At 39.4% G+C, this 112,772-nt stretch overlaps 13 protein-coding genes and 1 pseudogene across 30 annotated transcripts; 4 read left to right on the top strand and 10 right to left on the bottom strand.

The window, feature by feature from the left end:
- The first annotated feature begins 8,550 nt into the window (after positions 1–8,550).
- On the top strand, positions 8,551–10,263 carry LOC126621857 (cationic amino acid transporter 5-like). The gene has a single exon (XM_050290466.1). It carries the CDS (start codon positions 8,551–8,553, stop codon positions 10,261–10,263), a length of 1,713 nt encoding a protein of 570 aa, XP_050146423.1.
- Positions 10,264–14,984: 4,721 nt separating this feature from the next.
- On the bottom strand, positions 14,985–17,320 carry LOC126623241 (uncharacterized). Of its 4 annotated transcripts, XM_050292061.1 has the most exons (4): positions 17,278–17,320; positions 17,144–17,177; positions 15,755–15,976; positions 14,985–15,272 (listed from the first exon to the last, which is right to left on the bottom strand). In XM_050292061.1, exons 3-4 carry the CDS (start codon positions 15,970–15,972, stop codon positions 15,179–15,181), a joined length of 312 nt encoding a protein of 103 aa, XP_050148018.1. In that variant the 5' UTR covers positions 15,973–15,976; positions 17,144–17,177; positions 17,278–17,320; the 3' UTR covers positions 14,985–15,178. The 4 variants fall into 4 exon arrangements, with proteins under 4 accessions (XP_050148018.1, XP_050148020.1, XP_050148017.1 ...); XM_050292063.1 differs by lacking the exons at positions 17,144–17,177; positions 17,278–17,320 and adding an exon at positions 16,822–17,014; XM_050292060.1 differs by lacking the exons at positions 17,144–17,177; positions 17,278–17,320 and adding an exon at positions 16,445–16,811 and having other exon boundaries at positions 15,755–15,984.
- Positions 16,918–32,494, bottom strand: LOC126623238 (protein PLASTID TRANSCRIPTIONALLY ACTIVE 14-like). 13 transcript variants are annotated; one of them, XM_050292049.1, is made up of 8 exons: positions 32,399–32,494; positions 18,832–20,562; positions 18,350–18,492; positions 18,000–18,071; positions 17,708–17,813; positions 17,405–17,605; positions 17,278–17,320; positions 16,918–17,177 (listed from the first exon to the last, which is right to left on the bottom strand). In XM_050292049.1, the coding sequence occupies exons 2-8, from the start codon at positions 19,031–19,033 to the stop codon at positions 17,099–17,101; spliced, it is 846 nt and encodes a 281-aa protein (XP_050148006.1). In that variant the 5' UTR covers positions 19,034–20,562; positions 32,399–32,494; the 3' UTR covers positions 16,918–17,098. The 13 variants fall into 13 exon arrangements, 12 of the variants coding, with proteins under 12 accessions (XP_050148006.1, XP_050148014.1, XP_050148011.1 ...); XM_050292057.1 differs by having other exon boundaries at positions 18,832–18,982; positions 32,358–32,492; XM_050292054.1 differs by having other exon boundaries at positions 18,832–18,982; positions 20,760–32,491.
- Positions 32,495–34,040: 1,546 nt separating this feature from the next.
- LOC126623239 (uncharacterized) lies at positions 34,041–36,670 on the bottom strand. 2 transcript variants are annotated; one of them, XR_007623709.1, is made up of 3 exons: positions 35,803–36,670; positions 34,868–34,940; positions 34,041–34,736 (listed from the first exon to the last, which is right to left on the bottom strand). XR_007623709.1 is itself a non-coding variant. In XM_050292058.1 (2 exons), the coding sequence occupies exon 1, from the start codon at positions 36,570–36,572 to the stop codon at positions 35,808–35,810; it is 765 nt and encodes a 254-aa protein (XP_050148015.1). In that variant the 5' UTR covers positions 36,573–36,667; the 3' UTR covers positions 34,093–34,736; positions 35,803–35,807. The 2 variants fall into 2 exon arrangements, 1 of the variants encoding a protein (XP_050148015.1); XM_050292058.1 differs by lacking the exon at positions 34,868–34,940 and having other exon boundaries at positions 34,093–34,736; positions 35,803–36,667.
- Positions 36,671–38,190: 1,520 nt separating this feature from the next.
- Positions 38,191–43,199, bottom strand: LOC126624749 (vacuolar-sorting receptor 6-like). The gene is made up of 13 exons (XM_050293850.1): positions 42,643–43,199; positions 40,714–41,406; positions 40,540–40,628; positions 40,336–40,405; positions 40,112–40,195; positions 39,898–39,974; positions 39,714–39,795; positions 39,536–39,618; positions 39,309–39,372; positions 39,029–39,157; positions 38,796–38,899; positions 38,566–38,683; positions 38,191–38,486 (listed from the first exon to the last, which is right to left on the bottom strand). The coding sequence occupies exons 1-12, from the start codon at positions 42,938–42,940 to the stop codon at positions 38,567–38,569; spliced, it is 1,890 nt and encodes a 629-aa protein (XP_050149807.1). The 5' UTR covers positions 42,941–43,199; the 3' UTR covers positions 38,191–38,486; position 38,566.
- Positions 43,200–47,285: 4,086 nt separating this feature from the next.
- Positions 47,286–49,075, bottom strand: LOC126623419 (uncharacterized). Its single transcript, XM_050292308.1, has 2 exons — positions 48,781–49,075; positions 47,286–47,614 (listed from the first exon to the last, which is right to left on the bottom strand). The coding sequence occupies exons 1-2, from the start codon at positions 48,995–48,997 to the stop codon at positions 47,472–47,474; spliced, it is 360 nt and encodes a 119-aa protein (XP_050148265.1). The 5' UTR covers positions 48,998–49,075; the 3' UTR covers positions 47,286–47,471.
- A 6,316-nt stretch (positions 49,076–55,391) lies between these two features.
- Positions 55,392–57,270, bottom strand: LOC126623418 (peptidyl-prolyl cis-trans isomerase FKBP13, chloroplastic). The gene is made up of 5 exons (XM_050292307.1): positions 56,826–57,270; positions 56,548–56,640; positions 55,882–55,942; positions 55,720–55,788; positions 55,392–55,623 (listed from the first exon to the last, which is right to left on the bottom strand). Exons 1-5 carry the CDS (start codon positions 57,210–57,212, stop codon positions 55,559–55,561), a joined length of 675 nt encoding a protein of 224 aa, XP_050148264.1. The 5' UTR covers positions 57,213–57,270; the 3' UTR covers positions 55,392–55,558.
- Positions 57,271–58,114: 844 nt separating this feature from the next.
- On the top strand, positions 58,115–60,148 carry LOC126620692 (uncharacterized). The gene is made up of 2 exons (XM_050288922.1): positions 58,115–58,314; positions 58,539–60,148. The coding sequence occupies exon 2, from the start codon at positions 58,726–58,728 to the stop codon at positions 60,013–60,015; it is 1,290 nt and encodes a 429-aa protein (XP_050144879.1). The 5' UTR covers positions 58,115–58,314; positions 58,539–58,725; the 3' UTR covers positions 60,016–60,148.
- A 2,296-nt stretch (positions 60,149–62,444) lies between these two features.
- On the bottom strand, positions 62,445–64,648 carry LOC126621864 (pentatricopeptide repeat-containing protein At1g05750, chloroplastic-like; annotated as a pseudogene).
- A 5,826-nt stretch (positions 64,649–70,474) lies between these two features.
- LOC126624231 (transcription factor MYB86-like) lies at positions 70,475–71,698 on the top strand. The gene is made up of 2 exons (XM_050293261.1): positions 70,475–70,641; positions 70,821–71,698. The coding sequence occupies exons 1-2, from the start codon at positions 70,512–70,514 to the stop codon at positions 71,651–71,653; spliced, it is 963 nt and encodes a 320-aa protein (XP_050149218.1). The 5' UTR covers positions 70,475–70,511; the 3' UTR covers positions 71,654–71,698.
- A 4,485-nt stretch (positions 71,699–76,183) lies between these two features.
- LOC126624230 (uncharacterized) lies at positions 76,184–83,455 on the top strand. Of its 2 annotated transcripts, none has more exons than XM_050293259.1 (13): positions 76,184–76,446; positions 76,541–76,671; positions 77,242–77,385; positions 77,767–77,906; positions 79,661–79,894; positions 80,102–80,280; positions 80,550–80,650; positions 81,326–81,481; positions 81,875–81,936; positions 82,023–82,080; positions 82,466–82,586; positions 82,652–82,762; positions 82,849–83,455. In XM_050293259.1, exons 1-13 carry the CDS (start codon positions 76,437–76,439, stop codon positions 82,965–82,967), a joined length of 1,566 nt encoding a protein of 521 aa, XP_050149216.1. In that variant the 5' UTR covers positions 76,184–76,436; the 3' UTR covers positions 82,968–83,455. The 2 variants fall into 2 exon arrangements, with proteins under 2 accessions (XP_050149216.1, XP_050149217.1); XM_050293260.1 differs by having other exon boundaries at positions 76,193–76,446; positions 77,776–77,906.
- Positions 83,456–88,039: 4,584 nt separating this feature from the next.
- Positions 88,040–90,384, bottom strand: LOC126621733 (peroxidase 7-like). The gene is made up of 3 exons (XM_050290313.1): positions 90,002–90,384; positions 88,931–89,273; positions 88,040–88,598 (listed from the first exon to the last, which is right to left on the bottom strand). Exons 1-3 carry the CDS (start codon positions 90,320–90,322, stop codon positions 88,192–88,194), a joined length of 1,071 nt encoding a protein of 356 aa, XP_050146270.1. The 5' UTR covers positions 90,323–90,384; the 3' UTR covers positions 88,040–88,191.
- Positions 90,385–100,601: 10,217 nt separating this feature from the next.
- LOC126623625 (annexin D2-like) lies at positions 100,602–100,882 on the bottom strand. The gene has a single exon (XM_050292574.1). It carries the CDS (start codon positions 100,865–100,867, stop codon positions 100,607–100,609), a length of 261 nt encoding a protein of 86 aa, XP_050148531.1. The 5' UTR covers positions 100,868–100,882; the 3' UTR covers positions 100,602–100,606.
- Positions 100,883–110,425: 9,543 nt separating this feature from the next.
- On the bottom strand, positions 110,426–111,434 carry LOC126620680 (uncharacterized). Its single transcript, XM_050288907.1, has 2 exons — positions 110,889–111,434; positions 110,426–110,562 (listed from the first exon to the last, which is right to left on the bottom strand). Exons 1-2 carry the CDS (start codon positions 111,400–111,402, stop codon positions 110,534–110,536), a joined length of 543 nt encoding a protein of 180 aa, XP_050144864.1. The 5' UTR covers positions 111,403–111,434; the 3' UTR covers positions 110,426–110,533.
- Positions 111,435–112,772: the final 1,338 nt, after the last annotated feature.

Raw genomic sequence — 112,772 nt, 5'->3', positions numbered from 1 at the left:
TGACAAGTCATCAACAACAACAACAACAACAAAGCCTTTTCCCACTAAGTGGGGTCGGCTATATGAATCCTAGAACGCCATTGCGCTCGGTTTTGTGTCATGTCCTCCGTTAGATCCAAGTACTCTAAGCCTTTTCTTAGAGTCTCTTCCAAAGTTTTCCTAGGTCTTCCTCTACCCCTTCGGCCCTGAACCTCTGTCCCGTAGTCACATCTTCGAACCGGAGCGTCAGTCGGCCTTCTTTGCACATGTCCAAATCACCGGAACCGATTTTCTCTCATCTTTCCTTCAATTTCGGCTACTCCTACTTTACCTCGGATATCCTCATTCTCAATCTTATCCTTTCTCGTGTGCCCACACATCCCACGAAGCATCCTCATCTCTGCTACACCCATTTTGTGTACGTGTTGATGTTTCACCGCCCAACATTCTGTGCCATACAACATCGCTGGCCTTATTGCCGTCTTATAAAATTTTCCCTTGAGCTTCAGTGGCCTACGACGGTCACACAACATGCTGGATGCACTCTTACACTTCATCCATCCAGCTCGTATTCTATGGTTGAGATCTCCATCTAATTCTCCGTTCTCTTGTAAGCTAGATCCTAGGTAGCGAAAACGGTCGCTTTTTGTGATCTTCGCTAAATTGCTCCGGTCATTAGTGTGGATAAGTATATAAATGGATAGAGATAGGAAAGCAAACACAAGATGTACGTGGTTCACCCAGATTGGCTACGTCCACGGAATAGAAGAGTTCTCATTAATTGTGAAGGGTTTACACAAGTACATAGGTTCAAACTCTCCTTTAGTGAGTACAAGTGAATGATTTAGTACAAATGACATTAGAGTACAAATGACATTAGGAAATATTGTGGGAGAATGATCTCGTAATCACGAAACTTCTAAGTATCGGAGTGTGGTATCATCTTGACTTGCCTTATCTGTCTCATAGGTAGATGTGGCAGCTTCTCTGGAAGTACTCTTCCTCCATCCAGGGGTGGTATCTTTAACTGGTGGAGATGCACAAGGTAATGTATCAATTTCACTTGAAGCTTACTTGTAGTTTCAGGCTTGGTCAAGCGCGATACAAACCATGTAGTAGGAGTCCCCCAAGTCGCCGAGCTAGGGGATTTGCTGAAAGAGGTGACAGACAAGGTAAGCAATCAGAGCTCCGGCTGATTGTTCACCTTCTCCCCATCTTGCAGCAGAATGAAGGATAAAGAGAAGAAAAATGAGAAGAGATGATATGGGATACTTTTGCTTTTGAAGAAGTAACTTTCCACAGGCTTATTCTTGAACTGAGCTGGAGGGTTTTCTGGTTTCCTCCAGAGTATAAGGCCGACTGAAGAATTTGAGGGTCAAAACAAGTCCATCAAATCTAGAGTACGTTCGACCCTGCTGATATGGGATACTTTTGCTTTTGACAGAGTAATGGATGGATCGGCACGTGTGCTGTTACGCTTATCTCCACATGCTTCCTTGTATCCTTCGCACTTGCCCTATCTGTTCCTCAAGCAGATGCGGTATCTTCCCTGGCAACATAAGATGTTGAAGATGAGTACTCGAGAGCAATGCCAGGTAAGTAATCAGGTAAGGGGTTCCAGGCTGTCAGTTCCTGGCTGGGAGCTTGATTTCAAGTGCTGACTGATTGCTCTCTTTCTCCTTATCTTGCAGGTAAAAACAAGGCCAAAGGAAAAGACAGGGAAAAAGCATGATATGGGATACTCTTGCTTTTAACCCTGATGATATGAGATATTCTTGCTCTAGTATAGCTTGTTTGCAGAGGTATTATCGGGGGGAAAGAAAGCTGAATATTTCGAAAGGCTTCGTTGGGAGTGCCCTCTCAGATATGAGGAAGGGTTGAGCATTTTTGCAGGTCTGCCTGTCCGTTGGGGATGGAGGTCGACATATATAGGAGTCTCCCTAACAACAAGTAGTAATGCTATTCCTTTACCCTGCTTGGTCATAGCACGGTAGTGGGAGCTGCCAGCTTCACATGTTTTAACTCTGTCAGAGCACTTTGAAAAAGTGGTATGTGGTATCTGGCTCTCGAGATTCGGAGAACGATGCTTCTTCGATTTTTGAGAAAGCAATCATGGTGGGGGTCTGGCTCTCGAGATTCGGGGAGCAGTGTCTCTTCGATTTTTGAGAAAGTAATCATGTTGAAAGTCTGGCTCTCGAGATTCGGAAGGCGGTGCCTCTTCGATTTTGGAGTAAGCAATCTTGTTGGGAGTGTTTTCTCGGATGTGAGTAAAGGTTGGGCATGTTTGCTAGTCTACCTTGCCACGAAGCACGGAGGTTGACACACAGGGACTTTCCAATTATCCAGCAGTGGTACTGTTCCTTTACCCTTGTGGGTAATAATATGGTAGCTAGACCTTCAAAATTTATGTGTCTAAACTTTGTTAGTGCTGTTTCTTTGCTATTCTTTTACCTTTCTTGGTCAGAGCGATGTAGTGGGAGCTGCAAGCTTCACGTGCTCAACTTTGGCAGAGACTTTGACAAAGTTATCTGTGGTACCCATGAGCTATTGTTGCGTGTGGGAAGTGGGTGATTGAACAGTAAGATTCATGTGCTTTCTACTTCACCAGAAGTCTTCGACAGAATGCCCATAATTTCCGCAAAGCTGAGTGTGCGTGTGACAGGTGCTGACAAGGCTAGAAAAGAAGGTGCCTCTTCGATTTCTGAGATCGGCCCTCGTGGTCTCTGAGCAGCCCAGCTTTTGAGAAAGCGAGCGCCTCTTCGATTGATTCGGAGAACGATGCCTCTTCGATTTTTGAGAAAGCAATCATGCTGGGGGTCTGGCTCTCGAGATTCGGGGAGCAGTGTCTCTTCGATTTTTGAGAAAGTAATCATGTTGGGAGTCTGGCTCTCGAGATTCGGAGGGCGGTGCCTCTTCGATTTTGGAGCAAGCAATCTTGTTGGGAGTGTTTTCTCGAATGTGAGTAAAGGTTGGGCATGTTTGCTAGTCTACCTTGCCACGAAGCACAGAGGTTGACACACAGGGACTTTCCAATTATCCAGCAATGATACTGTTCCTTTACCTTCTCTTCGATTTTTGAGAAAGTAGTCATGTTGGGAGTCTGGCTCTCGAGATTCGGAGGACGGTGCCTCTTCGATTTTGGAGCAAGCAATCTTATTGGGAGTGTTTTCTCGAATGTGAGTAAAGGTTGGGCATGTTTGCTAGTCTACCCTGCCACGAAGCACGGAGGTTGACACACAGGGACTTTCCAATTATCCAACAGTGGTACTGTTCCTTTACCCTTGTGGGTAATAATATGGTAGCTAGACCTTCAAAATTTATGGGTCTAAACTTTGTTAGTGCTGTTTCTTTGCTATTCTTTTACCCTTCTTGGTCAGAGCGATGTAGTGGGAGCTGCAAGCTTCACGTGCTCAACTTTGGCAGAGAACTTTGGCAAAGTTATCTGTGGTACCCATGAGCTATTGCTGCGTGTGGGAAGTGGGTGATTGGACAGTAAGATTCATGTGTTTTCTACTTCCCCAGAAGTCTTCGACAGAATACCCATAATTTCCGCAAAGCTGAGTGTGCGTGTGACAGGTGCTGACAAGGCTGGAAAAGTAGGTGCCTCTTCGATTTCTAAGATCGGCCCTCGTGGTCTCTGAGGAGCCCAGCTTTTGAGGAAGCGAGCGCCTCTTCGATTTCTGAGATCGGCTTTCGTGGTCTTTGAGCAGCCCAACTTTTGAGAAAGCAAACACCTCTTCGATTTATGAGATCAACCCTCGTGGTCTCTAAGCAGCCCAGCTTTTGAGAAAGCAAACGCCTCTTCGATTTCTGAGCAGGCGCCTCTTCGATGTCTAAAGCTCCGTCGAGTGCAGCTTTTTATAGGGGCTGGCATTAAGTTCCAAAGCACACTTGAATCTCCACCAGTAGAAGCTCCATTCTTGCACTTCTAAGATCTTGATTTGTCCGACCTCTTCTCTCTTCAATACCTTTGAAAATGTCTGGCCCCTCCGACCGTCGTTTTGACTTGAACCTTGTTGAAGAGGCAGCCCCGCCTTCTCCAGACAACATATGGCGCCCATCCTTCGTCTCCCCTACTGGTCCTCTTACCGTTGGGGATTCCGTGATGAAGAATGATATGACCGCTGCGGTGGTGGCCAGGAACCTTCTCACTCCCAAAGATAACAGACTACTTTCCAAACGGTCTGATGAGTTAGCTGTTAAGGATTCACTGGCTCTCAGTGTTCAGTGTGCAGGTTCTGTGTCTAATATGGCCCAACGCCTATTTGCTCGAACCCGCCAAGTTGAATCATTGGCGGCCGAAGTGATGAGTCTCAAACAGGAGATTAGAGGGCTCAAGCATGAGAATAAACAGTTGCACCGGCTCGCACATGACTATGCTACAAACAAGAAGAGGAAGCTTGACCAGATGAAGGAAACTGATGGTCAGGTTTTACTTGATCATCAGAGATTTGTGGGTTTGTTCCAAAGGCATTTATTGCCTTCGTCTTCTGGGGCTGTACCGCGTAATGAAGCTCCAAATGATCAACCTCTGATGCCTCCTCCGTCTAGGGTTCTGTCCAGTACTGAGGCTCCGAATGATCCCCCTCTGATGCCTTCTCTTTCTGGGGCTCTACCGACTGCTGAGACTTCTCCTAAGCAACCTTTGTGAAGGCTCCATCTTGTTTGTTTATTTTGACTCATGTATATGTACATATTTGTAGCTTATCGGGGATATCAATAAATAAGTTTTCCTTCATTTCAACGTATTGTGTTAAATACACCAAAGCCTTCTTCGCTAAGTTCTTTGAATTTTCTTTTGTTGAAGCTTGTATGTTGAAGCTTTCTGAGTGGAGCATGTAGGTTGGGGTAGTGTTCCCTTAATTTTTCGAGTGAGGAAAACTTCTCGGTTGGAGACTTGGAAAATCTAAGTCACTGAGTGGGATCGGCTATATGAATCTTAGAACGCCATTGTGCTCGGTCCTGTGTCATGTCCTTCGTTAGATCCAAGTACTCTAAGTCTTTTCTTAGAGTCTCTTCCAAAGTTTTCCTAGGTCTTCCTCTACCCCTTCGGCCCTGAACCTCTGTCCCATAGTCGCATCTTCTAATCGGAGCGTCAGTAGGCCTTCTTTGCACATGTCCAAACCACCGTAACCGATTTTCTCTCATCTTTCCTTCAATTTCGGCTACTCTTACTTTACCCCGGATATCCTCATTCCTAATCTTATCCTTTCTCGTGTGCCCACACATCCAACGAAGCATCCTCATCTCCGCTACACCCATTTTGTGTACGTGTTGATGCTTCACCGCCCAACATTCTGTGCCATACAGCATCGCCGGCCTTATTGCCGTCCTATAAAATTTTCCCTTGAGCTTCAGTGGCATACGGCGGTCACACAACACGCCAGATGCACTCTTCCACTTCATCCATCCAGCTTGTATTCTATGGTTGAGATCTCCATCTAATTCTCCGTTCTTTTGCAAGATAGATCCTAGGTAACGAAAACGGTCGCTCTTTGGTATTTCTTGATCTCCGATCCTCACCCCTAACTCGTTTTGGCCTCCATCTGCACTGAACTTGCACTCCATATATTCTGTCTTTGATCGGCTTAGGCGAAGACCTTTAGATTCCAACACTTCTCTCCAAAGGTTAAGCTTTGCATTTACCCCTTCCTGAGTTTCATCTATCAACACTATATCGTCTGCGAAAAGCATACACCAAGGAATATCATCTTGAATATGTCCTGTTAACTCATCCATTACCAACGCAAAAAGGTAAGGACTTAAGGATGAGCCTTGATGTAATCCTACAGTTATGGGAAAGCTTTCGGTTTGTCCTTCATGAGTTCTTACGGCAGTCTTTGCTCCTTCATACATATCCTTTATAGCTTGGATATATGCTACTCGTACTCCTTTCTTCTCTAAGATCCTCCAAAGAATGTCTCTTGGGACCCTATCATACGCTTTTTCCAAATCTATAAAGACCATGTGTAAATCCTTTTTCCCATCTCTATATCTTTCCATCAATCTTCGTAAGAGATAGATTGCCTCCATGGTTGAGCGCCCTGGCATGAACCCGAATTGGTTGTCCGAAACCCGTGTCTCTTGCCTCAATCTATGCTCAATGACTCTCTCCCAGAGCTTCATTGTATGACTCATTAACTTAATACCCCTATAGTTCATGCAATTTTGTACGTCGCCCTTATTCTTGTAGATAGGCACCAAAGTGCTCGTTCGCCACTCATTTGGCATCTTCTTCGTTTTCAAAATCCTATTGAAAAGGTCAGTGAGCCATGTTATACCTGTCTCTCCCAAAACTTTCCACACTTCGATTGGTATATCGTCTGGGCCTATTGCTTTTCTATGCTTCATCTTCTTCAAAGCTACAACCACTTCTTCCTTCCGGATTCGACGATAAAAAGAGTAGTTTCTACACTCTTCTGAGTTACTCAACTCCCCTAAAGAAGCACTCCTTTCATGTCCTTCATTGAAAAGATTATGAAAATAACCTCTCCATCTGTCTTTAACCGCGTTCTCTGTAGCAAGAACCTTTCCATCCTCATCCTTGATGCACCTCACTTGGTTTAGGTCCCTTGTCTTCTTTTCCCTTGCTCTAGCTAGTTTATAGATATCCAACTCTCCTTCTTTGGTATCTAGTCGTTTATACATATCGTCGTAAGCCGCTAACTTAGCTTCTCTGACCGCTTTCTTCGCCTCTTGCTTCGCTTTTCTATACCTTTCACCATTTTCATCGGTCCTCTCCTTGTATAAGGCTTTACAACATTCCTTCTTAGCCTTCACCTTTGTTTGTACCTCCTCATTCCACCACCAAGATTCCTTTTGGTGTGGGGCAAAGCCCTTGGACTCTCCTAATACCTCTTTTGCTACTTTTCGGATACAACTAGCCATGGAATCCCACATTTGGCTAGCTTCCCCCTCTCTATCCCACACACATTGGGTGATTACCTTCTCTTTGAAAATGGCTTGTTTTTCTTCTTTTAGATTCCACCATCTAGTCCTTGGGCACTTCCAAGTCTTGTTCTTTTGTCTCCCTCTTTTGATATGTACATCCATCACCAACAAGCGATGTTGATTAGCCACGCTCTCTCCTGGTATAACTTTGCAATCCTTACAAGTTATACGATCCCCTTTCCTCATTAGAAGAAAATCTATTTGTGTTTTTGACGACCCACTCTTGTAGGTGATCACATGTTCTTCTCTCTTCTTAAAGAAGGTGTTGGCTAAGAAGAGATCATATGCCATTGCAAAATCCAAGATAGCTTCCCCATCCTCGTTTCTCTCCCCAAAACCATGGCCACCATGAAAACCTCCATAGTTGCCTGTCTCCCTGCCCACGTGTCCATTTAGATCTCCTCCTATAAATAACTTCTCCGTCTGAGCAATTCCTTGCACCAAGTCTCCAAGGTCTTCCCAAAATTTCTCCTTCGAACTCGTATCCAACCCTACTTGAGGTGCGTACGCACTAATCACATTGATAAGTTCTTGTCCTATTACAATCTTGATTGCCATGATTCTATCTCCTACCCTCTTGACATCTACAACATCTTGTGTCAAGGTCTTGTCCACGATGATGCCAACACCGTTTCTCGTTCTATTTGTGCCCGAATACCAAAGTTTAAACCCTGAGTTTTCTAGATCCTTTGCCTTACTACCAACCCACTTAGTTTCTTGTAGGCACATAATATTTATCCTTCTCCTCACCATAACTTCCACTACTTCCATAGATTTTCCCGTTAAGGTTCCTATATTCCACGTTCCTAAACGCATTTTGCTCTCTTGAACTCTACCCTTCTGTCCTAGCTTCTTCACCCTCCCCCGTCTAATAGGATCAAAGTACTTCTTTTGTGTGTCCCGTGTAAAGTTGATAGGAGCATATGCTCCCAAACAACTTTGAGTGGAGTCGTTCGAAAAGAAGTTTCTACGGCCCCCTTGCTCATTTAACACTGCATCCGGGTGCCGATGGAGATACAGCGACCCTTGCTCACTTATCACTGTGCTCGGGCCACACAGCGCGCCACTTACGGGTGACGCCCTAGCTTTAGCGCGATTTTGTTCTGGATTCATTTTCATAAGGATTCGACGTGATCATGGAGTGCCGGCTGTCGACTACCTGACGCCCTCCCCCTCCTCCTTTATCCGGGCTTGGGACCGGCAATGTAAAATTACATAGGCGGAGTTAAAATTGACAAGTCATCACAGCAAAAAATTCCACAAAACCAGCCCCCCTTGCAGCATTTTAGTCACTTTCAATCAACAAAGTGGTTTGGTTACGAGCATTTATCACTGCATACGAGATCATAGATTCGATTTTCCCGTCCCTCACTATCAATTGTAGAGAAAAAAGGTATATGTCAAGAGTTATGCATGAAGCTCACACAACCTCAGCTTCACTATCAATAATTGAAGAAACAGTCCAAGAAGTTGGAAATGAGACTGCAAATCTAGGGACTGGATCCCATATAATCGAGCATTTCATACCAACCTTAAAATTGTTAAGGATAGAAGGACAGCACTCTAAAATATCACATTGTCTTGAGAGTTGAGGAAAAATACGAGGGAAAATAGAGAGTAATGGGTTCCATGGAAGTGGTGGGTGACGATGTCCAGCCAAGAAGTTACTGGAGATGCAGCAAACAAGATTTCCTACCGGAAGAATCCTTTCAGAACTGGAGCACATACCGAAAGGCCCTGTCACAAACAGGCCACAGGTTCAAGAACCGTCTCCTCAGCAGATCAAATGATAACGATGAGATTGGGGAACTTCGGAAGCAAAGTGAGAACGACATGAAGCGCTGCCTTACGTGGTGGGATCTCATGTGGTTTGGGTTTGGTTCGGTCCTTGGTGCAGGCATCTTTGCGGTTACTGGCCTAGAAACTCAGAGACATGCTGGACCAGCTATTGTCTTGTCATATGTTGTTTCTGGTCTCTCAGCAATGCTCTCTGTCTTTTGCTATACAGAATTTTCAGTAGAAATCCCAGCGGCTGGTGGAGCATTTGCTTACCTGCGGATAGAATTGGGGGACTTTGTTGCATTCATAACAGCAGGAAACATACTTCTTGAAAGCATTGTCATAAGTGCAGTAGTTGCTAGAGCATGGACTTCCTACTTCACATCTCTCTTGAATCGTCCCTACGACTCGTTACTCATCCACACAAATCTGGCGGTGGGTTTCAATCTGCTGGACCCAATTGCTGTTGCTGTTTTGGCAATAGCTGCAACAATTGCAATGATCAGCACAAGGAAGACCTCTTTCTTAAACTGGATAGCATCTGCAGTCAATATTGTTATAATTTTATTTGTGATAATTGCATTGTTTCTCAACGCCAAGCCATCAAATTTGAAGCCCTTTTTTCCTTTTGGGGCCAAAGGAGTTTTTCAAGCAGCTGCAATTGTTTACTTTGCTTATGTAGGATTTGACAATATTGCCACCATGGCCGAAGAAACAAAAAATCCATCCAGAGACATACCTCTAGGATTGCTTGGATCAATGACAATCATCACTGTCATATACTGTTTAATGGCACTTTTTCTACCTATGATGCAGAAATACACAGATATAGACCCCAATGCGGCGTACTCTGCAGCATTTCAAAGTGTGGGCATGGCATGGGCCAAGTACCTGGTAGCTCTTGGTGCCCTCAAGGGAATGACCACTGTTCTTCTGGTTGGGACACTTGGGCAGGCACGGTATATCACTCATATTGCACGAGCCCACATGATTCCACCATGGTTTGCTCTTGTTCATCCAAAGACAGGAACCCCCATAAACGCTACAGTTTTGATTGCCATTTCAAGTGGCTGCATTGCTTTCTTTTCAAGCTTGGATGTCTTGGCGAGCCTGTTATCAGTGAGCACGCTCTTTATCTTCATGATGATGGCGGTCGCACTTCTAGTGAGGAGGTACTATGTGAGAGAAATCACCCCACAACAGCACCTCTTGAAGCTAGTCATTTTCTTGCTGATCATTATTGCTTCCTCAATGGGGACTTCAGCTTACTGGGGACTGAATCCCAATGGTTGGGTTGGCTATGTCGTGACGGTTCCTCTTTGGTTCTTTGGTACTTTGGCGATGGCAGTGTTTTTACCTCAACAGAGGTCACCAAAAGTTTGGGGAGTTCCGCTGGTTCCTTGGTTGCCATCCTTGTCAATTGCAACAAACATCTTTCTTATGGGATCTTTGGGTCCTGAAGCTTTTGAAAGATTTGGAATCTGCACTGTAATCATGCTTATTTACTACGTCTTCTTTGGTCTGCATGCAACTTATGATACGGCCCATAAGTAAGACATGCCGGAATCCCTGAAAGTCAATGGCAGCAATATCATAGAAAAGGCAGAGCCTTGAAATCATAGTACTCTCTGAATGTTTTTATGAATGCTTCTTTAGTTTCTTTTCATATTACGATGCAACGTGTTCCGAGTACAAATTGTTCTTAGTGTAACAGTAAACAAAACTATACTACTTGCAGCAATGTGATGATTACTAATAAATGAGTATCGAATGTCAGAATAATGCTGGAAATAGAATGAAAGCTGAACATATGAAAAATATTATCAAATGCATCTGCATACAAAAGTTAAAATATAGAAGGCTGGGTTCATAGCATCCTTGCCACAGTCGGAAGAAAGAAGGCATGCCAAAATAAATAGCTATCTGGATATTTTGTTTTGTAATATGCAATCTACAATAGTCTCAGTTAAAGTTTGTTGTTAACTTGTGCTCAGTCTTCTCAGCAATGAAAGCGATACAAAATATTAAGAGAGTTAATTCCCAGACACATTTCACCACTACAATGCAAATAGATATTAAAAATTCGTTATGCTAGTAAAAGTTGTAGGGGCGATTCTGTGATAACCACTGTTAGAATGGGTGTCAAATTACAAAGTTGTTTCACCTTTTTAGCATTAATGCATTAATAGCTATCAAGTCTTAGACACAAAATGGAAAAAGTGAAGAAACATACGAGTAATTCAAGGTTCAAGAAAATCGATGACCATAACATGTCAAGCATAAGATAAGAGATCAGTCTTCAAATCTGTACCTGACTCCAAATTCACCTTTTTACCAACAGACATTTCAATATTCTCCAACAAGCTTATTGCCCAGGGTCGACCTGCACCAACCTAGAACCAAGGAAAAATAAATTTTAGTTATCTGTATTTTCTGAAGAAAAAAAAAGAAGAAGAAGCAAACGGCTAATAAGAGATTTGATTGCAGTTCGTATAGTTTCAGTCAAGTACCTTTGCTCATCTGCAGATTTGACATATGCTGCTTAGGGGAATAAAAATGAGGCAGCCTGTTTTGCACATTTCATAAAACAGATGTCCAAACATCAGTATTTGCAAGGGTGCCGACTGTAAGAGACCTTCAAACAAATCTACTTTTTCAGAAGTTTCTTATGAGAACAAATTGGTACAAAATGTAAAGTAGACAATGCCAATGGTAAGTAAATAAGAAAGGCTGGATCACATATATTATTAATCTTTCAACCAAAAGTTAGCCTCATTATTTCATATAGATGGTTTCCTTCTCAAAAACAATGTACAGAAGAAACTAAAATATGCCGACCGAATATGCAAAATACGTTACAAAACAATCACTGATACTGAAGTAACACTACTCTATGCAGCAGAAACTAATATTGATTTTCCATTCCACGGCTTACTATGTACCATTATATCCAAAGACAAATTTGTATTATCAACAATCTTCAAAGTTACAGGGTAGACAGCCAACTATATAAAGCCAAGCAGACTGCATGCCATTAAAATTTATATTTTAGTATGTTAGAAAATACGTGAGATATGAAATGAAAAGACATCACCTCCTGTTTTTTACTCTTAAGAGTTTAATACCTAGCTGTGACAACCCAAGTAAGAAAGAAATAGTTCCAGTCACAGTCTAACCAAGCTTTGATAAGAAAAAAAATAAAAGCCTTACTTTAAGACTAGAAATATAGGTTGCTCCAACATTTGTCAATGGCTGCTCTAACCTTCTTAGGTTTGCAAAGTTCTTGCACAACTTTTGTCCAAACAGAGGCTTTGGGTGGCAAATATTTTTTCAGCATTACTTCTACAATCTGGGAAGCACCTACTATCCTCTGCTGCTTTAACAGCCGGACCACAAGCTCATTTAGGAACTCCCTTCCATCTTGAGGAGGGTTGAGTTTTTCTCTCAAAGTTCTCAGGAAGATGTCACACGTAACCAAATCGGGATCACAACCCCTATCCATCATTCTATTTAAAATATGAATGGCAAGGGAGATATTACTCTGCTTGCAGATGGCATCGAAAAGTATGTTATAAGTGATAACATCTGGTTGACATTCAGGCTCCTGAGAAAGCATTTCATTGAAAAGTTTCAAACCCTGCTCAACCAAACCATCATTGCAAAGGCCATGAATCATCAAACTATAAGCCACAACATCAGGTTTATGTCCACTTCCCAACATCTTCTGCCACGCCATCAGGGCCTCTTTGAGTTGCCCATCCTTGCATAGCCCATGAATTAGGACACTGTAACAGACCTCATTGCGCATAAAATTCTTGTTTTCCATTTCATTCCACAAAAGAATGGCTTTTTTACTCCGACCCGTCTGAAAGAACCCCCTCATTAAGGAGCTATAAGTGAAGGAATTGGGCAAGCAACCATTACTCACCATCTCACAGAATACTTCCTTGGCTTCATCTGGTTTTCCTTCTCGACAAAGGCCATCTATGAGAGCACTATAGACAACGGTGTTGGGTTTACATCCCTTCTCCATCATCTCCTTCCACAATGTCATCGCATCATCAAATTTTCCCTCCTTGAACAGTCCACTAACAAGGACTGAATAAATATACTCATTTGCATGACACCCTCTTTCCTCCATAGAGATCAACACTTGAGCTCCATCAACTGCTCGTCCTTGCTTAACAAGTCCATTGATGATTGTTCCGTATGTCACATCATTAGGCACACATTTATTCGAAACCATTCGATCCAAAAGACTAACTGCTTTGTCCAACTTACCCTTGAGACACAAACCATGAATAAGGGTGTTATAAGTGACTTCATTTGGAACACTGCCTTTGAGAAACATATTATCAACAAGCTTCGCTGCACGGGCCAAGTCACCCTTCTTGCACAATGCATTAATTAACACATTAAACGTCATAGAACTCGGCAAGCACCCCTCAATTTGCATCTCATCCAACAAAAAAACTGCCTCATCAATCCTATTATCCTTGCATAACCCATCCATCAATGTACAAAACGTGAACACATCAGGAGTGCAATTCCTACTCGGCATTTCTCTAAACATTTCGACCGCTCTATCAACCAATCCAAACTTACACATGGCCTTGATGACCAAATTATAACTAAGTACATTGGGCGAAATGTTTATGTTTGTATTACCAACAACACAGGAATAAAACTCCAAAGCATGAGAATAATGACCCTCCTGTATAATAACATTAAGAACCGAATTAAATGACTTAACAGTTCGTCTACACTGAAATTCATCCACCATTCTATAAAACAATTCTACAGCTTTATTGGGTAAATGCGCTTTTCCATAAGCTCTAAACATCAGAATAAAACTCTTCTCAATAAAAACTCGCCTTTCGCACTTCATTCGATCCAAAACCTGCTCCAGGGACCTAAAATCGCCTGAATTGGCGTAATTCTCAATGAGTGAATAAAATGTGGAATCACCCGATCTGTAAGAACCCAATTTGGCACCTTTCCTGAACATTTCATCAGAAAATGGGGGCTGGGTTTCGTCATTATTTACAGGTTCAGCTTCTAGGGCTTGGTTCGATGGAATTGCAAGAACTGAAAAGTGAGAGAGAAGTGAAGAAGTTAACAACTCACATGGCGGGATTGGATAGAGACCCAGCTTCTGAACGCCATGTGGGATTGAGCTGCCGAGGAGCTTCGAGTAGTAGGTTGAGCATTTTGGCATGGGATTAGAAGGGTTTCTTCTGGGTTTTGGATTGAAACCTGCATAAAACTCCAAATGGGTTGAAAGATATCGGAATCAAAATACTGGGTTTTGATAGGTTTTTTCCGTTTCAGAGAGAGGCTAACTCTCCGAGTGAACTCGCTGAGTGGTTTCGAACTCAGAATATCACAGAATCCTTTAAACCAGAGCAGCAGAAAGAAGGTAAGGTGAAGAAGTTCTGGTTGGAAGAAGACGCCGGTTTTTACAAACACGCTCAAAGTACAAAATAAAAGTGGTTAATTACATTTAACACCTCCATGTTTGGGTGATTTTCAAAATGGGCTTCGTTTTCAGTTTTTCTCATATTGCCCACCGAGGATTTTAAAGTTGCGTCTGTTTATACATTTTTTCTGATGAATCATTTGAATGTTCATCAAATTGATGACATGACGTGCATAAAATCCATAACTGCAATGACATGTAAGCTACATTTGCACTATATTACTTAAAAAACTTATAAACATAATGGATATTTGAAGTTTTGAAATTGTATCGATATATACATTTTGTCTAATGAATTATTTGAATGTTCGTTAAATCGATGACATGGTGAACATGAAAGCGTAACTGCGATGACATGTAAGCTATATTTGCACTACATTGACCAAAAAACTCATAAACTTAATAAATATTTAGACGTTCAAATATCCAAAAAGTGTAAATCAATAGAATTTCAAAACGTCCATTTCAAAACCTTAGTTAGCTGAATAAAGCCTTCGGTTAAGGTTAAACCCCAGAGGACTGAAAAATGAATGACATGCGGAACCGTTAGATCATAGCATCTGACAGACGTGAAAGCCGCTGGCAGCGGCGGCGTCCAGTACAAGATTGCAGCCGGCGCTCTGCCTCCACATCAAATCATAGAATATGTGAATGATGGGGATGCCGGGCAAGCGGCCGAGCTTCAGTGCAAGGCAATGGTGGAGGGCATGAGGATCGACTTAAACAACCAAGACAAGGGAAAAGGCGAGAACAAGAAGAAGAATTTGAGAAATACCAGTAGATCCCCTGCACATGGTTTCACTACCAAATTCATTGCTTCAGCATCGTTGACAAACGAAAACGAGTTGAATTCTGAAATCTTCTTGTATCAGAAAAATGAAATGGGTCTTGAAACAGAATTTTAGGAACAAATTGTTACAAGATGTCCAAATACTAGTAGTGTTCTTATTCAAAACACTACTCAAGAACCTAACCCAACATGTTAAAGTACTACTTTTTGTTACGCTTGGCAGCACGCCTTCCTTGACCCTTCTTCGGTGGTCCTTTACCTCGACGCTTCAACATTTCAAGCTTGGATAAGCGCCTAGAAATACACCAAGTAGAGAAACATCAGGACTGTTAGTCACCAAAAGCTACTAATACTTCTTATTATACAAATCATGAAATCAGTACAATTTACATTCTGTAAAGTTCATGTAGAACAAAGATGAAATACATCGATCAAAGGCTAGGTTGCAACACTCGAACGCGAGGTAGAAAAAGGAGCAGTTCTTATTTTTGTAATAAGCACTCAGTTGCCTATGAAATATGCATTAGTTGCTCACTCAATTGTACAGAGAATCTACCTACGAAACTGAAAGTAACACTATATACACTACCCACTTTCATGCTCTATAAACAAAATACGGTAGTGCTGTAATGCATGACATTCCATAACGAAAGTGTTCATAAATAATGCCATGGTATGTTACCGAAATTACAAGTTCTACATTGAAGAATAAACCAGTAAAACATAAAAACAGATATTTAGAAGACATTAGAGAGAGGGAGGGAGAGAGAGAGTACTCTTGTTCTTCCATAGCCATGATTCGGGGGTCATCTTTCTTGATGTCATACGGGTACCACTGGGCAACTTTCTCACCGATCAACTTCTTGCGCAGAATCTTATGGGCAGATCTCTGGCCTGTTGGGTTAATTACGTGCCCGAATATCCTCGCCCTAGCCTCAGTCACCCCGGTATTGACTGCCGCAACCAACATGTTCTTTAGACCACCAGTAGCCATCTCACTTCACCACTCCAATTCAAAAAAGATACACACTTTCAGTATTTGAGGATTATTTGTCACCTCACAAGGCGAAGTCCAAATTTTTCATAGTTACAAAACTATGCAAGACGGTTTGACACTACCGTAATGCTTATATACCGTAATTCAATTGACAGTGCCATTGTAACCTCATCAGTCACCACGTTGACATTTTATCAAACACCTAATGTGCAACTCAAGCTACTGTACTGATGCAATTACAGGGCGCATATAAACTGATCCTAACTAGTGTGTATCAAACATCCAATGTGCAACTCATCAGTCCACTTAACTGACATTTTATCAAACACCTGGTGCGCAACACAATCACCTACTGTAATGATGCAAGTACAGGGATATGTAAACACCCACATATCAGATTGATCTTAACAGTAATGAACAAACCATTCTTTATATATATATATATATATATATATAGAAAGAGAAAGACCTGAAAATGGGAATGGTATACGATGGGTGCACTACTGGAGTTATCGCTTCTACGATGAGAGCCGTTATGCGACCCGCTGGCTCGTTATCTTCTAAAACGAAGGGGAAAAAGGGCTAAATTTTACATATGGGAAGGGTTCTATTTCGAAACAAACACGCCAAAAATTTGATTTGAAGAAGGAAAAAAAGAGTCTAATTAAATTAAATTTGGAAATTATAAATTAAATTTTATTGAATTAATTTAAACAAAATGGTTCAATCATTTTCTAAAATATTGATTTGAATTTGTGTGTGTAGGGCGCTGTAGAGAAGCCTTTGTTCTAGCTAATAGGGTGTGTTTATTTTGACCTTGGTATAAGGTGACAATGAGTCTCTCACCCCTTAACTTATTCTTCATGCATCCAAGTCTTTAATGCCCTACTTAGTTCAAGTCCACGCTACTAGGCTCTTATCCGTTCAAGCCACATATATATCTCTTCTCCAGTCCAGATAATTAGTGTTTATAATCTTACGATAAGATGATCCGCCACGATTCGAGGGAAAAAAAAAGACAACTAAAAATGAAGATAAAAATCTTTGAACAAACTCATATAAGTTTGTGCAAAATTGAATGCCACAAAACTTTCCTAGCTTTTCTAAACTTGTAAGCTTTTTATCAGAATAATATCCGCTCTTGGTATAGATCCAGCGCCTGCATCACCTTCTCTATGAACAATTTCCGGTGCAACCTACACCTGCGTAGGTCGAGATCAGCGAAATCATCAAGAGTGGTTCTAGTTTGCCCTACATTTAAGTCCAAAAACCTCTGAAATGAATAATTTGATGATTACATACTTGATTGCAGCTTCAAGCGTCCTACTAGCATCCGGCATTGAATCTGCAGAAGGTAAGACGGGAAGAAACATACGTTTTCGGTGTCAAGACAAGAACAAAATTATATGGGAGCTCGGTTTCCCCTTACCTAGGATTTTTTGGTCTTGCTTAGAGTTGGTAGGAAACGCTGCAAGTATCTGCCGGCATTCTTCCTGTAATTCCTTTATGGCTTTTCTTTCCATGCTTGGGATTGGAGGCACGTCCCCTTCTGACCACGTGGGCAATGTTCTTGCTGCTGCTATGATCGCTCCGTCAACAGAAGTATCTCCATCATTAGATAGGCGACCTGCTACAAGTTTTATACAGATCTTTTAACCACGATGCTGATAGGTATAAAGGACTACAAATCCTGTATAGAACAAGCCATAGAAAGAGTCCAAATGCCTCATTCTGTTATGATAGTACTCTTCGTGGAGTCCGGACATATTGAATACTGACAAGAAGGAATCCAAATGAATACGTGCATTTCCAGAGAACGGAATCACATCCCAAGGGTTCTGCAATTTCAAGCCAGATAGAGAGCACTAAATTTTAGAAAAAGTACAAATCCATGATACTTCTAATTACTGGATCTATATATTCAAATATTTATCATACTTAACCGAAATAGAAAAATAATCTGAAGCACTAGTTTTCGGTGAAGTTGAGGTTTCACCATAAAACCATTGGCAAGAGAACATTACCACAGGAGAAGAGAACCCATATCGTTGCATTAACATGTCATTCTGTTGTCCGCTCATGTAATTGACGGTCATCTGTAATACTCCTCCAAATTAGTAGCAGATCATCTTCATATATGTGCAACATTAATATTATTGAGGGAGGGTGAAATATTCAAATAAAAAACTGAAGGAGGAAGAGTTTGAATTGGGAAGGATGACCAAACACAGTGCCGAGGAAGCTCAAGTTACTCCTGACAACTGTTAGTCAGGTAAACAAAAAATGAAACTCATCCCTGCATAAGTATCCTTGCAAGCATTTAACAGTGAAAGGAATTTATCGAAGTCAATTGATAAAATAGAATAGATATTACCTCATCACCTTTCTTAATCCTTTTTCCAGCATTTATCATCACTTCAAGCATCCGATCCTTAAAACGCCAATGAAAAAAGCAGTTTGGCTCGAACGAATGGTTTAGCATGTCCGCAAAATGTAGCAAATTGATTAGACAGCAATCTAACATAAAAGGGAACATAATGGTCACTGAATGCAGATGGTTTAAGGAAACCATTTGCTCCAAAATCCCGATAAGTAAAAATAGAAACCATATATGTACATAACACAACTAATGTAAACAGAAACTGAATTTCAGAGACACAGTTGTTTCTTCATCAAATGTTGCTAGATTTAAATTGACAAAGGTGTCAAAACCAAATTGAACAAAGAATATAATATATAATAACAAAGATAAGTTCTCGATTCTCCCCTCACAATTGCAATATTAGTTTTATAATATAACCACGAGATCGAAATTATAAATCAAACGTGGATGATTAGAAGAGAATAGAAGCTTACCTGCATGAGGAATTAGCATATTTGCATCTTGAATAAGTGCACCAATTCTCATTTGCATGCCAATGCATCGTGTTGGTGCCATACTCACTTCCCAAATGAATCTTTCAGAATCACGAGCAAGGCGCTTAATTTTTAGTGGTACACCAGAGTGCTGATTGAGGTTTAGCGCACACACAAACGCATGCGTAATGAGTTCAAACATATGATAATCAATATTTTTTCAGCAGAATAATGATAAGATATACAGGCTGGTTAATACTCAAGTTTTGTGGCTGATTTTTTTTTTCTTGCAGTCATGGTATTTTTCAAGTGTTTTAAGAGCAACACCATCACCATTCTTGCGAAGGACGGCGATTCGCAAGATAAGGGAACAACATTGAAGCTTTACGTGCCACTGACTGGTCCTAAGGCGCTTGCTCTTCTCGCGAAAGACAACTTCATGCATATTAAGTCGTAGTCTTCCGAAGTATCTTAGGAGATGGTAGACTCTGTTCGACCAAATACGAAGAAGGCGTGCATATTGAGGGTTTTTATCTTGAATCCTTGGTGTCAATCATCCGGCCTCGTTTAAACTTCTTGGTGTCACCACTTGCGGCGAGGATGTTCTTGTTCTTCGCGTTGGTTGCGAGAACCGCTTGAACCTTCCTTGATGTCATTTGATTTTCAAATGTGTGCTTTGATTTCCTTGAATGGAGAAAGAGATGAGAGGTAGAGACCTGTCCCACTGGGTGTGCCAAATTTGTGAACACGAAAATTCTTGAAACAAGAACGTGTACAAAGAAAGATTTTGGTGTTAATAGATTTGTAGGGTTACAATCTCTTTATAACTTGATCCTCTGATTCGATCTCCATAAGGTGTTGATTTGTGGATGTTTTGTTGATCCAAGGGTCGTCGAGGCTTGATCTTGGATGAACTGTTGGAAGTTTCTTCAAGAGCCCTCGGGCTTGATCTTGAAGGTTGAGGGAAGTTCCTTCAAGGGCTTTTAGGCTTGATCTTGAAGGTTTGAGGATGAACAGATCTTCAAGAGCTTTTGGGCTTGATCTTGAAGAATGGATATGTGGATTTGTTGATGTTGTTGATCCAAAGGGCCGTTGGGGCTTGATCTTAGGATGAACAATGAACACTTTCTTCAAGGGTCGTCGAGGCTTGATCTTGAATTGGTGGTAGTTCTTCAAGAGCCGTTAGGGCTTGATCTTGAAGGAGGATTTGACGAAGAACGAAGAGGGTTTTCTTGATCCTTTGGGATTTGCTTGAGAGCGTTGGAGTTTCAAAGCTTCAAGGTGTTTGTGTGATGTGAATTGGTGTTTTTTTTAGGATGCCTGATACCTTGATGGAGAAGCCTATTTATAGGCTTTGAAAATGAATCACCAGCACAAAATTTTCCCACTTAAGCACCATTACCTAATTTTCCCACTTAATGCAATATTAAAATTAAAGTGGTCTAACATTTGACCTAATTTCCCACTTAATACCATTTTAAACTTAAAGTGGTCTAACTTATGGCCTAATTTTCCCACTTGATACAATTTTAAACTTGAAATGTGCTTGCTTTGTCATTGCCCAAATGAGAAAAACTTGTTTTGATCCGTAATGGATTGAAATGTGTTTACCTTGTCATTGTCCAAAATGAGAAGAAAAACTTATTTTCATCTATAATGAATTGAAGTGTGCTTGCCTTGTCAATGCCCAAACATGAGAAGAAAAACTTGTTTAATCCTCCAAGGGTATTTCTTCCAATTTGTTGAGTCACATGCCATGTGTACAATTGTGTGACACGTGGCGCATCCCATGTATGCCGTGACACGTCGAAACTTTAATGCGTTGGTGAAGATTTATTTACGGAAATTTCATTGTCTACAAATGCCTCCACTTCAAGGCGTGTCGTATACATGTGTTTGTCACGTGTAGAAGATGCGTTTTGAAGTACCTTAATGTAGATGTCAATCCAAGGGCCGTCGAGGCTTGATCTTGAATTGGGTTGGAGGGTTTTCTCCAATTGTTGATTTTCCACAAGCTTAACTTGAACTGGGCTGGAGGGTTTTCTGGTTTCCTCCAAGGGTCTGAATTTACTTTCCACAAACTTAATCTTGAACTGGATTTTTTTAACATCCTTGGAGGATTAAACAAGTTTTTCTTCTCATGTTTGGGCAATGACAATGCAAGCACACTTCAATCCATTATGGATGAAAACAAGTTTTTCTTCTCATTTTGGGCAATGACAAGGTAAGCACATTTCAATCCATTACAGATCAAAACAAGTTTTTCTTATTTGGGCACTGACAAAGCAAGCACACTTTAAGTTTAAAATTGTATCAAGTGGGAAAATTAGACCATAAGTTAGACCACTTTAAGTTTAAAATGATATTAAGTGGGAAATTAGGCCAAATGTTAGACCACTTCAATTTCAATATTGCATTAAGTGGGAAAATTAGGTAATGGTGCTTAAGTGGGAAAATTTTGTGGTGGTGATTCATTCTCAAAGCCTATAAATGGGCTTCTCCATCAAGGTATCAGGCATCCTAAAAAAAACACAAATTCACATCATACAAACACCCTGAAGCTTTGAAACTCTAAAGCACTCAAGCAAATCCCGAAGGATCAAGAAAGCCCTCTTAGTTATTCGTCAAATCCTCCTTCAAGATCAAGCCCTAACGGCCCTTCAAGATCAAGCCCCGAGAGCTCTTGAAGAAACTTCTAACAGTTCATCCAAGATCAAGCCTCGACGGCCCTTGGATCAACAAAACATCCACAAATCAACATCTTACGGAGATCAAATCTTTAAAGATTTGATTCAAGGGTGGTGAATCGGCACGTGCAGCTCATAACGCCTAGCGAGTCGACCCAAGAATTTGAGGGTCAAAACTAGTCCACCCAACCCAGAGTGATCGCAACCCTGATGATATGAGATACTTTTGATTTTGAAGAAGTAGCGGATGAATCGGCACATACTTTGTTGTGCTTGTCTCCATATGCTTCAATGTATCATTTTCACTTGCCTTACATGTTCTTTAGACAGATGTGGTATCTTCTCTGGAAGCACAAGATGTTGAAACAATGGGTACTTCGAGAGCAGTGCTAGGTAAGCAATCAGGGAAGGGTTCCAGGCAATCAGTTTCAGATCAGAAGTTTGAGTGGAGGTTCCGACATATTGCTTTCTTTATCTTTGTCTTTGCAGGTAAGAACAATGACAAAGGAAAGAACAGGGAGATTGCATGATATGAGATACTCTTGCTTTCTAACCTGATGATATGAGATACTTTTGCTTTGGTGTCATTTGTTTGACAAGGTATTCCTGGATAGGAAGAAAATTGAGTATTTCGAGAGGCTCTGATGGGAGTACACTCTCGGAAGTGAGGAAGGGTTGGGCATTTTTTGCAGGTCTGCCTTACTATGGAGGAGGAAGGTCGACATATATAGGAATTTCCCAACAGCCAGTAGTGGCACTATTCCTTTACTCTTGTCGGCAACCGTTGGGTAATTGAAACAGTAAGATTCATGCGTTTTCGACTTTGTCAGATATCTTTGACAAAGTTGCATGTGCTTTCTGCAAAGTTGAGGTTGCGTGTGAAGAGTGGCGACAAATCCGGAAAAGCCGGTCTTTTGAAATTCGGAGAGCGGTGCCTCTTCGATCTCTGAACAACCACGTTGCCTCTTCGATTTCTGAACAGGCCCTGTTGCCCCTTCTTTTTATAGAGGCATTAATCGTGTTCAAAAACACACTTAGAGAGTTGCTACCTGTTAGGAATTTCCCTCCTTTTGTGGTTGCTAGAAATCTTCACCCCCAAGGATAGTAGGATCATTTCCAAACGGTCTGATGAGCTAGCTGTTCAGGACTCTCTGGCTTTCAGTGTTCAGTGTGCGGGCTTCGTATCAAATACGGGCCAATGCCTTCTTGCTCGAACCCGTCAAGTGGAGTCACTGATGGTTGAGGTGGCAAGTCTTAAGCAAGAGATTAGAGGGCTTAAGCATGAAAACAAAGAGTTGCACATGCTTGCCAATAGTTACTCGACGAGCATGAAGAGAAAGATTGACCAGCTGCAGGAATCCGAAAGTTGGATTCAGAATGACCATCAGATGTTTGTGGCTTTACTCCAGAGGCACCTATTGCCTTCGTCCTCTAGAGTTTTACCGAGTGTTGAGGCTCCAAACAATCAACCTCCGGCGCCTCTTCTTCCTGGCGCTCCGCCGAGTAATGAGGCGGCACTTGATCAAACTTTGTGATGGCTCCCTATTGTTTGTTCATTTTATTTTATTTTATTTTATTTTTTGGACTCATGTAAAAATGTTCATTTATGTAAATTTTTAGAGAAATAATAAATGAGTTTTATTTCATTTTAACTAAGATGTGGTACTTTTTTTTTTCTTCTCTGCGCCTTGACCAATCAATGCATATTTTTAGGAAGACTGATTGAAGCATTAAACAGCCTCTGCATGACTTGCTGCTACTTTGTTGCATATATAATATTTATATACACAAACTCTCACAGCACCATTCCAATTGCCTTTATTTTTTATTATAAATATTTTTTTTCTTTTTATTTTTTTATTCTCATGGTGCTTGAAGCACCAAAACAAAAAAACCTTTTGTATATTTTTTTTATTCTTTTAAGATGGTGCCTGATGCATCGAAGACCTTATATATATTTATTTTTTTTGTTATTTTGTTATTATTTTCTTTGCATGGTGCTGGAAGCACCGAAATTTTTTAATAATATATACATATATTTTATGTTTTCTTTAACATGGTGCATGAAGCACCCAAATTTTTTTTTATTATATTATTATCATATATATTTCTTTCTTTTCTTTTCTTCATTTGGACGGACGAGTTGAGCCTACAAAATGACCATAGACATAACTTCCTTCTGCTGTGAACGTTCTTCTGTGCTTTGCTGCTTGTCGGACTGGTGAACTTTGGAGCTTGGAGCAGACCACGTGGTGTTGTGCAAAAGACTGCAGCGGGATTTTGCTGTGTAGTGCGATTGCGTAGCATTTTGGTTTTCTTTGCCAGTGTAGCGTGCTTTGAAGGACCGCTCTGTAGCTGCCCTATTTGCCGGGCCGCTCAAGTTTTGTGGCTGATTTTTTTTTTCTTGCAGTCATGGTATTTTTCAAGTGTTTTAAGAGCAACACCATCACCATTCTTGCGAAGGACGGCGATTCGCAAGATAAGGGAACAACGTTGAAGCTTTACGTGCCACTGACTGGTCCTAAGGCGCTTGCTCTTCTCGCGAAAGACAACTCCATGCATATCAAGTCGTGGTCTTCCGAAGTATCTTGGGAGGTGGTAGACTCTGTTCGACCAAATACGAAGAAGCCGTGCATATCGAGGGTTCTTATCTTGAATCCTTCACACCATGCTCGTGACAATCATCCGGCCTCGTTTAAGCTTATTGGTGATCACATCCGTAGCGGAGTTATGGCTTGGAATCGTACCATGTCGACTACTGAAGAGGCCGTCTTTGATGAGTTTTATTGGGAGTGGCTTGAAGATGTCATAAGCCGATCTAAATATGTGCTTACTAACGTGGGCCTTTACCACGCTGTGTACGCATCTTTGTTTAGTTATAATCGCCATCCTTCCGTCCATCGTGAATTCTTTTAGCATTGGTGTTCGACGACCAACACACTTCACACGACGCAAGGGGAGATGTCAATTTCACTTTGGGATCTTCACAAGATAAGAGGCATGCCGATCAAAGGTAAATTTTACGACGAGGTCGTTCCCAGCGGGGAGGAACTTTCTCTTTGCAATAGCTGAGGATTGCCTGCGAGTTGCCGCTGTTTGTTTTGGGCGTATCACAAGTTTTTTCAGGATGCTCAAGGTAAATCAGGCGTGAGAATTTCCTCATGGATCCGATTTCGGTACAAAGAGGCCGTGAGGAATAAGAAGCATTTGAAGAATAGTGGCCATAACAAGACCACTAGGCCAAAGGGAGAATCAGACCCGTCCGGTGTTATTGGCTCAACCAGGCGCTGCTCTTCTGACGAGTTGAGAGCATTTGAGAATCTTGGCATAGCATCAGAGCATGTGGAGGAGTCTTACCTAGCTGCTTTCTTAGCTTGTTGGCTTTGTAAGTTTGTTTTCCCAACAGGCGACGTCAACTTAGTTCGTCCTGGAGTTTTCAAAGTCGCTACCAAGATGGCTGCAAGTGAGTCTTTTAGCCTTGCTATTCTGGTCTTAACCAACATTTATAATGGCTTGAGCATTGTTTCGAACTTGACAAGCACTGAAGATCGTGCTGCGGTGCTTCCTTACCACTATGTGTATGGTTGGTTGGATGAATACTTTGGCACTCATTTTTCTTTGTCGACTCTAGACAAGTCAAGGCTTTCTTCATCGATTGCAGCCAAGCTGGGGCCTTTGATGACAAAATATTATGGCGTGCTCTCTGATAGGAGCATATTTATGCGACTTAGTTAACATGTTTTCTTGCACTTATTTAGTTAGGTATTGCTTATAAGAGTGTTTTAAGCCATTTTCGTATGTTGGTAGGTCCTAATAACAAAGTTGGCAAGAAAAGTGCATTTTGGGCTGAAATAGATTGCATGCACTTGGAGACATGAGGATTGACGTTTTGGGAAGATTAAAATTCAACATATGTGTGTGCAAGTGTGTGACCTACAACTAACAAACAGCATAGTTGCCATGTGATGGAGAACATGTGTTTATTGTGGCTGATATGATGAAGATGTGTGTGTGCAAATGCAAAAGTAAACAATGACAGCACAAACACATGGAAACCCACGGCAAGGACAGGTTGGAGGGCAGCAAATGGGTGATTTGTGGCTGAAATAATGAAGAGCATGTGTGTTTAAGTGTGACAGCTTGTGGATGTGGAAATAATGATAACATGACAACAAAGACGCATGCAAAGAGACCTTGAGCACCATCATTCACACTTGTGCAGCAGCAACCCTTCATCATTACTTAACATTTCTGCCACAAGAACATGGAGACAACATCATACAAGGCATGTGCAAAAGAGAAACATAGACAGCCAACAAATTCGTCAAAACTGCCTGTGCAGATTAGTTGACTTTGGAAGCATGTTACGAACAGCTCAGAATGAATGAGAGAATGAGCCTTATATGCTTGGAAAACTACGGATGTCTATTTTCTGGAGCAATTTACGGATTGTTAATATCATTTTTCTAGAAGAAGTTATGGGCATTGTAGCACTGAAAGGTTCAGAAAAGGGATAAGCAGATTTGGCTAATAAAATGAGAAAGTAAAGGCACTTGTTTTGTGTTTTTCTTTGTCATCAACACTCAGCATCAAATGGGGTTATGATTGCACTCATTTGGCTTTGGAGCAAGTGGAAATGCACAGCTAGAAAGAGAAGACACACCCACATGCAAAGGAAATGAGAAACATGGGCAGAAAATGGGTGGATTGGTGGCTGAAATGATGAAGCATGTGTGTGCAAAAGAATAGGAGAAACATGGACATCACACACCCATGCAAAGGAAATGGAGTTTATGGATGAATGGAAGGATCATGGATAGGTTTAGATTGGATGGAGAACGTGGCAAAGGGAGAAAATGTATTTGTGTTTGTGAAATGTAGTGTGTATATGGATGAAGATGGATGAAATGGAATGGAGCTCACGGCAAGGGACTTGTGTTTGTAAATGTAGCAATTGTGGATCAAGATGGTGTTCTTTTGGAAGGGGGTGGTGGATGTATTTATAGGCTAGGGAGAGGACCACTCTATTTCCTTTGCATGTGCAAATTGCATAGGTGTGTGCTGTCCATGTTTCTCCTTTTCTTTTGCACACACATGCTTCATCATTTCAGCCACCAATCCACCCATTTTCTGCCCATGTTTCTCCTTTCCTTTGCATGTTGGTGTGTCTTCTCTTTCTAGTTGTGCATTTCCACTTGCTCCAAAGCCAAATGAGTGCAATCATAACCCCATTTGATGCTGAGTGTTGATGACAAAGCAAAACACAAAACAAGTGCATTTACTTTCTCGTTTTATTAGCCTAATCTGCTTAGCCCTTTTTTGAACCTTTCAGTGCTACAATGCCCATAACTTCTTCTAGAAAAATGATATTAACAATCCGTAAATTGCTCCAGAAAATAGACATCCGTAGCTTTCCAAGCATATAAGGCTCATTCTCTCATTTATTCTGAGCTGTTCGTAACATGCTTCCAAAGTCAGCTAATCTGCACAGGCAGTTTTGACGAATTTGTTGGATGTCCATGTTTCTCTTTTGCACATGCCTTGTATGATGTTGTCTCCATGTTCTTGTGGCATAAATGTTAAGTAATGATGAAGGGTTACTGCTGCACAAGTGTGAGGGATGGTGCTCAATGCCTCTTTGCATGTGTCTTTGTTGTCATGTTATCATTATTTCCACATCCACAAGCTGTCACACTTGCACACACACATGCTCTTCATTATTTCAGCCACAAATCACCCATTTGCTGCCCTCCAACCTGTCCTTGCCGTGGGTTTCCATGTGTTTATGCTGTCATTGTTTACTTTTGTATTTGCACACACACATCTTCATCATATCAGCCACAATCAATACATGGTCTCCATCACATGGCAGCTATGATGTTTGTTAGTTGTAGGTCACACACTTGCACACACATATGCTGAATTCTAATCTTCCCAAAACGTCCATCCTCATGTCTCCAAGTGCATGCAATCCATTTCAGCCCAAAATTGCTCCAAAATGCACTTTTCTTGCCAACTTTGTTATTAGAACCTACCAACATACGAAAATGGCTTAAAATACTCTTATAAGCAATAACTAACTAAGTGCAAGAAAACATGTTAACTAAGTCGCATAAATATGCTTCTATCACTCTCCGCAAAAAGCCTTGATGATTTGCAGATACGAGCGCTGTTTAAAAGTTGTGAAGATGGACCCCTTAGCGAGAGCTGGCTCGGTGCAGCAAGGCATCGTAGACAATTCACATCTCCGCTTCTCAGACTTGTCTTATCTTATAAGTCTTCGCTTAGGATTTGTTTCTTTGCCTTCTTGGATTGTGATGTGGAAGACATCTTGGACTTCCTCTTCAATGCCGTCCTCTTGGGCTTGTTGGCATGAAGATTGTCCAGTGTGGATGATGGTGCGCCTTCTTACTTTCAGTGGTCCATTTGTGTCAACCTCCAAGATTGTTTGGCATTTCATCCTTGAAAGAATTGAGCTTTGAATATCGCCTTTTTCTGCTAGCCTGTCGAGCTTTTCTTCCTTTGACGTTGTCTCCCTATTTCTAGAAAAATTCTTGTTATCTTCAAGTCGTTCCAAAGCTGACCGACAAGGAAGAGAGCTAACCATGTTGCTTTGCTCTCCTCCTCGTCAAAACCTAAGAAGCAAAGCAACACGGCTAGCTCTCCTCCTCGTCGGTCAGCTTTGGAACGACTTGAAGACAACAAGAAGTTTTCTAGAAATAGGGAGACAACGTCAAAGGAAGAAAAGCTCGACAGGCTAGCAGAAAAAGGCGATATTCGAAGCTCAATTCCTTCAAGGATGAAGCGCCAAACAATCTTGGAGGTTGACACAAATGGACCACTGAAAGTAAGAAGGCGTACCATCATCCACACTGGACAATCTTCATGCCAACAAGCCCAACATGACGGCACTGAAGAGGAAGTCCAAGATGTCTTCCACATCATAATCCAAGAAGGCAAAGAAACAAACCCTGAGCGAAGACTTATAAGATAAGACAAGTTTGAGAAGCAGAGATGCGAATTGTCTACGATGCCTAGCCGCACCGAGCTAGCTCTCGCTAGGGGGTTCATCCTCAAATCTTCACAACTTTTAAACAGCGCTCGCACCTGCAAATCATCAAGGCTCTTTGCGGAGAGCACGCCAGAATATTTCGTCATCAAAGGCCCCAGCTTGGCTGCAGTCGATAAAGAAGGCCTTGACTTGTCTAGAGTCAACAAAGAAAAATGAGTGTCAAAGTATTCACCCAACCAACCATACACATAGTGGTAAGGAAGCACCGCATCACGATCTTCAGTGCTTGCCGAGTTCGAAACAATGCTCAAGCCATTATAAATGTTGGTTAAGACCGGAATAGCAAGGCTAAAAGACTCACCTGCAGCCATCTTGGTAGCAACTTTGAAAACTCCAGGACGAACTAAGTTGACGTCGCCTGTTGGGAAAACAAACTTACAAAGCCAACAAGCTAAGAAAGCAGTTAGGTAAGACTCCTCCACATGCTCTGATGTTATGCCAAGATCCTCAAACGCTCTCACCTCGTCAGAAGAGCGGCGCTTGGTTGAGCCAATAACACCGGACGGGTCTGAGTCTCCCTTTAGCTTAGTGGTCTTGTTACGGCCAGTATTCTTCAAAGGCTTCTTATACCTCACGGTCTCCCAGCACCAAAATCGGATCCATGAGGAAATCCTCACGCCTGATTTACCTTGAACATCCTGAAAAAGCTTGTGATACGCCCAAAACAAACAGCGGCAACTCGCAGGCAATCCTCGGCTATTGCAAAGAGAAAGTTCCTCCGTGCTAGGAACGATCTCGTCGTAAAACTTACCTTGGATCGGCAAGCCTCCTATCCTGTGAATATCCCAAAGTGAAATTGACATCTCCATTTGCGTCGTGTGAAGTGTGTTGGTCGCCGATCACCAATGCTCAAAGAACGCACGAAGGACGGAAGGATGGCGATCATAGCTAAACAAATATGCGTACACAGCGTGGTAAAAGCCCACGTTAGTAAGCACATCTTTAGATCGGCTTAAGACATCTTCAAGCCACTCCCAATAAAACTCATCAAAGACGGCTTCTCCAGTAGTCGACAGGGTACCATTCCAAGCCATAGCTCCACTGCGGATGTGATCACCAAGAAGCTTAAACAAGGCCGGATGATTGTCACGAGCATGGTGCGAAGGATTCAAGATAAGAACCCTCGATATGCACGGCTTCTTCTTCGTATTTGGTCGAACAAAGTCTACCACCTCCCAAGATACTTCGGAAGACCACGACTTAATATGCATAGAGTTGTCTTTCGCGAGAAGAGCAAGCGCCTTAGGACCAGTCAGTGGCGTGTAAAGCTTCAACGTTGTTCCCTTATCTTGCGAATCGCCGTCCTTCGCAAGAATGGTTTTAGTGTTGCTCTTAAAACACTTGAAAAATACCATGACTGCAAGAATCGACCTCCGAGTGTTGAGGCTCCAAACAGTCGACCTCCGGTGCCTCTTCTTCCTGACGTTCCACCGAATGATGAGGCGGCACCTGATCAAACTTTGTGAAGGCTCCCTATTGTTTGTTTGTTTTTTTTTTTTTTTTTTTTTGGGACTCATGTAAAAATGTTCATTTATGTAAATTTTTAGAGAAATAATAAATGAGTTTTATTTCATTTTAACAAAGATGTGGTACTTTTTTTTTTTTTCCTTCTCTGCGCCTTGACCAATCAGTGCATATTTTTAGGAAGACTAATTGAAGTATTAAACAGCCTATGCATGACCTGCTGCTACTTTGTTGCATATATAATATTTATATACACAAAGTCTCACGGCACCATTCCAATTGCCTTTATTTTTTATTATAAATATTTTTTTTCTTTTTATTTTTTTATTCTCATGGTGCGTGAAGCACCAAAAGAAAAAACCTTTTGTATATTTTTTTTATTCTTTTAAGATGGTGCCTGATGCACCGAAGACCTTTTATATATATATATATTATTTTTTTTTGTTATTTTTTTATTATTTTCTTTGCATGGTGCCAGAAGCACCCAAATTTTTTTAATAATATATACATATATTTTATGTTTTCTTTAACATGGTACATGAAGCACTCAAAATTTTTTTTATTATATTATTATTATTATATATATTTTTTCTTTTCTTTTCTTCACTTGGACGGACGAGTTGAGCCTATAAAATGACCATAGGCATAACCTTCTTCTGCTGTGAACGTTATTCTCTACTTTGTTGCTTGTCGGATTGGTGAACTTTGGAGCTTGGAGCTTGGAGCTTGGAGCTTGTCGCAGACCACGTGGTGCTGTGCAAAAGACTGCAGCGGGATTTTGCTGTGTAGTGCGATTGCGTAGCATTTTGGTTTTCTTTGCCAGTATAGCGTGCTTTGAAGGACCGCTCTGTAGCTGCCCTATTTGCCGTGCTACTCAAGTTTTGTGGCTGATTTTTTTTTCTTGCAGTCATGATATTTTTCAAGTGTTTTAAAAGCAACACCATTACCATTCTTGCGAAGGACGGCGATTCGCAAGATAAGGGAACAACGTTGAAGCTTTACGTGCCACTGACTGGTCCTAAGACGCTTGCTCTTCTCGCGAAAGACAACTTCATGCATATTAAGTCGTGGTCTTCCGAAGTATCTTAGGAGGTGGTAGACTCTGTTCGACCAAATACAAAGAAGAAGGCGTGCATATCGAGGGTTTTTATCTTGAATCCTTGGTGTCAATCATCCGGCCTCGTTTAAGCTTCTTGGTGTCCCCACTTGCGGCGATGATGTTCTTGTTCTTCGCGTTGGTTGAGGAAACCGCTTGAACCTTCCTTGATGTCATTTGATTTTCAAATGTGTGCTTTGATTTCCTTGAATGGAGAAAGAGATGAGAGGTAGAGACCTGTCCCACTGGGTGTGCCAAATTTGTGAACATGAAAATTCTTGAAACAAGAACGTGTACAAAGAAAGATTTTGGTGTTAATAGATTTGTAGGGTTACAATCTCTTTATAACTTGATCCTCTGATTCGATCTCCGTAAGGTGTTGATTTGTGGATGTTTTGTTAATCCAAGGGTCGTCGAGGCTTGATCTTGGATGAACTGTTGGAAGTTTCTTTAAGAGCCATCGGGGCTTGATCTTGAAGGTTGAGGGAAGTTCCTTCAAGGGCTTTTGGGCTTGATCTTGAAGGTTTAAGGATGAACAGATCTTCAAGAGCTTTTGGGCTTGATCTTGAAGAATGGATGTGTGGATTTGTTGATGTTGTTGATCCAAAGGGTCGTTGGGGCTTGATCTTAGGATGAACGAATGATGAACGATGAACACTTTCTTCGAGGATCGTCGAGGCTTGATCTTGAATTGGTAGAAGTTCTTAAAGAGCCGTTAGGGGTTGATCTTGAAGGAGGATTTGACGAAGAACGAAGACGGTTTTCTTGATCCTTAGGGATTTGCTTGAGAGCGTAGAGTTTCAAAGCTTCAAGGTATTTGTGTAATGTGAATTGGTGTTTTTTTTTAGGATGCCTGATACCTTGATGGAAAAGCTATTTATAGGCTTTGAGAATGAATCACCAGCACAAAATTTTCCCACTTAAGCACCATTACCTAATTTTCCCATTTAATGCAATATTGAAATTAAAGTGGTCTAACATTTGACCTAATTTCCCACTTAATACCATTTTAAACTTAAATGGTCTAACTTATGACCTAATTTTCCCATTTGATACAATTTTAAACTTGAAGTGTTCTTGCTTTGTCATTGCCCAAATGAGAAAAACTTATTTTGATCCGTAATGGATTGAAATGTGCTTACCTTGTCATTGCTCAAAATGAGAAGAAAAACTTGTTTTCATCCATAATGAATTGAAGTGTGCTTGCCTTGTAATATGAGAAGAAAAACTTGTTTAATCCTCATAAACTCCAAACCCATCTGGCCCTTCTTTAAATTCAAATCCATAAGCTCTCATACTTCTAACGTACCCTATCTTGTAGAAATCGGGGTCTGCTGGCTCCAACTGCAGGTATTAAAAGATAAAGATACAATCTTTTGTCTTAGTAATGAATCGAAAACAAGAATACGAATCCTTATTCAAAGGGCATATGCAGAAAAGAACAAACATAATATGCTGTTCGGATTCTTTAATCCTTATCAACATAAAGCATTAATTAATTGTGTGGTTACCAATAAACATTTTGAACACACCCATTTTCTTGCAATATAAAAACTTGGGCAGATGCAATTATATTATCAGCAGTTAATCAAATGACACCTTAAAAAGTCTGAAAAATGGTGAAGTTTTCTAACTTCCATTTTGTCTGCACTTTCTCAGCAACCAAACAGAAAATAGTGGGAGAGGCAGAGTTGGGTAAATTACCTCAGAGGGAGAGTCCTCAGCTTGTGGAGGCTGAAAGAGAGAAAATGGAGGAGCCTCAGTGGCAGCTTTGGCTTTAATGGGTTGGAAGCGGACGCCTTTCTCTGTGTCTTTTGTGGGGAAATAGTTTCTGGGTCTTGGGGAGCATCCATTGTTGTAGCCTTTCAGCTGCTTCTTCACATACACATCAAAACTGTTCAGCAATAGTAAAAGGGCGGAAATGCCCCTGATTTTTTCGGTCCATTACCTTTTTGCTGCCTGCTTCACACAGTAAAATACATGTATTGCCCATAATTGTCCTGTGTTGATCATCCTTTGTCCTCTCACAAAAAAAGATAAAATAATTAATTAAAAAACTGACAAAAAATTATTTAAAAAATATGACTTAAATCAGACCACATGATTTGTGGCGCACAACACAATATAAAGTTATAAAAAAATTGAATGCATGTACAAAATAATTATTAAAAATTATGAGAAACCCACATGATCCCATTCCTTTGCCTTTTGATTATTTTATTTTTTTATTTTGCTCGGCTTTTTGTCTTCCACGCTGAGTCTGCTGCAGTAGGTGGCACGGATATGTCACACAGAATACAATAAAATATTATAAAAAAATTTGAACGCATGGAAAACAAATATTAAAAATTGTGAGAAACCCCGCTGTCTTCCACCTTGCCTTCGGTTATTTTATTTGTAGGTTTTTTCTGCTTTTTGTCTTTCACGTGTAGATCATCGGTGGGAGGGGTGATGGAGAGGAAGAGAAGAGGCCATTGGAGATGACAGAGATTTAGGATTGAAACTCCAACGACATACTTGATAGCAGCAGCAGGAACAAGAGTGAGTGTTTGAAGTGAGTGAAGAACTGAGCCACGTTATCCACCTGACACTGTCCTCTGTGCTCGTGTTTTAACTTTTGACCGCTGGAGTACGAGAAAAGACATCTTTTGCGCTCTTTTTTTTTTGTTTTTTTTCTTTTCCCTTGGCCATCTTGTTTCTGTTTTCTTTCTGGTCTGGATTTATTTTGTAATTTTATTTTTCCAATTTGGTTCCAAGTCTCTAATCATTTGGAACATACCAATTTGCCCTCCAAGTCTTTGAATTTATACCATTTTTCGGTTGGTTTTAAACACTTAAATAGGCAAAAATAACCCTTAATTTGACGGAAAATTTAACAGATTATCAATACGAACAAATGGAAACGTTTTAAAATATTAGAAGGCTAAAAAACAAATTGAAAGTTCAGGGGCAAAATCAAAATGTAGTATTAGGTTCGTGGGAATTGCTAAAATGTTGGCTCTCAGGCGATGGAGCTAAACTAATAAGTCATTAAATTTCCCATGTTGCATATACCAATATGAGGTGAGATAATTTCTTCAATGCCTGTGCCATATTGGCAAATATCACAAACACACCATTCGAATTTCAAGTTTGAAGGATCAAGCGAAAAAACAAAGTTTTTTGTACAATGCCATGACATCCTAGGACCTAAGACAATCTATTAAGTCTTTGATATCGCGCAACTAATATTAGACCAACTCGGCCGCAGTTCCACTCAAACCTATTGCGCCTTCGGCAAGATGAAATCGGTGATTTCTTCACATCTCAACGCCATTCTTCGACCATGCTGGTACCAAGCAGTAAGCACCATTTCTAAAGCGGACAAAGGGGCAATGCTTTCTGCTCGACTGCTTTTTAGAACAGAAGATGAAAATGGAATATGAATGGACAGACCCTGTGCAAGATGCAGGACCGAGTTTGCAGCTCCGGAAGTCTTCAGCTGTGGAATGCAACTGCAACAGCAGATACAGGAGCTCCTCAAGAAACTTGCCACCGTCGTGCACGCAGGAAGCAACAATCTTCACAAAAATGCCACGCCTTACTCCTTCTCAAAAGCCAGTTATATAAATATTAGTATCGATGAAAAGATCAAACAAACACAGTTGAGACTGAACGAGTAAACGAGACTTGCTGTTGCTCACATGCAACTTATTAAACAGTTATAACACAACTCACCATTGCACACCACTAGCATAGAAGATGGCCTAGATTAATCCCTACTACATAGAAGGTCAAGTATGATACAGACCTAGAGGTTATCAATGCACTGGTCAGTTTAAGATTCGAACAAAAAACATCTCCAACATAAAGATACTTTATATAAGCGATAAATTTAGTAGTCTTCACTTGAGATCAAGCAAGATCGTATCAACTATCAAGTCTACTGTAGCTTGAGAAAACACAAATGGAACAGAGTCCAACCCCACAGAGGCAAGGACAATCAGAACAGAGTCCAACCCCACAGAGGCAAGGACTCTGAGTCTTTGCAACTATTGTGAAGCACAAATGGATCACATGATGGATTATATACACTCATAGCATCATAAAATGTTGTTGATGGTTTGGTGTTTAAAATCAGTGATCTAGATAGGAAAGATATATCCTTTGGGGAAGCGAAGGATAACGTCAACGATCAAGACATGTGAACCACATAACAAATGTTGCACATTGGAGGAGAACACAATTCCAAGTCACTAACTATAAGTCACTACAATTCAAAATCAAATATTTACTTCAGCACCATATAATGCAGGATAAAAAAAATTAAAAACAAAAATACTTCATGTTGAGTAATTAAATTGAGGCGCGCACACACAATCACAATTTTCCGAGTTACTGAGGATGCCTACTCTGGCACCTACGAAAAGAATTGATATTTGCATCTACACACTTCCTAAAATCGCACAGAAAGGACTATGTTTGCATAGTTCGTATGTGAATGTGTCATATAACACCATCATCCTACCAAATGGAAGATAGAACAAAGGTAATACTCCAAGATAGCAGTTTAGGCACAAAAGCAGAACCCTTTTAGCTAAAAAAAGATTCATTTTATCATATCAATGTACTGTTTCAAGGCTTAATGCAAGCAGTAATCCAGAAATCTATACCTGCTTTAGTCTGTACAACTGAAAATCATGTGATCCAACAAAGCCAAAACCTTCTTCACACCCTCTGATTCATCACCATTCGCCCCAACCCTGACACACCCTAAAGCCTCATTCAACTCCACTGCCTCCTTAATCCTAGCCTCCCTCAACAACCCCCTATAAACCCACTTCCTCACACCGCCTCCCGGCACGATATTCGCACCCAGCATTGCCCTCAGAACCTTCAAACCCTCACAAACCATCCCTTTCCTACAAAACCCATTAACCAAAACCTCACAAACTCTCTCATCGAGCACACACTGGGACCCTGGCCTCACCAACCAGCTGAACATCTTGAATGCCTCTCTGGGTCTGTTTTTCTTAAAGTATGAGGCAATGAGCATGGTTGCGATGGGCGTAAGGTGGGGATGCGAAGGCGGGTTGTGTCTGAGGCGGGTCAAAAGCGACATGGGTCGGGCCAGGTCGGGTTGGGAAGTGAAGGAGTGGATGAGGACGGAGAGAGAAATGGATTCGAGAGGTGAGTTTGTGAGCAGGGCGGTGATAGCGAGGTGGGTCGCCGTGTCGAGGTGGTTCAAGAGGCAGAGGCGCGGGAGGAGGAGGTTGATCTTTGTGTGATCTTCTTGGGTTAGGCTTTCAGGTTGGGGTTGTTTGGTTGGTTTTGGTGCAGTGATTGACTCAGAAACTGAAGAGGAGATGGAAAATGAGAGCGGTGTGGTTGTGAATTTTGAGGCACGGGAGAGGATTTGCAATGGTTTCTGAACTGATTTCATTGTCTTTTCTGCAACTCTCACCCAGTCGGTTTCAGTTTGAGAAGAAACAGTATGTACATATTGAGGAAGTTGATAACAAGGAAGAATGGGAATTGGAATGAGGGAAAGGAACCTCTTCGGATCCCTTCCACTAAATCCTACCAATCAATTAAAATTTGATCCAATAATTAAAAAGTTAGGAAAAATTTGAAATAGGTCCAATTTTATAGCCCAAATTTTGAAATAGGTCGGCCCCTTGTTTTTAGCCGTTTGATCAAATTTCAAATGTCTAAATTTGTTGATTGGTAGGATTTGGGGGAACGGATAGGGAAAGAATCCCTTTCCGGAATGAGGTTAGATAGTGATAACCACACACCCATTTGAATAAATTAAAAAAGACTAATGACAAAAAATTAAGAATGGTGTGTAAAAATGAGAATGTAAATAACACTTTCCTCTAAAATTTGTAATGAGTTACGGTAAAAATTTGAATTTTTTTTAAGGAAAACTAATGAGAGGAGCTTGAAAACTTTGAGTTTTAACGATAAGGACAAAATAAAGGGTAAAGTGAATCGTACTATGATTGACTTTTTAGTTTAAAAATGTGGTTTTTCATTAAAATGAACAGTACTGAGAGTTTTTCGTTAAAATTCTATTTTTTTTATTAACACACGTCTTTTTTTTTAATGAACACATTTGTTTTTTTTTAGGCGTTAGTAAATATCATAGAAGAGAATCAAAAAACCGAAGTAATTCTAACACTTCGTTTGTCTAAACTCTAAAAAATTCGAAGAAACCAGAATTCGGTTGACACAAATTGAATCACACAAAAACTTTATTTATTTGTTTTATATTTTGCTACACATATCTTTTTTTATCCAACTAAAACAGTTTAAACTCAATCACTTGTATCCGAAACGCGAGTATCATAGTGCAAACAGGTTGCTCCACCATTTGGGAGGTTTGATTCAAGGTTCTATTCTTTCATTTTCGCAAACGCAATCAGGTCAATTTCTCTCTGCCGCAAATGGTGGGTGCTTGGATCAAACCACCCACCATCTGGGAGGTTATTCAAGGTCCTTTTTTTCATTTTTGCAAAACCGGTCAGGTCAGTTTCTGCTCCATCTCAGAAGTGAAAGCTTTTATGCAACTTATCTGTAGACTACTGCATAATCTGTCAAGTCTCGCGTAATATCTAATTTTTCCCACATTTGTTACCATGGGCTAGAAATTGTCTTAAACATGTTTTGTGCTGGATGCCCAACACTTTCTCAAAGATACTCCGCTAGTATGTTTAATTTCTTCCAATATTCCATCTTTACTGAGGTGTAAAAGTGAAACGAGGTGAGTAATTAATTAATGATAGTGATTAGTTGAGATCGAGGATACTAGTTTGTCATAGAGGATTGAGATTTCTTCAAAAACGAAACAAGCCTACTCATAGCTGCCAAGTGAAATTTTTGTTTTATAAATATACATATACATATATATATATATATATATACATGCTTTACTTGTCAATTAATTTTCATGTTACTTGTCAATTAATTTTCATGCATTTGGTATTTACTTTGCACGATAATTGCTAAGCACATGATCGTTATTCATGAATACAAAACAATCCAAAACCTTGACTCACAAATCACAAGTATAAGATGAGTTCATATATTGATCCTTGTTTTTCCTCAAACCAAAATTTACATCTGAGCACGTTTATCTACACAGAAAAGAGTGTTATGGGAAGAAAATCTCCTGCATCCAGCAGATATCTCACAAATACATCCTATACTATTGTATACCGTATCCGAATGGAAGCTTTCACTGCTTTACTTAAGTGCTAGTAAATGGAGTTGAGTATCCGCAGGAAGCGTTTGCGTACAAACAGTCCGGCTCACGGATGCCCTTTCACTGGAATAGGTGGTTTAGCTTGTGTTTCTGCAGATAGCAGCAACAATTTTAAGGACAAATTGTTAACAAGAAAGAAGACTGCTTATAAAGGCAAAGAATTAGCTACCTTATACTGAGCCTTGTCGTTGAGGTTCTGAGTCGGCGGTGTGCACTTGACTGGCCTGCTGACTGTCCAGAGGCATGTATTGCGACATGATAGCCGTGATCTCAGAGTCCATGTAAGACTGTGATTGAAGTAAAAGAAAAATTAACAAGGGTAGAGTTCCTAAATTAATACGTAAATCAAACCAAGACGGATATATAGAGCTCGCCAAAGGAGAATCTTTTTAGACATACTCGAAGTCTGTATTTGTAGAAGATGTAACCGGCTAGGCCAACTCCCGACACAGCCGCAAGGACCATGAAAGTTAAAAACCAGGCAAATCTTGATCCATGTCTCTCTGCATTTAAATGGATGAACAAAAATTTAAGACATACATCTTGCAGGATGGAAAACATTCCCACTATCAACGCTGTCCTGTGCCGAGCAACAATTAATTAGTGATTAGGACTCAAATGTGATGTCTTACCAATACAAGTATCTTGCTCCTTCATATACAACTGGCCTGCCTTACATTTGCAGTTGTACCCGCCCCAAGTGTTCTTACAGCTGCAACCATCACACTGACAAGCAGTATGCGCCTTGCATTCATCAATATCTGATGCACGGTAAGAACGAATGTAAGAAAGGATGAAAACATGATTTACGGATATATTGGTTTTCAAAAAAACCTTGCAAAGTTGAATATTTAGTGTACAAGAAGAAAATTAATCTTTGAGAGTTATTAGTCACAGTGGAACTCAAATCACCTTCACATTTATGACCGTCCCCTTGAAAGCCTTGTGGACATTTGCAGCCAGATAACTCAGAATTCTGTTTGGGTTTCGAAAAGAAAAAAGAGAAGAATTAAGATAAGAAAAAAATAAGAAGATGACGAAGTTTTGAGGTCTAAGAACTTCAAATTGCAAGAGAATTCTGTTCAAGAAGCACAGAGAACAACTAATAAAGTGAAAGATTATGATAAAGATCACTGAACTGAGCAAGCTGAGAAATGCAATCCATTTTTAGATTCTGACCAGCAACCTCCATTGCTTATAGCACATCTTGCAGGTCCAAAAGCTGTCAAGAAAAAAGTAAATGTTTTGAGACTTGCAACCCACATGTTCTAATAAAGAGGAGAAATTTGTTGCAATTGTCATAAAGAGGTGGTCTACCATCGCAAGATGTATAACCATCGCCTCTATACTGAACACCGTTCACAATAGGGCACTCACAAACTCTTCCCCTAAATGTGTCCTGACAAAAGGAACCAATTAACATGCAGTTAAAATCTGTAATGCAGGAAGATTTTCTTAAGTGGCATCAACTGTAGAATTTACATGTAGATTTTCTGCATACCTTGCAAGCAGTTATATTAGAGTGGATGTCCTGCCAACAACCGCCATTCCTTTCAACGCACTCATTTGTCTCGAGGTCTGTTGAAATAACACGGTGGATTGGGAGGGGAGGAGGGAGGAGGGAGAGGAACGGAAAAAGACATCAGTACGTTATTCAATCATCAAGAAACAGATATCAAACAGTATAGACTGGAAAGTGAAATAAGAACGCCAACCTCCAGTCAAACAAATAGGAGGATCAGCCATCTCCTTAAATCCAGCACATAAGGCCTTTAGCACAGTAGTTCTCTCTAATTTTCCTTCGGATCAGTTAAACAACAAACTTCAGGATTCTGATTTAGTATAAAATGTTTCCAATGAATGAAATGAAGGAACCAATGTAAATTCATAGATGGTTCCTAGCAATATCTTAAACAATGTTGGCAAAAGTGTGACAAACCTCGAAACTGAACATTGTTAATAACCAAAGTCGGCAAGATGGTAACATCACCACGAGATCCTCGTCCAACCTAAATATAACAAAAAGAAAAGGAAAAATGAGATAACTCTGTGGCTAAATTAAAAAGCTGATTATACAAATCCATTTTGCTTATGCATCTTTGTAAATGTTGTGGTTTTGAAAGATATGTGCAGTATGTCTGACCTGGATTTCTTGTTCGGCTTTTAGCACTGCATTCTCGGCATCATCTTCAGGATTACCCATACATTTTTTTATCTTGTCAACAGGCAAATCTGCAGCAATCAGATTAAAGCTATTAAAACCACAAAACAAGCATTTTTTCCGTACACATTACACAAATCAAAACATGCGATTTACCAAGTGATTTCATGACATCCTCAGCGCATTCTTTGCTATACTTCTTTTCTTTCATTGAACATCTGATATGGAAGTCTGTCACATAGTCCCACCAAACCCATGACCGGCCGCTCTCATTGGCAACTCTATGCACACAAAGCTGCCTCAAGTTCTCGTATACCACGTCCTTCCCTTGGTACCCTTCTCCCAAATCTTTTTCAGGATCCGGTGCACAATACCTCCCATGATTTATGCATTGAGACTTGCACTGTTTTGTAAGGATGAAAGCCCGAGGACAATACCAAGTTATATAATGTGGAGTGAAGAGGGTGTAACCCCCTCTCTCAAGAACCTGAGCGTGACCCTTGAAATTTTTTACAAATGTCATTTGCTCATCACAACGAGCCCCACACTCGTCGTTGCTGTTTGTCCAGAACTCGTATTCAACTCTTTGATCGGGGTTTGGCACGGACTCTCTCCAGTCAAGTTTCACCACAACATCTTCTTTCTTCTTTAACGCTTCCTTCAAGCTATCACCAAAAGCTTTCTCTACCAGAGCTGATGGAATTCCAATCTTCTCTATGTAACCATCTGCATCTGTGCTCTCTTCCGGGGAATCCATTGTTATTAAAGGCTCTTCAATGTTATCCGCCACTAAAACGGCTTTAGCTCCCGCCTGTTGAGCATTCCACACCTTCAAAGCAAAGTAGCAACCTACAAGGGCAGTAGCATGAAGTTCAAACTACAAGTCCATAGCATTGGTTGTGTAACATCAGACCCACTTAGAATATAATCTGTCACTAACAAACAATATAAAAAATGTTAAGTTACCTATCATCAAACAAGGCTATTGGCGAGAGATTCTACCATATAACCGAGGTATATAGATCCCCTTCTTTCAATCTCTCACATCATGCGATGAGAGAGATAGACTGGTTACTAGAATTTGCCCCTCTTGGCACGGAGGAATTACAAAATACAAAGAAAGCAATATCTATTGAACAGTAAGCTAAAGCCAAAGAGAAACGGAGTGGACTGGAAAGGGACTTTTGATTAGTCGATTTTACCAAATAGAAGGAAAAGTGGAAGAACAAGGGAAAAAGCAGAGAAACCACACGAAAGAAAGTTCAAATCCACAATCTCCAAAACAGCATCCGAATTCCGGAAAAAAGAAAAATACGCATGTCATCCTTGCCGGAAAACTCACCAAATCAAAACAGTCCAACAAGAAAAATAACTCTCACCCTTTTGCTAAATCTATTTGCTTTTTCAAAAGAAACTCAAAACACACAACAAAAAGGGAAATTTAAGGGCTGGTTTGGTATTGCTGTCATTTGAAAAAAAACTGCTGTGAGAATAAGCGGCTGTGCTGTGAGAATAAGCGGCTGTGAAATAAAGCTAGTAGAGTGTTTGGTAAACTTTTTTGTGAAAGTGCTTTTGGAAAAAAAAAAGCAGGATGATAGTGTGTCTTTTCATTAAAGGAGCACTGTAGCTCCGTGTGCTTTGAAAAAACTGGCTTTTTTTCAAAGCAGCAAATAGCAGCTTCAGCTTTTCCTTTGATTTTCAGCTTATTCTCACAGCAGCTTCCAAAATAAGCCATTTTTTTTCAGTTTACCAAACACAAAAATGACCCTCAGCTTTTTTTCACAGTGGCTTTTTTTAAAATCACCTCAATCCCAAACGGGGCCTAACTATAAAAACAAGCCATGCAAAAACAAACACATACCAAATTGATTTCCAGACACACCTAGGTGAACTTGCATCTTCATCATTCAAATTCTTAACAATAATGGAAAATGATCTCAAGTCAACCTACTAATCGAAATTGTAAGTGGGGATTCAAACACGCGACTCTCTAACGCTTTTAATCACTTGAACTACAAACCACCCTGCCCGGAGTTTGAAATTTAATAAATGAAGAGAGACATGATGATTGATTGATTGATTTACCTCCGCGATCAAGTAAAACAATGGTGGAGCGACAGTGTCTCGACTTGAAAGGCTTGTCACCCTCAAAAGCTTCACACCCGGAAGACCCCTTTTCAGGATAGACAACAGCGCCCACCAGGGAGCCTCCATAGTTCGGCCGCCCAAAATTGCCGATAGCTCCGTCGTGCTTCGAGCGCAAGCTCATTGGATAGAGAACCTTAATGCTTTCCGTCTCCACCACAAACCTTGCATGCACATGGTTCTCAAAAACTGATAACAACACCACAAAAAAAGCTGTGAGCTTTGGCAGAAAAGCCATGCAAGCGGAGACTTGTTTGTGTTTTTTTTTTTTTTTTTTAGAAAATAAGAAGTGGGTTTTCTGTGTTTCTGGGGTTTGAGAGGTAGAGGAGGTGGAAGAAAATGGCGACGAGTCTTTGAATGGCCTTTGCAACGGTCTACGGGTGGAGGGGGAGTGGAGGACTAGAAAATAAGAAAGGGTTAGTTGGTCCGGTTCGGTTCAGAGAGAGAGAGAGAGAGAGAGAGAGAGAGAGATTGTTTGTCGTGTAAAAAGGGGGTTTAAGTTTTCTCTTTCAATCTGTAACGTAAGGGAAACGACAGGTGAGAGAAAAGAAGGATGGTAGACTGGGTCGTTGGAACCACTTCTACACGTTGAGAGATTTTTTAGTGCATCCGTAATATAAGCAAATATCATAATCTAAATGGATAAACATTTGAATGGAATTTGTGATGTATAATAACATAACATGACACCTCATATTTATTTATAAGTAAGATGTTTTAGGTTTGATTCTTGCCAAAGACGATTTTGAACTACATTGAACTATATTATTGCTAGCTCATTATGAGAAAAAACATACCTTCTTCATTTAACGTAAATAATATTATTTATTAAAAAAATATTCATCGTACTTGATAGGAATCTTGACAGAGGGAAGAGAGAGGGGGAGAAGGAGAGAAGTCAAAGAAACTTTAAATGAATTTTAAGTCATTAATTAATATTACCTAATTCTTGATAGGAGAAACATGTGTGTTGATTAATGTTTATTTAAGGTTTATTACTTCATTTTGAAGGTACAAATAGGGTAATGCTATTTGTTAAATTTTCATTAGAGAGTTAATTGGTGTAGGTATAAATATAATTCATATACGGACTATAAATCAATGACCTTTCTCTTTTAAAAAATCGACAAATCTTGGACTGCCAAAATCTGTGTGCTATTTTTTTTTAGGAAATAAATTTTATTAAGAAAAAGAGAATCTCCTACAACATTTAGAATACATACAGTAAAATACAAACGTTTGACGTGCCTCGCTAAAAAGTATCTAATCCAAATATAAATATTATTAATATTGTGACCAATGAAAATAATAGCATCTACTAAGTGAGATTGAATGATCTGATAAATACCCACCTCTTTTATTTAACTTTTTTTAACTAAAAAGCTTTTGTTCTTTCAAAACTGAATCCCCAAACTGAACTTACATTTACATGCTTTGAAAACTTCAAGATTCAACAATGAAAGTACACCAAGCTAGGAGGGGGATTGTCTGCCCTTCCATTTTCATACTCTCCCATATCTTCCTGTTTATGTGGTCACGATTAAGCCACGTCAACATTTTATATTTCTATTACTTTTTGTTTTATTATTTTTACAAAAATTAATATAAAATATTGACGTGACTTAACTGTGACCACACATCACAGGAGGATATGAAGAGAGTATGAAAATGGGAGGGCAGACAATCCACCTCCACTAAACTAAGCAATGTATGTGAGAGAGTGGGAGAGTGTGTGTGAGAGACAGAGAGAGGTTTCCCATTAATTAAACTAGTTTTATATGAGAAAATCAAAGTTAAAGACTTTTTTAGCATATTCATATTCGAAGCACAATGATGCATGCAGATTAAATTTTTTATATGTTAGGTGCAACTCCATTAATTTATGTTGGGTGGTGTCCAAGGGAGTGGATCAAGTAAGCCTTATATGTATATTCTCATTTCTACCTAGCACGAAGCTTTTAGGGAGCTCACTGGCTTCGAGTTCCATAGGAACTTCGAAATTAAGCGAGTTCACGGGAGAGCAATCCCAGGATGGGTGACCCACTAGGAAGTTCTGCTCGCGTGAGTTCCCAGAAACAAAACCGTGAGGGCGTGGTTGGGGCTCAAAATGGACAATATCGTGTTACGATGGAGTTGAGCCCGGAATGTGGTGGGGGCCTAGGCCGGGATGTGACAGTTTTGTTATGTAATCACACTAATATGTTTCCGAAATTACTTTAAACTTTTGAGATCAGCTTAACTAAGTCATGTTTCACCCCTTAAAACGATTGATTTGGGATTGACTGATTGTATATGGAATATCTGGTGCAGGGAAAATAAAGGTAGAGGAGGAAAACAAATTTATGTATTAAGTTTTAGAGTGATATACAGTTTGTACTTTCACTGCCGACTTATAATTTGCATAAGTTAATGGCTAAAAAAAACGTGTAAAAAAAAATACAATATGCATAAATCATTTTCCTTAAATTGACTCTAAGAAAATTAGGGATGCGATTTCTTATCACAGAGACTCGTAGAAACCTAGTTTTCTAATCATTATTTCTCACTAATGAAGCAAAAACAATGTGACAATAATTATTTCTCCTAAATACTCCATTTTCATAAGCTATAAAACCAATTAGATATGGGAGGATGTTAGAAATGAGATTATTGCAATATGGTACGTAGTAGAGAAGTTATGAACACTGTTTTAAAATTTTCCGCCTATGCTCCGTCTCGGTGCTAGACGGCTAGCTACCTTCCCGATTAATTCTTAAGCGTTTGAAAATTTGAAAATGGTGCTTAGACCTACTTAGACGCTCGCCTAGCATGCCCAAACCTGCTTAGGTCGCGACTTTCACTTAAACAGAAAATAAATAATTATTTTCATTTTGCATTTTATTTTTTCAATAAATTCTAAGAGACTTATTGAATACTTAGATGAACACATATTATGTGCTTGTTCCCATGTTTTCATTATGTTCTAATATTTTATAATATATATGTCATTCTATTTTATAATTTATGTAACTCAATGTAATTATGTATTTTTTAAGTTTAAACATAAAATTAGATATACGGTATATAATAAATTAACTTAAATCAATCTAGTCTGCCTAGACCCCAACCCGTTACCCGTCTACCGCTCAGCGTTTTTAGAACCTTGGTTACGAGTCAAGTCAAGTTTCTAATTCCATATTCTCTGCAGAATGGGTCAATTGTACAAGGAAAAGAACAAATATAGAATAAGTGGAAGACTTGACTTAAAAACATTATACATCCCAAGTCTTCTCTGGTATAGTAAAGGGAAAATTGATGTCCTTACACGGCAAGTGTGAGTGCCTAAGGGGGCAAAGCAATTAGAATAAAATTATTGAATTTAATCTACTACCCAATGCATCTCATTCGACATGAACAATCATTCTTCAACTTCATGACACAAATCACAAAATTCTATAATCCTATTGGGGGGACGTCAGTTCGTCCATTGCGATGTTCTCTTGTCACAATTGTATATGTGTTTATTCCATTTCTTATTTTAAATTTTACCTAATTCTAAGCTGCATTCATAAGCGGAATTAAGCTGAAGAATTAAAAAATAGAATTAGGATTTTTAAGATAAGGAATAAACAAAACATGGATAAATTCAAGAAAACTTTTCCTAGGCATTTGCCACCGATCCAATCGGAGGATCGAATTGATTATTGAAACATGAGTTTAATTAGTTGATTTATTAGCAAACAAAGAAAAATATTATCTACACGGATGAATAAATTGACCTTAAAACAAAAATATTATCTACATGGATGAATAAATTAACCTTAAAACAATAACGATTAATTACTATTGCTATAAAACAAACTCGTATTTTATCTCTGTTGTCCTATTGGGAAAATGGGTCATGGATTTTCGGTGTTTTTTTGGGGCTTGATAGCTACAAGTGGTAGAAGAAAATGGGGACGTACATTAACTAGAATATAAGAAAATGTCTCCAAATTTGACTGATTCCAGTTAGTCTAGACACAACTAAAACCAAACAGTCCAACAAGTCATTTTTCACTCAATTTTGAAATCCTCTGTAAGTAGTCATTTTTCACTCAATTTAGCTTATATTCTCTTTTATATATATATATATATATATATATTTTTTTTTAACAAACAATACTATTTACACTAATAGAGAGGGGATACATTAGTCTTAGTATGGGCTAGCAAAAATAAGACGATTCAAATTCGTTTTTGATAAGAATCGAACCTAAAACCTCTCACTCACAAATTAAGATAAATATCACTTAACCGTAATACTAAGTGGCTAGCTCAATTAGATTAGAATAAATAAACAAAAGCAAAGGCCAAGGCAAGGCCGACGAAACCCAAGGTCCAACAGCCAGAACCAAATATGGCTTGTATAGGAAAAATAAAAACAAGACCATACCCCAGGTTGTTTTGGGCAGCTCAAGTGATAGCACATAGCCAAAAGGCGAAGAACAAAAACAAACAGGACATATCACCTCGGCATGACAGCGTTTGCATACAGGGGCATCACTTACAGCATACCGGTCCGTCAAATGGCATTAACAGTTTGGATCCCTAGAGAAGAAGGGTAATTTCAACAGAAGATCATCCATAAATGCGGCTTAAATCCAAAGTTAACATATGATGTGCTCGATTACAACTTTCGAATGATAACTCTCAAACATCTATAATAGAAAAACCGAATACAAGACAGCCTTAAGGATAATGTTATCGTATTGGGCTACAATTGGGCATTCTGTTCTTCTATCAAAGAGTTAAATATGACGCCTCTTAACCTTTCCTCCCTTGCCGTGGCGCCTTCTTTTGCCCATCTTGAACACCCTTTTGGATTTCTTACTTACCCCACCAGCAGGCTTCAATGCAGCTATTCTTTCATTGACAGCATCCATGTCCACATCTATTAGAAGCATACAACATCCACATGGTTAAAGTTGAAAAGAGCGGACAAATAAATTAATTGATGCTGAGTAGCTAGAAAATATTATACGTCAATGACAATGCGAATTGCTATGCATCTCAAAAAGGACACTCAAACTTTGTAAATCAACACTTGCCTACATAATATAATCATACAAAATGCAGGCATCATATAATTACATTTATGAATAAGAATACGAGAATACAACCTAAACAATAATAATAAGTACTCACTTAAATTTTCTGAAAAATGAGCTCGCCAAATGTGTGATCAAGGCAATGTATATTATTAATTACTTACGCTACAAACCCAATGTGCCAATAATTCCCACCAACTGACCTACCCTTTTATCTCGCTTGAGAAACTTTCTGAAGACAAGAGTTGGTTAAAGTTAGAGCAGATATCCAACACTAAGGGATGCAGAAACTAAAAATCTACATAGCTTGAAATAAACTACTGAAACAAGGCACCCCCTGCCCCCATCTAATTCGATTTGTTCGTTTTACGTTAAAATCAATTTTGAATTCAGACAACATGTATTAACCAAGCATCGGAATCATGCTGTAAACTGAAATTAACTTCCAAGAAAGTTCCATACTAAAAGCTTCTGCCTAGTGTTTAACCCAGCTACAATGTCCCCACTTACAAATGAGAATCCCAAGTACACAACTCACTTTTTGAATGGTATCTTCCGAAAATACAAACCTACTCTAGTTGTTTTGATGACGAAAAGTTCACTCTTTCAAAACACTCCAATTATATACTTTGTAGAGAAATTGCAAGGAATGAAAAGTAATTTTCTTCCCTCTGTTGCTGAATAAAATTTCAGTTTTTCCCTAAACAATAATTCCATCACAAAACGTGTACTGTCTGTCAATCTATGGATGCATATATGTTAAGAGTTAACAATAAAAAGACCATTTGTTCAATCAATATGTATCGAAATTGCACATTGCAAGAGCAGGGCATCACAAAAAGCAAGCGGATTGATAGAAATCTAAGCAAAACTAGCAGATGGGTAATGAAAAAAAATGAAGAAAAATGGGTGGAAACACATAATTTCCAACAAATTAAGTACAAATTAGAACATGGGTAGTTGAATTTAGCAAAAAATTAAAACGGGTATCGACCAAAAGAGAGCATACCCATGTTGCTCGTGGAGGCGGAGGCGCCGTTAGTGGTGCTGACCTCCATAGCAGAGGTGGATTTAGGAGGCGGCCGTACGGGAAGCTTAGGGGCAGCGAGGGCAGCTTCCTGGGCAGCAAGCTTAGCTTCGTCTTTCTTGTCGTAGCAGGGCTCCACCATCTCTCTGCGAATGGCTCTCAGCCTCTTTTCTCTCTTGCATCTCATCGACTTCGCCATTGTTTCTGCACCGCCTTCGCCTCCCTTGCTTTTGGGTTTAGGGTTTTGCGAAACGCGAAAGGGCAGGACCAGTATTTACGTTCGGTATTTATAGTTCGGTAGAGTCCTATCGGTTTGGTTGATTAGTTGGGGGTGAATTGGTCTTTTTCTTCTGTTCTTTGGAATTCCAATTTTAACCCTGAATGCATTAATAAATGGAAGTGATTTTCGCAATCATTTTCTCCTCAGCGCCTCGAGAAAATTTTCAATATGACCAGCACATGAGGTAGTATATTATGTATCACTATACAAATAGTAGGATATGTATGTTAAAAAATTAATAACTTAAAAAATAAAATTTCTGACCACTTATATAAAAACAAGTGATGTACTACCGTGTTCCAGTCACATGAAAAATTTCTCATGTGCCTCCATGCTTTTCCTTAGCTTCAGGATTAAAAAAATGATTCGTGTTTATATATGTCCCTTGAGTTTGTAAATCACTATTCAATAAGATATGGATTTCAACGCCCCTATGCCATTCTTTAAATACCCTTAAATATTTCCACTAATGGTTGCCCAAAGTTTGGGGATGAAGGTGATTCCGTAATGTCTGTGTTGAATAAGTGGCCAAGTGGCCAAGTGGCTATTAAACAAATCAAAAGAAAAAAAAAAGACAACATGATTATGTTTCTTCCTTGTTTTGGGGAAAATAAAAGTGCAATTTGTCTAAAGTTTTTTCTTTGGTCCATGTGAGAAGTCACGGGACTCCTGGGGTTTTTAACTAGCAGCAACAGCTGCCTTTTGGTGTGGGAGAAAGGTTGTCGCATAGAAGAAGAAAATAGAAAGGAGCAGCAGAAAGAAGAAGAGAGGTACGCAGCTCCCATATAAGAAAGAAAGGTGATTTTCTTTCTTGGTTAGTTCTCACTCCATCAAAGTTTTATTGTTGTAATAGCTTTGAGCTTTATATAGAGAAGAAATTAATCACTATATTTCTTTCTCTATTTGTTTCTTTAGTGTGTGAGAGTTATTGGTTGTATTGGGGTTTTGGGTTGTGAGCTTGCCAACACTTTGTAAACTCCCATTTGGTTGATAGTGGATTATTAGGTGAGCTCCTACTGCTCCGAGGACGTACTCCAGTTACACTGACTGTTGAGGAACCTCGTTAAAATATTGATGTCTTTAATATTTTGTTCTTGCATTTCATTTGATATATTTCTTGTGGGTTAAAAAGAGTTGGTTCTAAAAGGTTTGCTGCTATCCTAGCACAACAATTGGTATCAGAGCACTGGTTGCTCTTGGGTACTGTCTAGTTGTCAAAGATGTCAGATGGGCAAGATGAAAATCCTTTTGGAAGCAGCTCCGGATTTGCAAGAACTACGGTGCAAAATACAAAGTTCGAAGTGGAAAAGTTTGATGGCACAAACAACTTCGGAATGTGGCAATGTGAGGTCAAAGATGTGTTGGCTCAACAAGATCTACTTGCCGCTTTGGGAGAGAAGCCGGAAGCTATGTCGAAGTCATAATGGGAGAAATTAAATTTGTGGGCTTGCTCTTCAATTCGGTTGTGCCTTGCAAAAACTCAGAAGTATTTTGTGATGCGGGAGACATTAGCAAGTGTGTTGTGGCAAAAATTGGAAGACAAGTATATGACGAAGAGTGCAGAGAACCGGCTACACTTGAAGAAAAAGCTCTACCGCTTCTAATACAAAGAAGGTACAAAAATGATTAGACACCTTGATGCTTTTAATAAGTTGATTGCCGACTTATTAAATTTAGATGAGGATATTAAGGATGAAGATAAGGCCTTAATATTGTTGAATTCCTTGCCGGACTCTTATGAGCATTTTGTTACCACTATTATGCATGGTAAAGAAACTGTGAAATTTGAAGATGTGTCAAATGCCTTGATGAATTATGAAATGAGGCATAGAGATAAAAACCATGATAGTACATCGGAAGCTTTATTTGTTAGAGGTAGATCATCGGAGAGAAGATCATTTTCTAGTAGGAAAAAATCACAGTCTCGACCTAGAGGAAACTCTAAAGGTAGAAAACCTTTGGAAAGGGATGAATGTGCCTTTTGTCATAATAAGGGCCATTGGAAGAAAGATTGTCCTAGGTTGAAGACCAAAGGCAAAAAAAGTTCTGAAGCTAATGTTGCTGAGGTTGAAACAGATTTTTCTGATTTTGCTTTAACCACTTCCTCATCATTTGATTGTGCTACTAAGTGGGTGTTGGATACGGGTTGTACTCATCATATGACTCCTCACAAGGATTGGTTTTCAAGCTTGAAAGAGTTTGATGGTGGCGTTGTGTTCATGGGAGATGACAATCCTTGCATAACAAAATGGATTGGCACAATTCGTTTGAAGTTGCATGATGGCATGGTTAAAGAGTTGACAGGTGTTTGGTATGTACCGAATTTGAAGAAAAATCTTATTTCTTTGGGTACTTTAGAATCCAAGGGCTTCAGGTTTCATTGAGATGGACATACATTGAAAGTTACTTATGGTGCACTTGTTGTGATGAAAGCTCCTCGATGTGGCCATTTGTATTTATTGCAAGGAAGCACTATGACAGGTGAAGCATCTGTAGTCTCTGAAAATATGAGCACATCTGATTCAGATACTACTAGACTGTGGCATATGAGATTAGGCCATGCCGGTGAGAAAGCTCTACAAGGGCTTGTGAAACAAGGTCTTCTAAAAGGTGCCACGACTTGTAAGCTTGATTTCTGCAAGCATTGTGTCTTGGGGAAGCAAACTAGAGTGAAGTTTGGTACTGCTGTACATCAGACGAAGGGCATTCTTGATTATGTGCATTCAGATGTTTGGGGTCCTACAAAGACTCCCTCTTTGAGTGGTAGACATTGGTTTGTGACCTTTGTTGAAGATTATTCAAGAATGTCTTGGGTCTACACTATGAAGCACAAGAGTGAGGTGTTAAACATTTTCTTGGGTTGGAAGAAAATTGTTGAGAACCAGACTGGGAGAAAGATTAAGATTTTGAGATCGGATAATGGTGGTGAATACACATCCGACCCTTTCTTTAAAGTTTGCAAAGAGGTAGGAATTGTGAGACATTTTAGTGTTCGGGGAACTCCACAACAAAATGGAGTTGCAGAAAGATTGAATCGAACCTTGCTTGAGAAGGTTAGATGTATGTTGTCTCAGTCAGGTTTAAGCAAGTCATTTTGGGCAGAAGCAGTTAATTATGCATGTCACATCATCAACCGGTTACCCTCAGCTGCTGTTCAGGGTAAGACACCAATGGAGGTATGGACTGGAAAACCTTCTTCTGATTATGACTATGTCCGTATTTTTGGTTCACCTGCTTCTTTTCATGTGACTGAAAATAAACTTGATCCTAAAGCCAAAAAGGCAATCTTTCTTGGTTTTAGTAGTGGTGTCAAAGGTTACAGGTTGTGGTGCCCAGAGATGAAAAAACTTGTAATCAGCAGAGATGTGACATTTGATGAAGAAAGTATGTACAAAGTCTCTGAGAAGAATGTGAAAGATGTCCAACAGGTGGAGCTTGAGAAAGTTGCCTCTGGTACTTCAAATCCTATTTCCGCTGATGTCGAAGCCACTACAAGTGAAGAAGTTGGAAATCATGAGGATGTTGAAGAAGTTGAACTTGAAGATTCTATTCAAGTTGAAGAGCAAGTTTCACCTCAAGAGTCTATTGCCAAGAACAGAGAAAAGAGACAAATTACCAAGCCAGCTCGGTATAGTGACTATGTTGCTTTTGCTCTTCCTATAATCACTGAAGAGATTCCATCCAATTTTGAGGAAGCTATTGAGAGTGAGGAGAAAAAGAGGTGGTGCAATGTCATGGGTGATGAGATGAATTCTCTCTAGAAGAACAAGACTTGGGAGTTAGCTAAATTGCCTAAGGGCAAGAAAGCTATCGGTTGCAAATGGGTGTATGCCACGAAGGAAGATGCTGATGAGAAAAGCAATGTGAGATTTAAAGCAAGATTAGTTGCTAAAGGGTATGCACAAAAGGAGGGCATTGACTACAATGAAATATTTTCTCCAGTTGTGAAGCACTCCTATGATCTTGAGCTTGTGCAACTCGATGTGAATACGGCTTTCCTACATGGTGATTTGAATGAAGAGATCTATATGTGTCAACCGGATGGGTATATAGTGAAAGGGAAGGAAAATTTGTTTTGCAAATTGAAGAAATCACTTTATGGCTTGAAGCAATCTCCAAGGCAATGGTATTTGAGGTTTGATAAATTTATGAGAGGCCAAAATTATTCTAGAAGTCAATATGATCATTGTGTGTACTTCAAGAAGTTGCAAGATGGGTCTTTCATTTATTTATTGATATATGTTGATGATATGTTGATTGCCTCAAAGAATGTTGAAGAGCTTGAGAAATTGAAGAAACAAATGAAGAATGAGTTTGAGATGAAGGATCTTAGTGAAGCAAAGAAGATCCTTGGCATGGAGATCACTAGAGATAGAGAGAAGGGTTTGGTCAGTTTGAATCAAAGACAATACCTTGAGAAGTTGATTTGGAAGTTTGGAGTTCATGATTCAACCAATCCAGTTAGTACCCTTTTGGCTCCTCATTTTAAATTGAGTTCTCTACAGTGTCATAAAACTGATAAAGAGAAGCTGCAAATGAAAAATATACCATATGCAAATTTGGTTGGTAGTTTGATATATGCAATGGTATGCTCTAGACCAGATATTGCTCATGTAGTTGGCATGGTGAGTCGATATATGCATAATCCAGGTAAAGAGCATTGGCAAACAGCTAAGTGGATATTGAGGTATCTCCATGGTACTCGAGATGTTGGTTTATGCTTTGAGAGAGATGACTCTGGTATTGGTCATTTTGCAGTTGGTTATGTTGATTCAGATTATGCAGGTGATCTGGATGGAAGGAAGTCTACTACAGGCTATGTGTTTACTATGGCTAAAGGGCCAGTTTGTTGGAGGTCCATTTTGCAGTCGTCTGTTGCCTTGTCTACTACAGAGGCTGAATATATGGCAGTTGCTGAAGCTATAAAAGAGGTCATTTGGATACATGCGCTGATTAGAGATTTGGGGGTTGATCAGAAGCAGGTGGAGGTACATTGTGATAGTCAGAGTGCCATTTATTTGGCTAAGTATCAGGTTCATCATGCGAGGACCAAGCACATAGATGTGCGTTATCACTTTGTTCGTGAAATTGTTGGTGAAAGGGAAATCATTCTCTAGAAGATTCCAACTAAAGACAACCCCGCTGATATGTTGACTAAGGTTGTTGGTGTAGCCAAGTTTGTTCACTGTTTGAACTTGGCTCACATTATGCCTATATAAAGAAGGCGTTGAGCAGTAGGAGTTTTGGAGCATTTGGCTCGGCATGAGTTATTCTCTTGCTAATGTTTGGGAGTGATGTTGTGTGTTAATTGTGTTGGTTGGCTTATCATGGCGTTTTTCGGAACTTGGCCAAGGTGGAGATTGTTGAAAAAGTGGCCAAGTAGCCAAGTGGCTATTAAACAAATCAAAAGAAAAAAAAGACAACATGATTATGTTTCTTCCTTGTTTTGGGGAAAATAAAAGTGCAATTTGTCTAAAGTTTTTTCTTTGGTCCATGTGAGAAGTCACGGGACTCCTGGGGTTTTTAACTAGCAGCAACAGCTGCCTTTTGGTGTGGGAGAAAGGTTGTCGCATAGAAGAAGAAAATAGAAAGGAGCAGCAGAAAGAAGAAGAGAGGTACGCAGCTCCCATATAAGAAAGAAAGGTGATTTTCTTTCTTGGTTAGTTCTCACTCCATCAAAGTTTTATTGTTGTAATAGTTTTGAGCTTTATATAGAGAAGAAATTAATCACTATATTTCTTTCTCTATTTGTTTCTTTAGTGTGTGAGAGTTATTGGTTGTATTGGGGTTTTGGGTTGTGAGCTTGCCAACACTTTGTAAACTCCCATTTGGTTGATAGTGGATTATTGGGTGAGCTCCTACTGCTCCGAGGACGTACTCCAGTTACACTGACTGTTGAGGAACCTCGTTAAAATCTTGGTGTCTTTAATATTTTGTTCTTGCATTTCATTTGATATATTTCCTGTGGGTTAAAAATAGTTGGTTCTAAAAGGTTTGGTGCTATCCTAGCACAACAATCTGCCATCCGAGTTGGATGCCCACATCATGTAATCCACAAAATATGATTCAACTAAATAGTCTCTCTAGCATTACACCGCCACACATCTTTTCAACCCATATATATTATAGCTTGCATATATTATATCATGAAATATAAACTCTGTCGCTCACCAATGTTATAATGCGTAGGCTAGTGACAATATTACAGTCACAAAACACATTTTCTCTGATTTAAGATGGGAGCCAAAAACGAAATAAACTTAGATGATCGGTTAAGTGAGGACTAAAATGAAAGAGGAGGGGAATTGAGCAGTTTATAGTGAATAATGGCCATAAATCTCGTACTCTTCTTCTCATAAGAATTTACTGATATCCACAGAACAAGAAGACACGGAGTATCGGACTTCCATTTTACCACTAGTAAACCAATTCACAAGATCAAGTGGTAGTCTGCTTCCTCTCTCCTCGGTCGCTTCGATCTCATGGCTTGCCTACGAATTCCACATCAAACAGAAGAACTGAATCTGGTGGAATGATACACGAGCCTGGACCATGCCGTAGAACGGTACACTTCATCAGGTTCTACAACAAACACAGGGAACAAAATGGAAAATGCATAACATGACTGACTGACTGCTTACCTCCTCTACACCCAGCTCCTCTTCCACCATACGCAAGTTCCGGAGGAAGCTTCAACACGCGTTTCCCCCCTAATCAAGTTGAAAAACAATCAACTTCCTGATGTCGATTATATGAGTAAGAACACAAGAGTAAACAGTGCAATCATGGATTTTGTACAATACCCGCAAGCATTGGAGGAATCCCATCACCGCCTAGAATACCTTGATCCCACCCTTTGATGACCTGTGAAGTTTACAGAATACAATACTTTAGTTCAATCTAGGGGTAGCGAAAACCGCTACGTGTGCTACACTTACTGATCAATTAGTAATGTGATAACTAAATGCAGTAAAAGTCATTACGTTTGGGTTAAATTCTTAACCCTGCAAAAGATGGGGTGATTTCATTCAAGAAGGTTGATGCGTTCTATAGGCACAAGGTTGCACACATTCGGCGAAAGGAGAGATGGTTCTAAGCCTTGGCAACAGCACAAAGATACTACCTTCTGCATTGTTTCCATTGTCCTACTTCCGTAAAAATTCAACACAATGCTCCCTCTCCTATCAATATTACATACTCCAAATTTCGGGTTTCATCCGAAATCATTGGATCATTTTTTTTCCCTTTCAGGCAACAATTTATCACAAAGCAAGCCACCCAAACATCAAGTCAGGTTCTTGAGCTAGCAAATCAAAGTACCGAAAGCAGGACACCGCCAAATTTAGACAAGTTCATAGCTCAAATAAACAGATTTCTTGATTTGATATTGGTCAAGGCAATTAAGCACAGCATTGCTGAAAATTATGAACACATTCATATAACTCATGGATGTACAATTAGCGACACACCTCACCAACACCGACACGAAAAGTAAGAGGTTTCCCACGATTGTAGCTGCTATCAAACACCTTTCCATTCTCCAATTTCCCAACATAGTGTGCCTGTGCATTTGTTTCACAAAATTGTTCAGAACCCACATGCAAAAACACCCTAATCGTAATTAGTTAATTACAATTCTTAATATCGTGTTTGCTTCAAGAATTTAAATACATAAACAAGAAACCCATATTGTAGAATCCAGTAATAGGCTTTGATTATCTGGAAAAATAAATTCCTGATTAATTACCTTAATCAGCTGTCCTTGAACAGCCTCAGGGCCATACCCCACAACTTTGTCACAGAAAGCAAGGCCAGATGGAGCCACGGTTAGCTCACAAGCTGCTGCCCCCTCAGCTGCTTTTGTGGGCTGAGGAAGCAAAAGCACATCAAGAAGCCCAAAGCAGAAGCCAAAACCAATTGCTTCTCTTCTGCTGAACAAATTTGGCTTCTCATTATTCTGCAGTTGTTGGGAAGAAGAAGAAGAAGAAGAAGAAGAAAAGCTCCTGTGTGGGTGGCTTAAGATATTGAGTTTTGGTGCTTCTGATGTGCTGAGATGATCCCTTTGGAGCAAAATGTTGGGTGTTTTCAAGTTTCTGGGACTGCAAGTGCCAAGTGAAGATGCCAAGGAATTCATTTGCAATTTTGAACCAACCAGTTATCAACTGAGAGATAAAACAAAGATTGGCTTCTGCAATAAAGTTGTGATGAATGTTATATGGGCCAAGATGTCCCAAATAGGATTTGTCAGTGACTATCTGGAAAGCCCAATTAGGATTTGCCAAATTGGATATAATGGTTATGAAATAATTTACAGGTTAAAATTATGAGAGTTTTAACAAAAACACTTCCAGTACTGTTCACTTTTAACGAAAAATCATATTTTTGTCTTTAACTGTCACTATTCACTATACCTTTAAAAATGACTTTTCATTAAAATGGAAGTTTTTTTGGATTTTTCGTTAGTTTTCCTTAAAATTAGAGCTAATTTGAAAAATGTGACCGAATAAATTACGTTTCACGTCTGTTAAACACTCATAAATTCTCTTAAAATTAGTTTGTGTTTATACAGTCATTACGCGATAGATATATCACAGGATAAGAGTATATTCAGCACAAAAACTTATTCTCTGCTCGAGATGATACAACGATTGTATTTCAAACCTATCAAGCACTTCTATGTACGTTAATTTACTATTAGTTTATATGTCAATGCCTAACTAGCGTTGAATATCACTATCGTATCATCTCAAGCGTCGGTAAGTCTCTTTGCTCTTGGCCTAATGTGCATTACACACCGAAAACCCACATACTCTTTTTCTTCTTTTACACACCATTGCATTTTTTTTTTTTGGTAATGAGAAAAGGACCAGGATGATCCGGACTGTGGAAATTTGATCCAACGACTACAAATAAGAGGTCTCTAAATAAGTTATAATAATTGTAACTGTTTGATCAAATTTTAACGGTCCGAATCATTTAATCCTTATGTTCAGATTTTTTTGGATGCGAAGAAGATCCGGATTCATTAGAAAATACCTGGGAGAAATAAGAAATGAAGATATTCCGGATCTGTTAAAATATGGACACTCATTTCAGTCAACGCCCAGCAAATCACACCTAGCTTCCTTCGACCTCCCGATTCCCCTACCTCTCTCTCTCTCTCTCTCTCCTTGGCCTAACTTCCCAGGGATAGAAGATTTCCGTCCGTTCACCGGTGGCCTGCGAGATTGTTCAAGGTGTGTGCAGAGTACCTTATATTGTTTTCGTTTCAATTTGCTTTCGATCGTTTGTATTTTTCTAAATTCCTGGGTTTGTTTGTGAAAGATTGGAACTTTAAATTGTGAAACCCTGTGTCTTAAATATAATTCTCTGTTAAAAAACTAAATAAAAATTTGAGGCACCCGCACTGTACATAACTAGTTTGAACAGAAAATTTACGCAATCTATATTTTTCTGTCAGGTGATATTTTGCAACTCGAGTAAAAGTTCAAGTGGCATTGCTATAAATTTCCCCAACTTTCGCTCCAATTTATGTTTCTAAGTGTCGATCTTACCCCATCAGAATTCCTTGGAAGCTTGCTACCAAAAGTAAATATATAGCTGCAGCAGAATAGTATATCACCGAGTGACCATCAGAGTTGATCACGATGATATGCATTGAAGATCTTCCTGACCCTTTATTGGTTGAAATCCTTTGTCGAATTCCTTGCAGTAAAGTTGTCTTTCAGTGCAAAAGTGTGTCGAAGCGTTGGTTACGTCTCATCTCCGATCCTTCTTTTCTTCGCCGTTTTCTATGTGTCCAACGCGTTCAACAGAAGCCCATCCTAAGTACTCTAGTTATATTGGCCTTTAGCGACGTGGAGGGGCACAAAACTGAAGTCTTTACAACGTCCAAACATCCGCTGTTCCAATCAAGCAATCTCTCTCTAAGTTTCCTTCCGTGTTTTGGCGATAAAGAAGACCGTGAACCAGTTGTGGTAGCTACTTATAATGACTTGATTTTGTGCTGCGCGACGAATAGGCTTGGAGGTGATTACTACATTTGCAATCCTTACACCAAGCAATGGGTTGCTCTTCCGCCCGCCCCTCAAGTCCACAATGGTGAAGTTGCACCATTGGGAGTGGGATTCATGTGTGATCCATACTACAATTCCTCTTCTCGAGAAGACGGTAGCAGTACAAGTTTTGATATCATCCAGCTTAATACTGAGTATAGGTGGACGATTGTGCGAATGGTTCGGAATTCGTCAGATGCTGGCTACCATGTGGAGATGATCTCTACTGAGACTAGAGGTGAATGGAGAGAGTTGGCTCTGTTATGCAGCCCACAACAGTTAAAACACTTGCAAAGTATTCATACTGATGTTGAAGGTTTCATTTCCTATTCAGCCGTTGCTCACAATGGAAAGTTTTATTGGTTGCCTACTACTTCTGAATGTACTTTTGAGTTGGACCCATTCATTACTGATAGTAGTGGTGATAATGTTGCTAAATGTCGTTTCATCGACGAGCCGGACGCTTTTTTTATTAGCGCAAGTAACTGGCATCTAGGTGTGTGCAAAGGGTGTCTGCGGATGTGCAAGGTGGGATTAGGTGCTGATGATCCCTTCAGTGTTTGGGAGCTGAAATTGCAAGAGGCGCCCGAGGGAGATTGGGAATTTGAATGGTTAGCCGATAGAATAACCCAGCCTTTCGATGATATTCCTTTGTTCTCTGAACAGGAAGACAGAAGCGGCACGGTTGAGATGCTAAGTTTCCACCCGAATAATCAAGATATCGTGTATTTCAGATTTGATCAACACATTGTCACGGGCAACTTTCGCGAAGGAAAGTTAGAGTTAGAGAAAGCTGCAAAGACTCCGTTTGATCTCGGTTCTTGGAGAGAGGTCTACACATTTGCGCTCCCATGGTGGCCGACGCCAGTTCCTAAACTCTAGGAACTAGTCCTTTTTGTTACTTTTGGTCGTTTGCTAGCCTGTGGCGTGTGTACCTCTCATTTCATTTCATGTTGTTTCTTATATCACGTTAAACTCGGTGTTCTTGTATTTCTCATTTACGTTTTGAACTGCATCTCATGCATTTCCTAATCAAAAATTTTAATTTCCAAAACCAAAGCAAAAATTTGAGCATTCTCATTTAAGTTTACCAACAATAATATAGTATAATTGCGAAAAATAGTTTTATGTAGAATATAAAGTTCCTAAAACGTAAATTAGGGTTTCATGTTATGGTGCAATCAATTTCAAAAAATATCGAACTTAAATCCTGGTTAGAGGGTACTTGGACTGCTTGATAAATATTGTGAACATGTTCGTAGAAGAATCAAAACTTCAATTCCAAAATTCTATCTTCAATACATTGCATTACGTCCAACAGAGACATTGAAAGATGAACAATTTAATTAATAGCAAGTAGATCAATTCAATAAAATAGAAAGTGAAGGAAAGAATCACTTGAGGAATTATATGATTTATATTCCTCAATCTTTGTACCTTTATTTATACTAGTAAAGCGAAAAAGAAAATTGCCCTCCAATTATATGATTTATGATAGAATTTCTATACATAATATGCTAGGATTTATACAATTACATATCTAATTGAATAATAACTGCAACATAACCTTTATTGTCCACTTATATTATAACACATGAGAGTTTAAGATTAATCTCAAGAGAATCCTAAACCCTATTAATAACAGCCGTTACGTATTTTGTTCGTCTGCGTGTTCTTTTAATCTCAAGAGAACTCTAACCCCATCAAAGTTGTTTTAATACTGCTACAGAAACCGAAGGAAGTTGCAGTATATTAGTATAAAAAAGATTGTCGTCAACCAAGTCCACAATGGTGAAACTAACCCGTAGGAGTGGGATTCATGTGTGATCCATGTTATAACAACTCCCCATCTAAGAAAGACTGTAGCAGTACTAGTTATAATATCATCAAACTTAATGTTGAGTATAGGTGGGTGGTTGTGCGAGGATTATCGGATCATGACGGCTTCAATGTGGAGATGATCTCTTCTGAGACTAGGGGTGAATGGAGGGTGTTCGCTTGGTTACGCGGCCAACAAAGGATTCGCAGTTGTTTTCCTTTGAATTTTACTTCTCATTCGGCTGTTGCTCACAACGGTAGGTTTTACTGGGAGATTAATGATTTTGCTTATACTTTTGAGTTGGATCCGTGGGGTAGTTTTAGTAGTGGTGATAATATTCCTAAATATCTTTTCATTCAGGAGCCTGATGCCCTATGTTATGGAGATAATTGGATTCTAGGTGAGAGTGGAGGGTGTCTGCGGATGTGTAAGGTGACATGGAGTGGTGATGATCAATTCAGTATTTGGGAGTTCAAATTACCAGAGGCACCCGACAAAGCCAACAAATGCATATGGTCACTCCACGGAGTTTCCCTGCCTTCCAAGGATATTGATTTGATCTCTGAACAGTTAAGCAACAGACACCTCTGGGTTGAGTTGTTAAATTTCCACCCGAATAATCAAGACACCATGTATTTCAGATTCGGTGAAGACGTTTTCATGTATCACATAGGTGAAGGAAGGTTAGAGCTATCCGCAAAGATTTCATTTAATTTTTGGAGAGAGTTACCCATATGCGCTCCCGTGGTGGCCAACACCAGTTCCTAGACTGTAGGAATTAGACTTATTCTTACGTTTGGCTGTTTGCTGGTTTGTTACGTTTGGTTGTTTGCTGGTTGTGCGGCTTGTGCCGGCCTGTGTCCGTCTTGTTGGGTGTGTACGTTTCCTGGTTGTTTCTTACTGTTTTTTAGCAGTCAAGTTAATAAACGATGCAGATGAGTATAATTCTTTTGATCCCATTGCGGTATTAGCGAAGAAAGAAAGATATACAATATGTACACTAAACAACACCAGATCGCTATGCAATCAAATGTTAAAAAATGAACGTTCCTACTAATTGCCTTTTTCTTTTTCTCTTATAAGTAATACAATATGTACACTAAAACAACAATGATTGCCACGAATGAAAAATTGTGGGGAAGAAGGGGGTGAAACAGCAACAAATTGGTTTGCAAGAAACTACTGAATGTAACTTCTACTATAGTACATTGAGGAGACAAATCCGATCAACCGTTTGCACGTGATACATACAGCTTAAATTTGATCAAATGCCGGCTGTCCATGTTGACTTACCTGGAAAATTAGTATGGATATCAGTCAGATTCTATCCACCATCTCATCAGTAGTTGAACATAACAATCAAACCAGATAATGTTATTTTTTCCGAACAATGTACTACTGTTGCTCGTGAACAAGTAAACCATGTAATAATATTGAAGGCTCACCCCATGTTCATAACTTGCCCAAGGAGAGATGGAATGTGAACTTTCTGCTATCCACTTCTAACAAAACTAGATGCCCCGACCTTCCTTACACGTTGGTTGTCCATTAAATTCCTCACTCTTTCTGCATCCTCTCACTTCCCACCCAAAGCATACAAACTCGAGAGGAGAATAAACCTCACCATCGTTCTCTCGTTTTGCCCTGACCTACTCAACCACTGGTTACGCCATCTCAAACTGTTTATGCTCCTTAAAAGCAGATAAAAAAGCAGTCAGAATAACGACATTGGGCTCAAGACTCATTTTCCTAATAACCTCATAAGCTTCCTCTAAAAGTCCTGCCTTGCCATACAAGTTTCTACATAATTCTCCGATATCACATCATTTTTTTCTTATCCTTTGCGGCATGGTTTCGGTACTCAACTTCAATTATTGTGGTGGGGTATGATTGGGGCAGGTTTTTACAGAATTTGGCAAGCTCGAAATTTAATCCCTTTTGAAGGAAAAATGTTTACAGTTGATCAGTTGGTTAATGGCATTCATTTGCAAGTTTGTGAGATGAATTCTTGGGGTATGGGTTTTATGTTAAATTCAGTTGATGAGCTTTGCATTCTTAGAGCGCTTGGAATGCATGGAAGGCCTTCAAGGGCACCTAGAATTCATGAGGTTATTTTGACTTGTCCTTTTTCTTTTCAAGTTAAAGTTAACACTGATGGTGTGGCTCGTGGTTCTCCCCGTATGGCTGGTTTTGGTGATCTTTTCCGTGACCACTTGGGTCATTGTCTTGGATGCTTTGTAGGATCTTTTGGTATTGCGACTGCCTTGGAGGCAGAAACTAAAGCTATTATTCATGATGTTTCTATGGCTTTGGAGAGGGGTTGGCATTCTCTTTGGATTGAGTGTGATTCTTGTTTAGCAGTGCATTTTTTTTGTAATGGATCTTCTCAAGTGCCTAGGCATTTATCGGTGGATTGGGCAAATTGTTGTACCATCATCTCTTCCATGCAAGTTCGGTTTTCTCACATTTATGGCGAAGAAAATCAGGTGGCAAATTGTTTGGCAAACTATGGTGTTGATAAGGTTGGGGTTCATTGGTGGGATTCTTGTCCGTCGTGTGCAACTGCAGCTATTGCTCATAATCTTTCGGGGCTTCCAAATTTTCGTTTCTCTTAGAAGTTCTCTTAATTGATTTTTTTTGTTTCTAATAATTTTCTTCTTCTTGTTAGGGTTTGGCTTCATGTCCCCTCTAACTTATTGATTCTCTACTTTTTTTTCTTAATATATTTTCACAATAAAAAAAAAAAAAAAAAAACCATGCATCCGTAATGCTGAATTCTAGGCTCCAAGCCTGTTTCTTCGATCAACTTGAAATATTTCCAGCCCTCCTCAACTAGTCCTGCATGCACACAAGCACTAAGAACTCCTGTAAAAGTAAGTTCATTAGGTCTTACACTGGCTTTTCGTATCATCTCAAACAAAGACGACGATGCTGCTTCGCTGTGGCCATGTTGTGCCGGTTCACAAATCAACACGGTCCAAGTCCTGCCTTCCCATACAAATCGACCATGCATCCATAATGCTGAATTGTAGGTTCCAAGCCACTTTCATCCACCAACTTGAAGTATTTTCGGCCTTCCTCGATCAGTCCTTTATGCTTACAAGCCCTAAGAATTCCTGTGAAAGTCACTTCATTAGGCCTCACACCGGCTTGTTGCATCTCCTCAAACAAAGACAATGCTACTCTGCTGAAGCCACGCTGTGCTGATCCACAAATCAATGCATTCCACGACACGACACTACGATCTTGCATCAATACAAAAACCTTTCTAGCTCCCTTCAAACACCTACACTTAGCATACATGTCAACCGATGTTGTACCAATTCCCACATTGAACTCCCAATGCTATGTTACCATAAACCCATGAACTGATTTCCCCTCCAACAGCCCAAAAGAACCCATGTGGACTCAGTCCGGTTTTAAACCCTCATTCTCATTCATTACCATACTCCAAAACAGCAATAAGGCACGCTTGTGATTGCCATTTTGCGCATACCCAATGATCATGGCAGACCATGGAGCAATATCTCTCACTGGCATCTCCTCAAAAACCAAACGTGCTCTCTTTACATCCCCACTCCTCAAATACCCAGAAATCATTGTGTTCCAGGTGACCGTGTCCTTCTCAGGCATTTCATCGAATAGCTCACAGGCATCTTCAAAGGAAGCAAAAGCTCATGCATGGAGAAGCGAATTGGCCACTTATAAATCAAACCTAAACCCAAGTTCATAATGTGTGCATTAATAATGGCATTAGCCCAATCATTTTTTTGGATAATTCAAAACTTTACTACTCTCAAGTTTCGCCAAAGTTGTACTTTACTACACCTATTTTTTTTTGTTACACTTTCATACCTAAAGTTTGATTCTTTTACCACTTTGATATTTTCGTTAGTCTAGCTGTTAACTTTTCTGTTAATTGATGACATAGCAAGATCTTCACCCACTAATTATCACTTTAGTGCTCTTAAGTATCTTGAAATTCGTACTTTACTACCTTTAGTTTTTTTTTTTTTTTTTCATACAATAAAGTTACGTTTTGCTTTCATAATCATACTGCTGTTAACCTGGGCATCAGGAGCTCCGTTAAAACGTGACATGACGTTTGACTGAACGATGACCGTGCAGAAAAATTGCGGCTTATCCGGATTGGCCGGTGCGTCATTCCCACGATGTAGGGTTCTTTTGCAGTTTAGAGAAGAGTTTTCAGGTGGGGTAGTTGTGTGGCCAGTTAGGAATTGCCACCCTTTATTGTTAATTAATTCTACTAAGGTTCTGTTGTATATTATATATATACGAGTCTCAATGACCCTATATATTATGTTGTACTTCTTACGATCCAATTTTTATTGTATCTCGAAATCAGGACACCACCAGTTCTACCTTGAGGTATTCTCCTAAAAAGAAATCCAGCTAGATCAGGCTAAACGAGTACCAAGCTTCAAGCATACCTTTAGTTTTTATTAATGGAAGTAGTTCTGCTTACACCAAAAGAGCTTACTCAAGAATTGCATTTTCACTTCAAAGTCCTACCAATCGTAACGTTTTTCTTAATGCAGTCCTAACAATCATAACGTTTTTCTTAATGCGCACACAAAAGATCGTGCAAAAGCTGAACAATTGCATTTTCACAAGCATTGTTATTCATGTTTTTAATCGATTTTACACGAAAACTGTCACCGCACCATAGGCTTCTTGAAATTCATGCACTTTCCCTTATCCACAACCTTACGTGGGTTTGAGGAAACGAACCGATCGGGTTATATCCAATAATCCAAATGAACAATATATATCAGTCCATCAGTTGCTGTACCATTCTTTTTGCCGTGGCTGCAAGATAGCCATTATACGGTAGCTGTAAAGAACCAAAACAAAGCTTGGCCTCCTTTAAAAAACCGAACAGTGGAACAAAACGTAAACTATAAAAAAAAAGGTCGTACCCAGTGCACAAGGCTCCCGCTTTACGCAGGGTCTGGGAGAGGTGAATGTCGGCTAGCCTTACCCCCATTTATGGAGAGGCTGCTCCCAAGTCTCGAACCCGAGACCTACCGCTCATGGACGAAGGCACTTGCCATCGCACCAAGTGCGACCTCTGAAACGTAAACTATAGAGACAGATTAATTTAACTAATTAAGAATCATATCAATGGATATAGTAGATGTCAAGCAATCAATGGCTACTAGTCAAATTAGACAGCCAATACATTCTCTTACAGTGTCTATTAATTAATTTGAAGTGTAAACTTTGATTATTCACTCAAACACTTCATCTCCTTATCCTTTTTCGTTGTTTTTCCAAAGCTGAAACTATTATTAATCAGATTCTGTCTTTCTATTAGTTGTATCTGCCACTTCTGAGATCCCTCTATCTGGAACCCAATTGGTGTTGAATATTTATCCACATATAAATGATTGTTTATGCGAATCAGCATTTCAGGAAATTATTTACTCTACAAGGAACCTGCATGCATGTCTAAAATATGGAGCAAATCTTGATGAGATAGCATCAATCATAGGCATTCCGATCTTATATATTCTCTTCGTGTTCTTGTGGTACACATGTCTAGACCAGTAAGCCAACTTCACGTCCCCAAATTCTTCATTGCATCCAATTGATGGCTGGTGCAATATTGAGAATTCTTACCTAATAACTAGGGTAATATTGAAGACCAATTCTAACACCTAGAAAGAGGTAAGCTGCACATATTTGCCATTTTCCTTATTGGCATTTGTTTTGACTTTTGAGTGGATAGATATGTTTGAGGTAACGTAATTGCATTTGGTCACAAGGTACTGTTCTGTCCGTACAACCGCAAAAGGAAATAAGTGGGCAGAAGCACACATCAACGACACTTTGAAGTAAATATTGGGTTAAAAGGTCGTTAGAAGCCCTTAGAGTTAGGCCGAGTGGTGAACAAAGATGGGATCCATAAGGATAGCACCAAGACATGTTTAGGTTTAATTCTCTTCATTAAAATAGTAACATTCAACAAAATAATTAAGTAACAAAGATAAGATCACGCTTTACCACAGTAGTAGTAGCGAGAATCAATCATGTGTACGTATTATGTGCAAGTTTGATTTCTATCAGTAACGACTAATTATTTAATCCACTAACGCTAATCGTTCTACCAAACCAAGATAAAGAAAGTTAAATATGAAAAAGTTATGAAAAGGAGTGAAGGGCAAGGAAAAAAACTTATAAATTAATAATATGAGTGATGAACAGTATTATATTACATTAACAATTTTATTAGTGGGGATAATCAAGCTTGTTTTGGCTTTTGCATTAAAATTTCTTCAAAGTTATGATTATCAAAACTCAAGGCCAAAAAAATGAAGAAAGAGAAGATTTTAGAAACTGTCGGTGAGATTATGGGCAGAAAAGCTTATATAATGGACTGCTGGTCGATATCATTCTTGTTAGATATTAGTGATGAGCATACAATATTTCATTTGACTCTTAAACATGGGATACAAAAATCTTAATCTCGTTAATTACCCAGCTTGGGCATCATGCATATCTGTGCATAGTGGCGAAGTCAGGATTTATCGGGGAAATGGGTGAAATTTAAAAGAGTAAAAGGTTTCAAAATAAATGTAGACAACCAAATTCTTCTAGATAATAGACAATATTAATTTCGCTCATATATTTATCAAGGCAAACAAGTTACAATTGTTGCCGGCAATATTTTATGCCATAAATTTGCTAATTATTCCACGGCTTTAAGGGAAGGGGGCATTGCTGTGATGTTCATCTCTTTGATCATAATACTATATGGCCTCATCTAGTCTAGAGGACTGAATTTATTTGTTTGTCTATTTAAATACAATCCTAGAATCCAAATGAAGCCTATATTTGATACAAGCCACTATAGTGTAATATGCCAAATGTGAAAACAGAGAACCTTATCATACCAATTTGAGTTTTTTGCAAACATATCTACCCAATAAACATTTACTTTTTTTTTTCAAGATAAAAACTGCAACTTTAACCAATAGTTGATACGTCAACTCCTTCCAAGCATCAAATTTTAACAAAAGCTGCACTCTTTCGAAAAATGGCAGCTAAATTTTTCCTAAAAATCTACTTATTAATCAATAATCATATGATTCATATCAATAATCAATATCCATATTACCCTATAATTCTTATAAAGAATGTCAATTAAGCAAATATTTATGTTAAATTATGAATTAGTAATTTAAATTTAAAAGGGCAGAAGGCATGGCAGTGAGGTGGGAATTGGGGAAGTGAATGTGAGGTTAATAAATAGGGACGAATGGTCCCCCTTGTATTTTTTTATTTATTTATTTATTTTATAAATATTTTTATGCTCAAACGACGCCGTTCAGTATCTATTATTTTTATTGTAAAGGCAAAGGACACGTCTTCTTCATATGATTGTTTATAACAAAACACAGGTGCTGCACAGAGATGCAGCCTGTAGCAACCATGACTTCACCTTGTAGGTTTTCCGACAACACCAAAAGGACGGACCGTCGCTTCTCGGCTTGATTTCCGAAAAAGGGAAGGGCCACCGTCCCTCCCAGACCCTCTGTAGCTTCGCCAATGTCTGTGCAACCCTAAAAGTTAGACAGAACAGTAAGTGATGACTCAAACACAAAACAACAAAAGAAGAAAAGGGGGAAAAGAATTGGGATTGGACTAGGGGTATGATGGAGAGCAGAGATTCTTCGGATACATCCTTAGAGTCTAAAATACTCATTACGTGACGTTGTCACACAATAACTATATATGTAGACTCATAATGATATACCTTCAGTGACATACAAGCCATAAATAATAGGTCAAGAAACAAATAGTTTCAATTAATAGACAACGACATTAGGGAGATACAAGGCAAACGCGTAAGGAGTAGGATTCTCTCCCTTTTTTTTTCCTACCTTTCCCTCTCCTCCTATTTGAACGGTCATGGTTAAGCCATGTCAACATATTATATTAATTTTTTATAGAAAGAGAACGACAAAATAGAGAATGTGAGAGGACGGAGTGGAAGGGGATGTAATATTGGTTTCAATGAAATGATACACATATACACTTATTGATAATAACACTTTGAAAATAGGTGAAAATGTTCCTAATAGTGTGAATTGAAGGTTCTTTTGATCTCTGAGTTATTTAATCTAATCTTATATATCACTCTTTATTGCTAGCAAGCCTTTTATAATTTTATGAAATCCACTCAAGCAAACGAGTTCCTTTCACCCTTATAAGTAGTCTTGTGATCCAGTATTACTCAAGCTGAATTTGGTTTATTAAGTAGACTAATTACTTCGCTTTAGCTTGGTGAGATGTGCTATACATTTCATATTCCACAAGACAAAGGGACTTTTCCCATTTCTGTACAAAACAATAAAAAGTTATCGTTGCTCTCAGGGTAATGATCTCTTAGGGGATATGGCCTGGTTTAATTTAGTATGTGTGCTCTTTAATTTTTTGCTTTTCCACGTGATTTCCTCCTAAAGAAAATTAGTTAATTTATGAGGGAAAACGATTAATTAATTAAGTTTTAAACAAATAATTAAGGAAAGTAGGGTAGCAAGGGACAGGGGTGAAAAATGATGAAGGAAGACATATCCAATTATCATCTTCTTCGTTGACACCAAGAAATTATGATTGAAACCTTCAAGCAACGGTTGAGTGAAGAAAGGATGTTTGTCAAATGCCGCCTAATCAGATTTATAAATTATAAGACGTAAATGGCATAAAAAAATGTACACATATAGAAATGTGGTGTGGCGTGGAAGGAAATGATGTAGTTCGCTTTAAATCATTAGGCCTTCCACAGATGAACATTAATTATATATAATATATTCATTTCAAATAGTACGGTTCAATTTTGTTTCTATGTTTGCTAAAGGTTTACTTACATCATATCACTTGGGAGAGAGAATCAATCAATATTTAAATATAAAATTTAAAGGCAAAAAAAAAAGCAAAGAAGATCAAAATCAAACGTTTAATTAATCTCGGGGTAAAGTAATTCTTTAGACATTTTTTTTTCACTTTCTTTAACGTGCATCTTTTCACTATGCTTGCTGGGATTTAATCACCTCAATCATTCATTCAATAGTTTATGTATAGATTTAATCACCTCAACATGGGTGTGTAAAAAAAAAAGAGTGGGGCAATCATTTCCCTGTATTAATTAGAGATAAAATAAGATCCTTACTAATTCCTATGTTACTCCACAAATCAAACAGTTCATTTTAAGGAGGACCATGCTGTGTAATTTCTTACTAAACTCTTACTCATCAAGTAAGATTCAAATTAACTATTATTAAAGAAAAAGTGTAACAATCAAGTTAATTGAGAGCCATATGGTTGATGAGACAGTGAAGCTACCAAAACACTCAAAGAGAGACTCAGTGATCCTCTCTCTCTCTCACACACACACACACAATAAGATATGTTTACCTTTTTCTAAATCGGATGTTTAAGGAACATATTTAAGGTAAACAAGCCACATCCAGACATGACAATTAATGGTGTGTGCTAATTAATATTGAAAGAGCTGGAGGATCAACAGAAAAGGATGGGCCATAACTGTTGCAGCAAACAGAAAATTAAGAAAGGACTGTGGTCTCCTGAAGAAGATGAGAAGCTATTGAATCACATCAACACCTTTGGCCATGGTTCGTGGAGCTCTGTCCCAAAACTAGCTGGTACGTGTGTATTTCCGTAGTCATCAATTATTGTTATTGATATTCTCTCAGCAGAGATATGGACGCTTAGCCAAATTGACTAGAACAATGTGTTTCATTTTGCACATACCAGTTTGAAAACTCTTCCTTAATTATTTCAACGATGTCGTTTTGTGATCTTGTTACATTGTTAATTGCAGGTTTGGAGAGGTGTGGGAAAAGTTGCAGATTGAGGTGGATAAACTATTTGAGACCAGATCTCAAGAGGGGTCCATTTTCTGAGATAGAAGAGAGAACCATCGTAGATGTTCATAGGATTTTAGGCAACAAATGGGCTCAGATAGCGAAGCATTTACCAGGTAGAACAGACAATGAGGTCAAGAATTTTTGGAACTCATGCATCAAGAAGAAGCTCATTGCACAAGGTTTTGATCCCAACACCCACAATCTTCTCCCTTCTTTCAAAGCTAACAACAACAACAACAATAATATTCATGCATGCAATATGTTTTCTCCATCTTTTTTCTCTGTAAATTCTTCACATGTCTCAGCAGATACTTCCATAGACATATTGGAAGCACCTTATCTCACATTACCTTCTACTTCATCTCCACATACAAATCATGTCGATATCTCGTTGCATGAATGCTCAACCATATCAACCTATGAATTCCAAGTCCAAGAGCAAATTAATCCAAATGTTTTAACAGAATCCATGGGGATTAACAGTGTCCCAACAATCTCCACCTCTCACTTATATCCAATATCAGAGCTTGAAAATATTGTAAATGAGAGCTTTCAACCCATAACTAAATCCACAAACCCAAAAGACATATTGCAATCACAACAGGAGGAGGCTTGTGAAGTGGTGGAAAATGAGAAGCCCAGTGTGTTGAATGGTGCACAGACAAACATAGATGCTTCATTTGGGAGCTCTAACTTTGATCTGGATTTTATGGAGTGTACAGAATTGCCTTGTGGAATGTATAATTACCAACTGAGTCCAATGGATCAACTTACATGGAATGGTTAGGTATTTTGGGACTTTTTTTTTTTTATAGCAAAGATGACTTTTCCTTTTTTGGTTTAGGGGGGCTTTAATATTTTGTTTTGTTTTTGTAGTTATATTTTGACTCTACTATGTGAATAATTTTTGGTATATTGATTTATTTACACTAAGGATGAGTGAATAAATTAGTTTCGAACTCGCGATCTACAAAATTTGAATTTAAAAATTTTCATTTATAAGGAATGAGAAATACACTAAACCGTAATACTAATTAACTCTACGGTGCAAATATTAATTGTTGACTTAAGAGTACTTTATTTTTTAAAATTTCGTTGCTAAAATCATCATGCAGTTACCCACTGAACGCCATTTTTTTGTTGACAAGTAAATATGAACAACGCACCACCAATAGGACTGCATTCCTCTCGAGCTTGGACCATGTATCTAGGCCTTTATTTCTTTTTTTTGTTTTCCAATCGGTTCATGAGTGGGAGATTAGAATTCGAGCTTAAAACTTACTTTGAGTGATGAAGGCCTAGTGTTTGGAGGAAGTTACGACCTGATCAAGTTGTTCCCATGGAATCATTGCCCTAGAGCATGCAACCCATGGCTGCCCGTCGAGTGGCTAGCGTGTGCTGCAGTTTCTCTCTCACCCACTTTGTATTGGGTTCGAAATCCAACCGGGTGTGGTGCTTTTCTTCTTTGCCTTGGTTGTCCCACTAGGTTTTTCAAACGAGAAATGCTAAGAAGACTTCCTCATAAGTGAGATTTTTCACAGATTTTCCGTCATTTTAATTTTTTTTGCATAATTTTCATATTAACATTATAAAATATTGTGTTAAAAATATGAGGTGATGGAGAGTCTCATTAGCATTTATCTTCTCCAAAATAAGGTCTTTGAAGTCTAAGTTTCTTAATAATTTTTTTTAGAAACAAAAATTAAAGACTTCCACATCCTGAGGATCGGGTGGTCATCGTCTTTGGATACTTGCCAGTGTTTCATTGCTCCAGACATCTTTTCGTGTATGAATACGTATGTTATGGAGTATCCTATAAACATAAGATACCATATACACTAAAAGTCTGACACAACAAAATTTTCACTTTCCCAAAAGTTGGGTTATGATCCTTTAATCTCCCCCATCATTTTCTTATACCAATCTTTACCCACCTCCATCTTTTGAAATTTTGTTAAAGATTGATGATTGACTAACACTATTTGACTAATCCATGTTTGTGATAACCATGATAATATCAGTTGATGATGAAAAATTGGTCGTTTCCGTTTTTCACCTTCATTTTGTTATGAGTTGATGAAATTGACATAAAAAAAATTGAATCCTGCAACTCACATGATCAAACTTGAAAAAATTATGAACAAATATTATTGGGAAGTGAATAGTCCAAGTGATAATTTAAAGATGCACAAACCCATCCTTACGCATGCTCACTTTTTTTTTTTTTCGTCAAATGCATGCTCACTTTTCTCCAGATAATTAGGCTTATTTTTAACTACACTCTTTGAACTCGATTTCGATACCACTTTATTTCTTGAAATTTAAAAGTCGTCATTTTGATTTCTGAAACTCAATTTTGATCCCACTTTACCTCCTTAAACTCAAAAATCGTCACTTTACTTCCTGGAACTCAATATCCCATCCACTTTAGCTTGTTTCTATGTATTCCGTTAAGTTTACTTAGATGACATAATTAGAGCCAACTTATGATTGACGTGACATAAGTGCAAAACTCACAGATCCAATCAAATGGTGTCACATAAATTGAAACAAAAAAAATTTAAATTTCAAACATTGCATAATATATTTTTTTTTAAATAGTAAAAACAATTCATGGGTTTCATCTTCCTGTTGGACCCTCTCTGTGCCGTCCCTCTAATCGTTGCACATACATTCATATCTCCAGCCATCTTATTATTTATTCCATTGATTTTGTTATTTCTTATGTTCTTAATGAAGGTAGCCAGTGAGGAGAGAAGATAATTTTTTTGTTCTTTTTTCCCACTCATTTATTTCAAGAAAAATTTGGCATATTACCAATTTAGAGAGTAAAGTTGTGACTTTTGAATTTCAAGGATCAAAATGGATCGAAATCAAATTTCAGAACGCATAGTTAAAAATAAGGAAAACTAATGAAAATAGTTTCAAAACTTTGAGTTTTAACAAAAATACTATGTTATAACTTTATTTAATGATAAAGACAAGAGAAAGAAAAAAAATAAAAAACAAAAAAAACCTAACTAAAGGCATGTGCAAAAGCACCCAACCAATCCTGGAGGTGAGCAAATGGGTCCTGGACCCACGGATCGGAGCGGGTCCAAATTTTTAAAATTCAACATGAGACGAGGCGGGCCAGGTCCAGGTTAATAGCGGGGCGGGGCGGGTCCAAATCCTGAAAGAAACGGGCCCCCGACCCGAACCGGTTTCCACCCCCAATGATCTTCGAAGCCATCATCAGGAGCTCCACCACCATCTTCTCCCTCTCCGCCCTCCTCTCCTTTCGGGAGCTCTACATTCTACTCCAGAGGATCCAGGCCTTCATCGAAGACTCTTCAAACAGGAGCCGGATGTGGCTCCTCCTCCAGATAGAATCCCTCACCAACATTTTCCCTAAGCTCACCCTCGACCTCTCCACCTTGCTTGACAGCCTCCCCGTCAAGGAGCTCCGATAAAACGACATGTCGAGGAGGCCATCTCCCTCCTCCGCACCCAGTGCTCTTGCAGCACCACAAAATTGCTCGTTGATCTAAGAGACAACGCCATCCGCCTCGAGGTTTGCTCCATGCTCGATAGCCTCATGAGCGAAATCGTCCCCGACCATTTCAAGCTTTCTGGAATCTTCGCGCAATTAGGGATTTGCGATGGTTCAGATTGCAGATAGGAGCTAGAGAGCCTCTAGGACGATTTCCAAAACTAGACGGAGGACGAGTTTAAGTAGGAGAGGGAGTGAGGAGTCGGTGTCTGTTGGAAATTATATATTATAATATGAAATATTGTAATATATAATTTTAATAATTGAATGAAAAATAGTGTTAACCAATTTCTTTGAAAGGTTATGTTGTTTAGGTGATACTTGATAAGTGATGTATACTTATAGATGAAAAGTTACATCTCTTTAATAAGTAGAAATTGGATTCTATATAAACCCATGAAACCATTGGTATAACACGTATAGAAAATTAGAGTTAATTTTTACTCTTGAGAAATAGGGTTTCCCCACTTTGTTTCTCTCATGCTTCGTGTGTCAAATTCCGAGTCGTGTCTTGAGATTACGGAATATATGAAGTTCGCCAGAGTCCGAAGATTGAAGTGCTTTGACTTCGGATTATAGATTGTTGAATCCTGGGAGATGGACGCCTACCGAACTACAAGCACAAGAGTAGGGGCGAAATTCTATCTTTAGGACATTGCATTTATGCAAGCCTCAATCTCCAAGTTTGTTAGTATTTCTAACTTTCTCCCTAGTTGTTTATATTAATCTCATATATAATTGATGTTGTGAATTTCTTTATGATTATTATCATTGGAATTCTTTTATATTTTTCATATTTTCTAATATTGCTCCAACAGTGTCGTCGACGCTGTTGATTTCATCGTTGAAGACCAACCCCTATTTTCCAAGTCCCATGGCCGCCAAGCTTTTCTAGGTCCCATGATGTCGTCGATGCCATTGACTTCGTCGCCGTCGGAGGAGGATTTCGATCTCGTCGCAGATTTGGTGGCACATGGAAGTAGATCACGCCATCCCATCCCATTGCTTAGATCCGAACGAGCTCGTCGGGAGAGCTAAAGAAGAAGAAGAGAACAAAAAAAAAGGACCTATGGAAAAGAACAAAAGGACCCGCAGACCCGACCTATTTCAAACGAGCTGGGTAAGGTCCGGTTCCTGTATTAAAATTTGTTGTACCCATCCTGGCCTGGCCTGACCCATGCCTAGCCCTAACCAATCCTTTGCATAACCCTTTGACATAATCCAAACATAATTTATTCCTCTAACATTAAAATTTCAAATTGAAGTGGGTTTCATAAACAGTATAGTATCGTTAAGTTTCATAAATAGTGTAAAAAGTTTCATAAACAGAGTTGTACCGTTAAATTTCATAAATAGTGCAGTAAGTTTCATAAACAATGTCGTACTGTTAAGTTTCATAAACAATGTAGTATCATTAAGTTTTATAAACAGTGTAGTAAATTTAACAAATAATGTAGTTCCATTAAGTTTCATAAACAGTTTGTGTGAGGGGGCACGCGGGTTCATGCATCTTTTTTTTTAAATATTAAAATTATATCTTTTTCATTAAAATTTAAGTTTTTTATATCCTTTTTATTAAATTTGAAGAATTTTTCATTAAAATTTAAATTTTTTTTATTAAATAAAATTATAGCATGATCTTTTATTAAAATAAACTTAATCCAAACATTTTTCATAAAAGTTCTCATTAAAAATAAGCCTAGAAAAATATTCATATTAGGGCATTTCGACGACTCGACCCAAGTTGGATTTGGGTGGACTAAAACAAACCCTTGGTCCAGGGCCCAGCCCAATTTAATAGAATACCCTAAGGTTTGAAGACAAATGGAGGTCCCAATCTCCCAACATTTTGCATCCGCCACGGCGCCACCTCAGCAGCCTGGTCACCAACTGGCAGGTTATGGTCGGCACTCGTGACCGTTTTGCATGAAGCCGTCCACCGTTTCGACACTTACAATACCTTCCCTCCTTTTCTGCGCTAAACAACACAAAACACACAGCACCTTCAGCGTTTCTCTCTGTTGCTCTCTGCAAAACCATGGCAGGAGGTACCATATAACATCATCCCTTCAACTTTTTCAGCTTTAATTTTTGTGGGTTTTTCTCAAAATACTGATCAGAATATGAATTCGGCTTCTTCAGATCTTCCTGGGTTTTACTATGATACGGAGAAGAACAGGTACTTCCCCATCAAAGGCCCAATCCCAGGATCTCGTCGTATGACTGCTCCTGCTTCTTCCTCTGCTTCTACCAGCGCTCAGACGCCGGCCAAGGTACGCTGGTTGTTCTTTTGAACCCAAATTTTGTGCTTTTCCAGGTTTGCGTGTTTTCTAAGAGTTTTGCCTGTTTTAAAGTTTGTAACTTTGTTGTTTTTACTGTTTTTAAGCTTGACATTGCTCAGGATATTTCTATGTTTGGTGGGTTTTTACTTGAATACGTTATTTGTTGCTACTTATGTTTTGGTTGGGGGTGGATTGAGAGTTCAATGTTGTGTTCCAATTGCTTTGTTGAAGCACTTTTTTTATTTATTGAGAATTTTTATGTCATACTTGGGGGAGGTTCTTTACAAATCACTAGAATCGAACTAGTTTTGAAAGACCTTGATCATAGATTTGTGTTCACTGTTGTAAGGTTGCAAATAAACTAGTGAATTTCTAGGCAGGCATCCCTTATATTGTATGTAGTTTTGCATTGCACTACCTATTGAACACATGAATTTATGGTAGTTTCTTCTTCTCTGAGACTACCATAGTTTCTTTTTCTCTGTTTTGTTATGCTGTAAGTTCGGTGATTTATGTAATTGTCAAAATACTTAACTTTGGTTCTGATTCATCTTGTTGTAGGTGACCAACTCATGTAGGCGAACCAGTGTAAGAACTTCTAAGATGCTTCAGGCTAGGGAGTTATGCGGTAATCTCATTCCTTTCAATAAAGGAAGGTGTAACTTCAATGAGGAATTCCAAAAGGCACAAGCATGCCATCCTGTGGTACGTTGAATTAATATAAGCCTTCAGTTTAAGATTTTAAAGTTAAGGTTACCAGTTATGTTCAAAACATTATGATTTCCACCAACTTGTTTCCAGTTTTTACTTTCAGCTTGATTAGCACCCTAATTTATGCTGAAAGATTCTTTTGTTCTTTTTTTTTATTAAGGAGATGGATATCCTTTTTCCCTCTTAATAGAGATGTTGTTGGTCCATCAGACGTAATAGTACATATTTGTTTTAAAATTTTACTGTAAGCCTCTGTGAGTCTCTATTTGGCATACGGGCCAAGTTTAGAATCCAGCAACATATAGGTTACAGCAAGAAACTAGCAATAAATGTACAGCATGAAATTTGTAATTTGTTTTATTTATGTGTTCTAAGAATTTGCAGGTTTGGAAGTACCAGGAAACCAAAGAGTTAACTGATGGCGCTTTGGAGCGGATTCGCATGGATGTACAGACAGAAGGGGGTCAAACTGATACGGACTTTGTATTAGCAGGTGGCATGAATGGCTCTATAAGGTAGAATAAAGTTTCAGCCTGCTGTTATTTTTCATGCATTTTTTTTGTTTTTTAAGATTGTTTAGTATGTTCAAATTTTGTGATAAATTGATAATAGTTGGTAGCATGAAAAAGCGATTGATTATAGGGTTCCAAGACTTTGATAATGGATCTGTCAGAATATTAGGATAATTTATGCAGTATTTAGTTTGTTTGTGCCATGGCTACTGAATAATGTGGTTTCTTTAATACATGTATCCTGTTACCTGTGGGTCCAAGCCTAAACCTTCCTACTGAAGAATAAAAGGACAAGATTTTGTTTCATTTTGGAGAGTCACGGAACAACCGAACAATGTAGTAGAAACCACTCCATCTCTTGGATAGGACCGTCTACTTTTTCAAAACAGCCTACGACGTATTGTTCTAGATATGTCCATTTATCATGCTATAAACACAAAATGTTGAATGGGGTCTTCATTTAAGCAAATTTTTCTAAAACATTTTGTTTGAGGTACTGAAGAATGTGTGTTTGTGTGTGTGTGTGTGTGTGTCTAAAGGTATATGGTTTGTAAATACGTCTGGCTATAACTATTTATGGTGGTTGAGAGCATTGAACGTCTTTTGGTTGATGTTTGAGATTCATGTATCTAGATTGACCAGAACAAATCAAATGATGGAAAGGTTCAAGAAATTAGCTTCGATTGGAATTTGGATTTGGAAGTTTTAATTAAGGCATCCTAATATCCCCAACTCATGGCTGATGTTGGAATTAGAAGTATGACCGTCTCCTTTCCTTTTAAGCCATCACATGTTCGCTACAAGGAATTACACATATACCAATGGTAAACCTTTGTAATGTAGTAAACAACCTTTTACCTGCTCATAATCCATATTATCCTGTAGCTCAGAAGGTTAGCGGCCTTTTCCTTCAGCAATAAAGACCTGTTTACATAACTTCATAACCATGGTCCTTCAGGCCACACATGAGAAATGAGCTGCCTTGGCTGGTTCTAATATTATTTCTAATGACTCAATACCTTAAAAAGCTGCAAAGCAAAGCTGGTAGCATTCCAGAAATTGGCCCCTTCTTCAGATAAGTTTTTGCAAGTGGTATGTCGACATGGTGTTATGAATCCACCCAAATCATAACATGTAGAATCCCCCATGTTAAACCCTAAAGCCAACATGTTCTATAATTCAAGTGGATGCGTAACACTACATCAGCATGCCAAGACTGTTACCATTTCTCTTCACCTTTCTATCCATTAGCTTACTCCTGGGTGGGCAGTGTTACTATTAACATATGCTAATATAATACCACAAATAGTATTAGCATTGAATAATACTCTTATATACACTTTTTTACTTTCATTATAACATTGGGGACCTTGGTTTCTGCAACTAAGTTTTAACAATTTTCATTGTGAGATCAGGCCCTGCTGAGCATTTTTACCTCTCTAGATATATGACTCCTTGCTTGCAGTACTCCTACTGAATTTGTGGCACCTGTGAGATTGATCAATGACAATCTTTTTAGTACATATGTGGAATTCCTACTTCAAAATGTTTTAAATATTCATTTCTAGTTTTTGTTTTTGCAATAAAATAGTTTCTTGTTTCGTTTCTGTCTTAATCTGCTTGTTCAAGTGTTGGTGTTTATTCGTATTACATGTATGTCTTTTGGAAATTCTTGTCCTCTGTATGGTTCTTCACATATCTTTTTTGTATTTGCTCAAATAATTTATTACTTTCTTTGAAACATGATGCTCTTGCAGTATTTTTGAAGTTGGAAAAGTTGGGCAGGGTCTTAATTACGGGATGAAATGCAAGGCAGAACGTGTCTGGCCTCTCTCTAGCAAAAGTCAACTGGAGTACAGTGAGGTACCTGGGCAAATATGGAAACCAGCTCACACTACACCACGGATGCCATCAAACATATCTTCTATAAAAATGTTTGGAAAACAGTCTCCTGGCACAGAAGATGATAGTTCTTGCATCCAGCATATGTTGTATCCTTGCAGACTTAGTTTTTTGTAATGGTTAATATAGAATACCAGTTTGATTTTGTACTCTTACAAGTGTATTTATTGGACTTAAAACTATAAGAATAATTTCTAGACTTTCTTACCTTCAATTTTATCTAAAACAATGTTTGGTGTGTCTTGTTGAAGAAAAAACGAATGTTTACTTCTGCAAGCCTTAACACAAGAGAGCAGGATATCAACGTTGGGAGCTGAGAACTCTGGTGGATCTCTTGTGGTTATTAACCTCCATGAACTACTAAACTTTGATCCAAATAGGACTGTCTTAAGTCAAAATATTTATGAGATTGCAACTTTCAACTGCACTGTTTGGACTACAGATTGTGAATCTGATGGGAGTCGTGCAGTGATTGGTAAGTACTATTCCTGTTTATCTTATTCTATCGTAAACAGTGCTAGTCATGAAGGTACTTTTAATGTTCTATTATCAAAGGACTCCATGATTGGAGACCTGGTCTCCAAATACAAGGACCCTGTCGCTCGAGAAATTTCATGCACAGACACACACACAGAGTTCTTTCTTGCCTTGGTGTTGCTCTTGCGGGTAGTATGCGGAGTACGCTTGAAGGTAACAGTTTTCAGAAGAAACTTTGTTAAAGATTATTCCTTTTGTTTGTTACAGGAACCAACCTGGGAGCTGCTCTGGTGGATTTGGAAACTGGGAGCGCATCATGGCTGTTACGCAGTAAAAGTGATGTTTTGGCACAACAACTTGTTCACTCGGTAATCTATTGCATAACTTAAGACTTTTTGGAAATCTTTTAAAGTTGCCTGAGTTTATATGCATTTGGAATAAAGGGTTTAACCAGTTACGCTGTGGGTAATGAGTGAGTTAATATTCCTTAGTAGATGTTCAACTCTTAGTAATTACTTTAGGCATTATAATTTTCAGGTTGTATTTTGGTAAGTTATTATTCTTATTTGATACTCCAAAAGCATCCATATATTCCATACCACCTCCTCTATATTTACTGCTATTAGATGATATCTACATGTTTGGAGAATGTCTTATTGGAGGTCAGCAGTATGCGCTCAAGCAGTAGTGAGGTACACATGCATCCATAAGCTAGTTATAGATGAAATCTTAGCCAATGGTCAACCAATCAGATGCTACTCTCTTGTCAAGTTTGCAGGAGACTCTTAGCAATTTTACGGTAGCGTCTACGTTATTGAAGGTCGAACTTTGTCTTTCTAGGCATGTCGTTGTCACTGATCTCTATACTGCTCAGAATAATATTCTCCATTCTGGGCCCGCTGTGCAATTATTTATGGTTGATACAAAGCCTAATGCACATTATAAAGCATCATGAGGCTTGCTGATTCGTATGGAATAGCTTAACTTTTGTGTAGTAACTTTTTGTATAATTTCGGGACCTCATTTTTGTACATCTATTGCAGGGAAATGCTGTTTTATGTGGACTCAGAAATGGAGCAATTGTAACAGTTGATGTTCGTCAGAAACAGGGGGGGTTTCCTGTAAGACCTGTTAGACATAGAATGCGTCACTCACCTTTGGAGAACACGCGTGGAATAACTAGTATACAACGGTCTAAGGTATAAAGTTCATTGATGATGTAACAGACTGTAGCTTTTTTCTGGTGACAGAATTTTTATTTTCTGTTTTTTAAAATCAAGCAATCTTCATAAATCATATCTCATATCTGTAAAGTATTGATGTTTTCTAACTCACAGATTTTATCAATTATTTTGTTTAATATGGCAGCTAATTCTTCTTCTCCATGTGGAATTGGTTTAATGAAACTATTTTGATTTACTGTGGGGTGGTTGTGTTCCATCAAGTAGCTTAAATTACTTTTGTTTCCTGTCTTTTTGGTGAATATGAAGTAGCTTACTTCTTTTTTATTCCGATTACAATCAGGTAGCTTACTTTTCTATTCTACGTAAGAATTAAAGTGCGGATAATGATCCGAGTATCTTTTTGTGCAGCCTTTTGGAACTGGAAATATACATCCTTCTCATACCACTAAATTGCCTTCATCTATTGCAAGGTTGGTAGGCTTTAGTATCTTATATGATCGGTTTATTTTCTTTATTGTTTTTCATACGTTTTGCTCACTCTGGTTTGATACTCCAGTTTGGTATCACTTCGGTTTGATGATCAGTATTTCTTGGCGAGCTCCATGGATGGAACGGTTAGTTTTTATTTCAAACACAATAGATATTAATTTATTCAGCATCTTTTCTTATGCCTCGTGACACAGGTCTTTAGGTATGAAACGCTTGAAAACCATCAATAAGAACATGAATGTTTTTTACTATCCTTGCTTGAGCTGAATTCATTGTCATCTACACATTCCCATGTTCCTCTCAACACGTCAGATATCTAGCAATCAACTAAAATTTTGCATTCCCTGACTAGAGGTCCAATTTTCTCAAAGAAAAAGAACTGGGTCGATGTCTAGGTAGTAACTAACCTTAGCAAAAAGGCAAAAACATCCAGATGTGATTTTTTTTTTCTAAGGTTGCTGCTGCAACGATTTTGGTCAATGTCATTCTGATTAGTTCTTGTCTTTTCAGATGAAGCTTTACGACCAACGCCTAATCCAAAGAGGAGCTGTACAATCTTACGAGGGGCTTGTGAATTCCCATACTCGTTTGCAGCTTGGAGTTGACCCATCTGAGAGATTTGTTATGTCAGGTGAATATTATTATTGCTCACACCATTTATTTTGGCAACTTTTTTCTTATATATTTTTCTTTTAGGCGGAGAGGACTGCAATTTACGACTTTGGAGTATTAAGTCTGGTAAACTGCTTTTCGAGGATAGATTCTGTAACACAATCCCCTCAACTGTGTGCTGGCGAAGAGCTGAAAGTACGTGCTCTCTACTTCTCTTGTGCTCTCAGTCTTCTTACCATTCTCTCCATTTTATTGACCTTCAATTTTCTACTCGTCCGTAGGGTTTAAGGGAGATCGGGATGACAGGCCAAACTACGAATATCTTGATTCCAAAAGTTATGGTTTGGGCGCATGGATTGGATCACACGAAGGACTATTTTACATGCACTGGCAAGTGTGAAGGGTGCAAAAGTGCCCTCACGAAAGTTTTACAAATGTGCAAAGCTTGGGATTTCTTTCTATAGTGATGCTCACCATGCCGAAGGCATTATGAGCTCGCGCAAAGCAACGCGATGGTGAGGACATAAAAGAAGGCACGATTGGTGGTCTTTGCCTTCCGAGGAGTTTTGTTTTTCTTTCCTTTGTAAAGATAAACGGAGGTAGACACTGAGTCTGAAAATGGTACTCGTGACGAGGTCTGTACCTCCGTTGGTTGAGAGTATTTACCCTCACACGTATGCCACATTGGGCCAAAGTTTGAATCATCTCTCTCCGCTTTTGGTCCTCCCTTAATACCAAATGTAGCTAACAAAGAAAGTACTTTGTAAAATCAATAGTGGAATCTAGTAAAGTGACAATCGTAATTATCAGTATTTTTGTGACCATGGACCAAGGAATTAAAGTGTGACTATTTTAAATATTTTTATTCATATTGATTTTACGGTGTGATATTGCATGTTGTGTTTGTAGTTCTGCATAAGGAGAGATTCTGTCACAATCATTTCATAGTCTAAGTGGTGTCGTCAACCAATTTGTTTCGTGTTAAAAAAGTGCATGTTTTGTGTTAAAAAGGGCATGTTTCGTGTTAAAAATTGAACCACTCATTTAATTTGGTGAGATGGTTGCGAGAGAGAAGACCATGGTTACATTACACTTGGGCCACTTGTAATAAAGAAAGGTAAGAAAAGACTCTGATGACTTTGATCAAAGGAGACGAGCCATTCTTGTCATCTCTTTATTTGATGACTTGACTGCTGGTGTTTTCTTTGGTGGGTGACTTTTCTATCTTTGTGTTTTATACCCAAGCTTTTTACATATGGCGGGGGTGTATATATAGGGTAAGGGTTGCTTGAGTCTTTGGCACAAAAGTTTCTTACTAAAGTGATAAAAACTCACTCAAATCAAAAGTGATGACAGAATTATGCTTTGATTCCAAAGGGGAACCACCCTAATCTTCCTCCTCTTGACAATAACACCGTCTCAGAGAGAGAGAGAGAGAGCATAATTAGGAAACTTATGTGTCTTTGTCTTGACTTAAGCATGCTTTCTCAAAGGGTTTTTTTTTGGGATGATGGAATATATACGTTGCAGATATTTACTCACTTTCATCACTAATATATTTCTCATCCACGTATAAAAGAGGTTAAATGACAAAAGAGACGAGAGATCATCTGCATTGCACATAGAAATAAAATAAGACCAACTATATTATGCATCCATTGCACAAATTTAGAACGATCAATTTTTGAGTAGTTTTCTATGAGCGAGCAGGTAGGGACGGAGTTAGAAATTTCTTCTAGTGGGGGCAACCGAAAATAACTAAGAAAACCTTATTATAGTTTGGTTATACGCAATATGATATTAAGGATGGTTTCAAATGATGATGTATCACAATTCTAATGTTACAAAAATTTCAATATAACAGTGGAAAGTGGCAAAATGATGAGAAAAATATAAGTACATGATAGGCAGGAGAGGGTTTTATCGGTTTGAATGACAGAACAAGAGCACTATTGCTCATATAATATTTGATATGGAGTATAAGTAGAATGAATGTATGTTGGATATTAGATACATATATTTTCTTTAAAGATAACCCGTGTATATTATATAATTGTAGTCTGCAACTAAACAAATGAATTACTTGAGTGGGGGCATCTGCCCCAAGTGAGCCGTCATTGGTTCCATCCATGCGAGTAGGGAGATTCGAACTTAGGGTCTCGTTTAACATTTCGTACAAAGATTACATTAGACTGATAATTGAACGGTAATTTATGAGTAGTTGGCTTGAACTTGAGATATCGTTGTGATTCATCACATAAAAAGGGACATGGAAAAAGAAGTTTCATATATAACATGAACTACATGCATGACCACATTTTATGAAATTTGAACAATATACAGAGTTTGGTCAATATTTTCCATGATTATTGAAGATCATGCAACCTTATTGCCAAAGTTCCAAGTAGCTCTGCTCATAAGCAAACAAGAGCACGTAGAAGAGGATAAAAACAGTACTGCATGAGGCACGTGAGGGTGAAAACCACCCTTTGATCATGGTTTTGGTTCAGCAGCTTCAGCTTTTAAAAGGAAGAGACTCCCAAAGACTGATAAAGGGCATCGATGTAGTTCCAATAAAGCATCAAGGGTTGTTTTGCAAAATTAAATTTAAAGAGAAACCCTACTTCTGTTCTTCGCCATTGCTTTGGATGCCAGGTCTGTGTAACTTTACACGCAAAACAATGGGGGTTTGGGGGACCTTTATTTCCTTTTAATTATCCCTTTAATTATTGCATATATATGCAGTGAAGTCTAGTCTGTAAAAAAAAAAAGCCTCAAAACCCCATCACAATTTGTGAATCATTATGTCCCTCCTCTTTGTTTATCCACAATCCAGAGGAACAAAATAGCTATTTGTAGCTAGCTCTAGCCAATAAAATGACACATAATTAACCCACTCACATAAACATTTTCAAAAGGCAAAACCCAATTACTTTTTCTTACTTTTTTTCTCTTTTGACAACTGATACAATTAAAGCAAAAAAGCAATTCCCCATCAGATACCTTAATTAGAAACATGCTTTTAAAAAATTAAAAATTAAAAAAAAAAACAGGAAAAAAAATATTCAAATAACAAACATTTTGTCCTAGCTATATGTAGTTCATTTCATTTTCATTTAGTTGAGAGTGAATTCCGTATTGAGAAAATGTGAGATTTTATATATGTTTATAAACAACTCGACTACTTTTTATATTACCAATTGATTGATTTTATGGAGGTACCTTCCAATTAGTAACCGATGATTGTAGCAATTGATAAACAAAGTCCACAAGCACATGCTAACTTCATCCAAGCTAGTGTTATATGCATCAATCCATTGGAAGCGGGAAAGAGAAAAATGATTTGATTAATCATTTAGGTAATGTTAGAAAGGTTACATTTTTGAACAATAATAACCGATATTTTTTTTACTAAGTAGATCCAAAAGAATGGAAAATGTGGGTGGCAAGGGGGAAGATAATTATGGAGAAAAAGAAAATAGAATAATGATGAAGACCATGAAAACAATCACTACTTGAATATGATCATATATACATCCTAGTTATAATGGTAAAATGATTGCTTGAAAGTTCCAAATATCTAGCATATAATAAATTAAAAATAACATATGATTAAGCTGTAGTGACATTACAGCAGTGACATATAACTTAAATGGCAGAAAATACAAGCCACAAGGAAGGAGAAAATCACATACTATATATGTTCTTTGTTTTTTTTTAATAAATTTCTTTCTTGATCATATATATCTACTTTTGTTTTGCCAGCTTCCTCAATATTAATCCTCACCTATTTGAAATGGGATTCGGACCGCTTGGAACTTCATGTGCACCGGCTCTGAACATATTTTCTTTCCATGGGAATGGCTGCCTCCCACCACGAACCCGAAACCCTAGTCCTCTCCTTCGTCCCGATTCGCCTGTAAACTCATGATCAGCCCTTGAATCGATGATGCCATGTGAGGATCTTCTTGTAGCATATTCATCGATAACATTTTTCTTACTGATGACTCCAACTCCATGTGATCTCGAGGAAGTACTACTGACAGGTGGGATTGGGAAGCTATGCTTCTTTTTAGCCATGGTGATTTGAAATGTGATGAGAAGAAAGAAGAGGAGGGTTGTAAAAGTGGTGGTAGGCGATTTTGCATAATTACTAGCCATGCAAAACGATTTTTTTCTTGTATTCAAATCATTCAGCAAGTTCTTGACTTGTAGTTGAAAATCATGCAGAGCAGCACCTAGGTTGGTGATGAAATGAAGGTTTGGCTTTGTAGACTAAGGCTGCTCATTGCTCAAGATGGAAAAGAAAAGGAAACGGTACAAGATTTGAAATGCTTTGTAGGGTTTGTATCTGTGAAAGTTTAAATATGAGAGACAGATAGGTGTCTGAAAAATAAAAAGGGAAAAGCAAGGTGCTTGTGGACTACTTTTCCACGTCTTTGAGGATGATTCATTTCTTTAAAAATGAACAAAAACAAACAAGACAAAACATCAAGTGTGATCTTTCTAGCTTCTGTATTACAGCATATTCATTTCAATATATATATTTAGATCATTAAAAATTAAAAGCATGGTTTAACTCATAGTTTATGATGTTTTAAGATAATTTGAGGGTGACGCTATCCACAAGCTCATTTTTATCTCACACATTCCTTCCAATTTCTAGTCATCAAATCGAATGAATTGAAAAAGATTAATGACAAAAATTAAGAAGGTGTGTGGGAGGTAAAAAAAGTATGTGAATAACACTACTCTAATTTAAAGAAGAAATTGGATTAGATGTTAAGATGTTATCTAAAGATACTATATATTTAGGTTAATTTTTTCTTTATTGGCCTGATAAAGGGATAGTTTGCTTGGTTTGACCTTTTTGACACAGTGAGGGCGCGCCTGCAAACAACCTCATAGTTCCTTGGGAAGAGGACAAAATAGAGCCCACAGAGCATGAGTCATAGATGCTTGCTTAACCCCAGAGGATAAAGAGGTGTCAAAGATTGTTTGTGGATGATTCAATACAAGGCCCTTCTTTTCTTTTATTGCATTTTTTCAGGATCCATATAAAGTTTCTCATAACAGTGAACTACGACCGCTACCCAGCCAATATGAGAAGGAAAAAAGGAAAATAGAAGAAAGGCTTTGTGAGGCTAAAGAGTTTCTTTCTCATGCATAAACCCGTTGTTTGTCCATCAAATTAGGGTTTAGGTCGTATTGTAAGCTGGCCCAAATATATCAAATGAGATTGTTTTATTTTAATTTTTTTAATGCATGAGAAAATTTTACTTATAACTGGTTGTATATAATTATCTACCTATATAACAATCTTCCTTAATATGAATGATCGCATGATTAGAGATATAAAAATATCAAAAATAGATACATGTCAACACTGATATTCTAATAATTGAGCAGGAGGGGAACAGCAGACAAATGGGAAATAATAGGAAATTGTAGAGAGAGAAGAAAGCTTGAACATGTGTGAACAAGTAAATTATGTATTAAACCAGCTGTTAGCTGTAATTAAGGTGGTACATAAAACAATAAAAAAAAATTCAAATATTATCATATATATTGTTAAGCAAAACAAGGTAAGCATTTGAGACTGCTTCTCAGTATAATTAAGGGTCTTAATAAGAATTGACAAAATTGCAATTGGTTCGGATTTCGCCTTCGTTTTGACCGGTGTGGACTTGAACATTCCCTAGTTTGGCCATGGACACTCCAAACTGCTGGTAGAAGACCGACGGCAGGGAAGCAAAAGCACTGACAAGAGATTTAGTCCTTGGATCAGAATACAACATTTGATCTGTGGATAAAAGTCCCATCTTCTTCTGCAGATTTATGTAGTACGCAGCGTCAAATTTATGTGGAGTTACAGCATCAAGATCAGCATAGTCTGATGCCCATCTACATTTTCTTTCCAAGTAGCTCAAGTACCGGGCATCAAGGGATGGATCAGGCTTGCCAGTTCCACTGAAGTTAAAGAGCCTGTGTTGTACGGATTCACATGAAGACCTTCCTATGGTGAGTGCCCCTGCAGAAGAAAACTATTTATTTCAATAAAAGCAACCAGATTTTTGTTCTAGTTGTAGGCAAAATTAACATTTTTTTTTGTTGTCACGTAAATTTGAATGTCATGTTACAAGACTCTCAATTTGAATCCTTAGTTAGGTTTGGTTCATGTTTTAATGTGCTGTTCAAAGTGACAAACATGGCGATTAAACAAGTTTGGTATATTAGGTTAGATTCATGTTTAATAATAGCTAGTGAGGTCCGGATTGACAAAGTGACAACATAACATATAAATTGATATATTGAATGAAAGTATATTATGCGATTGAAATGCATGTGGACTACATGGTTCACCTGAGAGAACAACCAAGTCAAGCACATTCAAGCCCTGTGATTGAAAAATCTCAAGTAAACTAGTCAAGTCTTCGTGACCCATGGGAACCTTCTCAGTTTCCTTAGCAATCGAAACCTTTCCATCTTTCCTCCCATAGGGGACAGCCCAGTATGGACCTCCAACTTGAACAGTAGCATCTCTTGTAGCTGCAGTCAAAATGTCTGCACAAGAAACTGTTCTTGGGCACTTCTTCTCAACCTCTGCCTTGATATCGTCTATCACTTCAAACCCTCTCAGTGTCTTGCTGGCCAAGCCTTCCCTCTCGCCTCCTTCATGGTTTAATAAGATGGAGGCATCACATCCCTACATGCGTTTCAATTCATTATAATTGTGACTTTAAGAAAGCAAATACAAAGCAATAAATAAATTTCTAATTGTTTAGATGGATATTTGGAAGCCAACTCTTTTCTAAGGGCTGGTTTGGTATTGCTGTGCTTTGAAAAAAAGCTGCTGTGAGAATAAGCGGCTGTGCTGTGAGAATAAGCGGCTGTGAAATAAATCAGCAGAGTGTTTGGTAAACTTTTTTGTAAAAGTGTTTTTGGAAAAAAAAGCAGTCTAATAGTGGGTCTTTTCATTAAAGAAGCACTGTAGCTCCGTGTGCTTTGAAAAAAAGCCAATTTTCCAAAGCTGCAAATAGCAGCTTCAGCTTTTTCCTTTGATTTTAGCTTATTCTCACAGCAGCTTCCAAAATAAGCCATTTTTTTTCAGTTTACCAAACACCTAAAACCCTCACAGCTTTTTTTCATGGGTGCTTTTTTTTAAGCACCTCACTCCCAAACTAGGTCTAAGTATTATTGGTCCATCAAACTTCGAACAACTAATGTTACTAATTTAGAGACACAAAATTGACTACATTACTACCTTGTTCTTCAAATAAATATTATTAGTCACGTATGACATATACATACATAAAATGGTGGGGTGCTAACCTCTATTAAAGGCGGTGATTAACAATGTGGTTAGTTTTGTGTGTCTAAATAGCATTAGTCAATAATTATATGTAATGTGAAGTTAAGCCATAATATTCTTACCCTTATGGCACAGTCATGGAAGTGCAACCTTATGAGGCCAGCTGCTAGGCTGTAATCCTTCTTAAGCCATTGCTTCACCTTCCTACTGATAATACCTTCAAGATCTGGACAACTCCCGTGATAGTAGGAATTGGAAAGAAACTCTCCAAGGGGCAAGTCGTCTGATATTGTTGGAAGTGTTAGAGTTGTGGCTCCCTCCCAGGACTCATCTGTTTCTTCATCATGGCGATCCTGTTCGTGATCGTGTTCCGGGTAAGACGAAGATGCATTTAAGTGAACAACAGCAAGGAGAACTAAAAGCAAGGAAACTATGAGATTCATGTTTCTTGCTCAGCAGTGATCAGACTATATTCCCAGTAATGAACAACTATGCTGCTCTGCCTTCAAATGAAAGGGTGTTGACAAACTTTATTTATTGCATGATATTGGTGATTAGAGGATCTAATTGGAATAATTATTGCGTTAATTATTAATTAGTTGAGGACTACGTGGGAAGCACCCACTGCAAATGAAGATGACGTGCTAGCATGTATGTAGAGCTTGACAGTGATTGCTTTAGTTATTTAGTTCGAAAAACATTGACTTTCACAAAATCTAATGCAATAATTAATATTTGTTGATTGTTGATTGTTGATTGTTCATTGTTCAAAGAAGCCTATCAGTGATGGTAAGGTTTGATCCCGATGCATATGATTTTTATTGGATATTGAGATAATTGTTAACAACAATTAGAATTTTGAAACTTCTAGTTTCACTTTTACTACAAACAGATATTGTATAATTTATAAAACAAAAATAGAAGGATTCGAACATGAATATAAAGGAAGGGAACATTATCTTAAGATAAATAAACATTTAGTAAATAAGATTTAATAGGAAAGCCTGCGCAAATAGGTAGTAAATTGGGTTGCAGCTCAGGCTGAAAAGAAAGTTGGCCTGCACGTAGAGTAAGTTGGATCACAAAGCCTTAGCCCAATTATGGTTTCAAGTAAATTAACAATGTTTTTAGGGTAAATTACATAATAACCCCTTAGGTTTGAGGTCTATTACAATCTCATACAACATCTTTAAAACATTTCATTTTTATACCTTACCTACTATTTTATTTCAATATAGTACCTTCGTTACATTTTCCATCTATTAATTCGTTAAAAACTGACATGGCTGCCACATTTGTACCACTTGGCTGCCACCTGTGTGCCATGTGGCAAAAATAATAATTTTTTAATTTAAAAAAAAAAAAAAACCTGAATCTTCACAAAAAAAAAAAAAAAAAAAAAACTGAAAAACTGAAAAATGCATAACCCACCCCCCACCTTTCACGCGGACTTGGATCCTTTCCTGAGCCAACCCCAACAGAGTCTAGGGATCAATTGATCCCAACCCTTCAATTTGATCCTGTGGCTAAGAAAGCTTCCCCACATCTGTCCCTCTCCACCCCCTCAACATCTCCCTCACCTCTCTCTCACTCCCCCTCCCCCTCCTTCTCTCTCTATCAACCCATCCATGGAAGAAGCTGTCAAATTATTTCACACAACCCATATGGGACTGAAGACGATGATGAGGGATGAAGAAGATTACACCGAGGACGGTGGCAGTGACGATGAGGCCGAAGAGGAGGAGAAGAATGGCACCGGAGACGAGGAGGGTGAGGAAGCCGACGAGCTGGGCAGAGTTGGGTGCTCTGCCTTGGTGTTGGGTGCACCGGAGACGATGAGGGTGAGGAAGCCGACGGTCAGCCATGGATGGGTTGAGAGAGAGAGAGAGAGAGAGAGAGAGAGAGGAGGGCAATGGGGAGAGAAAGGTGCGGGAGATGTTGAGGGGGTGGAGAGGGACAGTTGTGGGGAAGCTTTCTTGGCCGCAGGATCAAATTGAAGGGCTGGGATCAGTTGATCCCTAGGCTCCGTTAGGGCTGGCTCAGGAGAGGATCCAAGTCCCTTTCACACAACCCTTCCCGAGCCTCCCAACCACCTCATTCCCCTTCTTCCCCAGAATCCCCACCCGTGCCCACCCTCCCACCCCCCATCACCCACCCCTTCTCCCCACCCATGTCCAAAAAACCCACCACCTCCCCATTTTTCTGTCCTCATCTCCTAAAAATAAGATCTTGAGCTCACTATCTCTCTCTTTCTAAAACTCAAACACCCCATCAATCAAAAACCCAACTTTTCTTTTCTTTTCGTCCAAACAAACCCTCCAAATCCAAATGGATATGGCCCCATAGGAGCTCCAATTTCTCACCATCTCTGACAACCTTAGAGAATCCACCTTCATCCCTAAACAGTCCCCCAAAACCTTCTACCTCATAACCTAACCCTTATATTCCCTCTCTCCTTCGCCATCCTCGCCTACTCCCTCTTCACCCACCTTCTCCTTCGCCAATGTTCTGCTACAATCTCGTCTTCGTCGGCTTCCTCGTCCTCCTAATCCTCGCCATTGATACCCAAAATTCATTTCTGCTCCTCCTTGTACCCAAAACCCAAATTTTTTGGTTGATTACAAATAATCTGGGTTTTTTTTTGGGTGGGAGAAGGTGGGGGTGGGGTGGGATGGGTGATGGTGCAGCCACCGCCGAGGGCATTGAGGTTCATCTTCGCCGCCCATTTCCGATTAGATTTTTTATTTGTTTTGTTTGGAGATTTTGATACTATGAAATGGGATATGGGCAGGTCACATACAAAATGGGATTTGGGGATTTTGGAATTAGGGTTTGTTTTGGTTTAGGAAGGGACTGGAAGAAAGAGGGATTTTGGGGTTTGGGTAGAAAAGAAAAGAGAGAGGAAGTGGAGGAAAGTTGAGAGCTGATGGTTATGGAGATTGGAGGAGATGGAGGGTCGGGTGGAAGAAGGGGGGTTTTGTGTTTTTTTTTTGTTTTTTTTATTTTTATATATTTTTTATTAATTGTTTAGCCACGTGGCACAAATGTGGCAACCACATCATCACTTAACGGTTTAGTTAACAGATTTTCTAAGGGATGTATGAAATTGAAATAAAATGATAAGTAAATGTATGAAAGTGAAATGTTTTAAAGATGTTGTATGAGGTTGTAATAAACCTCAAACCTGAGGGGCTACTATGTAATTTACCCAAGTTTTTAGGACCAATCCCATCCAAATCAAGAATTATTCTGCGCCAATGACAAAACTTTTAGATTTTTCTTAAAATAAAAAAATAAAAAAGAGTAGGCAAAGAAAAAATGAAACTTTAACGAAAAACTTCCAGTACTGTTCACTTTAACAAAAATCACATTTTTACACTAAAAGTCAATCATGGTACTATTCATTTTACCCTTTATTTTGTCATTATCATTAAAACTCAAAGTTTTTAAGTCATTTTTGTTAGTTTTTCTAAAAAAAAAAAAAAAGTATTGACAGAAGGTTTGAAAAGAGAAGAGAAGATAACAACCAAAGTGGTGCAAGTGCTCCAGCTCTTTCTTGAAGGGCACGGATCCATATTAATCACAGATGGCAGAGGCAAAGGGTCAAAACCTGGGCTCTTCTAATTACTTGTTTTGCAATGTTTACAAAGTAAGAGGTTGGAGTCCCACCTCGACAAATGGTGCATCCACGCAAGTTTATAAAAGGTTCAACTTTATAACTGCTGAGCTTAGTAGCGTGAATTTGTAATTAAGCAGGATAGTAAAATGATTGGATGTATGATGAAGCAAAGTTAAACCTTACCTGAAAGATAAAATAAGGTCAACCTACCCCACCCATTAAGGATAGGTAGAAATTTTTTATTTTTTATTTTTTTGAACAAATGATATCATTGTAACTTCTCATATGTTGAACTCAAATGAATTAACCTTGCAGAAGAAGACCCTATGCCCGGAAGGTTATATTATAAGAAGGGCGCAACCTACCCACTATGGGGTAAGTAGCAAAATCGCCATGTTCAACTCAAATGAATTTACTTTGCAATATATTGGAACTCACCCTACCCCATGCCTGGAAGGCTATCGAAAATGCACCCTACCGAAGTATACGTAGGTAGCAAATAAGAAATCGATGTATGATAAATTGCCCTTGTAGGTGAAGAAGACCCTAAGCCCTTAGGGTGATGATCCAAACCCTCATCCATACAATCACTTTTTGTTTTGCTCTACTGCAATCCCAAGTTTTTTAAGTTGGTGAATACCACAGTTGCCTAAACACAATTCATAAAATGCTTGATGATGTTAAAACCACATTGGTTATGGTTAAATTAACCAAATATCTTGTCACTAATAGCATAAATTTCAAGAAACCGTTCAGTTGTTGAGATAATAAGGTTAAAATTAAGATAGGTACGTCACTCGACAGATTTGGATGGAGTTGGGAAAAAAAAACAGACAAAGGCAAGCTTGTGTAATTCAAATCCTTAAATTAATGATATCAAGTAATCTATGTTTAAGAATTTATGTTGCAAATTAAGCAATGAGAAGCGTTGGTCTTAGCTGTCCCTGCATCATGCATGTTCTTACCTACCCCTCATTTGTTCTATCATCTATGGTCATCCTCATCGTTGACAATTATTTTGTATGTTAAATATTTCTATATAAATTTGATAAATGTTAAATATTTTTATATAAATTTGATACAGGCTTCTGAAATTTTGAATTATGTACCAGAAAATAAAGTTCAAATGATGAATCCAAGTAATGCATGACTTAGGTGCTAAAGGGGTGGGTACATTGCTTTAGCCGGTTAAAGATACCACCCCTGGATGGAAGAAAAGTACTTCCATAAAAGATGTCACATCTACCTATGAGACAGATAAGGCAAGTGAAAACGATACCACACTTCGATATTTAGAAGTTTTGTGATTACTCAGCGGCTTGGATCTTGCAAGTCCCCAACCGAGGAGCTTCCCTCACTCGGGAACTTAGGGGAGCACTGTTTGTACCATACTTGACCAATCCCGAAACTACTGAGCACCGGTCAACGTTATACCGTCAAAGACCCAGAAGAGTTTCCTTCTAACCAGGAGGCCAATCACAGTGCGACACGTGTCGACATCAGAAGCCAATCATAGCGCGACACGTATCAACATCAGAAGCCAATCACAACACGACACGTGTCAATGTCAGAACAAAGTTAGAAACTCTCTTCTATAAAAGGAGATCATTCTCCCACAATATTTCCTAATGTCATTTGTACTAAATCATTCACTAGTACTCACCAAATGAGAGCTTGAACCTATGTACTTGTGTAAACCCTTCACAATTAATGAGAACTCCTCTACTCCGTGGACGTAGCCAATCTGGGTGGACCACGTACATCTTGTGTTTGCTTTCCTGTCTCTATCCATTTACATACTTATCCACACTAGTGACCAGAGCAATCTAGCGAATCTCACAAACTTAATACTTTCTGTTGTACCAAAGTCCTCACTGATTTTGTGCATCAACAACCTATATTTTTTTTTTGAATAAACAATATTATCTATACTAAGAGGAAAGGGATGGGCTTAACCTCACAATAGGCTAGCAATAATGTGAATCAAATTCACATTTGGCCAGAATATGTCGAACCTAAATGTGAACACGGAAAATTCCTGAAACGAAAGAGACAAGAACAAACGTGCACAAACAAATATTAGTATTTGATGATTTTGGGTTACAATCTCTCTCTATTTTGATCCTCTGATTCGATCTCCGTAAGGTGTTGATTGGTGGATGTGCGATTGATCCAAAGGGCCGTTGGGCTTGATCTAAGGATGAACGTTCTTCAAGGGCCGTGGACTTGATCTTGAAGGTGGATTTGAGCGGATCTTCGTAAGGGGCTTTTGGGCTTGATCTTTGAAGAACAATGAACGAAGAACCAAGAACGCTTTCTTCAAGGGCCGTCGGGGCTTGATCTTGAAGGTGGATGATTGTTGATCCAAGGGCCGTCGAGGCTTGATCTTGGAAGAACGATGAACGAAGAACGAAGAACACTTTCTTGATTCTTCGGGAACCTGGATGCTTGAGAGCTTCGGCGTTTCAGAGCTTCAGAGCTTCAAGGTGTAATATGAATTGGTCCCTTTAAATGAATGAAATGGGCTTGTATTTATAGAATTTTCCAAGGCCTAACTTTGAATATAATATTCCAGATGAAATAAGTCGTTTCTGCCAGGTGTTGACACGTGTCCTATTTGATGACTTTTCCAACTCATTTCAATTTTCTTTGACTCACATGCTACGTGTAACATTTATGTAATACATGAGCGTTGACACTTTGATTTATCGGTCAACATTTATTTACCGAAATTTCAATGTCTACAAATGCCCCCACTTCAAGGCACGTCGTATACATGTGCTTGTCACATGTAGGAGATGCGTTTTGAAGTCCCTTACTGTAGATGTCGATCCAAGGGCCGTCGAGGCTTGATCTTGAATTGGGCTGGAGATTTCTTCAATTGTTGATTTTCCACAGCTTATTCTTGAACTAGGTTTTGATTCAAGGGTGGTAAACACTTAATCTTGAATCAGACTTGTGATTTCCTTAAGGGCCGTCGAGGCTTGATCTTGAATTTGGTTGGAAACTTCTTCAAGGGCCGTTGAGGCTTGATTCTTGAAGGTTGACTCGAACACATGGCAAGCAGGCACGAGGTGAAGGTGACGACTTGTTGCTTTGCTCAATCTTTCCAATTCACACCTGAGCAGTTTGGTCAACGGTATGATCTTCAAGATTGATGGATTATTCTTCCAGTTGGTGACTTGATCTTTAAGGATTCGATTCAAGGTTGGTGAATCGGCACGTGCAGCCCACAACGCCTAGTAAGCCGACCCAAGAATTTGAGGGTCAAAACGAATTCACCGTCAGAGTGATTGCAACTTTGATGATATGAGATACTCTTGCTTTTGAAGAAGTAGCGGATGAATCAGCACGTGCTTGGTTGCACTTGTCTCCACATGCTTCAAGGCATCATCTTCATTTCCTTTATCTGTTCCTCAGGCAGAGGTGGCATCTTCTCGAGTTCTTCGTCTCAGACTTTTTCTGCTGAGTTGACTGTTCATGTTGCATTCTTCTCTGCTTGTTTCTTCAGGCAGATATGGCAGCTTCTCGAGTTCCTCAGTTCGGACTCCTTCTGCTGAGTTGACTGTGCAGACCGCATTCTTCTCTGCTTGTTCCTTCCGCACGTTGTCTCCACATGCTTCAAGGTATCTTTTTTACTTGCCTTATCTGTTCTCTGGGCAGATGTGGCAACTTCTTTGAAAGTACAGCAGCAATGGGGGGGGTACTTGAGAGCAGTGCCAGGTAGGCAATCAGGGAAGGGTTTCAAGCAGTCGGTTCCTCACCCGAGTTTGAGTGGAGGTTCCGGCATATTGTTTTCTTTATCCTTGTCTTTGTAAGTAAGAACAAGGACAAAGGAAAGGACAGGGAGAACGCATGATATGAGATACTCTTGCTTTCTACCCTAGTGATATGAGATACTTTTGCTTTGGTGTCATTTGTTTGCCGAGGTACCCCAAGGAATAAGGAACACTGAATGACTCGAAAGGCTTCGTTGAGAAAGCATATTTGGAGATGAAGAAAGACTCTGTATGTTTGCCTTGCTATGGAAGGTGAAGGTGGACAGTTATAGGAGGTCCCTTAATACCTGTAGAGGTACTATTCTTTCACTTGTGTCGGCAACTAACGCGTGATTGAACAGTAAACTTTTCACGTGCTTTCTCCTTCACTGAAAATCTTCGACAAATTGCCCGCGATTTGCGCAAAGTTGAGTGCGCATATGACAGGTGATGACGCGGCTGAAAATGACTGGCGCCTCTTCGATATCTGGGATTGGCGCTTCGACAAATTACCCGTGATTTCCGCAAAGCTGAGTTTGCGTGTGATGGGTGCGACGCGTCTGGAAAAGCAAGATGCTTCTCCGATTTCTGAGCTTGCCTCTTCGATTTTTGAATGGCCTCTTTGAATTCTGAGCGCGCCTCTTCGAGCTCTGAAATCCCGTCGAGCGCTGATTTTTATAGAGGCATGTAGTTCGTTTCAAAGCACACTTGAATTTTCACTTGTGAAAACTCCCTTCTTGCACTTCTAAGATCTTGATTTGTCCGATCTCTTATTTCTTCAACACTTTGAAAATGTCTGGACCCTCCGACCGTCGTTTTGACTTGAATCTTGGTGAAGAGGCAGTCCCGCCTTCTCCAGACAACATATGGCGCCCATCCTTCATATCCCCTACTGGTCCTCTTACCGTTGGGGATTCGGTGGTGAAGAATGATATGACTGCTGCGGTGGTGGCCCGGAACCTTGTCACTCCCAGAGATAACAGACTACTTTCCAAACGGTCTGATGAGTTGGCTGTTAAGGATTCTCTGGCTCTCAGTGTGCAGTGTGCGGGTTCTGTGTCCAACATGGCCCAACGCCTATTTGCTCGAACCCGTCAAGTTGAATCGTTGGCGGCTGAAGTGATGAGTCTCAAACAGGAGATCAGAGGGCTCAAGCATGAGAATAAACAGCTGCACAAGCTCGCACACAACTATGCCACCAACATGAAGAGGAAAATCGACCAGATGCAGGAATCTGATGGTCAGATTTTACTTGATCATCGGAGGTTTGTGGGTTTGTTCCAGCAACATTTGCCTTCGTCTTCTGGGGCTGCACCGCGTAATGAAGCTCCGAATGATCAACTTCCGATACCTCTTCCTTCTGTGGCTCCGCCGACCGCTGAAGCTCCGCCTGAGCAACCTTTGTGAAGGCTCTCATTCTCTCGTTTGTTTATTTTGACTTATGTATATTTGCAATTTATCAAAACGTTTAATAAATGAACTTTATTTCTCTAAATGTCTATATACATTTTTTTTTTTTTTTTTTTTTTTTTTTTGCAGTTCCACAAAGCATCGACGAAAATTTTGTTGTACTTTGATTGCGACGGGGAAAACTGAGCAGCCAAGCTCAAATGCACCCTTCTTAAACGTAACAGTGTAGTGATTGTTTACATCCGTTCCTTCGGGAAATATAAGGAGAGGGTTATTGTCTACCCCCAGCACACGGTCCCTTGATTTCTTTGTTACAATTTCCCGCTCCTTTGCCTCTGAACGATTGAACCAAATGCACCCTATGCTCTCCAAAATAGTGCTTTGCAACAATCCAACCCGTCCAGGATGCTTTTGCTTAATTACAGCAAATGCTGTCATTTGTTCCAAGGTGATGAAATCAATCATGGAAGTATGATTGGCCATAAAGACCTGCTTAGGCGGCCTGCTGGGCCGTGGTCCGTGGTACCTCACAACCCCAGTCCAAGATGCAACAAAGAAGCTACAAATTAACTCTACCAAGGGCCTTTCTAAATTCTTTCTTAATTTATCACGGCCCTTCAGCAGGAAGTGCCCTACGTGGTGATTTATTCGATCTGAAACATACAGCTAAAGCTGTATGTCCTTTGTTTTCTCCCCAAATATGCTGTCTCCTGGCAGGTAGGTATGGGCGTTTAAAGTCTCTCCATCTTTAACAAAAGATTGCTGCATGTGAATATCATCATTCGGCAGCATGTGCACTGTAGTGTTGGTCTGTTTTGGGTGTGTATAAGTAAGCCTTCCTGTAAGGCTTCCAGGTAGGCATTCAATCATTTCCCCCTTTGCGGACTTGAACCGGAGCTCGGCGCGGCGAGCCTCAAATAAAAATATCGTCCTTCATTTCCATCCTCTTTTTTTTCTGGCTCGAATTCTCGAACCCAACTTCCGAATCCACCTTGCCCGGAGCAACTCCTTTCTCTAACTCGGCCAAAACAGGCTTTACCGCTTCTACGACACGAATATCATCCGGGTCGACTTCGTACCCCGCCTTTCGTGCTTGCCTGGCCATCCATTCCACGTGCTTCTTGACCTCAACGGAGGCGCCGACTGACGCGAGAGGCAGGACATCGAGAGCCGTGCTCGCGGCCCGACTCGAGACCCTGAACTGATTCGCCATGCAGCGGAGATATGGCTTCGCACGGATGAACTGCCGGGTATGTCAGAACCCGGCGACCTGACCCGTTTGATCTCTGAATCATTTCGAAAAGAATGGATAAAAGGTCTGATCCTTAGATTGGTGTCTTGTTTGTTTGTTCGTCAGCTGCACGTATATGTATATATATATACCTTTGTCCGTCCCGGGAGCTGCATGCATATATATGTATATTTGTTTGCATGCGTATACGTATATATATATATTTGTTTGCATGCATATATGTACATATATTTGTTTGCCCCCTCATCTGTCCCGAGAGCTGCATGCATATATATGTATATTTGTTTGCATGTCATCTGTCCCGAAAGCTGCATGCATATATATGTATATTTGTTTGCATGCGTATATATAGGTATATATATTTGTTTGCATGCATATATGTACATATATCTGTTTGCCCCCTTATCTGTCCCGAGCTTGTTGATGGTCAGTTGAAGAACCTTCTCAAAGTATTTCTCAGGGAAGGTCAAGCTTTTGATTGTTAGCCTTAGTAGTTTGAGGAACTCATCATCTTTGTCAGCCTTCAACTCCTTGTTAATGGCGTTTCCAAACTCGTTGTTGTATTGATTGAGGGTTGCATTCAGCTGTGCTTGGCTCCTGGTAGTGAGGATCCTGATGAGCTCCTCATCACTGTGGGCTCTGTCAACAACTTCGTAGATTCATTAGCCAAAGAAAAAAAAAATGCATCTCACTCAGCAGGAGTCAGAGTCCACAGCACCACAGCCCTCTCAAAATTACTCGATAGTTCCTTGTCCAACAACTTGAGAAGATCTTCCCCATCGGTTTCGGCGTATGTCTGCCGAATCAATTTTCTCTGAGCTGCATTCCTGTGAGTCAGAATGGATATGATCAATCCCTCATTTGTGCCCCGTCCTGCAAAAGCTTTCCTGAGCTGCTCAGCGTCTTCCACTGGAGAAGGAACCACATTTGGCACCCTGCAACTCGCCATTCTTCCTCTCTGTCTGTTTTTTGTATGTACGAAGGAACCATATTTGTCCAGTCAGCTGCGTGCGTATACATATATATGTTTATTTGTTTGTCTTATCATCTGCCTGCATTTATCCCGAGAGCTGCATGCATATATATGTATATTTGTTTGCCTTATCACCCTCACTAATGGATTTCCTTGTCATACTGCTAGGGATCTTTAATTACGAAGCTTTCAGAGACGAGGCATTTGGAGTGAGCGGGGCGTGAGCATATTTATGCTTTCTACTACCCAGGGTTTGTGCCAGAGACTGCAACGGGGTTTCGCAGTGTAGTGCCTTTTGATCATAACTTTCCTTGGTGACGACGTCGAAGTGCCTCTTGTCGCCGCTTGGAAGGACTGTCTCGCAGCTACCCCCTTTGCCGTGCTGCTGCTGATTCATTTTTTTCGAGGTCATGGTATTTTTTAAGTGCTTTAAGGGTGGCACCCTTACCATTCTTGCGCAGGCAGGTGACTCGCAAGACAGAGGAACGACGTTGAAGCTTTACGAGCCCCTGACTGGTCCTAAAGCGCTTGCTCTTCCCGCGAAAGATAACTCCATGCATATTAAGTCGTGGTCTTCCGAAGTATCTTGGGATGTGGTGGATTCTGTCCAAGCAGATACGAAGAAGAAGGCGCGCCTCTCGAAGATTCTTATCTTGAATCCGTCGCACCACGCCGGTGACAATCATTCGGCCTCATTTAAGCTTCTTGGTGATCACATCCGCATCGGAGCTATGGCTTGGAATGGTACCCTGTCTACTGCTGGAGAGGCCGTTTTTGATGAGTTTTATTGGGAGTGGCTCGAAGATGTCTTAAGCCGATCCAAGGATATGCTTACTAAGGTGGGCCTTTACCACGCTGTGTATGCATCCTTGTTTAGTTACGATCGTCATCCTTCTGTTATTCGTGCGTTCTTAGAGTGTTGGTGTTCGGCCACCAACACACTTCACACAGCGCAAGGGGAGATGTCAATTTCACTTTGGGATCTTCACAGGATAGGAGGTTTGCCGATCCAAGGCAAGTTTTACGACGAGGTCGTTCCTAGCGCAGAGGACCTTTCGCTTTGCAATAACCGAGGATTGCCTGCAAGTTGCCGCTATTTGTTCTGGGCGTATCACAGGCTTTTCCAGGATGCTCGAGGTAAATCAGGCGTGAGGATTTCCTCATGGATCCGATTCTGGTACTGGGAGGCCATGAGGTATAAGAAGCCTTTGCAGAAAATTGGTCGTAACAAGACCACTAGGCCAAAGGGCGACTCAGACCCGTCCGGTGTTATTGGCGCAACCAGGCGTCGCTCTTCTGACGAGTTGAGAGCATTCGAGGATCTTGGCATAACACCAGAGCATGTGGAGGAGTCTTACCTGGCTGCTTTCTTAGCTTGTTGGCTTTGTAAATTTGTTTTCCCCGCAGGCGACGTCAACTTAGTTCGTCCTGAAGTTTTCAAAGTTGCTAGCAAGATGGCTGCAGGTGAGTCTTTTAGCCTCGCTATTCCGGTCTTAGCCAACATTTACAATGGCTTGAGCGTGGTTTCTGACTCGGCAAACACTGAAGATCGTGCTGCGGTGCTCCCTTACCACTATGTGTATGGTTGGTTGGGTGAATATTTTGGCACTCATTTTTCTCTGTCGACTCTGGATAAGTCAAGGCCTTCTTCATCGTCCGGAGCCAAGCTAGTGCCTTTGATGACGAAGTATTCTGGTGTGCTTTCCGCGAAGAGCCTTGACGATTTGCAAGCGCGAGCGCTATTTAAAAGTTGTGAAGATTTGAGGATGGACCCCTTAGCGAGAGTTGGCTCGGTGCGGCGAGGCGTTGTAGACAACTCGCATCTCCGCTTCTCGGACTTGTCTTATCTTATAAGCCTTCGCTCAGGGTTTGTTTCTTTGCGGCAAGAAGACCGATGTATCATCCAGTCATATAGCCCCCACCGTTTCAGCAGGCAATTTGGTTTTGTCCAAAGCGAGCCAGGCAAGTTGAAGGAAAGGAACCCATCGGTATCCCTGCAAGCCGTGTACATGCATTGGGAGTCTTGTACCCGTTCATGCACAAATGCCGTTATTACGCTGCCGGCCAAGGATGAGTTCAGGAGTAATCCAGTGACCCGTGTTTACGCACGTTGGTGGTCAAAGACACATTATAAGAACTCGGGGACGGCAAGTGGCACCCGTTCTTCTCACTTAAGAGATGATACGTCGAGAGAGGGTTGTCCTGTGATTTCTATGCAACTGGTACCCCTTGATTGTGCAAGTGCGGCTCCCTTACAAGATAGACCTGTAGCTTTAACTCTTCAACGTCCATGCTTGTCCCCTCGACATCCGGATGCTTCCGAAGAGGCAGGGGATGAAGGTGACTCGCCCGAAGATGGACTCATTTTGCAGCAGCGTCCACAAGTTTCAACCAAGAGATCACTTGAGGATGCTCAGGCTGACAGTGATGTCAATTTTCGTCATAAGAAGAAAGAAGCGCTTAGAACTCCTCAATTCGATGACCGTGCGCCATTTGAGAGAGATGTACGTCCTTTATTTTCTCTCACGATTTCTTCTGCTTTTATCGTTTTGGCTTTTATTTCTAACCTCTTTCTCCGTCTTCTTTAGGTTGGGCCTTCCCGTCATTTTGATTTGGCAACTGCAGATGTTTATTCCTATACGAGGATGCTATTTGCAGGTAACCTACCTACAGACGGGGATATCGGGGATCCTCCTGGTGCAGAGCTTGTTCCAAATCCGTCGAACTTCCCGAGTTTGCCACGTGTGGGTGGGGGTATGCAAGAACCCGTCATGTGTCCAACGCCTTTGCCAGCTAGCTCTGAGATCTCTTTGAGAGGGCCGAATCTTAGCGGTACTGAGCGACTCATCCATCGCATAAGTCTTGGTGCGGCAATGGAGATCAAGGGCCATATTGAGGCGAGAATTTCTAAGTGTCCACTGGAAGACCTCCCGTTGCTTAATGAGGATTTGTCGAAGTTTGTTTCGGTGATTGACAACCTTAACGTTGATTCCTCCCCCTTGAAGATCAAGATTGCCGCACTCATGGCCGCCTCAACTGAATATTCTTCCTTGCGTGCTATTTCCTTAGAGAAGTTGAGTCCAGATGTCAGAGCTCATCAGCTAACCATGATAGACTCCTCACTGGCTCAAGTCTGGTCATTTCAGCAAGCTGTTTCAGGAGATTATCAAGCCACGGAGGCTTCGTTAACTTCTGTCCAAAGGCGTCTAGATGCATTGGCGCGAGAGCGAGAGCAGTTGGTAGTCGAGGCATTACAACTTGAAAGTGTCCTCGCAGAGCAGGGAACTGCACTTTCTCAGTACCAAGAAGAGATTTCACGCCTAGAACAAGAGAAAAACACGACTATAGAGTTACCCATCTTGTCTCCCACCGAGGTAGAGACTTTGAAGACCTTGGAAGGCTCGCTTGGAGATTGCCTTCGTAGCTTTAGAGACATAGTTTTCAAGTAATATTTCTTGTAATAAGGCCTTGGAGCCAACTCCTTCTTTCAAAGAAATAAAGCATTTATGTTCTTGAATTTGCTCCTCGATCCTCAAAGTGTTTACTTATTATTACTATTATTTCTTTTAGATGGTGTGACTGTACTTGAAGTTTTGACACTTCGAGTTGCCTACGTACCCTTTGTTGAGGAGGGATCAAGTCATAACGTAGTTCAAAATACATTTTTTTTTTTATATATATATATATATATATTTTTTTTTTGTGCCGTTTGCAGTTTCAGCTCGTGCAGACCAGGAGCGTTGTGCCATGCAGTTTAGGCTCGTGCAGGCGAGGAGCTTTGGTTCGTGCAGTTTAGGCTCGTGCGAACAAGGAGCATGAATTTGTTGCTTTTCAGGGGTAGTAGCGCTTCAAGAATCTGCCGTTGATAGGGCCGATCTTTAAGCCGTCTTCCGCCATGATTAAATAGGCACCATTGGTGTAGACTTCTTGTACTACGTATGGTCCATCCCATTTTGACGTGAACTTGCTCTTTGTCTTGTGAGTTGTGATGATAGGCCTACGCAATGAAAGGACGAGATCTCCCATTTGAAAAGACCGAGGGAGAACTTTCTTGTTGAAGGCTTTAGAAAGTCGAGCTTGATAACACTCCAGGTGTTGCTGGGCTTCGAGTCTTTTCTCATCTAGTGCCTCCAGTTCTTGAAGACGCAACTTTGCATTCTCTTCGTCAGTCAAGCCTTCTTGTATAGCCATCCTTAGCGAGGGGATTTGACTTTCGAGTGGTAGAACAGCTTCTACGCCATATACAAGAGAATAAGGTGTGGCTTGGGTAGGCGTTCTATATGTTGTCCTGTATGCCCATAAGGCTTCGCCTATCCTTTCATGCCAGTCTTTCTTTGTTCTACCGATTACCTTCTTCAGGAGGTTGCACAATGTCTTGTTGAATGCTTCTGCAAGACCGTTGGCCGGAGCATGATACATGGAGGATTTGCGCTGCTTGAACTTGTATTTCTCGCAGAGCTCGTCCATGAGTCGGTTTGAGAACTGCTTTCCGTTGTCGGTGACAATGTAGCGAGGCACCCCATATCGATGGATGATATGTCCCTTGATGAAACAGATGACAGTTTCTTTCTTGACTTCCTTCAGGGGTATGGCCTCAGCCCACTTAGAGAAGTAATCTGTTGCAGCCAGGATGTAAGCCTCTCCCGTAGATGACTTTGGCGCAATTGGTCCTACGACATCCAATCCCCATGCATCGAACGGCCATGAAGTAGCTGTGGGGTGTAATGGTTCAGGCGGTTGATGTATGAAGTTGGCGTGAAACTGGCAGGCTTCTTCCTCGCCTAGGCATCTCAGAAGTATTTGATGATTTTGGGTTACAATCTCTCTCTATTTTGATCCTCTGATTCGATCTCCGTAAGGTGTTGATTGGTGGATGTGCGATTGATCCAAAGGGCCGTTGGGCTTGATCTAAGGATGAACGTTCTTCAAGGGCCGTGGACTTGATCTTGAAGGTGGATTTGAGCGGATCTTCGTAAGGGGCTTTTGGGCTTGATCTTTGAAGAACAATGAACGAAGAACCAAGAACGCTTTCTTCAAGGGCCGTCGGGGCTTGATCTTGAAGGTGGATGATTGTTGATCCAAGGGCCGTCGAGGCTTGATCTTGGAAGAACGATGAACGAAGAACGAAGAACACTTTCTTGATTCTTCGGGAACCTGGATGCTTGAGAGCTTCGGCGTTTCAGAGCTTCAGAGCTTCAAGGTGTAATATGAATTGGTCCCTTTAAATGAATGAAATGGGCTTGTATTTATAGAATTTTCCAAGGCCTAACTTTGAATATAATATTCCAGATGAAATAAGTCGTTTCTGCCAGGTGTTGACACGTGTCCTATTTGATGACTTTTCCAACTCATTTCAATTTTCTTTGACTCACATGCTACGTGTAACATTTATGTAATACATGAGCGTTGACACTTTGATTTATCGGTCAACATTTATTTACCGAAATTTCAATGTCTACACTAAAATCTCTCACTTATAAGTGAAGAGGAATACCACTAGACCATAGTACTAAGTGGCAACTTAACCTACATTTACAATAGTGTATTATTTCTGTTATTGGATATTAATTAACATTTATTATAAAATATTATGAATCAACAATGAGGATATATTGTGAATCAGGTGATCATGGTTCGATTAATTAGTCAAGTACCACATCGTCTATGTCGTATTCTCCTGGACTAAGAACATAAGACATATAATTGTACAATTTATTTATCTAAACCATTTTGTAATTGTCTAACCACTCGTTAATTCGTCCAAGCTTTCACCCTCGTGTTCATGATTCTAGCGTGTACACGTATAGCATAGATTACTCATAATTAATATTAATCTGTGAGGAATATTTGCATGCATATCTATCCAGGCTTGCTTAATTTTGGAAATAATTAATCGATTGAAAAGTTAATATTCTTCCGATCTTTACGTAATTTATATTATAATTAGTAAACCATTGTATATTTAGTAAGTGTTTTTTTTTTAATGTATTGCTATCACGGGTTTAAACTTTAACATTTGATTGACAAATTAAGTAGCTAGTTAGTGTTGAAAATCAACAAGCAAAACAATCGTTCTCTCTTAGTTTAATGAAGCCAGGACAACTACTTGTGAAACTCAAGCTAGACTTTTATCAGTGATCAGTCCAGGGCCATTTGGAGTTAATAATAATGAAAAAGAAATAATGTTTTTTTGAGAATTTCTATATTTCTTGAAACCAAGATTCTTACGAGATTTGTTAACAAATCAAAGGACAAGAGAAAATTATTACAAATTTTTTATTTCATTAAGTAAAATAAAGAAAAATAATACATATATTGTCAAGATGACTACATCTACATAACCAAATGACATTCTTCTACTAATTAATTACAAAGATTGTTTATAAAGATAATTTTAAACAAACAAGAAATCCTAGTGACACAGTCTATCCTACTAGAAAAGTACCCTAAATATAAAATATAAAAAATATAATGACCTTAATACACCAAATTGCTCACTTTTCCAACAATAAATTATAGAAAACCTTAATGTATATTTCATTAAATGAAAACAGTTACAAGATTAAGCATAAATAGAAGAATAATCGGGAAAGAGAGAGGAGAGTAGGGGACAATGGCAGCTAAGCAAGTCAGCTAAGCAAGCATGAGAGTATGATGACCTCCACACTCTCTAACACAAGCTTTACAGCTATTAACAAGCTTTACACCGAAGAGGGAATAACACAGCTCACTAAACCCTAGCTTAACACAGCTTTACAGCTATTAGGGTTTAAAGAATATTCAATAATATTCAATACTCCCCCTCAAGCTGGATCGAGAGATTTTCTGGATCCAAGCTTGAAGAGAATACGATCAAGTTGAGAAAAAGGAAGGGGCTTGGTGAACACATCGGCTAGTTGATCACTGGAGCGAACAAATACAGTTTGTAACAGCTTGGACTGGACTTGGTTGCGGACGAAATGACAGTCAACCTCGATATGCTTTGTTCGTTCATGAAAGACAGGGTTGGCAGCAATATGCATCGCTGCTTGATTGTCACAGTGAAGGAGAATTGGCTTGGAAGAGATGATGTCAAGATCATGTAGCAAACTCTTTAGCCAAATTAGTTCGCATGCAGTAGATGCCATTGCACGGTACTCAGCTTCTGCGCTGGACCGAGCTACAACGGATTGCTTTTTGCTCTTCCACGTGACGAGGTTACCACCTACAAGAGTGCAGTAACCAGTTGTGGACTTGCGATCGAGGACGTTGCCTGCCCAATCAGAGTTTGTGTATCCTTCAATGGTGAAGTGTCCGTTGTTTTGCATGAAAATCCCGGTAGACATTAAGCTTTTTAAGTATCGAAGGATCCTTTTAACTAGTTGCAGATGATGAGATGTGGGAGAATGCATGAACTGGCTGACAAAGCTAACAGCATAAGCAATGTCAGGTCGAGTTATAGTCAAATAGATAAGTTTTCCTACCAACCTTTGATACTCCGATGCATTTTCAAGCTGGATGCCTGAGGTTTCATGCTTGAAATTTGTTGGTAGAGGTGTTTTAGCAGGTTTGCAATGCATCATATTGGCTTCTTCTAAAAGATCGAGAACGTACTTTTGTTGATTTAGAAACAACCCCGTTGGAGATTGATCCATTTCGATTCCGAGAAAGTATCTAAGTCTGCCGAGATCTTTGATTGAGAATGTTGAATGTAAGGTGGCTTTGAGAGCATTGATTATTTCTGGATTATCTCCGGTGACAATGAGATCATCAACATAAACAAGTACCACCAATCTTCTATGTGTGCCAAGCCTAGTGAACATTGAAGAATCTGCATTGCTTCGTTTAAAACCGGATGACATAAGGACAGAGCTTAGTTTTGAGTACCAAGCCCTTGGAGATTGCTTGAGACCGTAGATGGCCTTGTGAAGCTTGCATACTACTCCTTGTTCCTTCTCTCGTTCATGACCAGGTGGTAGGCGCATGTACACTTTTTCTTCCAACTCTCCATGAAGAAAAGCATTTTTTACATCCATTTGATGTAGAGACCATTGTGAATTGATAGCCACCGAAAGAAGAACTCTAACTGTGTTCATCTTTGCCACCGGGGCAAAGGTTTCTTTGTAATCTACCCCGTAGGTTTGCGTGAAGCCCCTTGCAACTAACCTTGCCTTGTGCCGCTGGATGGTTCCATCTGAGTTAAATTTTGTCTTGTAAATCCATCTTGCCCCAACCACACGTTGATCTTTTGGCAGAGAAACAATGCTCCAAGTTTTAGTTTCTTCGAGTGCCTTCAGTTCCTCAAGCATAGCACATCTCCATACAGGAGATTGGTTTGCCTCTTCGAAGGATCGAGGCTCCGAGTGTTGAGATAACTTAGTGACAAATGCTGCATGAGATGGGGAGGTCTTGCTATGGTAAACCATTTGTCCAATAGGATATCTAGGCATGTAGATTTCAAAATCATCAAGCCTGGCTGGAGGTTGTCTGTTTCGAGAAGGATTCCTTCGTGGAGGAGTAGGTTGAGTAGGTTGAGTAGGTTGTTCAAGGGGGTCTCTCCTTTCGTGGAGGACTTCTTCATTATTTGCTTCCATATTTTCATGGGCTGGCTCTATCTCAATTACTTCATTGTGCGGTGTTGACAGCCTTGGATCATCAAGGACGAGAGGAGTGGGAAACACTTCATATGAGAGCTCCCCCTGAGGTTCATCATCATGCTTCTGAAAGAAGAAGTGTGTCTCATCAAATCGTACATCCCTGGATACAAACACCTTTCTGGTCTTAGAATCATAACATTTGTATCCCTTTTGGGAAGTTGAGTAGCCTACGAATGCACACTTGATAGCCCTTGGATCAAGTTTATCTCGGTGAATAGTTTGAATATGCACATAGCACACACATCCAAACACACGGAGATGACTTATGTCAATATCTCTCCCCTTGAGAATTTGACAAGGAGATTTAAACTTCAAGATTCTGCTAGGAAGTCGATTTATGATGTATGCAGCGGTTTGTATAGCTTGAGACCATAACTTCTTTGGAAGATTTGCTTGTAACATTAGTGATCGTGTTTTCTCAAGCAAATCACGGTTCTTCCTTTCTGAAATGCCATTTTGTTGTGGTGTTCCTACACAACTAGTTTGTTGCAAGATTCCATGCTCACTTAAGTAAGTTGTCATGATTTTGGAAGTATACTCAGAGCCATTATCAGACCTTAAGATGCCAATATTAGAGTTAAAATGATTTTGAACTAAGTTATGAAAATTTTTGAAACACTGGAAAGCTTCGTGCTTGAATTTAAGTAAATACACAAAGGTAGTTCTAGAGAAATCATCAATGAAAGATATAAAGAATATGTAGCCATCAAAAGACTCTAAGGTTGCAGGTCCCCAAATGTCGGAATGGACAATTTCAAAAACTTTGGTAGCTCTAGAGAGAGAATGGGGAAAGGGTAACCTGGTGGACTTAGATTTTTGACAAACTTCACAATCTGAAATCTCTTTACAGAAACTAGGAAAAATAAAAGACATAACATGGGAAGATGGATGAGCTAATCTCATGTGCCACAGCTGCTCCTTGTTTACTGTGTTTGAGTTTACGTAGAAACCTTTTGGAAAACTTGAAGAGAAGTTGACATAGTACAGTCCATTGAGGAAGAAACCTTTACCAATCGTTTCCTTCGAAACTCGGTCCTGGAAAATCACACAGTGAGTGGAAAAAATTGCAAGACAATTTAGCAATTGTGTTATTCTTCCTACTGACAGCAACTTGAAAGGAAAGGAAGGGACATGCATGACAAGGGATTCCTTTTTACTTGAGAAGATTTTGAGTTTTCCTATGCCTACTATACGAACTTTGGTGCCATTAGCTACGGAGACAAAAGAAGGAGTGGAGAAGTTTTGAAAATCATTTAGTAAAGATGCATCGTTAGTCATGTGATCAGAAGCTCCTGAGTCGACTATCCAAAAACCACGGCTACTACTAAGATCCAATGCAGTGGAAATAGTTGCAACAATACCTGGCACATCATTTTGTGACACTGAGCTTGATTGTTCGAGGAAGCCAGCAAACTTGCCGAGCATGGCTGCAGGATTTTCATGATTTGTTGTTCCTTGTTTCTGTTGCAAGAAGTTAGCAAATTCATTTATGAGAGTAATGGGACTAGAAGAAGAGTTCATCACATTTTTGGAGACATTGTCGCAAACAAGGTTTCCTTGAGGAGTGTAGGCAGGCTTCATTTGGTTTCTTGGTGCTCTTCCATCATCATTGAACTTGGGTTTAAGTTCTGGATGAAGAATCCAGCACTTTTCTTTTATGTGTCCAATGCCTGGACGACCTATTTTCACACAGTGAGAACACTTTAAGTCTGGTCGTTTTCCCTTGTATGGTCTGGAAGAGGTGAAGGCTCTTGCTTCTGATGGCCTAAGATCTGATTCTCCAACGACAACGACTGCATTCATGACCTTCTTCCTTATTTCTTCGCGTTGAATAACGTTGCAGACCATCTGGAAGGTGGGAAGTTCAGGTGTCATCAAGAGATGACTTTTAAGGTCCTCATATTCTGGTCCGAACTGGAACACTTTGTCTTCTTCAGCACGCTTTAAAAGAATGGTTGTGTCCGTGGTATGAGGTCTGTAGAGATCCAATTCATTCCATTTGGCCTTCAAGTTGCCAAGATGTTGAACAAAAGAGAGATTTCCCTGTTGTAATTCTGTACGATCTTTCTTCAGCTGGAAGACTCGCGCAGCATTGTTTAGATCTCCATACATGTCTCGTACAGAAATCCAAAGGTGGTGAGATGATACTGAATAACTGAAAATCTCAGCCATCTTTGGTTCCATAGAATTCAACAGCCAAGACATGATAAGTTGATCTTGGGACACCCATGCTGCATAATCTTGTGAAGTTGTTTCGGGCATGATATCATCCTTTTGAATGAACTGAAGCTTTCCACGTCCTCCAAGAGCGAGAGAAATAGCTCGTGACCAAGGCAGATAGTTGAATTCGTTTAGGAGCACTGAGCTCAAACGTTGAATTGGGTTGGTATCCATAGTTTCGTTTTTTGAAACTTTCTCTGATGATGTTGCCATAATGGCTTTAACTGGTTTGAATTTGGTAGGATTTCGGAAGAACACAGATGCAGGTCCACGAGGGATCACTGCTCTGATACCATATAGAAAACCTTAATGTATATTTCATTATATGAAAACAGTTACAAGATTAAGCATAAATAGAAGAATAATCGGGAAAGAGAGAGGAGAGTAGGGGACAATGGCAGCTAAGCAAGTCAGCTAAGCAAGCATGAGAGTATGATGACCTCCACACTCTCTAACACAAGCTTTACAGCTATTAACAAGCTTTACACCGAAGAGGGAATAACACAGCTCACTAAACCCTAGCTTAACACAGCTTTACAGCTATTAGGGTTTAAAGAATATTCAATAATATTCAATATAAATATATAGTAAAAGGCGGTTGAGCTTCACACCATGCTCAACAGTCCACATGCATCAACGATCTAGATCAACTTTGAATGCGTGAGTAACAAAAATAGCAATGTTTTTTACGGAAAAAAAAATTATATTTTGTCCAATAAATTCTATACCTAGGTGTTTTTAGAGTTTCCAAAATCTTAATTATTGTATATTTGAGTAGAATTTTTTTTTTAAAAAAAACCCAAAATATAAAATGCACCAAAGCATATATGCTAAAGAAAATCCAGTATTTTTAAGAGTATTAGAAAGTAACACTGTCCGTTGAGAATTTTTAATTGGACCAGATATCTAATCAATAATCCACTTCCTTTGTATGAATTAGATTGATAAATAAGACATGAAATGTCTGATATAACATGAACGTATCGCCAAAATTAGCTGGGTGACTCCATGCATGCAACAATGAT

This window comes from Malus sylvestris, chromosome 5, assembly GCF_916048215.2.
Source record: "Malus sylvestris chromosome 5, drMalSylv7.2, whole genome shotgun sequence".
Lineage (NCBI taxonomy): Eukaryota > Viridiplantae > Streptophyta > Magnoliopsida > Rosales > Rosaceae > Malus > Malus sylvestris.
Note: the sequence above shows the minus strand (reverse complement) of the source record. Positions and strands in the feature narration are given on the sequence as shown.

What these genes read in the sequence shown, in the direction of transcription:
- LOC126621857 (XM_050290466.1), top strand. Translation starts at nt 8,551, where the DNA reads ATGGGTTCCATGGAAGTGGTGGGTGACGATGTCCAGCCAAGAAGTTAC.
- LOC126623241 (XM_050292061.1), bottom strand. Translation starts at nt 15,972, where the DNA reads ATGGCTACTGGTGGTCTAAAGAACATGTTGGTTGCGGCAGTCAATACC. An exon ending in ATGGCTATGGAAGAACAAGA is followed by an intron (nt 15,273 to 15,754) that starts GTACTCTCTCTC and finishes GTGTATTTCTAG; the next exon opens with GCGCTTATCCAAGCTTGAAA.
- LOC126623238 (XM_050292049.1), bottom strand. Translation starts at nt 19,033, where the DNA reads ATGTTTGAACTCATTACGCATGCGTTTGTGTGTGCGCTAAACCTCAAT. An exon ending in GCAAGACCAAAAAATCCTAG is followed by an intron (nt 17,321 to 17,404) that starts GTAAGGGGAAAC and finishes TACCTTCTGCAG; the next exon opens with ATTCAATGCCGGATGCTAGT. An exon ending in ACGCTTGAAGCTGCAATCAA is followed by an intron (nt 17,178 to 17,277) that starts GTATGTAATCAT and finishes CGACCTACGCAG; the next exon opens with GTGTAGGTTGCACCGGAAAT.
- LOC126623239 (XM_050292058.1), bottom strand. Translation starts at nt 36,572, where the DNA reads ATGAAATCAGTTCAGAAACCATTGCAAATCCTCTCCCGTGCCTCAAAA.
- LOC126624749 (XM_050293850.1), bottom strand. Translation starts at nt 42,940, where the DNA reads ATGGCTTTTCTGCCAAAGCTCACAGCTTTTTTTGTGGTGTTGTTATCA. An exon ending in AAGCCGAACAAGAAATCCAG is followed by an intron (nt 40,406 to 40,539) that starts GTCAGACATACT and finishes TGTTATATTTAG; the next exon opens with GTTGGACGAGGATCTCGTGG. An exon ending in TCTACAAATACAGACTTCGA is followed by an intron (nt 38,684 to 38,795) that starts GTATGTCTAAAA and finishes CTTCAATCACAG; the next exon opens with TCTTACATGGACTCTGAGAT.
- LOC126623419 (XM_050292308.1), bottom strand. Translation starts at nt 48,997, where the DNA reads ATGGCGAAGTCGATGAGATGCAAGAGAGAAAAGAGGCTGAGAGCCATT. An exon ending in CGCCTCCACGAGCAACATGG is followed by an intron (nt 47,615 to 48,780) that starts GTATGCTCTCTT and finishes TGCTTCTAATAG; the next exon opens with ATGTGGACATGGATGCTGTC.
- LOC126623418 (XM_050292307.1), bottom strand. Translation starts at nt 57,212, where the DNA reads ATGAATTCCTTGGCATCTTCACTTGGCACTTGCAGTCCCAGAAACTTG. An exon ending in TTCAAGGACAGCTGATTAAG is followed by an intron (nt 56,641 to 56,825) that starts GTAATTAATCAG and finishes ACAAATGCACAG; the next exon opens with GCACACTATGTTGGGAAATT. An exon ending in AGGAGCTGGGTGTAGAGGAG is followed by an intron (nt 55,624 to 55,719) that starts GTAAGCAGTCAG and finishes GGCATGGTCCAG; the next exon opens with GCTCGTGTATCATTCCACCA.
- LOC126620692 (XM_050288922.1), top strand. Translation starts at nt 58,726, where the DNA reads ATGATATGCATTGAAGATCTTCCTGACCCTTTATTGGTTGAAATCCTT.
- LOC126624231 (XM_050293261.1), top strand. Translation starts at nt 70,512, where the DNA reads ATGGGCCATAACTGTTGCAGCAAACAGAAAATTAAGAAAGGACTGTGG. An exon ending in CTCTGTCCCAAAACTAGCTG is followed by an intron (nt 70,642 to 70,820) that starts GTACGTGTGTAT and finishes TGTTAATTGCAG; the next exon opens with GTTTGGAGAGGTGTGGGAAA.
- LOC126624230 (XM_050293259.1), top strand. An exon ending in TGAGAGATTTGTTATGTCAG is followed by an intron (nt 82,587 to 82,651) that starts GTGAATATTATT and finishes TTTTTCTTTTAG; the next exon opens with GCGGAGAGGACTGCAATTTA. An exon ending in GTGCTGGCGAAGAGCTGAAA is followed by an intron (nt 82,763 to 82,848) that starts GTACGTGCTCTC and finishes ACTCGTCCGTAG; the next exon opens with GGTTTAAGGGAGATCGGGAT.
- LOC126621733 (XM_050290313.1), bottom strand. Translation starts at nt 90,322, where the DNA reads ATGAATCTCATAGTTTCCTTGCTTTTAGTTCTCCTTGCTGTTGTTCAC. An exon ending in TCCATGACTGTGCCATAAGG is followed by an intron (nt 89,274 to 90,001) that starts GTAAGAATATTA and finishes AAACGCATGTAG; the next exon opens with GGATGTGATGCCTCCATCTT. An exon ending in TGACTTGGTTGTTCTCTCAG is followed by an intron (nt 88,599 to 88,930) that starts GTGAACCATGTA and finishes TTTCTTCTGCAG; the next exon opens with GGGCACTCACCATAGGAAGG.
- LOC126623625 (XM_050292574.1), bottom strand. Translation starts at nt 100,867, where the DNA reads ATGGCGAGTTGCAGGGTGCCAAATGTGGTTCCTTCTCCAGTGGAAGAC.
- LOC126620680 (XM_050288907.1), bottom strand. Translation starts at nt 111,402, where the DNA reads ATGACACCTGAACTTCCCACCTTCCAGATGGTCTGCAACGTTATTCAA. An exon ending in GTCACAAAATGATGTGCCAG is followed by an intron (nt 110,563 to 110,888) that starts GTATTGTTGCAA and finishes GTGATTTTCCAG; the next exon opens with GACCGAGTTTCGAAGGAAAC.